The 142,116-nt window shown below is 42.7% G+C and overlaps 10 protein-coding genes and 1 long non-coding RNA gene across 17 annotated transcripts; 6 read left to right on the top strand and 5 right to left on the bottom strand.

Moving 5' to 3' along the window:
- Window positions 1-15,681: 15,681 nt before the first annotated feature.
- LOC135539822 (protein GUCD1-like) lies at window positions 15,682-19,959 on the bottom strand. Of its 2 annotated transcripts, none has more exons than XM_064965971.1 (6): window positions 19,880-19,959; window positions 18,132-18,216; window positions 17,863-18,028; window positions 17,617-17,708; window positions 17,226-17,467; window positions 15,682-16,910 (listed from the first exon to the last, which is right to left on the bottom strand). In XM_064965971.1, exons 1-6 carry the CDS (start codon window positions 19,935-19,937, stop codon window positions 16,819-16,821), a joined length of 735 nt encoding a protein of 244 aa, XP_064822043.1. In that variant the 5' UTR covers window positions 19,938-19,959; the 3' UTR covers window positions 15,682-16,818. The 2 variants fall into 2 exon arrangements, with proteins under 2 accessions (XP_064822043.1, XP_064822052.1); XM_064965980.1 differs by lacking the exon at window positions 19,880-19,959 and adding an exon at window positions 18,746-19,115.
- LOC135539830 (small nuclear ribonucleoprotein Sm D3) lies at window positions 19,459-20,914 on the top strand. 2 transcript variants are annotated; one of them, XM_064966002.1, is made up of 4 exons: window positions 19,459-19,622; window positions 19,905-20,030; window positions 20,293-20,485; window positions 20,751-20,914. In XM_064966002.1, the coding sequence occupies exons 2-4, from the start codon at window positions 19,905-19,907 to the stop codon at window positions 20,813-20,815; spliced, it is 384 nt and encodes a 127-aa protein (XP_064822074.1). In that variant the 5' UTR covers window positions 19,459-19,622; the 3' UTR covers window positions 20,816-20,914. The 2 variants fall into 2 exon arrangements, with proteins under 2 accessions (XP_064822074.1, XP_064822064.1); XM_064965992.1 differs by having other exon boundaries at window positions 19,460-19,622; window positions 19,901-20,030.
- A 10,151-nt stretch (window positions 20,915-31,065) lies between these two features.
- Window positions 31,066-37,287, bottom strand: LOC135539811 (P2X purinoceptor 4-like). Of its 2 annotated transcripts, none has more exons than XM_064965949.1 (13): window positions 37,100-37,287; window positions 36,654-36,801; window positions 36,433-36,504; window positions 36,237-36,309; window positions 35,821-35,917; window positions 35,328-35,408; window positions 34,961-35,102; window positions 34,565-34,701; window positions 34,282-34,372; window positions 34,076-34,141; window positions 33,879-33,983; window positions 33,628-33,735; window positions 31,066-33,440 (listed from the first exon to the last, which is right to left on the bottom strand). In XM_064965949.1, the coding sequence occupies exons 1-13, from the start codon at window positions 37,216-37,218 to the stop codon at window positions 32,961-32,963; spliced, it is 1,719 nt and encodes a 572-aa protein (XP_064822021.1). In that variant the 5' UTR covers window positions 37,219-37,287; the 3' UTR covers window positions 31,066-32,960. The 2 variants fall into 2 exon arrangements, with proteins under 2 accessions (XP_064822021.1, XP_064822030.1); XM_064965958.1 differs by having other exon boundaries at window positions 37,194-37,278.
- A 1,454-nt stretch (window positions 37,288-38,741) lies between these two features.
- On the top strand, window positions 38,742-39,707 carry LOC135552258 (taste receptor type 2 member 40-like). The gene has a single exon (XM_064984169.1). It carries the CDS (start codon window positions 38,742-38,744, stop codon window positions 39,705-39,707), a length of 966 nt encoding a protein of 321 aa, XP_064840241.1.
- A 1,120-nt stretch (window positions 39,708-40,827) lies between these two features.
- gstt1a (glutathione S-transferase theta 1a) lies at window positions 40,828-43,958 on the bottom strand. Its single transcript, XM_064965939.1, has 5 exons — window positions 43,774-43,958; window positions 43,147-43,234; window positions 42,803-42,959; window positions 41,931-42,107; window positions 40,828-41,744 (listed from the first exon to the last, which is right to left on the bottom strand). The coding sequence occupies exons 1-5, from the start codon at window positions 43,883-43,885 to the stop codon at window positions 41,544-41,546; spliced, it is 735 nt and encodes a 244-aa protein (XP_064822011.1). The 5' UTR covers window positions 43,886-43,958; the 3' UTR covers window positions 40,828-41,543.
- Window positions 43,959-51,031: 7,073 nt separating this feature from the next.
- LOC135539773 (stromelysin-3-like) lies at window positions 51,032-68,330 on the top strand. Its single transcript, XM_064965894.1, has 8 exons — window positions 51,032-51,281; window positions 63,160-63,425; window positions 64,108-64,251; window positions 64,710-64,843; window positions 64,993-65,234; window positions 65,615-65,819; window positions 66,203-66,463; window positions 66,585-68,330. Exons 1-8 carry the CDS (start codon window positions 51,171-51,173, stop codon window positions 66,701-66,703), a joined length of 1,482 nt encoding a protein of 493 aa, XP_064821966.1. The 5' UTR covers window positions 51,032-51,170; the 3' UTR covers window positions 66,704-68,330.
- Window positions 68,331-68,420: 90 nt separating this feature from the next.
- derl3 (derlin 3) lies at window positions 68,421-71,600 on the top strand. The gene is made up of 7 exons (XM_064965927.1): window positions 68,421-68,624; window positions 68,858-68,923; window positions 69,254-69,327; window positions 69,538-69,631; window positions 69,983-70,178; window positions 70,467-70,557; window positions 70,709-71,600. Exons 1-7 carry the CDS (start codon window positions 68,535-68,537, stop codon window positions 70,830-70,832), a joined length of 735 nt encoding a protein of 244 aa, XP_064821999.1. The 5' UTR covers window positions 68,421-68,534; the 3' UTR covers window positions 70,833-71,600.
- LOC135539788 (SWI/SNF-related matrix-associated actin-dependent regulator of chromatin subfamily B member 1) lies at window positions 71,524-76,812 on the bottom strand. Its single transcript, XM_064965914.1, has 9 exons — window positions 76,714-76,812; window positions 76,341-76,452; window positions 76,102-76,231; window positions 75,841-75,978; window positions 75,552-75,679; window positions 75,195-75,361; window positions 74,541-74,731; window positions 72,322-72,453; window positions 71,524-71,974 (listed from the first exon to the last, which is right to left on the bottom strand). The coding sequence occupies exons 1-9, from the start codon at window positions 76,795-76,797 to the stop codon at window positions 71,944-71,946; spliced, it is 1,113 nt and encodes a 370-aa protein (XP_064821986.1). The 5' UTR covers window positions 76,798-76,812; the 3' UTR covers window positions 71,524-71,943.
- A 358-nt stretch (window positions 76,813-77,170) lies between these two features.
- LOC135539756 (ral guanine nucleotide dissociation stimulator-like) lies at window positions 77,171-107,173 on the bottom strand. Of its 4 annotated transcripts, none has more exons than XM_064965881.1 (18): window positions 106,856-107,173; window positions 86,463-86,767; window positions 86,271-86,345; window positions 85,908-86,101; window positions 85,622-85,746; window positions 85,279-85,494; window positions 85,065-85,168; window positions 84,732-84,816; window positions 83,154-83,231; window positions 82,673-82,759; window positions 82,541-82,573; window positions 82,301-82,422; window positions 82,117-82,212; window positions 81,724-81,928; window positions 81,286-81,360; window positions 80,543-80,794; window positions 80,252-80,366; window positions 77,171-80,050 (listed from the first exon to the last, which is right to left on the bottom strand). In XM_064965881.1, the coding sequence occupies exons 1-18, from the start codon at window positions 106,874-106,876 to the stop codon at window positions 79,875-79,877; spliced, it is 2,364 nt and encodes a 787-aa protein (XP_064821953.1). In that variant the 5' UTR covers window positions 106,877-107,173; the 3' UTR covers window positions 77,171-79,874. The 4 variants fall into 4 exon arrangements, with proteins under 4 accessions (XP_064821953.1, XP_064821944.1, XP_064821935.1 ...); XM_064965872.1 differs by lacking the exon at window positions 106,856-107,173 and adding an exon at window positions 99,755-100,025; XM_064965863.1 differs by lacking the exon at window positions 106,856-107,173 and adding an exon at window positions 97,629-97,769.
- Window positions 107,174-107,566: 393 nt separating this feature from the next.
- ptgesl (prostaglandin E synthase 2-like) lies at window positions 107,567-114,414 on the top strand. Its single transcript, XM_064965905.1, has 7 exons — window positions 107,567-107,884; window positions 108,114-108,302; window positions 108,430-108,485; window positions 108,564-108,716; window positions 113,395-113,595; window positions 113,742-113,859; window positions 114,024-114,414. Exons 1-7 carry the CDS (start codon window positions 107,597-107,599, stop codon window positions 114,177-114,179), a joined length of 1,161 nt encoding a protein of 386 aa, XP_064821977.1. The 5' UTR covers window positions 107,567-107,596; the 3' UTR covers window positions 114,180-114,414.
- Window positions 114,415-116,629: 2,215 nt separating this feature from the next.
- Window positions 116,630-122,853, top strand: LOC135539751 (uncharacterized). Its single transcript, XR_010455664.1, has 2 exons — window positions 116,630-117,788; window positions 121,890-122,853. It is a non-coding gene; the product is annotated as an uncharacterized LOC135539751 (long non-coding RNA).
- Window positions 122,854-142,116: the final 19,263 nt, after the last annotated feature.

Raw genomic sequence — 142,116 nt, 5'->3', positions numbered from 1 at the left:
GTTAAACTACTAATAGTTATCCAAACATTAACAAATATTAAATTACTATTTCTAAGCTAATTTATTATAGAAAAAATCACCTCAGCACTTTCTGAGGCATGCTATCGAGGCAGGAAGGACATTTACATTTACATTACATTTAAGTCATTTAGCAGACGCTCTTATCCAGAGCGACTTACAAATTGGTGAAATCACCTTCTGACATCCAGTGGAACATCACCCTCTTCTGCTGGTCTTTGCCCTACCAAGGCACAGACAGAAGAATGGGGTGGATTACAAGAGGATGCATGGCTACAGCTACTAGATTTAGTGAGCTACTAGCTTTAGTTATGTAGCTATAGGACGAAGAATCCATAGGCCTATATGACTAATACAGGAAGAGGGTCATCATGGAAGGGTTTTCATCTGTGCAAAGCAGGCACACATTGCATTTATGGAAAGCATGCATGTAAAGTTGTGTAAAATTTAAACGCATGTCAAATCTAAGAATGTGTTCTTAACTGACTTGTCTAGTTATTTTTTTTTTAAATGTAACAAAAAAATCTACATGGACAATAGTAAGATTAACACAATGCATATCTTCCATTATTGTAAAGTATTCATGCTTGCAGAATATCAAGGGAATTGAATAGCCTACCTAGCAACGATTAAAACATTCCCTAACCAGAAACCGTGGATTGATGGCAGCATTCGAGTGAAACTGAAAGCGCGAACCACTGCTTTCAATCAGGACAAGGTGTCTGGTAACATGACTGAATACAAACAGTGCAGCTATTCCCTCCGTAAGGCTATCAAACAAGCTAAGCGTCAGTACAGAGACAAAGTAGAATCTCAATTCAACGGCTCAGACACAAGAGGCATGTGGCAGGGTCTACAGTCAATCACGGACTACAGGAAGAAATCCAGCCCAGTCACGGACCAGGATGTCTTGCTCCCAGGCAGACTAAATAACTTTTTTGCCCGCTTTGAGGACAATACAGTGCCACTGACACGGCCTGCAACGGAAACATGCGGTCTCTCCTTCACTGCAGCCGAGGTGAGTAAAACATTTAAACGTGTTAACCCTCGCAAGGCTGCAGGCCCAGACGGCACCCCCAGCCGCGCCCTCAGAGCATGCGCAGACCAGCTGGCTGGTGTGTTTACGGACATATTCAATCAATCCCTATACCAGTCTGCTGTTCCCACATGCTTCAAGAGGGCCACCATTGTTCCTGTTCCCAAGAAAGCTAAGGTAACTGAGCTAAACGACTACCGCCCCGTAGCACTCACTTCCGTCATCATGAAGTGCTTTGAGAGACTAGTCAAGGACCATATCACCTCCACCCTACCTGACACCCTAGACCCACTCCAATTTGATTACCGCCCAAATAGGTCCACAGACGATGCAATCTCAACCACACTGCACACTGCCCTAACCCATCTGGACAAGAGGAATACCTATGTGAGAATGCTGTTCATCGACTACAGCTCGGCATTCAACACCATAGTACCCTCCAAGCTCGTCATCAAGCTCGAGACCCTGGGTCTCAACCCCGCCCTGTGCAACTGGGTACTGGACTTCCTGACGGGCCGCCCCCAGGTGGTGAGGTTAGGTAACAACATCTCCTTCTCGCTGATCCTCAACACTGGGGCCCCACAAGGGTGCGTTCTGAGCCCTCTCCTGTACTCCCTGTTCACCCACGACTGCGTGGCCACGCACGCCTCCAACTCAAACATCAAGTTTGCGGACGACACAACAGTGGTAGGCTTGATTACCAACAACGAGGAGACGGCCTACAGGGAGGAGGTGAGGGCCCTCGGAGTGTGGTGTCAGGAAAATAACCTCACACTCAACATCAACAAAACTAAGGAGATGATTGTGGACTTCAGGAAACAGCAGATGGAACACCCCCCTATCCACATCGATGGAACAGTGGTGGAGAGAGTAGCAAGTTTTAAGTTCCTCGGCATACACATCACAGACAAACTGAATTGGTCCACTCACACAGACAGCATCGTGAAGAAGGCGCAGCAGCGCCTCTTCAACCTCAGGAGGCTGAAGAAATTCGGCTTGTCACCAAAAGCACTCACAAACTTCTACAGATGCACAATCGAGAGCATCCTGGCGGGCTGTATCACCGCCTGGTACGGCAACTGCTCCGCCCTCAACCGTAAGGCTCTCCAGAGGGTAGTGAGGTCTGCACAACGCATCACCGGGGGCAAACTACCTGCCCTCCAGGACACCTACACCACCCGATGTTACAGGAAGGCAATAAAGATCATCAAGGACATCAACCACCCGAGCCACTGCCTGTTCACCCCGCTATCATCCAGAAGGCGAAGTCAGTACAGGTGCATCAAAGCTGGAACCGAGAGACTGAAAAACAGCTTCTATCTCAAGGCCATCAGACTGTTAAACAGCCACCACTAACATTGAGTGGCTGCTGCCAACACACTGACACTGACTCAACTCCAGCCACTTAAATAATGGGAATTGATGGGAAATGATGTAAATATATCACTAGCCACTTTAAACAATGCTACCTTATATAATGTTACTTACCCTACATTATTCATCTCATATGCATACGTATATACTGTACTCTATATCATCCACTGCATCCTTATGTAATACATGTATCACTAGCCACTTTACCTATGCCACTTTGTTTACATACTCATCTCATATGTATATACTGTACTCGATACCATCTACTGTATCTTGCCTATGCTGCTCTGTACCATCACTCATTCATATATCCTTATGTACATATTCTTTATCCCCTTACACTGTGTATAAGACAGTAGTTTAGGAATTGTTAGTTAGATTACTTGTTGGTTATTACTGCATTGTCGGAACTAGAAGCACAAACATTTCGCTACACTCGCATTAACATCTGCTAACCATGTGTATGTGACAAATAAAATTTGATTTGATTTTAATATTGCAGACCCATATGACTGTGTAGATTGAAATGCAAGGGAAATATCACGATTTTTACACCATTAAACTAGCTAACAAAATACATATATTAGCTAATACATGACTGATACTATTACAAATAACTGTGCCATACACTGGAACCGAAAATAAACTACTGTAGCATACTACTTTCTCACAACTTAAAATAGCTACGATTGTAAAAATATGATTTACCGATGCCGCTAAATGCTACGTGCATCATAGGTAGATGACACCAGAGATGTATTTTATTTATTTGTATTTAACCTTTATTTAACGAGGCAAGTCAGTTAAAGAACAAATTATTATTTACAATGAGATTGCACTGTATAATAATGTTTACAATTCGCTTTCCATTCTTACAAATACACAAATGTAGCAAAAACATTATAATCGTTTTCATGCCATCTTATAAAACAATGTAACTCTCTCTCCGTGTGATGTAAACAATGATCCAACGCGGGGAAAGTGTCATGGCCGCCGTTTGTTTTTGAAAATTCGAGTTGGGGCCGGGGCTAAAGTCAAAGTACGAACATGCTTGCACCAACACGACAAACGGGCGATGGTGGTTGGATACCGTCAGTTGAGAACGTCTCGCATTCCCATTGGTGGCTTTAGTGGCTTTTCACTAGTTGAGACTAACTAGACATCGAATTGGCTGACAGTGTTGTCGGTCATTTCACAATTGGCTGACGACACCACCATTTTTTTTTGAAAGATCATAATGAAGTGAAGAAAGCTATTGAGTGTATTAATGCCTTCACACATGTATAGGTTTATCTCTGAATACTAGGAAATGTGAATTATTTGCGTTGAAAAGGTGTGACTTAAACTCAGTATGTAATATCCCTGTAAAAGATGTGATCACATATCTTGGTATTACAGTTAGCAAAGATCAGAAAGAAAGGGACAACTTAAATTTCTCTCCTATTGTAGAGAAAATTGGAAAGAGATTTAACCCCTGGTTATTAAGAGATCTTTCTTTATCTGGACGTGTACTTTTATCACAATCTGAAGGTCTGTCCAGATTAGTTTATACCTCCCTTGTCTTGGATGTTCCTCTGTCAGTAACTAAAATGGTTGATACTAAATTATTTAACTTCATATGGAGGAATAAACCTCATTATTTAAGAAAACGGTAATATGTAGCACCCAAGGTGAGGGAGGGTTGAATGCTCTGGATTTTAAAACCTCTAATATAATATTTAGGATTAAATGGAAACTATTTAAGAAATAAGGGTTGCATCTGGAATATCATCCCTAATTTAATATTCCAACAAATTGGTGGTCTAGAATTCTTAATCAAATGCAACTTTGATATGGGTAAAATCCCTATTAAGCTTGCAAACTTTCACAAACAAGTACTTCTAACTTGGAACCTCATGTAAAAAAAACATTTTTCCCCTCATATGTATACAATCTGGAATAATAATGACATAAAATACTCTATGATTATCCAGAATCTTTTAGAACACACAATGTTACATTCACTCCTGAGGAGTATCAAATTGTTGTTAGAGCTGTCCCTAAAGGTGTTATTCTTCTTTTAGGATAATATAACAGTACTCCAAGTGCAACCGTTGAGGATTTTGTAGCCTCAATACAACTAGAACGAATTTTAAACTATAAATGTAATAACATGTATATAAGGACACTATGTTAATATGTTACTATTCCCTCTGCTAAAATATACTGGAATGCAGCCCTAGGACAAGTGTACTGGAACAAAGTTTCGTTGTTATCTGGTAAATATTGTATATCTAATAATGTGAAAGAAGTATCATACAAACTCATTCATAGAATCTACCCTGTAAAGACCTTTATTATACACAGATTTAAAATAGCTATTGATAACAAATGTGTATTTTGTGATTGTGACCCAGAGACTCTTGACCATTTATTTTGGGACTGTTCTTATGTCAGAAGATGTTGGTGTGAGTTAGAATATTTTATTTTAAAAGATTCAACTATTAATGTTAATTTGAAAGACTCTGATATTATGTTTTATTTTGATCCAAATTATATGGACCCTAATTTAACTTTCATTGTTAATTTGTTTATCTCTCATGGAAGATTCTTTGTCCATAAAATGAAGTGGGCAGAGAACAAACCCCTCTTCACATTATTTAAGATAGAATTGAAATATTATTCTGAAATGATCAGTAAATGTAAAAAACAAAAAGCAATACGCACCATAAAAGTATTTAACAAATTGAAAATGAATCTTGAAATGTAATACCCCTCTCTGTCTGTTAGGTTTATGTTAGGTTTATTGTTGTGTTCATAATTTTAAAAAGTATACTTTTTTTTTATTAAAAAAGGAATGCGCTCCAAAAGGCTTACAAAGCGCATGCGCAAAGACCCCAAACCAAATATTTTTTCAGTAATCTAAAATTATGTAGAATTGCATGAAATGCGGTTATAAAAGGCCAACATTTTCCCGGACAAACATGTTCCCTCATTTGTGCAACTTCTGCAAGCACCTCTACTCTACTGCTCTATGCCAGTATGCAGAAGGATATATCTACATTTTTTTATGTGTTCAGGCCCAGGTTTCTCGGGCTCACTTTTTGTTCCAGCACCTCCCAATTTACCATTAAGCACTGGGTGGGTGTATAATGTGAACGTCTAACAATCCAATGGTTGTGTGTTTGAATCCCATCATGGAAAACTTTAGCATTTTAGCTAATTTGCAACTACTTAGAGTACTACTTTTAGTTACTTTGCAACTACTTAGCATGTAGCTAACCCTTCCCCCAAACCTAACCTTAATTTTAGCTAACCCTTCCCCTAACCCTAACACGTACATCTAGCAACTCAAAGGTTGTGTGTTCCAATCCAATCATGGACAACTTTAGCATTTTATCAAATTAGCAACTTTGTAACTACTTACTGCTTTTTAGCTACTTTACAACTACTTAGCATGTTGGCTCACTCTTCCTCTTACCTTAAACTTTTAACCTAACTCCTAATCTTGACCCTAGCTAACCCTTAGCCAGCTAGCTAACTTTATAGCATTAGCCACCTAACTAACTTTAGCAACAACACATTGGAATTTATAACACATCATACATTTTGCAAATCCATAACATATCATACATTTTGCAAATTCGTAACATATTGTACATTTTGAAAATTCATGACATATGTTACAAATTGCAATTTGTAACATATTGTACGACTTGCAATTCGTAACATATCACACGAATTGTAATCACAAATTCAAATCAAATCAAAGTTTATTTGTCATGTGCGCCAAATACAACAGGTGCAGTAGACCTTACAGTGAAATGCTTACTTACAAGCCCTTAACCAACAGTGCAGTATTTAAGTAAAAAAATAGGTATTAGGAAAACAATAGATAACTAAAGAAAAAAAATATTTAAAAAAATAACAGTAGCGAGGCTTTGTATACCGGTACAGAGTCAATGTGCGTTTGCACCGGTTAGTCGGGCTAATTGAGGAAATATGTACATGTTGGATTAGTTAAAGTAATAAACGATAAACAGAGTAGCAGCAGCGTAAAAGAGGGAGAGGGGTTTGGGGGGGGGGGGTTGCGGACACAATGAATAGTCCAGTTAGCCATTTGATTAGATGTTCGGGAAGCTTATGGCTTGGGTGTAAAAGCTGTCAAGAAGCCTTTTGGTCTTAGTCTTGGTGCTCCAGTACCGCTTGCCATGCGGTAGCAGAGAGAACAGTCTATGGCTGGTGTCTTTGACAATTTTTAGGGCCTTCCTCCACCTGGTAGGGAGCCTAGTATAGAGGTCATGGATAGCAGGCAGCTTAGCCCCAGTGATGTACTGGGCCGAACGCACTGCCCTCTGTAGTGCCTTGCGGTCGGAGGCTGAGCAGTTGCTGTACCAGGCAGTGATGCAACCAGTCAGGATGCTCTCGATGTTGCAGCTGTAGAACCTTTTGAGAATCTGAGGACCCATGCCAAATCTTTTTCATTTCCTGAGGGGGAATGGGCTTTGTCGGGCCCTCTTCATGACTGTCTTTGTGTGCTTGGACCATGTTATTTTGTTGGTGATGTGGACACCAAGGAACTTGAAGATCTCAACCTGCTCCACTGCAGCCCCGTTGATGAGAATGGGGGCGTGCTTGGTCCTCCTTTCCTGTAGTCCACAATCATCTCCTTTGTCTTACGTTGAGGGATAGATTGTTATTCTGGCACCACCCGGCCAGGTCTCTTACTTCATCCCTATAGGTTGTCTCGTTGTTGTCAGTGATCAGGCCTACCACTGTTGTGTCGTCTGAAAACTTAATGACATGTTGGAGTCGTGCCTGGCCATGCAGTCGTGGGTGAACAGAGACTACAAGAGGGGACTGAGCACGCACCCCTGAGGGGCTTCAGTGTTGAGGATCAGCGTGGCAGATGTGTTGTTACCTACCCGTAACACCTGGGGGCGGCCTGTCAGGAAGTCCAGGATCCAGTTGTAGAGGGAGGTGTTTAGTCCCAGGATCCTTAGCTTAGTGATGAGCTAAGCTAAGGATACTGGGACTAAATATATACTATACGAAATATAACATAACAGATCACACTAAATGGAATGTTTCAGATACATGTACAGAATAATATGAAATGCTATGATACCAGGTTGCCATGGGACCATAGAAAATACAGTAGATTGCATTTCATAACTATGTGGACAATATGTTCTCATCCATGAGGTTTAGCCACATTTTGACACTGCTGTTATAAAGTGAAAAATATATGAAAATGTTGATGTCTCAAATGTTGATATTCAATTATTCGTTTGGAGTCTGCTGTTCAGCAGAGTGAGTCATTTATTTACAATCAAGTGGATTTTGATCAAAACAGTGTCCTTTCAACCAACCCCTGTCATAGCGCCTGTAAATGGGGGCAGTATTGAACCCTGGTTTTAATGTCTATGATTGAACCTTTCATAGGGGCAATGTTCAGTCTTTAGTATATATGGACATTAAGCAATCCACACACTATCTGCCTGGCAGGCTGGTGCCACCTAGCAGCAATGGCAAAATAAAGGGATGGTTCAATCAAAATTGTGTAGTATTTTGTTAATTACTCAACTGTTAATACAATCACACAAAGATGCACTTGTTTGTAGGCTTTACCAGCATTTCATATAGGTGTTGCTGAGGGTCTGTGAAACCAGATGAGAGTCACTTCTGTCTGGATAATTAGGTTTAGCTGACCTTTAAAGCACATTTGACAATCACTTGCAGGAAGTTTGATCTCCCAGCATGTGAGGTGGAGGCTGCATTGGAGAGGGACTTTGAGCTTCATGGGTACTTGCTTGATGCGTCTCCGGAGTAGCTCAGGCCCCCGAGAAACATCCTCATTCAGAACCGCATCATTCTGCCCACTGATGCCCCTGTCCTGGTTCAGATTAGAGAGTAATGACTACTTAGGTTCAATCTCTTTACAAACCAAAGCCTGCTGCAATATTGTTTGCATCTATGGCACTCTCTCTTTTTTCTCGTTATATGTGCTTGTATAGTTACAATCAATCCATTTAAATTCAATCACTTTTTCACAGCATCCCTTTTGATTTACTCAAAATGTTTTATGTTTACCCATGGAGAAAGTGATCAGAAAAGTATTTTTCTGAATGCTAAAACAACCTGAATGCTAAAACATACCATGAGACATGCATGTCTTCATCGCTGGAAACTGTAGTCAAATAATGCCATTGTATAGATTAGAGATTGATTAGAGATTGGTATTGCTCCTTAGTGTATTATTTAGCATGTGAAATAATGTTCCATTATGTTTAACGACAAGGCACATTCTACAACATAATGTAGGCCTAGCTGTTGAGAAACAAAGAGTGATTGTACTCTGGGGTAGTTTGCATGCTGTTATCTAATTCATGAATAGTGAATAATACATGTTTGTGGTGGGAGTTCATGCTCAGTTTGGGGTCTAGAACATAAAAACAGCTCCAGTCTGATATGAGCATTCCAGCATGTAGCTGTGCACTGTCACACACATACGCCTCTGTGTTTGCATGTGTGTGCGTGCATGTGTTTGTGCTGATGGAGATGGGCAATTCCAGCCTTTTGTCTTTGTATGATGACTCATGTCTTAAACTCTACTCTTGTTTTGTCTTCAGCTGGCAAAGAAATACAACATCATAGTGATATCGCCAATTTTGTAGCGAGAAAAGGTACACAACGTACTTTGGAACACAGCAGTAGAGGTCTCCACTGTTGACGTTGAGACTGGTGTTACAGTGCCTTGCGAAAGTATTCGGCCCCCTTGAACTTTGCGACCTTTTGCCACATTTCAGGCTTCAAACATAAAGATGTAAAACTGTATTTATTTGTGAAGAATCAACAAGTGGGACACAATCATGAAGTGGAACGACATTTATTGGATATTTCAAACTTTTTTAACAAATCAAAAACTGACAAATTGGGCGTGCAAAATTATTCAGCCCCCTTAAGTTAATACTTTGTAGCGCCACCTTTTGCTGCGATTACAGCTGTAATTCGCTTGGGGTATGTCTCTATCAGTTTTGCACATCGAGAGACTGAATTTTTTTCCCATTCCTCCTTGCAAAACAGCTCGAGCTCAGTGAGGTTGGATGGAGAGCATTTGTGAACAGCAGTTTTCAGTTCTTTCCACAGATTCTCGATTGGATTCAGGTCTGGACTTTGACTTGGCCATTCTAACACCTGGATATGTTTATTTTTGAACCATTCCATTGTAGATTTTGCTTTATGTTTTGGATCATTGTCTTGTTGGAAGACAAATCTCCGTCCCAGTCTCAGGTCTTTTGCAGACTCCATCAGGTTTTCTTCCAGAATGGTCCTGTATTTGGCTCCATCCATCTTCCCATCAATTTTAACCATCTTCCCTGTCCCTGCTGAAGAAAAGCAGGCCCAAACCATGATGCTGCCACCACCATGTTTGACAGTGGGTATGGTGTGTTCAGGGTGATGAGCTGTGTTGCTTTTACGCCAAACATAACGTTTTGCATTGTTTCCAAAAAGTTCAATTTTGGTTTCATCTGACCAGAGCACCTTCTTCCACATGTTTGGTGTGTCTCCCAGGTGGCTTGTGGCAAACTTTAAACAACACTTTTTATGGATATCTTTAAGAAATGGCTTTCTTCTTGCCACTCTTCCATAAAGGCCAGATTTGTGCAATATACGACTGATTGTTGTCCTATGGACAGAGTCTCCCACCTCAGCTGTAGATATCTGCAGTTCATCCAGAGTGATCATGGGCCTCTTGGCTGCATCTCTGATCAGTCTTCTCCTTGTATGAGCTGAAAGTTTAGCGGGACGGCCAGGTCTTGGTAGATTTGCAGTGGTCTGATACTCCTTCCATTTCAATATTATCGCTTGCACAGTGCTCCTTGGGATGTTTAAAGCTTGGGAAATCTTTTTGTATCCAAATCCGGCTTTAAACTTCTTCACAACAGTATCTCGGACCTGCCTGGTGTGTTCCTTGTTTTTCATGATGCTCTCTGCGCTTTTAACGGACCTCTGAGACTATCACAGTGCAGGTGCATTTATACGGAGACTTGATTACACACAGGTGGATTGTATTTATCATCATTAGTCATTTAGGTCAACATTGGATCATTCAGAGATCCTCACTGAACTTCTGGAGAGAGTTTGCTGCACTGAAAGTAAAGGGGCTGAATAATTTTGCACGCCCAATTTTTCAGTTTTTGATTTGTTAAAAAAGTTTGAAATGTCCAATAAATGTCGTTCCACTTCATGATTGTGTCCCACTTGTTTTCTTCACAAAAAAATACAGTTTTATATCTTTATGTTTGAAGCCTGAAATGTGGCAAAAGGTCGCAAAGTTCAAGGGGGCCGAATACTTTCGCAAGGCACTGTATGTGGGTACTATTTAATGAAGCTGCCAGTTGATGACTTGTGAGGCGTCTGTTTCTCAAACTAGACACTCTAATGTGTCTAGTTTCATGCTCAGTTGTGCACCGGGGCCTCCCACTCCTCTTTCTATTCTAGTTCTGTGAAGGGAGTAGTACACAGCGTTGTACGAGATCTTCAGTTTCTTGGCAATTTCTCGCATGGAATAGCCTTCATTTCTCAGAACAAGAATAGACTGATGAGTTTCAGAAGAAATTTCAAACCCACAAATGCTGATGCTCCAGATACTCAACTCGTCTAAAGAAGGACAGTTTTCAGCTGTGCTAACATAATTGCAAAAGGGTTTTCTAATGATCAATTAGCCTTTTAAAATTATAAACTTGGGTTAGCTAACACAACGTGCCATTGGAACACAGGAGTGATGGTTGCTGATAATGGGCATCTGTACGCCTATGTAGATATTCCATAAATAATCTGCCGTTTCCAGCTACAATAGTCATTTACAACATTAACAATGTCTACACTGTATTTCTGATCAATGTGATGTTATTTTAATGGACAAAAAATGTGCTTTTCTTTCAGAAACAAGGACTTTTCGAGGTGACCGCAAACATTTGAACCGTAATGTATGTGTACATCAAGTCCCGAGCAGATCATTGAGTACAAGTTAATTGAATAGTGTCCCATTTGTTCATCAAACAATAATTCCTCATGTCTCTGGCATTCCGATCTGTAAACCTACAGGAAGATGAATTTAGAGCCTGTAGCTCGCCCCTGACAAAAATAAATGAGTGTTAATTGGAGCGGGTGCACTTTGAATCCATGGAAAAGGCCTTTTAAGAAACCCACCCAAGTGTTCTACACTTGCTGCGGCCCTGCAATGTACGGCCTGAACACAACAAAGGTTCCGTGCTTACGACCTCATCTCTTTTATCTGCCTGTGTGCTTGTCTCATTAGATGCATGTCCATACTCAGAGTGAGGAACAGACCTTTGTAATTAAGACTGTCAGGAGGACTGTTCCAGCCATCTTTGTACTTTATACTCTAAAGTTGCTTGTTTCTGTCACGCACACACACACACACACACACACACACACACACACACACACACACACACACACACACACACACACACACACACACACACACACACACACACACACACACACACACACACACACACTATACTCTTCCAGCTGCCATCCCACAATGGTGTGTCTACAGTAGGAAGACATACTCATTACTTGCTGAACACAACGGGCTGTTGTTTCATTTCTCAAGAAGTTAATAATCATGTCATGTCATCCACTAAACCTATTATTTTCAGGCCAACGGAATCTGTATGTTAATGCAGATGACAAGGCATGCATGACGTGCATTGCTCATGTTCATTGTCCTACACTGACACCTACAGTATCAACCATTTCCTTAGGAATACATTAGATTTGTAGTGCTTCTGAGAATTTATTTGAACCTTCTTCTTTTGTCTTTTTCTTCTATATTTCCTTACATGTAACCCTGTTAAAATGACCTCTTACATTTTTTTATGGCAAATATACTATACTGGATGCAGATATGCACAGACCTTTGCTTGGACCTTTCCCCCCTCCCTAACTCAGTCCACAAATTACATGGAGGGCGACACTGGCCACAGAGTGTTTCAGACCCATTTTGGAAAGATTGCTATGAACATCTACTATGGGCACCATCACCCTCTCAACTGGTTCATGTACAGTATGAATGGATTGAGATTTGATTCAATTTTTTATTTATTAGGATCCCCATTAGCCGATGGCGACAGCTAGTCTTACTGTGGTCTGAAACATACTGAAAAATACAATACAGACAAAAGACTTTACAATTGACATACATTTAAAAACATTAACATGTGGTGTAATTTGTGCATCTATCAGTTACACGTGCATGTCAGTACATACACACAACAAGTACGTCACATTGGGAGAGGCATTGTGCCGTGAGGTGTTGCGTTATTTGTTTTTTTTTAAACCAGGTTCACTTGTGCTATATTAGATGGAAGGGAGTTCCATGCACTCATGGCTCTGTATAATACTGTACGTTTCCTTGAATTTGTTCTGGACCTGGGGACTGTGAAAGACCGCTGGTGGCTTGTCTGGTGGTGTAAGTGTGTGTCGGTGCTGTGTGTAAGTTGACTATGCAAACAATTTGGAATTTCCAACACATTGTTTCTTATAAAAGCAGTTAGTCTTTCTTCAACTCTCAGCCAAAAGAGACTGGCATAATATTAGCCCTCTGATTACATTGAAGAACAAGATGTTCCGCTCTGTTCTGGGCCAGTTGCAGCTTAACTAGGTCTTTCTTTGTGTAACATTCATCGTCTTCGTCTGATGGGGAGTAAGAGAGGTCGGAACAATTTGCAGCGTGCTAAGTTTTCAATTTAAATAGACAAATTGAACACTACAAAATAACAAAGTGAAACAAACTAAACGGTCCAGTGTGGTAACAAACACTAACGCGGAAAATAATCCCCCACAACTCAAAAGTGAAACCAGGCTACCTATATATGGTTCTCAATCAAGGACAACGATAAACAGCTGCCTCTGATTGAGAACCATACCAGGCCAAACACAGAAATTCCAAAACATAGAAAAAGGAACATAGACAACCCACCCAACTCACGCCCTGACCATACTAAAACAAAGACATACTAAAAGAACTAAGGTCAGAACGTAACACTTTGCAGCACTTGACCATACTGTAATACTGGACAATAATCAAGATAAGATCAAACTAGAACCTGCAGGACTTGTTCTGAGGAGTGTGAGCATCTCTTTATTACGGACAGACCTCTCACCATCTTTACAACCATTGAATCTATATGTTTTTACCATGACTGTTTACAATCTAAGGTAACACCAAGTAATTTTGTCTCCTCAACTTGTTCAACAGCCACACTATTCATTACCAGATTCAGCTAATATCTAGAACTTAAGGAATGATTTGTACCAAATACAATGCTCTTAGTTGTAGAGAGGTTCAGGACCAGTTTATTACTGGCCACCAATTCCAAAACACACTACAACTCGTTGTTAAGGGTTTCAGTGACTTCATTAGCTGTGGTTGCTGATGTGTATATAGTTGAATCATTAGCTTACATGGACATACATGCTTTGTTAAATGCAATTGGTAAAAATAGAAAAAAGTAGAGGGCCTAGAGAGTTGCTCTGCGGTACACCACACTTTACATGTTTGACATTAGAGAAGCTTGCATTAAAGAAAACCCTCTGAGATCTATAAGATAGATAGCTCTGAATCCATCATAATATTATGGCAAAGGTTGAAAACCCATAACACATACGTTTTCTCAACAACAACTTATGGTCAATAATGTCAAAGGCTGCACTGAAATCTAACAATACAGCTCACACAATCTTCTTCCTATTGATTTATTTCAACCAATCATCAGTCATTTGTGTCAGTGCAGTACATGGTGAGTGCCCTTCTCTATAAGCATGCTGAAAGTATGTTGTTAATTTGTTTACAGATAAATAGCATTGTATTTGGTCAAACACAATTTGTTCAAACAGTTTGCTAATAGCTGGCAGCAAGCTGATAGGTCTGTTGTTAGAACCAGTAAAGGCTGTTTTACCACTCTTGGGTAGCGGAAGAACTGTGGCTTCCCTCCAGGCCTGAGGACAATGACCTTCCTCTAGGCTCAGATATATAAGCAGAAATCCTCTTCAACTCAGTGAGCCCATGTGGTCAATTGAGGCTAGGAATGCAGCTATAGCAAACCACTGCTTCACCTGTGGAATCAATCTTGTTGGGACAGTAAATACCACCAAAGACTGGTTTATGTTGTTCCACATGATCTCTTTTACAACCTCTTATTACTGAGCCAAGTCCTAGGGGCATTGAAATCTATTCCATTCTGCCCTCTACTGCCTCCATAGTCCAATTATCCATGATATACTGGTATCCTCTCTTTTGTGTGTAGCCTCATACAGTATGCCACTGCCAGACTTTACAGCTGGTGAACACAACTATATTATGTACGAACCATCATAATGCAGATTTCTGAAGAGGATATCTCTCTTGTTTTATGTAGGAGCACTTTAAGAATGAGTTCACCTCTGGGAATGGAAAAAAAGGTAGAAATATTTCAGTTTTTTAGGACAGTGTAGTATCATGCATATTACTGCATATCTGTTTTTCAACTAAGTACTCAATCAACACTGTATCTTTCTGTCAAGAATTTGACATGGATGTCTGCATGAATAGAGATACTTCTGAATAAGTAAAGCATACAAAAGGGATATCCAGAAATGGGTCAGGTCTATACCAGCGTCATTGACAGTGAGCCTCAATGGCATAGACCCATGTTTGATATATGAGCCACACCCAAGTGCAGTGTGTCTGTCTGCCATTTACATTCTGCATCCAGAACAGGCCCGGGGCCTACTGCCATGTTAACAAGTGTCATGTTGCTGAACGTTAGCCTCACAGCACATTCATATCCATAGACCTCATGATCTGTGCATAAAGTTGCAGGTTGTCTACCTGTGAAACACTAACAGATATCACTGTCTGGTCTAACCTGTATCATGTTCAGTTACGCGATAACAAAACCCTGGTATATTACATTTGCATAAGTAGTTTGCACTACTATATCTGCAGATGACTGGGAGGTATGGGGACTATTCAGAGGAGCTCACCAGGGCAACCAAGCATGACTTCAAGCCAAACATTATCAAGAAGGAGAAGATCGACATGACCTGAAGGTACACCTAAACAAAGAGACGTGCTGCACTGTAGACAGTAGGCTATCTCAATAAGAGGACATGAGGTCAATGTTGAGGAAGACATGATTAGTGCTATCAAGATTATTAACAGACCAAACAAGCCAGCCATAAGCTAAACCAAAGAATGTGTTCAAATTATTTTAATGAGTACAGTACATAAATGGAATTGTATATTTCATAAAAATAAAGCCATTTTAACACATTCCATTTGTTCATAACAAAAATACACAAGCAGGAATAAATCATTGTCATTCCATCTAGATTGGGAAAATAGGTTATCATGGTAAAATGAAAATTAAATAATTATGGCTGGTACAAAAACCAAAGTGCAATAACATCATCCATGATAACAAAATATAAAAATAAATGTTGAAAGAGAATAATGAAGTCATTCTGTGTGTTGCCTCCACTTGATTGCTATTTTCAACAGAAAATATCTTATGATCTAAACAGGAAATGGGTCAAGGTGTATTGCATTAAAGAAAATACATTTGTAACATGGGTTTGCTATTGTAATACAACACATCAGACTCTATGGACATTAATTACCTGAGTCTTTCAAAAACAATTTCTCCCTCTATTCCATGTTATTAGAAAATACTAAATAATACATGAAGTTCAACAAACAGTATCAAAATAACTATTAATAAAATAAGACAAGGCTAGTCTAAGGGGAGGAAAGCAGCAATACATGGCCCATCAGACTTGCATGACACCAGGCAAAACCAAAGAGAGCAACATGTTGCTATAAGCCCTTGTATGTGCATTGTTTTGTACTCCTCTACAAGTCTAGAATCAACTTGAGTGTCATGTTATTTTTTCCACCCAGCATTAGAAATAGGATTTCAAGTCTTGCACTGCTCACCCTTCACACGTCAATTGGTAGAATCAACTAACTGAAGTAAAACTAAACAAAATGGGACACAGGAAAAATTCCTTTAGTCTATTTCATCTATCTGCTTGACCCCCAACCAACTTAAACCACACTTTATTTATGTCTTCAGTGATTATTCCTTTACACACTGACGACTAGCATGGGCTATGTGAAGTGAGGCAGTTGTGGTGACGTTGGAGTGATGTGTGTTCTGTGAGCAGTCAGTTAGCACTGGAGAGGACAGCCCGGGACCATCTACAACACTGGGCAAGAGCTGGAACCAGCAGTCCCAGTTCAGGGACCTGTAGACCACTGATGTGTCATCATAGTGAGGATGGGGCACCATAGCGATGTAGAGACCATCTGCATCTTCATTGTCCCTAAGCCATCAGCTCTCCTTGAAGATGAACAGAATATCCTCATCTGTTCCGTAGCTCATTCGAGCCTCTTCAAAGTTACTAATGCTGGTGCAACACACGCCTGTAAGCAAAACACACAAAGGCTTTCTGTCAATGTGATATTTTCACTCTTACTCAATCTCTCTGTGCTTACTGACAAGAACATGGTTAACTTTTCACCCTCTGGTTACATGTTCATGCAAAGCCCCATGTAGGGCACAGAGTCAGGTGCAGGTGTTATGTTATTGTGCAATTTATTATGAAGCACTTAGATTTAGAACTTGGAATGCCAAAAAAACACAATGTGATTTATTCCACACTTATACTTAATGAATATATGGGTCTAGTAAGTCGGTGGCCCTGTCGACTGTTGGAAATGTGTAGAGGGAGGACTAACGGTCTGAGTAGGCAGGGTTGTTGTAGAAGATGCAGCCAGTGCTCCGGTTGAAGCCGCACACCACCACAAAGTGACCCTGGTATTCTGGCTTCCTGCAGAAGCACTTCTGGCCCACAGGCAGGAAACAGCAGTACTTGACAGGCGAAGAGCAGAGTTCACACACCAGAACCACAGCGTTGACCAGCACTATGGCCACATGGCCCTGGTAAATATGTTCCTGTATTTCCTGAATTGTCACAGAGCTACAGGTGACATTCAAAAAGGCAGAAAGTTAGCATCTCTTAGTTATTTTCTGTCTAGGTCTGTAAAAAAAACTATTACTAACCAGACAAGCTGGTAGATTTGGAACAATTTTCTTTATCCGTGCAAGTTTTTCACAAAGTTAACTAACCATTTATTCACCACCACACCCTTGCTTTCAGCCTTTAGGAAGAGTTCGTTGACTCTGTCTTCCTCAGTGTCAAAATGCTTTTTGTAGAAGGACTGGAAACAGATGAAAGAAACAAACATAGTAAGTCTCTCAGGTACGTATTAGTTAAGGACATTTGTTATGGTGGGCTACATGATAATTAAATGTAGTTAACCTTACATTTTAACTATTGTACTTGTGATGGCCTACAAAGTGTTGACTCATTACCTGATTCCTGAAGCCCTTGTCAACACCCAGTGTCTGAGTGCAGAAGCGGTGCCGGATCCTCAGCTGGCACATGAGGTAGGCCAAGTCAATTGTCCAAACACTCTGCGTCAGCTTCAACTCCCAGCAAGCACCCTGAAACTCCTCATCACTCACAGGGTGGAGGTACCTGCCAAATTATTGTATATGATGAAGCCTTCACCAACACAATGCACTGTAGTTAAAATGCAGACCCATGTCTGTATGCAGTATATGATGAAATGTCCTCATACTTCAAAACCATTCTGGAGCAGGCTAATCCACAGTCCCAGTGGTACAGCTGCCGAATGACGGGTACATTCAGCAGGACAGCATCATCTGTCAAAAACAAGATGTGATGAGGCTGATGGAAAGAATTACACAATCTTAGCTACTGGGCTCACCAGGCCTATAATATGTCAGTTTCTTTCTGTTGTGGCAAGCTTCTCCAAATTAATTAAAATCATGTTTACAAAAGTAAATGACTACTGTAGCTAGCTAACTAATGTTTTTGTAATGGATTGGACATTCCTTTAGCACCACTGATAAACACAGCAAGTGTTATTTACATGTGACAATGTCATGAGATTGATGGGATGCCCTGGTTCGATCCCGGGCTGTAACACAACCGGGCGTGATCGGGAGTCCCTTAGGGTGGCGCACAATTGGCTCAGCGTCGTCCGGGTTAGTTGAGGGTTCGGCCAGGGTAGGCCGTCATTGTAAATAATAATTTGTTCTTAATTGCCTCGTTAAATAAAAAAATGCTTTTGCTTCACATTAAATTGGTGGTTAGCTAGCTAAGTTAGGTGGGTTCTACTACCAAACGTGACATTTCAAAAAACACTCTAGATAACTAGAGCACACGTACCTGACATTCTGTTGGTTTGTTCTTTGCTGCTAGATGCAAATCACAAACTAGTTAGACTTGCTTACGGTCGGTAGCTAGTTAATCCTCCGGAGTTGGATTGCCTCATGAGGGTGTTGGCTAGCACTGCCTGGCGCTAGCAACCAAATCAGTGTACCCTAGAACATATCATTATTTACATCTAGTTGGTCGACTTAATAGTCAATTCGCCCACTAACTGTTAGATCATTTAAAGTGGATTCATGTGAATTGTTTAGTGTTTTCTTGTACTGATCGCTAAACTAGTTCTGTTCAGATAGCTAGCTGGGTTTCTTCAAATAATTGATACGAACGAGGATTGCAAGTCAAACTCACTTCCGGTGGCTGGTAGCGCCCGCACAACCAAACGTTGTTAATAGCGCACACACACATAAAAGTGGATCCAGAAACTACACTGCCACCAAAATAACCATGGTCGCAAACAAGAACAACATCTATCACAGAGTGTATCCCACATTATTCGAGTCGCTTAATTGTTGTTCATACTATAGATGGAATATTTAAAAAACGTAATAAATTGGATTGAGCGTTGTCTGTAAAAGAAAAAAGCTTTAGTAGTGAACTAAACTGCACCGTTGGCAGGACATCAGTAGGTGGCAGCACATAGAGTTCTCGCTCTAGTTTTCACCCTGCATCGCCACAGATAGAACAATGAGCTATTAGTTATAAAGCATCTTTTCCATGGCTATGAATGAGCCAAACAGGAAATACACGGGGCTGGAGAGGCTAGGTTTCAAACAAGCAGGACATCTTTGCCATTCACCCATAGCTAGACCTAAATAAAAAATATTAGCTATCTAGTTTAATAATTTCCACGAACTTGTTTTCAAGGATTTAAACGGTAAGATATTACGGTTATCATCTATCTAGCTATTAGCATTATAGCAGTGCACACGGAAATGAGCTAGCTACAGTACGTATCATTCGGCGCTAACGTTAGATATTTATCGTTAGCCAACGTTAGCTACCAAGCATAGCTAGCTAACATCCAGCGTGCCAATTCCATTCATCCTGTTTTAGCTACTAACGTTTAACTACTGATTTTAGTGACAAATCACATCAACCAGAAGCTGTTTTATATTTGACTAAAATCATTACTGTATTTGTGGTGGTGCTCAGAAAGATGTCCATTGGAGTGCCAATCAAAGTCCTCCATGAAGCTGAGGGCCACATCGTTACCTGCGAGACCAACACCGGGGAGGTGTACCGGGGGAAACTCATTGAAGCTGAGGACAACATGAACTGCCAGGTAACGTTTGAGACGCTTATTAAAGTGGATTTCATGCCTAACACGAATTACAATTGTATAGAAAGTATAATTCTGAACATGTTGCATCAAGTTCTCTTAAGTTCTAAGTTCCTTACTAGTCTATATTTTAATATTATGATTTATAAATAAGCATCTCTTTTCCCTGAATCCCTCATAAAGTAGTCCTCTACAACCTACCCCCAACCCCTCCCTTCCTCATCTAATTTGATGTATTTCTCATTCAACATTCTGTCCCCTCCAGATGGCCAACATCACAGTGACTCACAGAGACGGCCGTGTAGCCCAGCTGGAGCAAGTGTACATCCGAGGCAGCAAGATTCGATTCCTTATTCTACCAGACATGCTGAAGAATGCACCAATGCTAAAGAGTATGAAGAACAAGAACCAGGGAGCTGGAGCTGGGAGAGGCAAAGCTGCCATTCTCAAAGCACAAGGTATAGATTTTATTACATTCTGGCCCTAATCAGATCTTCTTTGATTCCAACTGGCCTGCGTGCGCCATCATGCCAACTCATTGTCAGTCATTGTGATGCCAAACATGTTTGGCTTGACTATGATAGCAATTGAGTTGGCGTTAGCAGGAGCACAAAGCGATCTTGCCCAGTCTAGTATCCTATTGGATTTGCTACATAAATTATGGAAGCAGATTATTGTAATAATGTATGTTGATTGAACAATTTGCTTTGTCTCCTCTCCCAGTGGCTGCTAGGGGTCGAGGACGTGGAGGGATGGGAAGAGGAAATATATTCCCGAAAAGGCGATAATTGTAAAAATGATTTTCTACATTCTATAATACCGCTTGTTTGTTATTTTGTTGATAAATGATGCAAAATACCATTTCCATATTAAAATGATTTTCTTAATATTGATATGTTCCTTGTTATCAGGTAGCAAATAACTTTAGAGTAGCCATTATAGATTCCGACCCTACGCTTGCTTACAGCTGCACTGGGGTCGAACAGGTTTCCTGTTTAGATTAAAACACAGCGGAGCCGGTGCGAGATATGGCTCGGGAAACGTACCTCAATGTAGGGATGAGAAATTAGTTGTATGCTGAATTGTCCCGTTATCCCAACTGTAATATTGAGGAGATTGAACGACTGCAAGTTTAAGTAAACTGCTGTTTTCGTTCTCATGCTATGGAATGTTCCTTTGAACAACAAAGGAGCTGATTGGCTGACACTGCCATTCCAAAACGGCTGCTCTTCTGCTACTTAGCATTAGGACGAAAAGGGCAGTTTTCTGTAACTAGCAGTCGTTCAATCTTATCGGTGTAACAGTTGAGATAAAGGGACAATTCGGAGTACAACGCATTTCTCATCTCTGGATTATGGTATGTGCACATACCATACCACATAAGCAAGCATTCTGGCTAACCTTCAGAGCAGTTTGACAGGTCGTACACTGAAGAGGCTTAGTTAGAAAGTTAAGGAAATAAGAGTGTATGCATGATGTTTAGTGGCAGGGGCTGGATATTGGAGGTGGGTAAAGGTCTGGACAAAAAAAGCATGGCTTCAAGGTCCTTGTTTACACATAATCAGTGGTTTTGTAGTACTTTGCAAACCTGTGGAAATAAGTCTTATTGAAAAGCTATATCTATTCTCTTTAGAGTATTGTGCCCACATGTTCATTGATCTCACCTAAAGTTGTATCCAGGGGCTACGGTTGAAGTCAGAAGTTTACATACACTTAGGTTGGAGTCATTAACTCATTTTTCAACCACTACACAATTTTCTTATTAACAAACAATAGTTTTGGCAAGTCAGTTAGGACATCTACTTTGTGCATGACACAAGTCATTTTTCCAACAATTGTTTAGAGACAGATTATTTCACTTAATTCACTTGTATCACAATTCCAGTGGGTCAGAAGTTTAGATACACTAAGTTGACTGTCTTTAAACAGCTTGGAAAATTCCAGAAAAGTATGTCATGGCTTTAGAAGCTTCTGATAGGCTAATTGACATAATTTGAGTCAATTGGAGGTGTACTTGTAGATGTATTTCAAGGCCTACCTTCAAACTCAGTGCCTCTTTGCTTGACATCATGGGAAAAAATTTAAAAATCAGCCAAGACCTCAGAATGTTTTTGTTGTAGACTTCCATATGTCTGGTTCATCCTTGGGAGCAATTTCCAAATGCCTGAAGGCACCACGTTCATCTGTACAAACAATTGTATGCAAGTATAAACACCATTGGACCACTCCGCTGTCATACTGCTCAGGAAGGAGATGCGTTCTGCCTCTTTGAGATGAACGTACTTTGGTGCGAAAATTGCAAATCAATCCCAGAACAACAGCAAAGGACTGTGTGAAGATGCTGGAGTTAACAGGTACAAAAGTATCTATATCCACAGTAAAACTAGTACTATATCAACATAACCTGAAAAGCCGCTCAGCAAGGAAGAAGCCACTGCTATAATAAAGCCAGACTACGGTTTGCAACTACACATGGGGACAATGATTGTACTTTTTGGAGAAATGTCCTCTGGTCTGATGAAACAAAAATATAACTTTTTGGCCATGATGACCATCGTTATGTTTGGAGAAAAAGGGGGAGGCTTGCAAGCTGAAGAACACCATCATGTTGTGGGGGTGCTTTGCTGCAGGAGGTACTGGTGCACTTCACAAAATAGATGGCATCATGAGGTAGAAAAATTATGTGGATATATTGAAGCAACATCTCAAGACATCAGTCAGGAAGTTAAAGCTTGGTCGCAAATGGGGGTCTTCCAAATGGACATTGACCCCAAGCATACTTCCAAAGTTGTGGCAAAATGGCTTAAGGACAACAAAGTCAAGGTATTAGAGTGGCCATCATAAATCCCTGACCTCAATCCTATAGAATATGTGTGTGCAGAGCTGAAAAAGTGTCTGAGTTTGGAGGCTTATGAACCTGACTTAGTTTCACAAGCCCTGTCAGGAGGAATGGACCAAAATTCGCCCAATTTATTGTGGGAAGCTTGTGGAAGGCTACTCGAAAAGTTTGACCCAACGATTTAAAGGCAATGCTAACAAATACTAATTGAGTGTATGTAAACTTCTGACCCACTGGGAATGTGATGAAATAAATAAAAGCTGAAATAAATCATTCTCTCTACTATTATTCTGACATTTCATGTTCTTAAAATAAAGTGGTGATCCTAACTGACCTAAATCAGGGAATTAGGATTAAATGTCAGGAATTGTGAAAACTGAGTTTAAATGTATTTGGCTAAGGTGTATGTAAACTTCCGACTTCAACTGTACATTGTTCTCAGAGTTTTTATGTCCAGCCTGCGGAAAGAGTACTTAGGGCCACAGGTCCCAGCTCCAGCCAATCATAATCCAAAGAACGCCACCCTTAACAACATAACCATGATATAGTCTAATTTCAAAATTCAGCTATTTAGCTAATTTTACACAGAATATACAAAACATTAAGAACACCTTCTCTTTCTATGAAAGGCTGACCAGGTGAAAGCTATGATCCCTTATTGATGTCACTTGTTCATTCCACTTCAATCAGTATAGATGAATGGGAGGAGACAGGTTAAATAAAGATTGTGTGTGTGTGTGTCATTCAGAGGGTGAATGGGCAAGACAAAATATTTAAGTGCCTTTGAATGGGATATGGTAGTTTTTGCCAGACCAGGCGCATCGGTTTGTGTGAATAACTGCAATAATGCTGGGTTTTTCATGCACAACAGTTTCGCGTGTGTATGAAGAATGGTCCACCACCCAGAGGACATCCAGCTAACTTGACACAACTGTACAAAGCATTGGAGTCAACATGGGCCTACATCCCTGAGGAACACATTTGACACTTTGTGTTGACCATGCCCCGACAAATTGAGACTGAAGTGGGGGGAGGTGCAACTCAATGTTAGGAAGGTGTCCCTAATGTTTGGTATACTTAACGTATATACACCACAGAGTTACGCTACTGCCCAAATAGCCTACAGCCTGATGGACATGGACAAAGCCCTTATTGTGACACAAACCAAACACGGCATAACTGCTGAGAATAAGTTCAAGAATATCTAATATGGGCTTATGCAGAGTCAAATATAAATGGGACCTGAGAAAAGAAAGTGAGTGGCTACATGTTATACCCTGATAGCCATGGTCTGAATGTCTTCCACAGTTTCAGTGACGTCTTGAAGTGGAAGATGGGACAGTTGGGGTCTGATGTGCGATTGAAATCACATTGCTTCAGATATGAAGGGTTAACATCAGCCAAAATGTTTCTTCTGCAAGAGACTAATGGATAAAATATGGGGTATTCTGCAGAATAAAATAAAACTCTTAAGCAGGTGTCCTGCCTTTATTCCTACATCTTTCACTTGAGTGCAACACAAACATACAGTGCCTTTGGAAAGTATTCAGACCCCTTGACTTTTTCCACATTTTGTTACGTTACGTCCTTATTCTAAAATGGATTAAATAAATAAAATCCTCAGCAATCTACACACACTAACCCATAATGACAAAGCAAAAACTGGTTTTTAGAATTAAAACAGAAATACCTTATTTACAGAAGTATTCAGACCCTGGAAATTGAGCTCCAGTGCATCCTGTTTCCATTGACCATCCTTGAGATGTTTCTACAACTTGATTGGAGTCCACCTGTGGTAAATTCAATTGAACATTATTTGGAAAGGCACACACCTATTTATTAAATCCCACAGTTGACAGTGCATGTCAGAGCAAAAACCAGCCATGAGGTAGAAATAATTTTCAGTAGAGCTCCGAGACAGAATTGCATCTAGGCACAGATCTGGGGAAAGGTACCAAAACATTTCTGCAACACTGATGGTCCCCAAGAACACAGTGGCCTCCATCATTCTCAAATGGAAGAAGTTTGGAAGCACCAAGACTAGAGCTGGCCGCCTGGCCAAACTGAGCAATCGGGGGAGAAGGGCCTTGGTCAGGGAGGTGACCAAGAACCCGATGGTCACTCTAACGAGCTCGAGAGTTCCTCTGTGGAGATGGGAGAACCTTCCAGAAGGACAGCCATCTCTGCAGCACTCTACCCATCAGGCCTTTATGGTAGACTGGCCAGACGGAAGCCGCTCCTTAGTAAAAGGCTCATGACAGCCTGCTTGGAGTTTTCCAAAAGGCACCTAGAGGACTGTCAGACCATGAGGAACAAAATTCTCTGGCCTAAAGGAACCACGATTGAATTCTTTGGCCTGAATTTCAAGCGTCACGTCTGGAGGAAACCTGGCACCATCACTACGGTGAAGCATGGTGGTGGCAGCATCATGCTGTGGGGATGTTTTTCAGCAACAGGGACTGGGAGACTAGTCAGGATCGAGGGAAAGATGAATTGAGCAAAGTACAGAGAGATCCTTGATGAAAACCTGAGCCAGACCTCAGACTGGGGCGAAGGTTCACCTTCCAACAGGACAACGACCCTAAGCACACAGCCAAGCCAAGACAATGCAGGAGTGGCTTCGGGACAAGTCTCTGAATGTCCTTGAGTAGCCCAGCCAGAGCCCGGACTTGAACCTGATTGAACATCTCTGGAGAGACCTGAAAATAGCTGTGCAGCGACGCTCCCCATCCAACCTGACAGCTTGAGAGGATCTCAGAGAAGAATGGGAAAAACTCCCCAAATACAATTGTGCCAAGCTTATAGCGTCACCCAAGACTAGATGCTGTAATCACTGCCAAACGTGCGTCAACTAATTGAGTAAAGTGTGATATCTCTGTTGTTTTTCATTGTCATCATGGGGTATTGTGTGTAAAAAAAACAAATTATTTTATCCATTTTAGAGTAAGGCTGTAACGTAACAAAATTTGGAAAAAGTCAAGGGGTCTGAATACTTTCAGAATGCACTGAAATGTGTTCTTATTTACTCAGGTAGGTTAGTGTCTATTTCAAGAGGACACTAAGATGGCACCTCACAGGTATTGACAGTCTCTGAGTAGTTTACGTATAGCCCTGTATACATACCTTTGAAGAGATTAATATGATTAGAGACATTGCTATATAGTTATTCAAATATATTGTAGGATGATTCAGAAAATGTTAATGAATTTTAGGAAACATTTCTCTGGAGCAGTAGATATGTATTTACTTATGACACTGAATAAATGTTTCAGCCATCTCTTTGCTGGTTGCTGCCCTTGTTAACAATTCTACAAGGATTCATCAGCAAGACACGGAGGTTTACCGTTGCCACGGACATCACTGGATCCCTCTGTGCAGTCACTGTCTGACATGCAAATGGTGGGTTGGCTTGGGAGCTTAAGAAGATACAGGATCACATTTCACTAACATTCAAATACCTTTTTGACTACAATTGAAATAAAGGTTGTATAAGTAAATTTATTAATGTGTAACTACAGTCTCATTATACATTTTACAATATATTTTTAGTAGTGTTCAATTCAAACAATAACATAACGTTTCACAATATAGCCTAATATACGTTTCAGTATATTTTAAAGAAGAAATCAGAAACGTACCTTTGGACAGCTCAGATGAGTTTGATTGGGGGTGACGATCATGTTAGTCTGCCAGACAAAGATCACATTTTCCTCAAACAAATCCCCTTATTCACAAATATAAAAACAGTTAAATACAATTTGAACTGAAATTGACCAAAAGTTGATACACTGTAGATTAAGTGTATTGAGTATATGATGCTACCTGAGAGGGGATGTTGTAATCAGACAAATCCCACACACAGGCACCCAGATCAGAGATGTTGGGGAAGGCAATGTCCTTCACCTAGGTGGTGACAGAGCTGATCACTGAGTCAGTCACCTGGTAAGACTGTTGCACCGTACAGACACACCTGCAGTATAAGGTTAGACACGACACAAGAGGAAACAAGTGTAGAGAAAGTGATGCAATCACACATCATCCACTCTGGCTTAATATAGATGGCTTTGTAATAGAAACTGAATTATTGAAGCCCCTATTTACCCAAACACATCCAGAAACTGGATTAATCTAAAGACAGCTCCCACAACTTTGTTCTTAGCCACAATAAGTCCTAATGTTTCATAATCAAACAAACAGCAGAGGAAGCTCTGACAGCTACAGCAGCCTGTCTTCTGAGTTATGGATATACTGTAGCAAACTAGCAATGGGAGTAATACAAGAGGTAAACAGGTCTCACACCCACAGTCTGCTGAGATAATAGTAAAATCATCTTCATGGCTAGTAAGAAAACTACAACTGACCAGTGGTCATACATTTTTTTTGGGAGGGGCTTGCCTGTTTTGCAAGTCATTTTGGCATTAATACGTGTCACATATCAGTTCGCAAACAATGTAAAAAAAAAATATATAAATATATATAAATTCAGCAAAAGAAGAAACATCCCTTTTCAGGACCCTGTCTATCAAAGATAATTCGTAAAAATCCAATTAACTTCACAGATCTTCATTGTAAATGGTTTAAACACTGTTTCCCATGCTTGTTCAATGAACCATAAACAATTATGTACCTGCGGAACGGTCGTTGAGACACTAACAGCTTAGAGACGGTAGGCAATTAAGGTCACAGTTATGAAAACTTAGGACACTAAAGGGGCCTTTCTACTGACTCTGATGAACACCAAAAGAAAGATGACCAGGGTCCCTACTCATTTGCATGAATGTGCCTTAGGCATGCTGCAAGGAGGCATGAGGACTGCAAATGTGGCTAGGACAATAAATTGCAATGTCCATACTGTGAGACGCCTAAGACAGTGTTACAGGGAGACAGGACGGTCAGCTGATTGTCCTCGCAGTGGCAGACCACGTGTAACAACACCTGTGCAGGATTGGTACATCTGAACATCACACCTGAGTGACAGGTACAGGATGGCAACAACAACTGCTCGAGTTACACCAGGAACGCCAAATCCCACCATCGGTGCTCAGACTGTCCGCAATATGCTGAGAGAGGCTGGACTGAGGGCTTGTAGGCCTGTTGTAAGGTAGGTGCTCACCAGACATCACCGGCAACAACGTCGCCTATGGGCACAAACCCACTGTCACTGGACCAGACAGGACGGGCAAAAAGTGCTCTTCATTGACGAGTCGTGGTTTTGTCTCACCCGGGGTGATGGTTGGATTCCCATTTATTGTCAAAGGAATGAGCGTTACACCGAGGCCTGTACTCTGGAGCAACATCGATTTGGAGGTGAAGGGTTCGTCATGGTCTGGGGCGGTGTGTCACAGCACCATTGGACTGAGCTTGTTGTCATTGCAGGCAAAACATTTTTTACCCCCTTTTCGTGGTATCCAATTGTTAGTAGTTACTATCTTGTCTCATTGCTACAACTCCCGTACAGGCTCGGGTGAGACGAAGGTCAAAGGTCATGCGTCCTCCGAAACACAACCCAACCAAGCTGCACTGCTTCTTAACATAGCGCACATCCAACCCGGAAGCCAGCCGCACAAATGTGTCGGAGGAAACACTGTGCACCTGGCAACCTGGTTAGCGTGCACTGCGCCCGACCCGCCACAGGATTTGCTAGTGTGCGATGAGACAAGGATATCCCTACTGGCCAAACCCTCCCTAACCCGGACGACGCTAGTCTAATTTTGTGTCGCCCCATGGACCTTCCAGTCACGGCCGGCTGCGACAGAGCCTGGGCTCGAACCCAGAGTCTCTGGTGGGGCAGCTAACACTGCAGTGTAGTGCCTTAGACCACTGCGCCACCCGGGAGATTACAGGCAATCTCAACGCTGTGCGTTCCAGGGAAGACATCCTCCTCCCTTTCGTGGTACCCTTCCTGCAGTCTCATCCTGACTTGACCTTCCAGCATGACAATGCCACCAGCCATACTGCTTGTTCTGTGCATGATTTCCTGCAAGACAGGAATGTCAGTGTTCTGCCATGGCCAGCGAAGAGCCCGGATCTCAATCCCATTGAGCACGTCTGGGACCTGTTGGATCGGAAGATCAGGGCTTGGGCCATTCCCCCCAGAAATGTCTGGGAACTTGCAGGTGCCTTGGTGGAAGAGTGGGGTAACATCTCACAGCAAGAACGGGCAAATCTGTTGCACTGCAGTACTTAATGCAGCTGGTGGCCACACCAGATACTGACTGTTACTTTTGATTTTTACCTCCACCTTTGTTCAAGGACACATTATTCCATTTCAGTTAGTCACATGTCTATGGAACTTGTTCAGTTTATGTCTCAGTTGTTGAATCTTGTTATGTTCATACAAATATTTACACATGTTAAGTTAGCTGAAAATAAACACAGTTGACAGTGAGAGGACATTTCTTTTTTTGCCGAGTTTATCATTGAGTTAAGAACGCTGCAAACAAATATGGTCTCTTTTTGTTTTCTTGAGTAAGGCAGCTCCAAAATGCAGGTGATTCAGCCTAGCTTAGTGGTGGTGGGGAAAGCCAGCAGAAAATACGGCGTGTTGCGCTTTGATTGGCTCAGTGTTCTGTCACTCATGGGGAAACTACGTCACCGTGAAGTGTAAGGTGAGACTTCAAACATTCTAGCCCTTTGGCTGCTGACATTAGAAGTGCCCATCCAAGAAGACTCAAGGTCATTGGCCACAGATAAAATTACGTCAAATCACGTTACATGTACAATAGCTTTGATTGGACTGATCATGTCAACATCATACTTTCAAAATCTTAGCTAGCAGTCATCATCATGAATCAAGTTGACAATCTACTGATAAGTCCTTTTAAATCCTTGTCACATGATGATAAATAACGAAGAGAAATTATAGTTAAAACTTATCGGTGCTCATTGGCCATTGGACAAACATTACACAACAAGTTAGAAATTGCAAATTTAAACAATAAGTGGTTTTGAAGTCCAAAAAATGTATTGTATTCTGCTGCATTAAAGTATGTAATATGCCAGGGAGTTATATATACTGTAGCTACGAAAGTAATAACGTTACTTAGTGTATGTTGTTTAGTAAGTTGTTAGCTGCCCATGTGCTTCAAGCTAATAATTTGGTCCCTTTTCCTCTCTTAATTAGCCTATTGCCTGTTTTTAGAGAAATGTAATCATCAAATATTGTAAGAGCTTTCATTGTCTGCTTATATGCCCCGTTATTTATCTTATTGTTCTGACTTGGTGTACAGGGAAAATACTGTAAGAACTCATTGTCTTTATCGAAATTACGGATTGCCGCTTATCCGTTTGTCATCCCCTTATGCCATAGTTTGTACATTTCAAATGTTAGTAGAAACCACATGTGTTTAAGTCAGCCATATCAGCTATGTTTTAAAAAAAGTCAGTAAATGAGGCTGAAGGAACTGTTTCGCTGCCAGACAAGGCTCTCTTGACAGCCAGGTGTAGCAGTAGTAAGGTGTTGGGACTGCTGTTGGGACTCTGCTGTTGAGACAGCTCTATGTAGGCCAGTTTATGGGAACCGTTTGTCACCGTTATAGTGCAATTCATGTATTGTTTAGTGTTGTGTTGTGTAGTGACTTTGCTGGCATGCATCCCACCTTTTTTGCCCCGCGTAGATTTACATGCTAAAATCTCCACTGCAACGGACTCTGGCTCATTTCGCAAATCTAACTCATCTGAGTAGAGGCATAATAAAACTACTGTACATCGACTACAATGGGTCAATAGAAACGGTATGTACTATTGTATAAAAACAAGAACTGGAGAAGATGTGAAATTACATTATCATCAAGTCAACAGTATTTTCAAAATTACATTTATTGCACATGGCAAAACAGATTTGTTCAATATAAAAAAATAATTGAAATAGGTTACATGTATGCAGACAGACAAACAAAATGATAACACAATTCCTTCTCCAGTTAGCTCCAGTTCATTGTCATCTAAGATAATGGATCTTCCGCAATCTTTTTTAGTTTTAAAATTTAAATATATATATATATATATATATATATATATATATATACAGTGGGGAGAACAAGTATTTGATACCCTGCCAATTTTGAAGGTTTTCCTACTTACAAAGCATGTAGAGGTCTGTCATTTTTATCATAGGTACACTTCAACTGTGAGAGACGGAATCTAAAACAAAAATCCAGAAAATCACATTGTATGATTTTTAAGTAATTAATTAGCATTTTATTGCATGACATAAGTATTTGATATATCAGAAAAGCGGAACTTAATATTTGGTACAGAAACCTTTCTTTGCAATTACAGAGATCATACGTTTCCTGTAGTTCTTGACCAGGTTTGCACACACTGCAGCAGGGATTTTGGCCCACTCCTCCATACAGACCTTCTCCAGATCCTTCAGGTTTCGGGGCTGTCGCTGGGCAATACGGACTTTCAGCTACCTCCAAAGATTTTCTATTGGGTTCAGGTCTGGAGACTGGCTAGGCCACTCCAGGACCTTGAGATGCTTCTTACGGAGCCACTCCTTAGTTGCCCTGGCTGTGTTTTTCAGGTTGTTGACATGCTGGAAGACCCAGTCACGACCTATCTTCAATGCTCTTACTGAGGGAAGGAGGTTGTTGGCCAAGATCTCGCGATACATGGCCCCATCCATCCTCCCCTCAATACGGTGCAGTCATCCTGTCCCATTTGCAGAAAAGCATCCCCAAAGAATGATGTTTCCACCTCCATGCTTCATGGTTGGGATGGTGTTCTTGGGGTTATACTCATCCTTCTTCTTCCTCCAAACACGGCGAGTGGAGTTTAGAGCAAAAAGCTACATTTTTTGTCTCATCAGACCACATGACCTTCTCACATTCCTCCTCTGGATCATCCAGATGGTCATTGGCAAACTTCAGACAGGCCTGGACATGCGCTGGCTTGAGCAGGGGGACCTTGCGTGCACTGCAGGATTTTAATCCATGACGGCGTAGTGTGTTACTAATGGTTTTCTTTGAGACTGTGGTCCCAGCTATCTTCAGGTCATTGACCAGGTCCTGCCGTGTAGTTCTGGGCTGATCCCTCACCTTCCTCATGATCATTGATGCCCCACGAGGTGAGATCTTGCATGGAGCCCCAGACCGAGGGTGATTGGCCGTCATCTTGAACTTCTTCCATTTTCTAATAATTGCGCCAACAGTTGTTGCCTTCTCACCAAACTGCTTGCCTATTGTCCTGTAGCCCATTCCAGCCTTGTGCAGGTCTACAATTTTATCCCTGATGTCCTTACACAGCTGTCTGGTCTTGGCCATTGTGGAGAGGTTGGAGTCTGTTTGATTGAGTGTGTGGACAGGTGTCTTTTATACAGGTAACGAGTTCAAACAGGTGCAGTTAATACAGGTAATGAGTGGAGAACAGGAGGGCTTCTTAAAGAAAAACTAACAGGTCTGTGAGAGCTGGATTTCTTACTGGTTGGTTGGCGATCAAATACTTATGTCATGCAGTATAATGCAAATTAATTACTTAAAAATCATACAATGTGATTCTCTGGATTTTTGTTTTAGATTCCGTCTCTCACAGTTGAAGTGTACCTATGATAAAAATTACAGACCTCTACATGCTTTGTAAGTAGAAAACCTGTAAAATCAGCAGTCTATCAAATACTTGTTCTCCCCAATGTATATTTTTTAAATTGTACCTTTATTTAACTAGGCAAGTCAGTTAAGAACAAATTCTTATTTAGAATGACGGCCCATACCAGCCAAACCCGAACAACGCTGGGCCATTTGTGCACCGCCCTATGGGACTCCCAATCACGGCGGATTGTGATACAGCCTGGATTCAAACCAGGGTCTGTAGTGACGCCTCTAGCACGGAGATGCAATGCCTTAGACCGCTGCGCCACTTGGGAGCCCTTTTCATCATTTATGGTCTCTAGACAGTGGGATGGATAGACACAATATCTATAGGCGAGAATAATGATCAAGTTGAAAATGTTAACCTTAATGCAGAATGGAAGATTAGATAGATAAATACACCAGTACAAATGCATGATACAGCTGTTACATGATGAGGACCAGTCTCTGATTTCTATATAGAACACTGCTTTCTAGAACACTGACTCTCCCTCTTCCCTAAAGCTATGTGTTAGGGCTGGACTGGGGAGAAGTAGTTCTTCTGGTACTCATGCCAGTGTACTCTCCATCTTGGCTGGAGTATTCCTTTCTGATTCTCCACACACTACAACTGGGTATGACAGGAAGGCTTTCTCTGGGTGGGGCCCCAAATCTCCAGGTGATATACTGATTGTAGGCGCAGTGGCGCATGGCGGTGGTCCACTGCTCCCCCTCGGTCAGCTCACAAAGAGGCTCCCTGTACAGCAACACTGCCTCCAACAAGGGCCGACTCAGCACCAGCTGTTCAAACAAGGAGGAGGTGGTGATGCAGCGACCTCTGCTCATCCTGCAGCACAGCTGCTCCTGGGGATGGGTGGAGGGGAGGCAGCAGCCACACAGACACCAGGCTGGACGGCTGGGCCGAGGGAGAGCCTGGGGCTGCTTGTCTATGCTGTGCCCTTTCTGCAAAACACCAGCCATGGCACTCAGGTGCCTTATGTCATCCTGACAACAAGAGTACAATACATACATATTACAGTAGTCATGTGTACTTATATACAATAGTTTTACCTTGCTCAGTAACTATGTAAAAGACAAGAGAAGGGTAACATAAAGTGAGCTTAAAAGTGAGTATCTACTGTATCAGGGGGTGAGAAAGGCACTACATTTGGGATAACACAATTATGCTAACCTTGAATGGGTGAACGGACATGGGCTTCACTTGTTGTAAACTTTTCCTATTTGATCTTTTCACCACTCTTATATGGTTCTCGTCCACAAACGAGACACAAAGAATGCACTGGAACACAGAAGGAGAATAGTGCCATTGTTCTGCGTCTCACCACATATTTACATCCAACATTCAGTCAATGGGAATGCAAATGTTGCTGTGGATTTGAGGGTATGTATAATCCCCAGTGGGGAATGCCATCCCACTCCTACCTGTTGTCTGTCCTGAACAGATTCAACCTTTTTCTCTGAGTAGTTCTGTCTGGCTTCTTTAGAGAAGCAGCTGGTCCCAATGAGCCAGTCAATGAATAACGTGGTCTGGGGAAAGTCACAGTCAATGTAGGCTTCTTTGCCTGTTAAAATGTTGAATTTCAAAAAAAGTTGAACACAAACATCTGAATAAAGCTCACCAGTGCATAATAGGATAGAGTTGATCCAATATAGATGATCAGTTGGATTATGCTGAATTTTCCTGCCTTTAAAAGAACACACATGATAAATGACCATTTGTATTATTCTGATTCATGCACTGATTAGAATAATATATGCTCATTCATTAGATTACCATCATCATTATTGCAGGTTTGAATGATAAGACTTAATGAGTCATACAAACCTTTCCGAATACCATGACATCAAACCTGATCCCAAACGCTTTAAACAGGGTTCTCTCCCCAACACCTTTTTCTGTCTGATATCTAGCAAACCTGCCAACACATGTTGTTATAAAACTGTAAAAAACTATGTTACACTGTAATATCGGGATGCACCGATGTCTACAATTACAAATGACTATTCCAGTATAGATTGACAGTTTTCCATAATCTCATTTGAATTGGGTCAACTGGCCATGTAGGTCTATGACATTCGGCCTAAAGAACAAGGCCAGTCACAATTACCTGAAGTTGAGACCAGGGTACAGAGTTCTGTTGCTCTCCTTCTCATCCAGCCGGTGGAAGGAGTATTTGGGCAGACAGTTCCGCAAGAACCCGTCCAGATTACAATCCCACTTAATTTGGATCCCAATGACGCCACCCTTTGGTGAGAGAGCATGGTGAAGATGATCTACTCAACGTCAACCTTACCTGACAATCATGTAAACCCTCTCACATCTGAAGTAATTAAGGTGATTTCATTCTGTAATTCATTAAGTAGTCAAATATGTCCAACGTTATGAATTGCCAGTATGTGCAATGCCAAAATAGATGCAGACATCAGTGATACACATACATAATTGAGAGTCATAGAGTAAGTTTGTGGTTATTTGAGAAATTCCTTCTAACAGAGCAGCCCACCTCAACTGCCATCTCTGAGAAGTTCTCTCTGGCCTCCTGCACAATGTCCCCGAGGCGGAAGATGGGGCACCAGGGGTCTGTACGCCTGTTAAATTGGCAGTGCTTCAGGTAGCTGTCCGTCATCTCAGGGAGGATGTTCCTTCTGTGAGGCAAACACACATTAGTAAGATCAGCTGAATGTAAAGACGGTGCTCGTTTTCCATCTGTTTATGAATTCATGTAATTCTGTTTTTTGTGATTATGACCCTTTGAGTATGTGAAGGTTTGGGTGGTGAAAGTTACTCTGAATATAATATATATAATATACTTAACTGTGGTATGCAAGCTAAAAATACAAATCTATTCACATTGAATTGGGCAGTCTCACCTAATGAAGTTAAAGTTTGGGAATCTGATGTTGTTCTTGATGAGGACTGTGAAGTTCTCAGCTGATGCCAAGAGAGCAGGCCTAGATGTCAGAGCAGTCATCAATTGCACTATTGAAGCATAGTTGTGAAAAAAATGTTTTTACAGCTGACAGTTTAGCGCTCTATTCAATCTTTAAAGCTGAAGTGTTACAGATTCCGTGATCGAGCCCTTCATTTACATTCCAAAGTGGTTGTGAAACTACTTTGAAACAATGTTCCTCATCATATTTGACTATACACTCATGCAGCGGTAATGTGGTGAGCTTCCTCCACATTAGAGGAACTAAAGTATAAATATAGCTGTCAGGCAGTGGTCTATGTAGAAGTGAAGATAACTTGATTTACTGAGTAACTAACCTCTGCAGAGACTGCAAGTCAAATCACACTGAATATGATGAGAGGGGGAAGACAGGCACACATACTGATAATGATAATACTAGTGAGCTTATTTACTTGGGGGGTGTTTTCTTGGTTTCTATGGGGCACCATGTAGACACCTCACATGTTTTCTGTTTTACATCAAACTTCACACATGCACCTGTCTGAACCCCTGAAAGGAAAGCAAAATGTGGAATTTAATTAATCAATTTGAACTATTATATGGTTCACATGACAAATAATAACAAAATTTGTCCTAGTTGTTCTATTATCATGTGTCTACATGTTTACTACTACTGTGTAACCCTTACATAACCAGAATGTATCTGCCTACAGTAAAGACAGAGAGAACAGAGCAGACCATCTGAAACCTCAACACATCAGGGACAATTTCCTCTGCTCCTTGCAAGAACTAATGGTCTAACCAGATAGAGATGACACAAACAGAGGAGAATAATCAGGAGAAAAGTTGTAGACAGCTGTCGTTGTACCGTGGCTGTTCTGATCCCAGAACCCCTTCACACAGTCCTTGTCTGTCCAACACACTTTTCCATAAGGAGGGACCTGTAATACACAGACTCCTGGGAGATGAGTTGGTTCTAGACATCAAGTAGTGTGGTTAATAGAAGTGATATCAGACATTATAATTTACAGGAATTGGGTAGGGATGTCCTAATGGCACTCTACCTCAGGGCATTTTCCTTGCCTTTGATTTTTTGTAACAATGACATTGGTCACCACGAAAAATGAATTCTTTCCCTTAAACAGAAAGTCCAACAAATGTATAGAAAGTCAGAACCAATGTACAAATATATGCATGTATAATACAAATATAATATGTGTATAATATACAACAATAAAACAACAATATTCGTAAAACCCAAACGTATGAACGCACACACACACACCTGTGATGGCCCACTGTAATCTACAACATCCCATACTATATCACCAACATCTGGCAAGCTGGTCATGGCCACTCCCTTGACCTTAGCAGTAACAGAGCTGACCACATAGTCGTGTTCTTGGTACTCCTTGTTCCAGAACATTACAATGCTACAATGTAAAACAATATTTTATTATAGAATGTTGCAAATTGGAGTAAATTACTTTTATGTGTCCCTGATATATTTTAAATATTATTGGTATGGCTAGAAAAGTTGGATGGTAAATAAATAAATACAAATAGTAAATACAATTGATAAAAGTAATACATCATTATTTCAGAATGTATTCGATATCTATAATAACATTCATACTTTATTTTCATGCACACATTCTTGATCAAGGTGCGTGGGCGTTCCTTGTCTACTACCGTTATTACGCAAACTGAATCGTTCTGCAGAATTCTCACCAGATGAACATCAGTATGGCTCCGTTAAATGTCCATTTCAGCGATCCCAGCCTTGCACTTTGTATTCGGACCAGTTTATGGGTTTCATACTCACATAGATTTAGCAGTTTACACGGCATTTTGGATGTTGTCAGAGAGAGTGAATCTCTTCTGACTCATACTGGTTCTTCTCCTTCCTGAGTGGGTCAGTGATCACATGTACATCTGCTTGGAGCTGTTTCAGTTCCACTGACCAAACAATATTCTACGTCTGTGAAATTCAAGACTGGTCCAGTCGTCGTTGTTGTATAGCATTATGCATGTATCCCTGTTGTGCAGCCAAAGCTGGAACAAAGTAGCGTTTGTCTATTGTTTTATGTTATTTGCTACTTTTAAATGATTTGATCATTTATTACATGAAAATTACACGAATGTATTCATATGTATTAAAGACTAACATATGAAATAGGCCTACCATGGGGTACACCGATACATTAGATTAAATGAAGATTTCTGTCACTATCAGTATTTGCAAATCAAAGGGTCACATATCCCTATGAAGGAAGTCATTGTATCTGGGCATGGCTGTATCCGGACCACTTAACGTGATTGTGAAGATGTGCACTGCATCCTAGTCCAGATATGATATAGGCTACAGTAGGCTTGATGGTTTTTATGCAGTATGAGTGACAGTTTCTTTGGGGTGAAAGTTGTGCCAAACAAGTTTCCTGATTTGGTGCCCAATCAAGAAATCATTTTAAACTCTAGATAGCAGTAAATAATTAGTATGGAAAGGAACTGGATGTATTTGGCCACCACAGGAGCTTGAAAATGAGGATGATATAATTGTGTCACATACTGGCTTTAGTTTCACTGTAGTTCAATATATTTTGTTTTTGTTATTGTGTGACATTAAAATTGCTTGTGCAATTATGCCTGAGAAAAATATAAAATCTGGAGAAAAGAGACTATGCGCTCAAAACCATTTGCATTGTGAATGACATGACATTGAAACAGGATGAAAAGCACAAAACTTCATTTTGAATAAGCTAACTTGTACAAATGAAATACATAATGGATTTGAATAAGGAAATGCATTCAGCCTCATCATATAATTTCCATGGTTTAAAAATGTAAAACCACCCCCAGAAGATTCTTATAAGTAAATGACTGTCTGGTCTGTAAACAAAAACCATGGCACGATGGACAGTGGCAAGGCAGACAGTAAGTAACATGTCATGTTTATCCTCACTAGGGACAATGAGAGTGGTTGAGATGATACAAGTATTGACTATCTTGCATCCCTACTCCTTTCCTCCATCTTCAATTGAATCTGTGTCTGGTTACAGCATTGCAAATCCAGTAATAGTCTACATTCTAGTCAATGTATACTTCATGCATGCTTTTCATAAAAGCAAAATGGTCATGAATAACGTGACTTGTCTTCCTCATGGCTAATTTGTGTTTTCAAATTCTGCTGTGGAATGGCCATGCCCTACCATCAATCAACATTGTCTCTCATTTACATTATCTCAGAGAGTCATTACTCACAGAAACAGATTTGCATAGGAATACTCATTTTCTCTATAAAATGGTATGTGAATAATACTCTGCTTCATAACAAAGAGGAATTCTGCCAAATCGTTCTCATCTGGTTATAACTATGGGTTCTGGACAACATGAAGTCCAGCTGTATGGTATAGCTGTCCTGGTTGTTATTGGAGTGCTATGGAACGCATTCAACTTGATAACAACCATGTTCCAGCAGTGGAAGGCTGGTGGTGTTCAGACTGTGGGACTGATCATCTCCACTATCTCCCTGGGTAATGTTTTCCTGCACCTCTCCACCTTTGGCATCGTAGTCACTATGTGGCATGGGGTGTTGTGTTGGGATGATCTACCCATGTTCTTCTGTGCCATGTTGTATGTGTGGCTGAGCAGTAGCTATTTGAGCTTCTGGTCCATCGCCTGGCTGAGTGTCCTCTATTGTGTGAAGGTGGTCAACTTCACCTCTGAGCTGTTCGCTAAGATCAAGACAAACATCTCACCCATCATCAACGTGGCTCTTGCAGTGACCTTCCTGAACTCCTGTGTGATGTTTTCCCCCTTCTTCTCCCTTAATTACCGTAACGAGTCATACGTAACACCTGTGACAAAGAACACCACCTGTGTGATTAAGACACCTCTATTCCCCACTTGGATCAACATGAACCTTTATGTGCTAGTCTTCATCTGCTACCTGGCTCCGTTACCTGTGATGGTGATGGTTCCCTCCTCCATCAGACTGGTGGTCCATCTCTGCAAACACACGCTGGAGATGAGAAAGAACAAGACCGATGTTCAGAGTGCTGACTCCTACCTGCTGGTGTGCAAGCTTACTGTGGCCCTGGTAGGCGTCTACATAACCACTCTGACCATCATCTCCCTGTTCTACCTCTCGAAACTATATGGCTCTGACATTAGCATTAACTCACTCCTGCTGGGTTACTCCTTCTATTGCATAGCATCAGGCGTCCTCTTGACTATCTCCAATAAGAACCTGAGGGAGAAACTCTGGGCTCTTTTCTGCGGTACCAAGGCATCAAATGCATCAAGCAAAAGCCTGAGTGGAGAAACTGGGGCAGCTTGATATGCTTTTGAGTTTTAATACATTGTCTCCTTTTCAGTTCTTCAGGACAGTGTATTATGTCACAATATACTTAATGTTTGTCATTGCCAGATATTACAAGCAAGTGCTAATTATTTTGTTGTAAAATTCCTTTTTGCTCCTGCTGTTGTTGGCTTTTAATGCTTAGGTGTACTGGGTTTCATAGTATTTTACTTTTACGTAGCGGTGCATGTATTTGCTTTATTTGTCTTTTTATATTTTTTATGTATTTTCTTAATGATGATTTGCACAAATTAAGGAGTGTGGCTTTATGTACAGTGCCTAGTGTAAGCCTACACTATTTCAATGTCAGTTTTATTTTTCAGAGGGACAATTATACAAATGTTAATGCCGAAGACCCACCAGCATGGTGCTGAGTGTCCCTGGGTTGACCAGTAGCAGTCCTGACTTGAATCTGTTTGACAATCAGAGGCAAAGTTTGATTATGGCTGTCCATCAATGATTCCCAACCAAATTTACGGAGCTGGAGCAATTTTAACAAAAGCAATGGATAGAGTTGTGCAGATTTGGTAGAATCTTATTCAAAATTATTCACAGCTGTAATTTCTGCCAAAGGCGCTTCCACCAAGTACAAACTCTGGAGTGTGAAGACATATGCAAATCTTATGCAAGACATCTTTCTTTAATATTTTTATTAACTAAGAAAATGTTCTATAAATGTAACTTTGTTAATGTGAAGCAGGTTGGGTAGATAAGCAGGTGAAAAATCCACTAAAATCCCATTTTTTCCTTTTTTAGATCTACATAATTTTATTAGGGCAGCAAAAGGTGAAAACTGTGCAAGGGATGTGTAGAATTTCACTAGGCACTGTAAATGAAATGGGAAGAGTTTGAAGAATGTTCTTTCAGGTTTTGGACTTTTGCATATCTCATCAAATAGTACTTTACATTCTATTGTTAATTGGGCATTTTCTTTTTAGAACTAAACCGTTTTGGAGAAATGGGAAGAGTTTAAAGAATTTTCTTTCAGGTTTTGGACTGCAGAACCTTTGCATCTCTCACCAAATAGTACTTTACATTCTATTGTTTATTTTTATTTTTAAGAATTAAAAATCATTCGAAAAAATTGGAAAAAGACACATTTAGATTTTATTTGATTTATTATCAAGAAATTAAGTGTTTATTCTAATAACTTAGCTTGGTCTCATAGACTAGACGTAACATAGTAAATGTAAATCCGGGACTCTCAAATTAGTATGATATGTTATATTTGGTATGGTAACATAAGACAGATGGTTACTTAAGGCAAAAAGTAGGGTGGTTAGTCAGGGTGGCTGGATGGGCGTATAACGGGAACGTCTAGCAACCCAAAGGTTGTGTGTTCTGAATCTCATCACGGACAACTTTAGCATTTTAGATAATTAGCAACAACTTACTGCTTTTTAGCTACTTTGCAACTACTTAGCATGTTAGCTAACCATTCCCTTAACCCCTAACCCCTAGCCTAGTTAACGTTAGCCACCTAGCTACCGTTAGCCACAACAAATTGGAATTCATAACATATCATACGATTTGAAAATTTGTAACATATTGTATGAATTGCAATCCGTAACATATCATATGAATTGTAATTTGTAACATATCACACAAAATGGTTGATGGAGTTCCACAAATAGATACATACAATACGAAATATAACATATCATACTAATTGGAGTATCGGATGTGCGTTTACTATGTTACGTCTAAACTTGGGTTCAGGTTGCTAATAAAATGTGCAAAGACATACAAAAATTAAGACAAAAATGAAAAGCATTGTCACACAATACTTGGTGGTCAAAATGTTCTCATCATGAGTTAGTTGAACATCTTCTGTATCTTTGGCTTGAGAAATTCCAGCATTCCATTGTTCTCAAAGGTTTGAGGCAGGCTGGCCACATCCATGATGGTCTTGTGAGCTTCGTCAAAGAGAGCCTCGCCAAGCTCCATTTTTACCCTGTCTCTCCAGGCACCGAGAGTGGGCCGCTTCTCAAACAAATCCAGACCAGTGCCAACCGGCTGAAAAACATGCACACACAGGAAAACCCATATCATTTCAGGGAAAGTACAGCGCAAATCTGCAACCAAAGACATTGGGGAGGGACATTTACAACAGTTAGTGAGAGAATCCCTCACACAATAGCTTCAAAATCATGCACAACTCACTCTTCCCTACCCTTTCACATTTTACAAATGTAATGTCACCTGCATGATCTCTACTATTGCCACCAGGTCTGCTAGTGAGATCTTTTCCCCAATGATGAAGGGTCTGTCATCCAGGAACTTCTCCTCAAACACCTTCAGAGACAGTGTCAGGTCCTCCATAGCAGAGTCCATTTTCTCCTTAGGGACGTCTGAACCAGTTATGATGGGAACTATTGCCTGAAAACATGTAAATATTTTTAAAATGTCACTTGTGTCTATAACCATACTTATTCAATATGGTTTAAAGGTAGACTGAGCAAAATGAAGTTGCCACAAACAGCACCGGAGATATTGAAATTAGCAAGTTGCAACACTGTTCACAGTGTGGTAGCCAGGGCACCAAAACAACAAGAAGTTGAGCCTCGCGCTTCAATGCTCTTAGTTGTTCCGGACATCGACCCACTATGCTGTTTACTTTATGCACCTGAGTCATGTCGCTGAGTCTACATTTAATAAAATAATCCAGTGATAAAATGTCTATTCACCAATGCCATAGACTTAAATGTTTGATGCTAATGATTTCCTTCAGTCATTAACTAAGTTATTACGTAAGAAATTATTTGTGTACAAATGGTTCAATAACCAGCCAAGGTCCACACTTAGAAAAAAAGCTTACAAAAGGGTTCTTGGGCTGTCCTCATATGAGAACCGTTTTTGGTTCTCCTATGGAACAGAACCAAACCTGAAACTTCCGTTCCAAACCTGTGGAACGGAACCAAACCTGAAACCAAAAGGGTTCTACCTGGAACCAAAAATGGTTCTTCAAAGGGTCCTCCTATGAGGACAGTCTAAGAACCCTTTTAGGTTCTAGGTAGAACCTTTTTTCTAAGTGCAGTTCCACTTATAGGACATATTGGATGTTTATATCTTACCCTGAACCAGAACACCTTTGAGCCATGGGCTCGCATGGCTGCGTGTTGCCAAGACAGGTACTCGTTGACCCGGGCTCGCTTTTGCAGGTCTGCTGGGTACCAGTGGTCTGAATCTGAGGTGCCAAATTTTTCAGCCAAGTACTTTAGGATGGCAACACTAAAAATAAGGAGAGATATACAATTAATACAAGGAACTCCCTAGAAACCTAATTAGAGTCGACATGTAACCCACTAGGCACCCACGTATTCAACGTCTATTCCACGTTGGTTCAAAGTAATTTCATTGAAATGTTGATTCAACCAGTGGGAAGTGTCTCTGTGTAGATTACTGTAGGCTACTTTACCTCTCTGTAAGAATGAAGTCTCCATCTCTCATGACCGGAACCTTTCTCACCACACTGATCTTACCAAAGTCTTCCCCATACTGCTGGCCTGAGGAGCAAAACAATTGTGACACTGATTTATCCAATATGACTTTTAAGAAAATATAGTTATTTTGTTGTTATAATGAATTTACACATATAGCATGATGATTATCTTTGTGAAAAAAACTTTTCCATATACAGTATGTCTTTCATGTTTCATGACTTCTATCTAGTTATTGGCTCCAGTTAGATATTACCTTCTGAATAAACAAACAAGGTCATTATGTAACAAGTTCAAAGTTTGCAATTGGTTGTTTTCACCTAGAAGTTTATGGCCTACATATATACATATAAAATCGAACTTTCATTGTCATAATATGATAGGCTACTTCCTAACTGTATTTGCAGTGGGCCCATATTTACTAAAATGGTTGGGTGCTTGCTTCAAAATAATATATTTTTTGATTTACCTCGAATAGAATTTCACTATATTTGAACATATTTTATACACACCGAAACTCTGTTGTGTAGAAGTCGTCAACATAAATACTATATATTCAATATAAACGTTATAAATCACATTCCAAATATCTTGCAGTAGCCTACCTGTAGCCAGATCGACAAACTTGAAATCAAACGGAATGTTTGTTTTCTTTGCAAAAATGAATACAGAGCGACATGGCTGAGAGTGCAGATCAAGATACAATTCCAACGGCATTTTCACAGATGTAGAAGGGATGTTATGTGCCGAATATCTTCCCAGCACCCGCTATCCTTTATGTTGGTATGGAGCCCCTCCCATATAGTCAAATGATTATAAAGGGTTCCGACAGTTCAATGTGGTGTCTGCTTCTGGTTGTTGGGGTCAGGCGTTGGCAACATTTTGTAAATGTTTATAAAATTATCCAGACAAAATAACTGAGCCATAAGGCGACTCTGTGCAATGGACCATGCTATGATTCAGTTATTATTTGCATATAGACTGTTTTATTATAATGTCATATAATAAGCAATGTCTCAGACAGTTATTGTTTGCGAGTCTGGATCATTTCATGAACACATTTTTGGGCATTCACTAAGTGTAATTTACATTTTTTTTATTGCAGTTGATAACTAGCGTTTGTCGATTTCACCACAGTATTGATCATGTTATAAGTAGGTCAAGTCTTTTGTTTGCTAAGATAATGGGCCTTTAAGACAGATTTGGGAGGAAGGCATAAGTCCAGAGACTCTCACCCAGGGACGTAACGCACCCCAAACATTTGAGGGATCACAAAGTACATGAGGATGGCATTTTGCATTTTATAAAAATCTGAAACAGCTTTTTTCCTACAATCTAGAGCCATAATTGTTATGCTTAATTCTATGTAAAAAATATATATTTGTATTTATATGTATATTTGTCTGCATAGCTAAGCATACCACTTGAGCTGTCTGTATTTTTTTTTAAATAAACTAAATATGCTTTTCTGCATCAATGCTGAAATCTGTGTAAAAGATTGAAAGGAATGTGAGTCTTATTCAGTACATTTAGTTATTGCATGCTTTTCTCAAGTCTACCAACCTTGCCAGCAGGTATGCCAGCTAAGATAGTTAGACAAGCTAACTACTCTAATTTGATAGCCTAAAATGGCTTCTTGGTAGTTAGTTATGAGGGTGGGAGATTAGGAACTTATCTGGGCTAGCTAAAGTCTACTTCAGAAAATTCCTAGATGGCTAGTGGTATTACAGAGAAACAACAACAACAAAACATTATGTGAAATTGTTATTATTTGAAACAGGACAAATCTTACAGGGCATGTTCCCCTGTGCCCGCTATGGGCATGACAACTCTGCTCTCAGCCCCCAGAGACAAGGGCCTGGTCTAGTAATGGTTTTGGTTAACTGACAGTCCATTTAAACTCTTTCATCTCCACTTGGAATGCAGTAGACTCCTGTAACATTTAGCAAATGAATAAATGGGCTCAACACCCTTGGAGAGTACATGCGTGTCCCTGATGACGGCATGTGAATATTGTCATTTTTGTTCAGCAGTGTCTCAGAACACCTGACATAGATAGCCCTATTGCCCAAGTGTCGGGTGTTTTTGTCACTTCCACTCTGCATATGCACCGTACTGTCAAATCAATTCAAATCACATTTTATTTGTCATACCCTTTTAAAAAAATAGAAAAATAATAACACGAGGAAGAACTACACAGTGAGTAACGATAACTCCGCTATATACGCAGGGTACCAGTAGCAAGTCGATGTGCAGCGGTACAAGGTAATTGAGGTAGATATGTACATATAGGTAGGGATAAATTGACTACGCAAGAGGATATATGTTAAGCAGTAGTAGCAGCGCATGCGATGAGTCAAAAAGGTTATTGCAAAAGGGGGTCAATGCAGATAGTCAGGTTAGCTATTTGGTTAACTATTTAACTAATTATTTAGCAGTCTTATAGCTTGGGGGTAGAAGCTGTTCAGGGTCCTATAGGTTCCAGACTTGCTTCGGCTACTGCTTGCCATGCGGTACCAGAGGGAACAGTCTATGACTTGAGTGGTTGGAGTCTTTGACAATTTTTACGGCCTTCCTCTAACACCTCTTGGTATAGAGGTCCTGGATGTCAGGGAGCTAGGTCCCAGGGGTGTACTGGGCCGTACGCACTAGAGGTAGACCAATTAATCGGAATGGGCGATTAATTAGGGCCTTTGTCAAGTTTTCATAACAACCGGAAATCGGTATTTTTGGACACCGATTTGGCAGATTTTTAAAATATATTTTTTACACCTTTATTTAATCTTTATTTAACTAGGCACGTCAGTTAAGAACACATTCTTAATTTCAATGACGGCCTAGGAATGGTGGGTTAACTGCCTCGTTCAGGAGCAGAACAACAGATTTTTACCTTGTCAGCTCGGGGGATTCAATCTTGCAACCTTACAGTTAACTAATCCAACGCTCTAACCACCTGATTACATTTCACTCCACGAGGAGCCTACCTGTTACGTGAATGCAGTAGAAGCCAAGGTAAGTTGCTAGCTAGCATTAAACGTATCTTATAAAAAACAAACAATCAATCAATCATAATCACTAGTTAACTACACATGGTTGATGATATTACTAGTTTATCTAGCGTGTCCTGCGTTGCATATGCAGTGCGTATCGTTGCTCCAATGTATACCTAACCATAAACATCAATGCCTTTCTTTGCAAGGCATTGGAAAACCTGGGTTGAATACTTGTTAACATTTCAGCTTCTCAGTTTTTATTAATTTGTAAACATTTCTAAAACATATTCTGGGGTATTGTGTATGTGTCACACCCTGACCATAGTTTATTTGTATGTTTCTATGTTTTGGTTGGTCAGGGTGTGATCTGAGTGGGCATTCTATGTTGGATGTCTTGTTTGTCTATTTCTATGTCTGGCCTGATATAGTTCTCAATCAGAGGCAGGTGTTAGTCATTGTCTCTGATTGGGAACCATATTTAGGTAGCCTGGGTTTCACTGTGTGTTGGTGGGTGATTGTTCCTGTCTCTGTGTTTGTTGCACCAGATAGGGCTGTTTCGGTTTTCCACGTTTCTTGTTTTTGTATTGTTTGTGGTTCATCTTCATTAAAGATGTATCTAACAAACCACGCTGCATTTTGGTCCGATCCTTGTTCCACCTCTTCGTCAGAGGAGGAGTTAGAAGAAACCCGTTACAGTATGTGACTAAAAAATATATACATTTTATAAATTCTAAATTCAGGCTGTAACACAACAAAATGTGTAAAAGTCAAGGGGTGTGTAAAACTTTCTGATTGCACTGTACACAATAATACATGCAAATATGTTCATACTGTAAGCATAGATTAGCATTTACAGATGAACCAATATTAACATGAGTTGAGTATTAGGCTGCTGTACAGAGAATGTTACTCACACAGACTGGAGTTTGAAACAGACCTAACATGTTATTAAGCCTAAGGTTTATATATCACCTCTTAGGATTTATAGCTGGCCCTCTCTGTAAAGACCAGTGTGATTTTTCTCAGTGTTGCTCACAGGTGATATTAAACAGAAACCCTTTCCTGAGAAGGGAATACAAGGTCCTGAAGACATCACACTGGTGTTTGCCATTTGAAACAGACTGAGGCAGAGAGGCCTAATGCAGCCAAGCTTTAAAATTCATTTCACCCCCACCCAGCGGATGATCTCACTGGAGAGCAATGCAGCGCACCATTTGGAGTCAAAATTCTAAACATACAGCAGAGGAAATCGATCCATTCCAACATTATATAATCTGTGCATCTGTTTAACAAACAATAGCTTCAATTCATAGTACATTGGGTAAAGCTATATTTTTAGGTTCAAGGGCAAAATACTACAACAAAAGTATATTTTATGTGCTGTAGTTAGTGGAGCATAATGCTTGCAATAGTCCATACTATTCATTGAGTTCATGTCACCTGAACAAAGGTATTCACCTCATCATGTATCTGTCTGACCAACAGGGGGCCAATGAGGTAGGTGAGATGAGGTGGTTGAGAGGGACGCTGAGGTCAGTGTTCAGCCACCTGGTGTCACACCCTGACCATAATTTGCTTTGTATGTTTCTATATTTGGTTTGGTCAGTGTCTGATCTGAGTGGGCATTCTATGTTGTGTGTCTAGTTTGTCTGTTTCTATGTCTGGCCTGATATGGTTCTCAATCAGAGGCAGTTGTTAGTCATTGTCTCTGATTGGGAACCATATTTAGGTAGCCTGTTTGGTGTTGGGTTTTGTGGGTGATTGTTCCTGTTCCTTGTTCCTGTGTTAGTTTGCACCAGTTTAGGCTGTTTCGGTTTTCACGTTAAGTTTATTGTTTTTGTATTGATTCGTGTTCCTTTTTTTCATTAAAACATGAATCTAAATAGCCACGCCGCATTTTGGTCCGACTCTCCTTCACATAAAGAAAACCATTACAGAATCACCCACCACAACAGGACCAAGCGGCGTGACAACAGGCAGCAGGAGCAGCACGGTGGCGTGGATGGAAGCCCGAGAGTCAGCCCCAAACATTTATTGGGGGGGCTCACAGGAAGTATGGCGAAGCCAGGTAGGAGACCTGCGTCAACTTCCTGTGGTTACCGGGGGGCTAGAGAGACCGGGCAGGCACTGTGTTATGCTGTGAAGCGCACGGTGTCCCCAGTGCGGGTGCATAGCCCAGTGCGGTACATTCCAGCTCCGCGTATCGGCTGGGCTAGAGTAGGCATCGAGCCGAGTGCCATGAAGCCGGCTCTATGTATCTGGTCTCCAGTGCGTCTCCTTGGGCCGGCTTACATGGCACCAGCCTTGCGCATGGTGTCCCCGGTTCGCCTGCATAGCCCAGTGCGGGCTATTCCACCTCGCCGCACTGGCAGGGCGACCGGGACCATTCAACTGGGTAAGGTTGGACAGGCTCGGTGCTCAAGAGCTCCAGTGCGCCTGCACGGTCCGGTCTATCCGTCACCACCTCCACGCACCAGCCCTCCGGTGGCAGCCCCCCCGCACCAGGCTGTCTCTCCGGCTCATCCTCAAAGGTGCTCCCGCCTGTCCAGCGCTGCCGGAGCCTTCCTCCTCTCCAGCGCTGCCGGAGTCTCCCGCCTGTCCAGCGCTGCCAGAGCCTTCCTCCTCTCCAGCGCAGCCAGAGTCTCCCTCCTATTTGGCGCTGCCAGAGCTCCCGTCCCTCATTCCAGAGGTGCCAGAGCTACTCAGTCCAGCGCTGCCAGAGCCTTCCTCTCCAGCGTTGCCGGAGCTTCCCGTCTGCCCAGTGCCATCAGAGTCATCAGTCTGCCCAGCGCCATCTGAGCTACCCGTCTGCCCAGCGCCATCTGAGCCACCCGTCTGCCCAGCGCCGCCTGAGCCACCCGTCTGCCCAGCGCCGCCTGAGCCACCCGTCTGCCCAGCGCCACCTGAGCCACCCATCTGCCCAGCGCCGCCAGTGCCGCCAGTCTGCCCAGCGCCGCCAGTGCTGCCAGCCCAGAGGCGCCAGAGCCCCTCAGCCCAGAGCCCCTCAGCCCAGAGGCGCCAGAGCCCCTCAGCCCAGAGGCGCCAGAGCCCCTGCCCCTCTGTCCAGAACCCCTGCCCCTCTGTCCAGAGCTTCCGCCCATCTCTGTCCAGAGCTTCCTCCCCTCTGTCCCGAGCTTCCGCCCCTCTGTCCTGAGCTTCCGCCCCTCTGTCCCGAGCAGCCCCTCAGTCCAGTGGGGTCATGTAGTAGGGTCGCCATGGTTAGGAGGCCAAGGAAGCGGACAAGGTGGCGGACTAAGACTATGGTGAAGTGGGGGCCACGTCCAGCACCAGAGCCGCCACCGTGGACAGATGCCCACCCAGACCCTCCCCAATAGGTTCAGGTTTTGCGGCCGAGAGTCCGCACCTTGGGGGGGGGGGGTACTGTCACACCCTGACCATAGTTTGCTTTGTCCGGCCTGATATAGTTCTCAATCAGAGGCAGGTGTTAGTCATTGTCTCTGATTGGGAACCATATTTAGGTAGCCTGTTTGGTATTGGGTTTTGTGGGTGATTGTTCCTGTTCCTTGTTCCTTTTTATTTTTTTATTTCACCTTTATTTAACCAGGTAGGCTAGTTGAGAACAAGTTCTCATTTGCAACTGCGACCTGGCCAAGATAAAGCATAGCAGTGTGAACAGCTGCAGCGATCAGTTAGCTGCTCAGATAGCAGATGTTTGAAGTTGGTGAGGGAGATAAAAGTCTCCAACTTCAGCGATTTTTGCAATTAGTTCTAGTCACAGGCAGCAGAGAACTGGAACAAAAGGCGGCCAAATGAGGTGTTCCTGTGTTAGTTTGCACCAGTTTAGGCTGTTTCGGTTTTCAAGTTACGTTTATTGTTTTTGTATTGATTCGTGTTCCTTTTTTCATTAAAACATGAATCTAAATAGCCACGCCGCATTTTGGTCCGACTCTCCTTCACACCAAGAAAACCGTGACACCTGGCCCTGGTTCAAGAGAGAAACTTAGTAGTGACACAGTTATAAACAGTAATCAAGAAGGATGGGCAGTGGGCACAACACTGGATTATTGGGAATCTATTTCCTGGAAGTTCTTACCTTCTTGTTGGGTGTCCACGCAAGTCTTCAAGTCCTTGAAAAGCTTTAGTTAGTTTTAGTCAGCAATTTCAAAGTCATTCACACACACAAGCACGCACGCACGCACGCACGCACGCACACACACACACACACATCTCTTTATACTATAACTTTCTGTTAACAAGCCCACTGTGGTTTGTGTGTTGTAATTCTCTTTCAGAAAAATTAGATTTATTAGGGCTTTTTCCCTTTGCCAACCTACCTGTATGTCAGTAATTAAATAGACTAGCCCTGTTGAACTCCCCAATCCTGTTATTTAATGCCCATCCTTACTGAAATGAACTTAAATAGAGTTTGAATGCCTTTCTGTGGCTTAAATGCCATGCTGTGGCTTTTGCAGCTTTTTTTGTGGCTGGTGTGACTGTTGTCAACTTGGAGATGGGCACCACTCCTAGGACCAACGTTTGGGTTATGAGAGTTGTTGTGACACATTATTTCCAAAATCAAACACACAAATGGTGAATGAGCTGTTGTTATATGGAAACAATCGCACAACTTGTTGCAAACGAAATGTATGTAGCCTACAGCATGTGTCATTACCAGTTGGCTGAAATGAATAGCCACACGTGTATTAATATCAATCCCAAAATAAACCAACACCTTCAAGTGCGTTGTTGAAATATTTATTGATGAATAACACATTTGAGTTTCACATAAGTAATTTTTTCCAAAGAGAAAATGTATTAGTTTCCTATTCTTTCAATTGCAGGTAGATCATCCGTTTTGAATCCAGCACAAAATGGGTTAAATGTTACGTTGTTGCGGGTGGTATTATCACTCCAGAGTCCAGACTATAAAACGCGTATTTGAAGAAAGAACAAAGAATCAGAACCTATATAAGAGCCCACAAGAAGCTGCGCCGTCACTCTTCGGCTGAAGAGAGAGCTGAAGAAAGAGCTGTCCACAGGTCCAGAAGATGATGATAATGATGCAGACTTCTGTCCTATCTTGCGTCTTTACGCTGCAATGCCTCCGAAGCATGCATTGTTCGCCAGTGCCCGAAGCAATCAGGTACAAAGCGACGCCGGTGAGTGCAGAATACTTTAGTTGTATTACTTTTTCTTTGTTTGATAATATCTTTCAGCAGACACAAATAGCTTGATAGTGCAATTACTGGAAGTTTCATCGGTGTTGCAAGTTACTGCCAATTATTATTAGTGCATTCCCAATTCACATGCTATTTCAAATCATGCACACATGAGAGTGCAGAAAAGTTCTTGATTATGATTCGCCCTGGTTGACCGACACCAACCTGCTAAACGTTTAAAACCCATCTGTCAAAACAAATAATCTTGTAGATTTTATGCTCAGTAATTATTAGAAGGGCTCTATGTCAATACTTACACGGAACCCAAACCGGCTGCGCGCGTGCGCTATCGTTCATAAATGTATTTTTAAGCATTAAACATGTATGGCTAGTTAGCTTGCTCTTGCTAGCTAATTTGTCCTATTTAGCTAGCTTGCTGTTGCTAGCTAATTTGTCCTGGGATATAAACATTGAGTTGTTATTTTACCTGAACTGGAAAAAAAATGAAAACATTTTTTTTTTTAAATCTGAACTGCACAAGGTCCTCTACTCCGACAATATACCTACACATAAAACGGCCAACCGAATCGTTTCAAGTCATCTCTCCTCCTTCCAGGCTTTTTCATCTTTGAACTTATATGGTGATCACATCTAAACTTTCATAGTTTTACCACGACTACTGGCAAAACAGTTCGTCTTTCAATCACCCACGTGGGTATAACCAATGAGGAGATGGCGCGTGGGTTCCTGCTTCTATAAAACAATGAAGAGATGGGAGAGGCAGGACTTTCAGCTCGATCTGCGTCAAAAATAGGAATGACTTCTATTTTAGCCCTTGGCATCGCAGACCCATGTTGGTGCACACGAGCAGTGTGGATGCAATAATTGAATAACATGGATTTCTAAATGTTTTTTTATTTATTTCACCTTTATTTAACCAGGTAGGCTAGTTGAGAACAAGTTCTCATTTACAACTGCGACCTGGCCAAGATAAAGCATAGCAGTGTGAACAGACAACACAGAGTTACACATGGAGTAAACAATTAACAAGTCAATAACACAGTAGACCAAAAAAAAAAAAAAAAAGGGAGTCTATATACATTGTGTGCAAAAGGCATGAGGAGGTAGGCGAATAATTACAATATTGCAGATTAACACTGGAGTGATAAATGATCAGATGATCATGTACAGGTAGAGATATTGGTGTGCAAAAGAGCAGAAAAGTAAATAAATAAAAACTGTGGGGATGAGGTAGGTGAAAATGGGTGGGCTATTTACCAATAGATTATGTACAGCTGCAGCAATCGGTTAGCTGCTCAGATAGCTGATGTTTGAAGTTGGTGAGGGAGATAAAGGTCTCCAACTTCAGCGATTTTTGCAATTCGTTCCAGTCACAGGCAGCAGAGTACTGGAACGAAGGCGGCGAATGAGGTGTTGGCTTTAGGGATGATCAGTGAGATACACCTGCTGGAGCGCGTGCTACGGATGGGTATTGCCATCGTGACCAGTGAACTGAGATAAGGCGGAGCTTTACCTAGCATGGCCTTGTAGATGACCTGGAGCCAGTGGGTCTTGCGACGAATATGTAGCGAGGGCCAGCCGACTAGAGCATACAAGTCGCAGTGGTGGGTAGTATAAGGTGCTTTAGTGACAAAACGGATGGCACTGTGATAAACTGCATCCAGTTTGCTGAGAAGAGTGTTGGAAGCAATTTTGTAGATGACATCGCCGAAGTCGAGGATCGGTAGGATAGTCAGTTTTACTAGGGTAAGCTTGGCAGCGTGAGTGAAGGAGGCTTTGTTATGGAATAGAAAGCCGACTTTTGATTTGATTTTTGATTGGAGATGTTTGATATGGGTCTGGAAGGAGAGTTTCTAAATGTATTTTGCGTCGCTTGCGCACCCGACGTGTTCGGTCTGGTCAGCATGTTAGTGTTAAGATGATGAACCTGTGCAGTGGACAAAGTGTCATATCTTTCGAAGATGACCGATATGAAAAGAGTATATTACAACATCATATTTTAAAGTGGCAGTCAGCAGTTGCTACATCCATTTTTGGACTTATACAGTTGTGATATGTATCCATTGATTTTTTAAGAATGTAATTTATAAATGACTTATGAGCTTAGATTAAGGTACCCGATCAAACCCTAAAATATAAGTTTGTTTCACTTGAATGTTTGTTAATAACAAAGTAAATGTAACAAACACTATATAGCCTTAAAACATGGTTAAAACTATACTTTTGATGTCAAGGATGATCAGTCCTTGCATTCATAGCTCTGTGTATGAATTTGAGAGTGGTTACATGTTTCCAGCCCGTCCCTCAGCTTTTTACCGAAACAGGTCTGGGAGAAGCTTTATTATTGTTTCAATTGCTGATTTGCCCTTTAAACACTGCCTCATTAATCCTAAACAAAAATATGTATCTGTCAAACACATAACCCTCCCAGGATGGGACTAAGTCTAAGCAATGTGGCATTTAGAAACTTCACAGAGCCACTGCCACGACATCAACACTGACATCTAAAAGGCTTTTATTTTCAACCTTCATACAATGTTAATTGATCTGATATGTAACATTTGTGCTACCATGGCACAACTGAAAGTCCTGCAGGGTATGGGCGTGTGGTAAATAGAGAAGGTAATTGAGTTCTTGTCTCCGCAGGGCAGGAAACGATAATAACTGGTCTGTAAAGACATTTTGTCAACAACTCTGTGAATGAGAGGATAAAGAGGGAAGCTCCACATTGCCATTGGGGGTGTTTTATTGTCCAAATTGATGTTTTAGATTATATATTGCTAATAACTTGCAATATTAGCCTACTGTCTCAATGACAGAGATTATTGGCTTCTTGATGAAAACTGGAAAAAATGCAAACTCATTAATTTGAGAATGTTTGAGGTAGCCTACTCTAAACCAACTGTATGAAGGACCAAGTATGACAAACGTCCCCTCAATGTCATGGAGGAAAAGTTGTTAGTTTAGTTTCTACTCTCTTCCTTTACCGAAATTACTTGCAGCTGCGATGGCAACACAAGCAAATAATAATTAATTGTTATGTCTAGTTGTTAACTGAACTGGAAAGCATAATCTGTAGTTTTGTCAATTTGTTTCCCATTGTTGACAAAAGAGTGAGTGATTATACAAGCAGGGACAAGTTTCTCTGTATCTGGGTCAGGAAACACAGAGCCTGTTTGCTCTCACAGGGAAAATGAAGGGAAAATAATACGATGGGCTCAATGTTTGGATATCCCTTTGTGAATAAAAGCCATGTCCCTTGGTTTTTCTTCCTGTTTTGCTCCATTAGTTCTGTCCTCTGGCCAAACTGACTGCCAGACACCCATGAGACTGGAAGTGACATCAAAGATTACTAGCCTCAGTTTCCATAGCATTCCATAGCATCCACCTATTGAATTAAGTCACAGCAGGGCAGAAAACCCAGTTAATGTGTGATCAGGTCATGCAAGGTGAGGGTGGCATTATCCCCCTAATTCTCTGCTTGGCAGATAGAGAGTCTGGAAGCCTGAGGTCTCAGTGGAGGAAGTTTGTTTGCCAGGAAAGATAAAAGAGCACAGTAAGAACCCAGGAGATTTGCAACCTATTTTCTATTGCCTGGTGTTACTGATTGTGGCTGATGTATTGGATTAAGGAGGATAAGGAGGCAGATACCAAGGCATGTGTTGATAGTGGTGCATCTATCTTTCACCTCATCAGTTGAATCTTCTATCCTGTTATAGTGAAACAGTTTGTCTGTATTTACTCAGTAGTATACATACCCTCTCCAAATCAAGACCATATCCGATGCATTGTGTAAACATTACCAAGTTGCTCCGTTTGCAGACGATGTCCTCTAGTATTGTTCCTATATGAAAGGGTTTAAGTGTCCTCCTTTTTTACAAATTCTTACAAGAACTGACAATGTCCACATTTTATAATGTCTAGGCTTTAGGATACTTGTATACTTGTACAGACATGTTGAGTTGTGCTCTTTGAATACCACTCTGTCACTCCACTGCAGTGACTCACAGATCTTGTCAGCACTGTAACCAGAAGCTAGATGTGTCCATACATGTAATGGATCCCCCTCCCAAAACACGTTGGTTCACAAACACAATGATAAAACATCCTGAGTCACTTAGAGCCCTCTTTTGAAGGGTGAACTACTTCGTAAATGGCATCTTGCATAGTCATCAGGACAGAAGATGATGGACTGACTGTGTCTCCCAGGGCTTAGCTGAGAAACACTGTGCCAGAGACTCCTATAAGGATATCCTCTGTCTGCTCTCAGATGATGTGGGAACACGCAAACCGGCTGCAGACAAGTCAATATTGTCTGGGGACCTCTGCTCCTCCAATAGCTCTACTACCCAGAGTGGTCATCTATGTAGCTGGTGAGATGAATCAGGCGCAGGACAGCAGATATGAGTAATGAAAGCAATTTTCCTCAAATATATATATTTATACACGTCGTATAAATACAGACCGCAATACAATAAACAATTACTCACAAACAAACATGGGGGAACAGAGGGTTAAATAATGAACAAGTAATTGGGGGATTGAAACCAGGTGTGTAAGACAAAGACAAAAGAAATGGAAAATGAAAAGTGGATCGACGATGGCTAGAAGACCGGTGACGTCGACCTCCGAATACCGCCCGAACAAGGAGAGGGATCGACTTCGGCGGAAGTTGTGACAGTACCCCCCCCTTGACGCGCGGCTCCAGCAGCGCTCCGAAACTGACCTCGGGGACAACCCGGAGGACAAGGCGCAGGGTGATCTGGATGGAGACAGTGGAACTCCTGCAGCAACGAAGGGTCCAAGACGTCCGGCACTGGCGGTAGGAACCTCCCCCACCTCAGACTCCTAGAGTGGACCGGCCACCACAGGCCTGAGGAGAGACACATGGAACGAGGGATTAATACGGTAATCTGGGGGAAGCTGTAACCTCTAGCATACCTCGTTCAGTCTCCTCTGGACTTTGAATGGCCCTACAAACCACGGACCCAGCGTCCGGCAGGGCAGGCGGAGGGGCAGATTTTGGGTCGAGAGCCAGACCCGGTCCCCCAGTGCGAACACCGGGGCCTCACTGTGGTGGCGGTCGGCACTCGCCTTCTGCCACCTCACGGCCCGTTGCAGGTGCACATGGATGGGCTCCCAGGTCTCCTCTGAGCGCTTAAACCATTCGTCCACTGCAGGGGCTTTGATCTGGCTCTGATGCCAAGGTGCCAGAACCGGCTGATACCCCAGTACGCACTGGAAGGGAGAGAGGTTAGTGGAGGAGTGGGGAAGTGAGCTCGGGGCCATCTCTGCCCAAGGGATGAACGCCACGTGCCCATTACTCTTGGGGTGAAAACCTGAGATGAGGCTGACCGAGACCCCCAGACGTTACATGAACGCTCTCCAGAACCTGGACGTGAACTGATCAGAGACTATGTCCTCAGGCACCCCGTAGTGCCGGAAGACGTAAGTGAACAGGGCCTCCGCAGTCTGTAGTGCCGTAGGGAGACCGGGCAAAGGGAGGAGATGGCAGTACTTAGAAAACCGATCCACAACGACCAAGATTGTGGTGTTGCCCTGCGAGGGAGAAATATCCGTCAAGAAGCCCACCGACAGGTGCGACCACAGCCGTTGTTGAACGGGTAGGGGTTGTAACTTCCCTCTGGGCAGGTGCCTGGGAGCCTTGCACTGGGTGCCCACTGAGCAGGAGGAAACATAAACCCTCACGTCCTTGGCCAAGGTGGACCATCAGTACTTCCCACTAAGGCAACGCACCGTCTGACCAATGCAAGGATGACCAGAGGAGGGTGACATGTGGGCCCAAGAGATCAAACGGTCGCGGACAGCAGACGGATCGTACAGGCGCCCAGCTGGACACTGTGGGGGAGTGGGCTCTGTGCGTAACGCCCGCTCGATATCCGCATCCAGCTCCCACACCACCGGTGCCACCAGGCAAGAGGCCGGAAGTATGGGAGTGTGATCCATGGACCGCTTCTCTGTGTCAATACATCCGGGACAGTGCATCTGCCTTAGCATTCTGGGAACCTGGTCTGTAGGACAGAGCCCAACATGGCCCACCTTGCCTGGCGAGGATTCAGTCTCCTCACCGCCCGGATGTACTCCAGATTGCGGTGGTCAGTCCAGATGAGGAAAGGGTGTTTAGCCCCCTCAAGCCAATGTCTCCACGCCTTCAGAGCCTTGACAACAGCCAACAGCTCCCGGTCCCCCATATTCATATTTTCGCTCCTCCGGGCTGAGATTCTTCGAAAAGAAAGCACAGGGGCGGAGCTTTGGTGGCGTACCCGAGCGCTGAGAGAGCACGGCTCCTATCTCAGCCTTGGATGCGTCCACCTTCACTATGAACGCCAAAGAGGCATCAGGATGGGCCAGCACGGGAGCCGAGGTAAACAGAGCCTTCAGGTGACCAAAAGCCCTGTCCGCCTCAGCCGACCACTGCAGTCGTACCGGTCCCCCCTTTAGCAGTGAGGTAATGGAAGCCACTACCTGACCAAAACCTTGGATAAACCTCCGGTAGTAGTTGGAAAACCCTAGAAACCCCTGCACTTCCTTTACCGTGGTGGGAGTCGGCCAATTACACACGGCTGAAATGCGGTCACTGTCCATCTCCACCCCTGAAGTGGAAATGCGGTACCCTAGGAAGGAGACGGACTGTTGGAAGAACAGACATTTCTCGTGCTCCAACAGTCGGCCAAGCACCCTGCGCACCAGGGACACATGCTCTGCACGTGTAGCGAAGTATATCAGAAAGTCGTTGATATACAGTGCCTTGCGAAAGTATCCAAATCCGGCTTTAAACTTCTTCACAACATTATCTCGGACCTGCCTGGTGTGTTCCCTATTTCGTCATGATGCTCTCTGCGCTTTTAACAGACCTCTGAGACTATCACAGTGCAGGTGCATTTATACGGAGACTTGATTACACACAGGTGGATTGTATTTATCATCATTAGTCATTTAGGTCAACATTGGATCATTCAGAGATCCTCACTGAACTTCTGGAGAGAGTTTGCTGCACTGAAAGTAAAGGGGCTGAATAATTTTGCACGCCCAATTTTTCAGTTTTTGATTTGTTAAAAAAGTTTGAAATATCCAATAAATGTCGTTCCACTTCATGATTGTGTCCCACTTGTTGTTGATTCTTCACAAAAAAATACAGTTTTATATCTTTATGTTTGAAGCCTGAAATGTGGCAAAAGGTCGCAAAGTTCAAGGGGGCCGAATACTTTCGCAAGGCACTGTATACACCACTACACCCTGCCCGTGCAGATCCCGGAAAATCTCGTCAACAAAGGCCTGGAAGACTGATGGAGCATTCATCAACCCGTACGGCATGATGAGGTACTCATAGTGCCCTGAGGTGGTACTAAATGCCGTCTTCCACTCGGCCCCCTCCCGGATACGCACCAGGTTGTAAGCGCTCCTGAGATACAATTTTGTGAAGAAGCGCGCCCCGTGCATTGACTCGATCGCACTGGCTATGAGAGGCAGCGGGTAGCTGTACCTCACTGTGATCTGATTGATACCCCGATAGTCAATACACGGGCGCAGACCTCCATCCTTCTTCTTCACAAAAAACGAAACTCGAGGAGGCAGGTGAAGTGGAGGGCCGAATGTATCCCTGCCCCAGGGATTCGGAGACATATGTTTCCATAGCCGCAATCTCCTCCTGTGACAGGGGATACACGTGACTCCTGGGAAATGCTGCGTCTACCAGGAGATTTATCGCACAATCCCCCCGTCGATGGGCTGGTTATTGAGTCACCTTCTTCTTACAGAAGGCGAGAGCCAAATCTGCATATTGCGAGGGGATGCGCACGGTGGAGACCTGGTCTGGACTTTCCACCGTAGTCGCACCGATGGAAACTCCTACACACCTCCCTGAGCACTCTCGTGACCACCCCTTGAGAGCCCTCTGTTGCCACGAAATAGTGGGGTCATGACAGGCCAACCAGGGTAGGCCCAGCCCCAGGGAAACGCAGGAGAATCAATAAGGAAGAGACTGGTTCTCTCCTTGTGACCCTCCTGCGTAACCATGCTTAGTGGAGCGGTGACCTCCCTAATCAGCCCTGACCCTAATGGTCGACTATCTAGGGCGTGCACAGGGAAGGCCATATCCACAGGAACAAGGGGGTCCCTAAACTATGAGCAAATGAACGGTCAATCAAATTCCCAGCGGCGCCTGAATCTATGAGTGCCTTATGCTGGGAATGCGGGGAAAACTCAGGAAATGTAATAAACAATAAACAAAATACATGTGAGCAACAGGGGGCTCTGGGTGAGCCTGGTGCCGACTCACCCGGGGTGACACGATAGTGCCCTGCCTGCTGCCTTGACGCCCTGAGGAACTTCCCCAGCAGTGTGCCCTCTGCAGTCACAGATGGTGCAGGGAATGGCCCCTTTTCCGGTCGCCCTAAGCGCAGCACCTCCCAGCTCCATGAGTGTCGGAGCGGAGGTGCTGGGGGATGGAACTGACAGGCCCCGATCCGGCCATCCGCGGGCAGCCAGCAGGGTGTCCAGACAGATGGACAGATCCACCAGAAGGTCCAACGTGAGGGTGGTGTCTCGGCAGGCCAATTCCCGACGAACGTCCTCGCGCAGACTGCATCGATAAGGGCCCTGTCGTTCCATCCCGTGCTGGCGGCCAGGGTCCGGAAAATCTGTGCGCTCCTAGTCCTCTGCCTCAGGTGGAACAGACGTTCACCCACCGCTCGACCCTTAGGCGGGTGGTCGAAAATTGCCTGAAAGCGGTGGGTGAACTCTGTAATGTTCCAGGGCTTTGCCTAAGAGGCAGGAGACGAGGGCAGACATGCTCTCACATCCCGACGGAGCCGGGTGGATGGCCGCCGGGTAGAGCTCCAGCTGGAGTAGGAACCCCTGACATCCGGCAGCTGTCCCATCATACTCCCCCGGGAGCTCAAGCGGATTCCCGCTGGGACCGGGTGAAGGAGGGGTGGACAGTGGGGCCTGTTGTAGTGGGGCTGGTGAAGGCGCTGGATGACCTCCTGCTCTCTCCCAATGATCCATCATCTGTAACACGCGATCCATGGCGGTGTTCAGACATTGCAACATGGTCCTCTACCTCCACCACAGGGAGGGCGACTACTCCTGCTGAATCTATTCAAAGGTGAGTAATTCTGTAATTACGTCTGTGTGTAGCTGGTGAGATGAGTCAGGCGCAGGACAGCAGATATGAGTAATGAAAGCAATTTTACTCAAATATATCACAATACACGTCAGAAGACGACACCACTGAACACCACGTGATGGGTATAGACAACATATGCACTGTCACAATCTTTATAACGAGTGGACCAAGATGCAGCGTGGTATGGTTCCATCCTCGTTATTAGGTAGTGAAACTCAAAGAAAACAATCAATCGCAAAACTACTATAGTGCTCACAGGCAACTATACATATTCAAGATCCCACAAAGCACAAAGGGGAAATGGCTGCCTAAATATGATCCCCAATCAGAGACAACGATAAACAGCTGCCTCTGATTGGGAACCATACCAGGCCAACATAGAAATATAATTACCTAGATGACCCACCCTAGTCACACCCCAACCTAACCAACATAGAGAATAAAAAGCTCACTATGCTCAGGGCGTGACATGCACAAATTTTAATGTGTCCAGACTGTCTGCTCAGTGGACATACATGCAGAAGAGCATATGCAGTACATGCCATAAATGTAAACAAAGACAGGCAATTTGAGGACAGTCAAAGCTTTCATAAGTTCATGGTACAACCCCTGTGACACCATGGAAGTGAACTTTGGCCATTACCCTGTTGGCAATCAGAGGGGAGGAGCTGTGCTTTCTCTCACCTCAGGGGCTAGACTGATCCTTTTGACAGATGGGAGGGAGTTATTGTCAGCAACTTGTCAACAGCACTAATTTCTCTTCTCATTTCCCTTTTTGAAATATGTTGAGTGCACACTCCTCCTGCTTGTTAGCCACGCTTTACAATGCACTGTAGATAGCCCACACTCCCATTCTCATGCAGTTGGGTATACATCTTATTGCCAAACTAGATTAGAGTGCAAGCCCAAGATCCATATATTAGGGTTAAATTACAAAGTGAAATGCAGGCGGAATGACTGAGAGTTCTGCTGCCTAGTGTTTCTTCCTTGATTGGGGCACATAACTCAGGGTAAGGCCCTCTCGTTTTGTGGTCTGGAGCACATTCCACGAATCCTGCTGGGCATTGTTCCCATTATCCCACAACTCCACAACACTAAAGCCTCACAAAGCAGTAGGCTACCAGAGGGAGGACTGGCTTGACACAATGACAGAATAATTAGGACTTATGTCTGATTATCGTTCATCTAGAGTACGCTACACTCTTAGAGAAATATTTGCTATCTAGAACCTTAAAGGGTTATTCCGCTGTCCCCATAGGACAGCGATCATCAACTAGATTCAGCCGCGAGACTATTTGTTCTGGAGCGGATGGTAGGAAGGCCTGAACATAATTACAAATATTTTGTAGACTGCAAATTGACAGCAAGAAGCTCAAACATAATAATAATTTCAAACCTTGCTTACATTTGTATACGGTCACATGTCTCTCTATTATGCATGGGAATTCTTAAATTAAAATCACTTGGAGCTGATTTCCTGTTGTTTTTACAGTCTTTTATGTCCAACAATGAAATTCCACAATGAATTTTTTTTTTTTACTCAGAAAAGTTGTGGGGCCTAATAAAACCACCCGGCCCGCAGGCCGCCAGTTGGGGAACCCTGCCATAGGAGAACCCTTTTGGGTTCCATGTACAACCCTTTCCACAGAGGGTTCTATTTGGAACCCAAAGGGGTTCTAACTGAAACCAAAAAGGGTTCTAACCTGGAACCAAAAAGGGTTCTCCTATGGGCGCAGCAGAAGAACCCTTTTGGAACCCTTTTTTCTAAGAGTGTAGAATACGCTACACCCTCGTGTTCTTAGTGCATTAAGAAATCCAATGTGTTTTACAGTAGCAGTTTCAGAGGAAATGTAAAGACATTTGTGATCATGAAGAGCACCCCAATGCTTCCTGAATTGCAAAGCTGTAAAAGGCCTTGAATTGTACAACTTCAAAAAGCCATGGAGACGCTGTGCCACTGACAGTATTTCTCCTCTCTGTAATTTATGCTTGAGGTAGGAGGTGATGAGCAAAGTCATTTCCTCTGGGTTCTGCAGGGGGTATTTACTGTAATAGTTCCTATGTGTAATGATAACTGACAGTAAAGTAAGCTACAAGCCCACTCCAAGTCCACAAGGGAAACACTCTCTGACAGGCAATTTTTGTTTGTTTACTTATTTCCAATTATTATTGACCTCTCATACTCCCACTCTCAGAGATACTAGCAATCATGTTAAAGGGAAACTTCAATTTTTTTCAACTTCATATTCATAATCTCCAGCACCACCCCAATATCAATATATGTGAAAATGGTGCTTTTCTATGTTTTGTAGTAAAATAGGTAGAGGAAGATAAGTGTTTCTAATGACATAATCTGTATGCATGTGAGTAGGCATTGCCTACTAATTGCCTACTAATTGTCTACTAATCTTTCCCTATCTATTTTACTACAAAACATAGGAATGCACCATTTTCACATATGTTGATGTTAGGGTGGTGCTGGAGATGATGAATGTGAAGTAGAATGTTTTTTTTATTTTTTTACATGTCCCTTTAAGGCAATGTCAGTGCATGCATGGATTCCAATAAAGTGCAATGCATTAGGATACATATTTGCACCAAATCTATTGTTTTCTAATGTGTTTTAATTAAAGTTGTTCATCCTTATAAGTGACACTTTGGTAAACATGTTATCTAATAAATGTTGCTCATGATCCTGCTGTTTCAAAGGGATGGCTCCAGAGGTTTGATCTCCATGACCTAAAGAAGAGAGGAAGAGTGGCCCATCCTCAGGACACACTCAAAGACACAGCCTTGGCCATAGGAGACCCTGTAAAAGCAGCACTGGTAACTAACAACACTGAGGAGTCTAACCGCCCCCGGTGTGGCGTCCCTGACTACCCCACACTGAAGGATGTCATCTACAGGGGGAGACACAGGCAGAAACGCTTTGTCCTGTTTGGGGGGCGCTTGGAGAAAACTGACCTCACCTACAAGTAAGGATGATAATATTATTATTGTTATTATTATTATTATTATTATAGCATATCCACACTCTTGTACAGCTTGAGATGGACTTGGTCCCAACAAAGGAAATAGTATTTGTATCCTGTTTTGGTGCATATTTGCCTGTGTTGGTGGGAAAGGTACTGTATGTTCAGAATCCAGTGTTACTCTATCCATCATTAGTCTCCTGTTTTGGTCATAAAGTAGCTTTTATGGTATTACTGTTTCTCCTTCTGAGACTCACTGTATGGATTCTCTGGGCTGGGCTGTCTGTCGACTGACTGCTGCCTCTTTGTCTGTGTCTACCCTGGTTCCTCTCATTGTGGCTGTTCTTTATCAAAATGCAATGGAATTTAAGAAGCCGTTCAGAGAGAGGAGAGGGGAAGCAATGATGGGCTAATGAGACTTTACAGATGAAGTAAACTGGAAGGAACAGGACTATAATACACTGTTATTTTACAGAGCCTGAGGGTCTATGTAACAGCACACCTATCTGTTGATTTGATGGTTAGATATCAAATGAGAGGGAGGTTCTAGGTATGCAACAAGGCTGGTAGTCTCTGGTGTGTTTCTACAGGCTACAGACTATGGTGTGTGTGTGTGTGCATGTGTGCGTGGAGTTTACGTCCTTTGATTTATATCTGTTTATATCTATACATCTTTCTTCCTCAGAGTGGTTCGTTTTCCCTGGCAGATGAGCGAAGATAAAGTGCGGCGTGTCCTGCTGGAAGCCCTGAGAGTGTGGAGTGAGGTCACACCCCTCACATTCACTGAGGTCAGCAGTGGAAAGGCTGACATTGTCATTGACTTCACTAGGTACGCATGTGTGTACATTATGTGTTTTCAAATGTCCGATTTTAAGTTACTGCTCAGCCAGCGATTTCCTGATATGGATCTCTACTGTAGTTACTGGCATGGAGATAACCTGTCCTGATATGGATTTCTACTGTAGTTACTGGCATGGAGATAACCTGCCCTGATATGGATCTCTACTGTAGTTACTGGCATGGAGATAACCTGTCCTGATATGGATTTCTACTGTAGTTACTGGCATGGAGATAACCTGCCCTGATATGGATCTCTACTGTAGTTACTGGCATGGAGATAACCTGCCCTGATATGGATCTCTTCTGTAGTTACTGGCATGGAGATAACCTGCCCTCATGTGGATCTCTACTGTAGTTACTGGCATGGAGATAACCTGCCCTCATATGGATCTCTACTGTAGTTACTGGCATGGAGATAACCTGCCCTGATATGGATCTCTACTGTAGTTACTGGCATGGAGATAACCTGCCCTTTGACGGACCTGGGGGCATTCTAGCCCATGCCTTCTTCCCCAAGACCCACAGGGAGGGCGACATCCATTTTGACTATGATGAGGCGTGGTCCCTTGGCAACTACATGGGTGAGTGTTTTCTTGGCAGGGAACATGCAGGAAATATGGAGAGTTGATTTACATAGAGCTCTATGTAAAATGAATAAAGTCAGGAGGTATTTCTACAGTTGTAGTGTATTATCCCTGGAGGTGTGACCCTCGCCTTGACTCTACTGCAGGCACAGACCTCCTCCAAGTGGCTGCTCATGAGTTCGGGCATGTTCTTGGCCTGCAGCACTCCCAGGAACCGGGCGCAGTGATGTCCCCCTATTACAGCTTCTCCTATCCCCTGGAGCTGAGCGAGGATGACAAGCTGGGGATCCAATACCTGTATGGCCCTCGTCCACATGTCCAGCCCCCATCTCCACCCCAGCCACTGCCACAAATCACTACAGATACCAATGAGATCATTAGTAGTATTGTGAGTGTTAATCTCTTTGGAGGTGCTACACAGGCAGATAATCACAATATAAGACACACAATACAACTGAGATACTAGCCACACAAGAATAAACGTGATACGACAGTATGGAAATGCATTACACTCTTGGAAAAAAGGGTTTCAGAAGGATTCTTCGGCTCTCCCCAGAGGAGAACCATTTTTGGTTCCAGGTATAACTCTTTTGGGTTCCATGTAGAACCCGCTGTGGAAAGGATTCTATATGGAAACCAAACGGGTTCTACCTGTAAATAAAAAGGGTTCTTCAAAGGGTTATCCTATGGGGACAGCTGAACAACCCTTATTGGTTCTAGATAGCACAGTTTCTTCTAAGAGTCCAGTGGTCCTCTTTCTGTCTCCAGCCTGATGCCTGCCAGACAGACTTCGATGCTGTGTCTATGATTCGCGGAGAGCTGTTTTTCTTTAAGTCACGCTATGTGTGGCGCATTCGGGAGGGGCGGCTGGAGGCAGGCTACCCCGCGCTGGCATCCCGCCATTGGAGGGGGATTCCAGAGAGCATTGATGCAGCCTTTGAAGACCAATCAGGGAATATCTGGTTCTTTCAAGGTGGGTGACATAGATATTGTGCTGTGGTTAGTTATATTTTACAAGTGTAGGATTAGTAGGTAAGCCCCAAGTTGAAAACTAACAGGTTAACATACATGTAGGCAGACAAGCAGGAAAACAACTACATTATAGCTTTATGAGCTTTTTGGTTAGCCAGAAAAGTGTTATTCTGCAACTTTAAGTAGGGCATGTCAAGACTGTTGAATAGGCAAGAGTTATGGAAACTATGAAAACATAGCCCAGATCCCACAGCAGGGGCATCTACTGTATCTCTCTCTCCTCTCTCTCTCTCTCTCTCTCCTCTCCTCTCCTCTCCTCTCTCTCTTCTCTCTCTCTCTCTCTTCTCTCTCTCTCTCTCTTCTCTCTCTCTCGCGCTATTGCAGGTCAAAGCTACTGGGTGTTTGATGCAGAGAGACAGATCACAGGGCCAGACTCTGTGCAGAGCCTCGGCCTGTCAGTCTCCCACATCCAGGCAGCTCTGCGCTGGGGTCAGGACAACAACTACAACACCTACTTATTCAAGTCAGGCAGCTACTGGAGGTTTAGCCCCAAGGAGAACCGTGTCGACTCTATCTACCCTCGCAACATGCAGGACTGGCGCGGCATCCCCAGTGATGTCGACGCAGCCTTCAAGGACCAATATGGTAATATTATGAGTGAATCACCTAGTCACCTCAATTTGGGAGTGAGTCCGACATTGAAAAGTTAGATCATAGGATAATTATTTAATTGTATTGATGAATAGATTTTTTCTCCCATTGACAGGCTATGCCCACTTTATCAGAGGGAGGCAGTACTGGAAGTTTGATCCTGTGGAGATGAATTCACTACAGGGGTATCCTCGCTATTTTCACATGGACTTCTTTGGTTGCAGAAATGTATGAGTATCATTAGGTGATAATGCTCTCAAGATAAAATTCAAGTCCAAGTCAAGTCCAACCATGCTCTTGTCCTTATGATCCTTTCAAATACAACATTATAATCTTGTGCATTTTGGGGAACAAGACCATTTTGCGTAACAAAACCAGAGACAAATTATTTAGGTGAAGACTTTATTACTTCACTTGAGTGATTTCCACAAAATGTTTGCTATTCCTCAAATATGTTTTTGTTTACTCATTATCTTAACACTGAATGGACTAGATCCTTTTTTCTTCTCAGGAAAACACAAATTCAAATTCCTCAGAGTTTGGACTTCATGTGCAGCTATATAGTTGTATTTATTTGTTGCTTGGTTGGGTTTTACTCTCTGGTGCTATCTAGAACCTTAAAGGGTTCTTCGGCTGTCCCCATAGGAGAACCCTTTGAAGGACCCTTGTTGGTTCCAGGTAGAACCCTTTTGGTTCCAAGTAGAACCATTTTGGATTCAATGTAGAACCCTTTGCAAGAGTGTACGGTCAGAAGAGGCGTTGGTAAAGACCGTGGGCTGAGAAGACAGTGCCATCTGCAGGAGGTTTGTAACTGTATTGTGATGTCTAATTTACTCACGAGATGTTGCAGTTTGTTTTCTTCTGAAAGGGAAATATGTTTAAGGCACTGCAATTTTCTATGAAGTCTTTTTTTTCTTTTTACTAATTAAGGTGCTAAATCTGGAAATCACTGACAATCAGGGACACTTTTTGTCCTCTAAAGTTATGAACACTTACTCACAGTCTTACTTGTATGACATCAAGTATGCTAACACGGTCACATTTATGTTCATTCTAAGATAGCTGTACTTAATTCAATAATGGTCCATCCATGGTGCTCTCAGTCAGTCCAAAGGGATGGAATGTTCCATCCTTGGTGCTGCATGATGTGAATCTAAGCCATGATGATAACTTTCTTTTTGGAAGGGCCATTCATTGCATTTTGTAAGTGCAGGGCACTGATATGTTTGTTCTTCTTAGCCAGGATACAGCCTGAGATCCTCTGGTAGGGCACTATTGACCATTCCAAAATCTGGTGTAGGTTGAAAACGAAAGGAGACTGGGCGTTTTCCATTAGGGCCCTAGCCTTTGAAATGGTCTGCCAGAGGAGACCAGGCTGCAGATTCAGTGGCTCTTTTTAAATCCCTGCTGAAGACACACTTTTATAAAGATGCTTTTAATGTACGATTTAAATGATTTTAATTAGCTATTCTTTCTTTGTTTCTTTGTTAGTACTTTTGTTTTATGACGTGAAGCACTTTGTTACCTGTATTGAAAAGCGCTGTACAAATAAAGTTATTATTAGTATTAGTATTATTATATCTGCTTTACTGTAAAATATGTATTTGTGATATTTTTGTCATTGCTTGACAGCCAATAGCCGCAGCCTGGCAGTTCTCTTCTAAAGTTTTGGGTGTTGACTATAGAGCTCAGAATCATTTCAAGACATAATTGTCCTCTAATTAAAATAGCCATCATCTGTTTTGATTACATATCTTTATGTTTTAACATGTTTTTCTACTCAAATGCCACATTTACTATGCAAATACAAAAATATTAATCATGTACTGTGTTTTGGTACAAATAAAATATTTAAGCTTGAGTACATTGTCCATTTTTGTGAATCAGATAAATAAATAGATGGATAGATATCTAGGCTGATTGGCTAATATAAGTAGGGGCGTGCCATGACTATTATAATGTCGCTTTCATGTTGCTCTGTTAAAGGTGCATCGCTGTTGCACCCGGACCTAATGGATCAACAAATGTATTAAGCGTCATAGGCAAAAACGAGTTTATTCTGACCATGGCTCACAGCTTCACTCAAGAATATTTCCAGATTCCTTCCGTTACCAGAGCGTACACTACAGCTTGCGTTTTGACTACAGCAGCGGTGGTAAGCGACTGACGAGTGGCATCTATTTTTCAGCAGGCTTGCAGTAAACAGCTCGCCGACTGTGCACTGGTTGTTTTGGCGTGTTTGGTTAGAGAAATAATATATACATACTCAAAGATGAGAGAACACATTTTCACTATACGTTATTTAAAGGTATACCATATTGAAACAGTGTAACTGTTTCTGATGATTAATTCATACATTCAATGTATTATCTTTCTTTGGGGTTGTAGCAATTGGAGGTAATCACCCCATTTCAGCTTTATTTCAACCCAGACCTCATCATTAGAAGATACCAGGTAAGAGATAACCTCTATTAATAAACACAATGTATACCTCATACTTAATGGGATAGTAAACACAAATGACAACGTTATACGTTCGGTTTCCTTACCCTCTAAGCAGTCTACAAAATGGTTATCCTATGGGGACAGCCTAATAACCCTTTTGGGACCTCTTTTTCTAAGAGTGCATGGACAAGGTATGACAGCAATCTGTGTTTTGGATTAGTTTCCCTGTCATAACTTATCCATAGACTACTTACAGGATAAGGAAACCAATGTGAATTTTTGTAATTTGGGTGAACTATCCATTTAATATGACTTGCGTTTTCCCTCTCTGTTTTGCAGATATGGCGGCTGATCACCAACTTCCTCTTTTTCGGCTCACTTGGATTCAGTTTTTTGTTCAACATCATCTTTCTGTATCTTTTGTCTGGACATCTTAAAAGAAATACTATTAATCTAAAACTCCATTTAGTTTTTACAAAAGATGTTAGAAAAACAAACACTTTATCATCCTGAAGTCAAAACAAATGGAATGTTCCTAATTAATTTGTGAACCCCTGGCTCCCTCTTACCCATGTCTATTGTTTTTGAGTTATTGCGGTTCCTTTCCTTTACCAGACAAACAGGTATCGTTATTGTCGTATGCTGGAGGAAGGGTCTTTCCGAGGCCGCACTGCAGATTTCGTATATATGTTCCTGTTTGGGGGTGTCCTCATGACTGTATCCTTTACATTAGAACTGACACAACGTACCCAATGCACCGCGGTATTCAAGTAAAAAATGTCATCCAGCAGTTCCCTGTTCCGTCACAGCTGTAGCCATACTGTGCATTCCTGAAGAATAATATATTGTAGTCTCCAGTTAATTACCTCCTTCTATTGTGTAATGTTCTAGGTCAAATTTTATTAGCATGTTTTTGTATTGTGATAGGCAGCAATACATTTTATGGGTTGCCATGTGTTTTGAGCAAAGAGAAATTACATGTCTATTCACCTGGTATAATCTCAGGTTGGCATATTAAAGGTGTAGCTAATGTTTCTACTGGTGTCTTTAACTTGAAGGTCTACACAGCTGTTTGGCCTCTTTGCCAACCTATTCTTCCTGGGCCAGGCATTCACCATCATGCTGGTGTATGTGTGGAGTAGAAGGAATCCTAACATACGCATGAACTTCTTCGGCCTTCTGAACTTCCAGGCACCGTTTCTGCCCTGGGTGCTCATGGGATTCTCATTGCTGCTTGGCAATTCCATTGTCGTTGACCTTCTAGGTACAGTATGTTATGTGTCTCACACATACCCTGAGATGGCAGTGAGGAACAATATGGGTTTCCCCCTACTTTAACCAAGCTGTCAGTCGTCTACAGTGTTTATCTCTTGTATCTACAGAGCATAGGCTCAAATGTGTCCAGACAAACAATAAGGACGTGTCCCCCTGGACATTGTGTTACAGCTCCTGTATGTTTGACAATGAGGTCAGTTATTGCCAGGCCTATTTATTTTTTTATTTTGTGAAGTCATGTCACTGTAAATGCTACTGGTTTGCTCCTCCACCTCAGGAATCGGAGTAGGACACATCTACTACTTTCTGGAAGATGTGTTTCCAAACCAGCCTGGAGGCAGGAAGCTGCTGATGACACCAGAACTTCTGTGAGTATCAATATCACTAGTGGTGTTGACTAGTGACTCTGCCCTTTTCTCAAGTTAAATTTGGGCTCTGGGCCCTCAAAGTATCCCTCAGTGTCTGATGTTTCAAAGCAATGTCAGTTGATGCACATTGCACACTTTGTTGTTGTTGCAGTCGAACCGTGTTTGACACCCAAGAGGAAGACCCCAGCTACTTCCCACTCCCTGAGGAGCAGGCTGGAGAGTTTTGGCAGGACCAAGGTGGAGACGGAGGGGAGCCCAATGACCAGGGGCAGTAGCATGGGGACCATCTAACCCCATATAAACCCAAGATATACTCCCAGCCCCACTGAAGAAACCAGGAGCCATCCAGCTGTGGATAGAGGGTTTACTCCTCAGAGGGATGTGGATGAAGAGCACAGCAACGTACCATCTGTACAGTTCAGTGTGTCCACTGGGAGCCACCGTAGTGAGTTTGTTGCAGACTTCTTTCACCGAGTGTTATAACTAGAAATGCCAAATGCAATTAGAGGCCAATGAGCATTGCAACCTTTCCATCACCACATGCATTTCTGGCTGTGGTACTAATGGCACACAACCATTTGCCATTTCAAACAGAATCACACCTTTTAAATACAGGTGCAAACAAAATTCTTGCCTCGTCTTTGTTATTGACCTGCTGCTCGACTCATTCATAAATCTGCCGACTATCTGGAATCCTGTTACCGAGGGAACCTGCACAGTCTGCACTTTCCAACTATTGCCTTTGTGGGTGAAGCACTGCTGCCAAATAGAAATGGCTTAGCACACCACCAACAACTGGGTTGTGCCGGGTGTTGTAAGCATGAACAAAGCATGCAAAACAGCCCAACAACTATGTGATATGGCGGCAAACTTATTTTTACTTCCTAAATTAGTGTAATAACCTTTCATTTGGTTGTATGGTCACTAAAATATAATTTACAAAGACATAACACTTATCAAAAGCAATCAAGATCATTTCACTTTTATTTTTGTAAGAATTATTCAAATGTACAAAAAGACAACAAATATAACATAACAGAATATATTGTCTGAGTTTTCCTGTGTTTTTTCACTCCTCTGTAGGTGGGTAGGAGAGTCAGTCGTCAAAGTGGGAACAGGTTCACCACACAGGGGAAGGGGAGGGAGCACATTGTAGGGGGTGTTTGTGGTGGAGCTTTGCTCAAATAAACACATGGAGGGGTGGAGGGGACGTAGGCTGTGTAGAGAGCTGAGGTGATCGGTGAAGAGGAGGACCTGCTCTGGTAAACAGGCTGAAGCAATGCCTGTGTTAATGCTGTTAGCATAGCAAGTCCCAACACTCTCGTACTTCATCAAATGGCCTACAGTCGGTCTTGTTGAAGGAGCAAGACATTCCGCTTGCATCAACTACCATGTGTTTGCCAGTCGTCTCATGCGCCTGCAATGTAAATGTACACGGAGAGTCAATATCAGTAACGACACAAACACATTTTATTGAATGAACAGAAGCTAGGTGGATAGTTCCATTTCCCAAACTTTGCATTTAGACAGGCGGCCCAAATCTGATCTTTTGTTCACTAATTGGTCAATGACAAGAAGCTGCCACATGTATTTGAGAGACAAGTGCTCATTATTGAAAATATTAATTTACATGTCAACAATCTAAGCCCACCCCGTCTGTTTTGCCACAGTCGCACAGGCGCCGGTTTTGTTGCTAAACAACCAACCCGTCTATAGATCATGAAGTATATTTTTAGGACAGTAGTCCAACGCAGCACCACCCACCGAGTGTTTCTATCCTGGTCCCTGATCTTTTTCTCCATCTCTGCATCTGTCAGTGTCTCCAGCAGTGGGCACCACTGGTCAGCTTCACCTGTGTTCCGGATGGCAATCTCTACCGTGGGCAGCGGGTTCTCACTGCACGGAGACAAAGAGCCACAACAAATTACTTGCACCACCATGAGACACAGCCAAACAGGAAAATAGCATGTTGCTGAAAGGGATATTTTAGGATAGGAGCCCAACAGAAGCAGAGGTCAGTGTTACTGTCTGGGGAGTTACTTTTCACCCAATTCATACATTGCTTCACAAACAGACTCTACAAAGTCAAGAACGTCTATTACATTTCACCCAAATACAAAAACTATTGGAGATCAGTCCTCTTACCAGCTTCACTTTGAGTATTTGCTATACATACAGTACTCATTCAAGGGGTGTTCTTTATTTTTTACTATTTTCTACATTGTAAAATAATAGTGAAGACATCAACTATGAAATAACACATATGGAATCATGTAGTAACCCAAAAAAGTGTTAAAGATAGAATATATTTTGATATGTTTAAGATTCTTCAAAGTAGCCACCCTTTGCCTTGACAGCTTTGAACACTCTTGGCATTCTCTCAACCAGCTTCACGATGAATGCTTTTCCAACAACCCTGAAGGAGTGCCCACATATGCTGAGCACTTGTTGGCTGGTTTTCCTTCACCCTGCGGTCCAACTCATCCCAAATCATCTCAATTTGGTTGAGGTCGGATGATAGTGGAGGCTAGGTCATCTGATGCAGCACTCCATCACTCTCGTTCTTGGTCAAATAGCCCTTGTTTTGAGTCATTGTCCTGTTGAAAAACAAAATTATAGTCCCACTAAGCCCAAACCAGATGTGATGGTGTTTGCTGCAGAATGCTATGATAGCCATGCTGGATAAGTGTGCCTTGAATTCAAAATAAATCACTGACAGGGTCACCAGCAAAGCACCCCCACACCATCACACCTCCTCCATGCTTCACGGTGGGACCTACACATGCGGAGATCATCCGCTCACCTACTCTGCGTCTCATAAAGTCACGGTGGTTGGAACCAAAACTCTCAAATTTGGACTCATCAGACCAAAGGACAGATTTCCACCGATCTAATGTCCATTGCTCGTGTTTCTTGGTCCAAGCAAGTCTCTTCTTCTTATTGGTGTCGTTTAGTAGTGGTTTCTTTGCAGCAATTCGACCATGAAGGCCTGACTCACACCGTCTCCTCGGAACAGTTGATGTTCAGATGTGTCTGTTACTTGAACTCTGAAGCATTTATTTGGGCTTCAATCTGAGGTGCAGTTATTCTATTGAACATCTCCTCTGCAGCAAAGGTAACTCTGGGTCTTCCTCTCCTGTGGCAGTCCTCATGAGAGCCAGTTTCATCATCGTGCTTGATGGTTTTTGCGATTGCACTTGAAGAAACTTTTGAATGTCTTGAAATTTTCCGTATTGACTGACCTTCATGTCTTAATGATGGACTGTCATTTCTCTTTGCTTATTTGAGTTGTTCTTGCCATAATATGGACTTGGTCTTTTACCAAATAGGGCTATGTTCTGTATACCACCCCTACCTTGGGTGGCCACATTGAAGAACCTCAAATTTAAAATATTTAGGTTTATTTAACACTTTTTTTGGTTACTACATTATTCCATGTTATTTCATAGTTTTAATGTCTTCACTATTATTCTACAATGTGGAAAATAGTAAAAATAAAGAAAAACCCTTGAATGAGTAGGTGTGTTCAAACTTTTGACTGGTACTGTATGTTAGAGACCCGTTCCGTATAGACCCGGTTGGATCCAAACCCGGTCCGATCCCAGCGAGGGAAGCAGCATAAAAGCCAATTTTTAAGCTACTTCATCATTCGGAGCTGAGCAATTAGATACCTCCTAACTTATTTTGCCACACACGGAGGCTCTATGACTGTAGTGCCACTTTGATGACTTATGATTGGCTGACAACAACAAGCTACACGCCACTCGTGAAAAGCAAGAGCAACAACATAAATATAATTCTCTCCTTCTTTACTGCAGCAGCTGTGTTCAGGTCTGTACGGGTCATTAAGGGGAAACACGTTATGATTGTCACGGGTCTCAGGTATGTGTAATTATATCAGATTGGACCCAGACCTGTGAGAAAATGTAGAATTCGGGTCCCGGATCGGGTCTTGGGTGTGAAGACCAATCTGTATATATTACCTGAAAGCGTATGTCCTCTGGTGCCAACTAAGTTGTCCTCGGATGCTGTAAGCAATGGTGGTGACAAACTCTCCCCCTAGGCCCAGCTCCGAGCACAGTTTCAGGGCAAACTTCTCTGGGGAGTTCTCCCTTTCTGACATATCCCACTCAAACTGGTCCACGAGCGAGATGTTTCCAACGTGGATGTTTAGCTTATGGTAAAGATAAGAAATCATGTTTTAACTAATCAGTTAAGGGTCCATTGTGTGATTTCAGATAGAAATGCGAGTTGTAGATCTGCCATTCTCATTGAAAGCAAGTCTGATACGCGGCATGACCTTTGTGATATTTCTATGATTCCCCTCCGTAAGTTTTATATTAGCTTCTTTATACTTTTTTTTTTTTACATCGGGTTCAAACAGATAAATACAATATTTTTGGTTATTCAAAATATATTTCACATCAGTTTAGATGGTACAATGATGTTCTACACTATACATTTATTGTGTCAAACTAAAATCAGGTGAATGTTTGAATATTTTTGAAACCAGGAAAGGGTGGTGCTATTTCTACAAATTGCACCTTTTAATTATCAGACACAGTCTAAGTTCTGTAACTCTGGTCTCACCACATTGTTGCACACACAGTAAGTTAACATAACAATCTTGGTTGTACCTTGACGATGACCCTCTGGTCAGTCTGTTCATCCAGGATGCTGTCTGTGGGATAGGACTCTATCTGCTGGCGGATGGCTGAGGCGATGGCTGGGACAAAGGCCAAGGGGTTCAGGTCCAGGTCGTCACACAGGATCTCCGCAAACATTTCAGGAGTCATGAGCTTCTCTGAGAAACAACAGCATGTATGACATGAGAACTTGAACTAGGACTGAGAAGAAAAGGTGGTTGGGCAGAAGATGACAAGAATGTTGTCATGTTTAAATAATTTTGTTCTAGAAAACTAAAGAGATATAAAGGGATTCAAATACCATTGTTATGGACACCAGTTTTAGACAGAGCTACAATGCAATCCTACCGTTCATATTCCAGGTGAAAGCATCCCTAAGCTTCTGCCCCTCGATCTCCATGTCCAGTCGGATTGGAACCAGAACCTCAGACTGGGTGGCATTCTCATGGATCACTGCAGGATCATGGTCATCAAAACTGTGCATGGGAGAGAGAACAGTAACACATTTTTGTAACACACAAGTCACACATTTGAAAATGGTTTCAAACAGTTTTGTTTACATTATGATTGACTATGATAGGCCTTTACATCAGAGTTCATCTGTTCTGACAGCCGTTTAGGTTTTAATCAGGCTCACCAGAGCGGGAAGGTCCTCTTCTTGTCTCGGCCTAAGCGGCTGCGGTTGATAGTGGTGGAGCAGGGGACAGCATCCAGGTGATGAGAGCTGTTGGGTAGCGTGGGGACCCACTGACTATTCCGCTTACCCTTCTGCTCCCTGTTTTCAAGACCAGACACAGTGACACATGAAGACAATATATGAAACAAGATGTATTGACTACAATACCTAGACCATCAAGGACCAGGCAAAACATTTATGAGAGAATGCTGATGACAATACCTGAGGTAAGCTGGGGGCTCTGTGCTGATGGAGATAGCTTTGTACTTCTCATCGTTTCCTTCGAAGATCTCCTCTACCTCTGATGCCTTCAGAAGGGTCACACTGGTAGCTAAGGTTGTGTAACCATGATCTGATAGAAGTGAAGAAAATGTTTAACAATTAACCACATTACAAGAGTATGCCTTCGTTATCCCATGTTATCGTTTCATGGTAATTAACTAACTAGCTAAGTTACTAACCGTGGGATGATTCCACTATTTTCTTCCGCTCCTCCACTGATGCCAGTTTCCTCCATAGTGATGGGTATCTCTTATACAAGGAACCTCTGAACATACGCAGGTAATTTCCTACCTAAAATCAAAAACGGCAAATTGAGAAAACGCAAGGGCTTACTAGCTATAGCTAACTTACGAGGGTAGCATCTGTTACTGTTATCGACAAGCTAGCTACTGTTAGCTACTGTTATCTCTCGCCTCGGCTAGTTGCTAATGTTCCCTCCGGTAATTATCAAGCAAACGCACCAAAACATCGTAACTAACGTTGGTTATACTATAGCTAAATTACACTAAATGACTCATCTTAAAATATACTATAACCAAAGAAAATACTAACCTCTGACCCAATCATATAATAATCCCCATCTTCTTCAAGCTGAAATTTGACAGGTTTTTGTCCAAATGTCTTACTAAGCGCCATATTGGAAATGTAACAACAAAGATCAGCGCGGATGAGCATGCGCATTGTGTAAAAAACTAACTGGCGCTGTGAAATGACGTCAGTATAATTGCTTCCTTATCACACTTCCTTTGCTCGTCTCCTTTCATTCGTGGCCAGTCTGAAGCACAAGAGAGGACATAAAGAATTCCGTAGTCCAGTACTGATAAAATACTGTAGCCTATTATGTTCATCATCTTAGATGCTTTCCGGTGAATATTATTCTATTGCTTTCATTTATTGTGTAGGCTGTAAGTTAATACCATGGGGTTACTAGCTATCATATCTGCCAAGGAAGGAGCCATCTTCTCACCTCACTTGAACTAAATTACACCAAAAACGTTAAATAAATGAGTACTTTTGTAAACTTAAGTGTTTATTTGTATTTACATGAATATATAATAATCTATAATTACACAAGAGAGAGGAAATAATATACAATGCATCACAAAATCTTTCTGTACAAACCAATAAATAATGCCAACAAAGGTCAACAAAGACATAAACAAAGACAGTTCCATATAGTATGACATCTCAATATTCTGTTAATTCATTAGGAATAGAAAAACATGAGAGACAAGACACTGCAAACACATACAAAGGCTTTAACTCAGTTGTAATGGTAAAGGCGACAGATAAGGCCAAATAAATCTGCAGAGGACCAGTAATTCCAGGTCAAGCAAAGCAAGCTCCAGTAATTATGAATAACACCACAAAACAATCAGTCAAGTGGTAGTAAACACAGCCACTTATGTAAAGCATAAATTATACTGAACCCATTCTTTGAAAAGAACCAAAGGACTGTTACTATTTAGGGAAGTGGTGCAGTTTCTCCAAGGGTAACCAGTAGTAACCGCACTGCCACCTAAGCTTGAACAGTGTATCTGAGGTTTTTAGAATGTTGTTGTAGTGTTCAGAACATAACACTCAGAAATGGTAAACTCCCCTAGAAAATTCAAGTGATAGAGAAATGAAACAAACATTGTCTTTTGAGAGTGACAGACCCCTCATCTCTTTGGCACATATAGTGGTAAACCAGTTGCCACCTTTTCTCCATGCCCTGAACACATTTCTACCACTACATGGACCTCTATCTATTCTCTCCCAGGGTTTACTTTTCCTATTTAACTGTGTCATAATGGAGAGCGAAACAGAGGGAGAAGGGTCATATTCCTCTGCTCAGACGCTGCTGATGCATGACAGATCTTACAACGCCTAGATGGTTATTTTATGTGTCAGCAAACCAAATCATATGTTATAGCAATCTGGTTCCCGACTGCACAGCCGATGATGTGGCACACAACTATTGATTGATGCATGCAACGTCTGAGCAGAGGAACACGACCAATGTGTGTGTGTTCACAGTGTTCAGCATTGAAGGGAGCCAATCAGAGTGATCGGCAAAGACCCATTCACAGTGTAAGTAGCATATTACAGTGACAAAGCACAGCAGAGACAACCAATCATTATGCTATGTATGTCCCAAAAGAACAGCCTCTTCTCCACCCCTTCCTCGCCATGCATACAAGAGGTCTGGATAGTACCCATCACAGGGGAGTTTCCACCATATTGCTTTCCCCTACCTCTATGGTTCTATCATGGTCATCATGGAAAGGACAGTTTTAAAAGGCCATTTAAAGGGGCTGGGACCAGCATGCAGCACTGAGCAATAAAGGCATGTAATGTCAGTGAAATGACAAACTACTTTTTGTCTGTACTTTCCATGACATAAAACAACCACTGGCATACTTGTAAGGATCTCAGAGTTTGTGTCATTACTCTCACTCTTGTCTTTAAGATTGTAAGTAAGAAAAAGCTGGTGTGGGTTAGTGCACTGCTTTTTGTTGTGAGGCGAGGACTGTTACCTCCTCTTGCATACATGGAGCAGGCATTGGGCAGCCATAAGGAGAATCATTGGCAGTTACAGATTATACATGATACCACTATCCCACTATCAGTACTGGGATGTAAAACCATTGTTTTCCATACAGAGATAGTCCAGTAGGGACGGGTGGTATGAAATGCTGTCATCGGAACCCCTGAATCACTTAGTGATACTCAACGCCGTCATCGGAGAGTCCCAACGTCATGCCTGTCCTCACCCCCAAAAAGTTTGTAAAAAAATAAGGTGAATTATTGATCTTTTATAAAATGTACATTTAGCAGCAGCATAGCAAAGTAAAGAATACCAAACAAATAGCCTAACTGTAATGGTAACATCATCAAACATAAAGGTCCATTGCAAAGTAATGCTGATATTATACTGTGTGGGTATTTTGTAAATATCTATCACTCCTCACTGTTTATCTATTTTTAGTTTTACATCAACCCTTCATAATTGTTGAAATGTTTCTATTGAGCATATCGAGCCCCACTGCAATGTCATTCTTCCTTGTCCTGGTTGTAATTCAATAAAACAAGATGTATGTCTCTTAACAGTGTCCACTCCTCACACCTTGTTTTCTCTGAAATGATCACACACCTTGACCCATATTCAATATGGCAGTATCTGCATTCAACTCTTCAAACTTACAATGGACCACCTTTCCATCTATTCACAGTACCCCACCAGGATAGCACATCGGATGTCTTTGTCCAGGTCTCTCTTGAAAAAGTATTTTATCTCACGAGACTAACTTGGCTTAAAAAATCTGGCCACCTTTGTTCTCTGTGCCTTCCTCTATACTCATCAGTACGACATTTACCAACACCACTCTAATCACCACACAGTTAGAGAGAGTTTATAACGTGGCCATATGTACGCTATACACTCTCTATAATATTCCCTTTGTAAACACCACTGACACAAACTTAGGCACGAAGGGTTAGGGACAGCACATTGTTAAGCTCCCCTTCATCAAGGCCTGAGCCAAGAAGACATCAGTCTGATACCGGTAATTGCTTTTCCTGCTTTGCTGCCTGCTTGTGATGCATGCAGACATGATTTGTTGTCGTTTTCCACTGGGCTCCGTCTCTAGTGTAGTTCTTAGGTCCTTTAGCTTAGGTGGATTTAGAGGGCCTTAATCCATCAGACTGACAGAGAGCTGGGACACTCGTCCTCAGAAGATCCCTTTGGCGATTTTCAGGCCCTTCTGCTTCATGCGGGGCAGCGTGGAGCTGGCTACACTCTTGGCCCGGCCTTTCTTGGACAAGCCACGTTTCTTCAGCACAAAGTCATAGTTGGCGGTAGAGTTCATGGCGTAGAAAACGTTGGCATTGTTTGGGATCCGCAGCTCTATGGTGAGAGGAGAGGTATATATTGTTAGTAAAAACAATTGTTTTTCATTTAAGTAATGAATAAATTAGGACACTATACAAGATTAATGGATTAGAGTCAATCCGTTGTAAGAACAACACATTAATATACTATTAATGACAATCTATTTGAATGAAAATTAAATGTATATTTTTGGGGAAAATTATCATATGATATGACCTTTTTCTTCAGAGATTTTCTGCATCAACTCATAGTCCTCCATTTTCTCTCGCTCCAGGTTGTGTTTCACCATGGCTTTACTGATGACTGCTGGTGTCTTGTCCTGACTGGTCACCTGCACCAGGAGATGAAGAATACCTTTCTTTGTTGACATTTAAAACTGATTTGCCTGATTTGCTTCTTCTCTGGCTCAGACGTTGTTAATTGAATCAACCGCCCACTGCTAACAATTTACATTTAGAATCTATTAATCTATATAAGCTCTCTCCTTCTCCTCTTCCTCTGTCTTACCAGGATGCTCTTGTACATGTTGCCGTTGTCCACGTCTAGGCTGACTCTGATGATGCAGCAGTCATCCACCTGCTGGTTGTAGAGGGGCAGGGAGAGTGTAGAGTAGCAGGACACGGCTGAGACGGAGCGCTTGTGGGAGCGGGAGGCACCTGGGAGAGGAGTGGTGGAGGACACAGAGGAGGACGAGGCGCTGCTGGAGCCCGAACCCATCCCTGAGGTGTCTAGAGAAGACAGGGAGGTGGACTCCCAAAACTAGAGCGAGAGAGAGAGAGAGACAGAGAGAGAATGATTACAACCATTTACAGTCCACAGAACAAATGTCTGTTGCTGCTATAAACAAATAGAATGTGGAATATGACAGTATATGAGACTCATAAGTATGAATTTGAGAATGAGAAAGGGTTTGTAATATGATGAGAGTGCAGCATTAGTGTAAGAACTCCAGTGATATTCTGGGACTGGGAGAGAGAATGTAGGGAGAGAGACAGTTAGAACAGAAGAAAACCCCCAGTGATGAGAGAGATGGAAAGAGAAGGCCAGTGATATTCTGGGACTGGGAGAGGGAATGTAGGGAGAGAGACAGTTAGAACAGAAGAAAACCCCCAGTGATGAGAGAGATGGAAAGAGAAGGCCAGTGATATTCTGGGACTGGGAGAGGGAATGTAGTGAGAGAGACAGTTAGAACAGAAGAAAAACCCCAGTGATGAGAGAGATGGAAAGAGAAGGCTAGTGAGTGAAAGTACCGTGGAGTTGGGATCAGGAGTCTGGCTTTCTTTCCCCAAAGCAGAGACGGAATGTTTTACTGAGGATGTAGAGGTCTATAGAGGGAATCAGAGCCACAGTCAGCCACAAGTCAGACAGGTAGGAAAAGTAAATACACGGGTCAGTGTCAATTCACATGGCCCTTATCATCAACATGGCCCTTATCATCAACATGGCCCTTATCATCAACATGACCCTTATCATCAACATGGCCCTTATCATCAACATGGCCCTTACAGAACATGAATTCGAAGATATTGAAATGTCAGGACTGAAATTGCTGTAGTGATGCAGGAATTTCAGTATCTCAGGAAGAAAGAAAATCAAGGTGGATGTGTGTGGCATGAATCATGATGAGATGCTTCTCTGGTGGGAGTGTTCTCCTCCCCCATGTGACCCTGGCCCTTCCTCCGTCTCACCTTTCTCTCGTGGGCATCTGGCGAGTCAGACAGGAAGCTGGCGTTGACATCCTCCAGGTCAGAGCCACTGGAGCCGGCTGAGGTGACGCTGAGGGTGTCCCCACTATCACCTCCCCCTCTCTGGTACGGTCTGATGTGGGACTGGTCAAACAACTTGGAATGGGAGCTTCCTGCACTGCTGCAGCTGGCCTCAGTTAACTGGCGACTGAAGACAAGGGGAAATACATGGAGACGTATGCGAACAGGGCCCCATAAAAACATAATGAACTGTACACAGTGAAAAACACACTGGGAAGGATGTATGCTCAAAATAAAAATGTCATTATTATTCATTTGCAACTATAATAAACATAGGCATAGTGTGAAAAGTTATCTATGCAATATGGGACTTACTCGCTCCAGCGTTTCATGATGCCGACGTTTTTCTTGGCTCTGATAGTATTGCTGGATGACTCTGACAGCGGTTCAATCTCACAGGACAGAGTGTAGCTATGGGAAAAAAGGCATGGAAATAACAACACTGTATGCCCATACATTTCATTATTTTAATTTACATTTCATAAAAATCTCTCCTCACCTCTCTGCCTCACTGAGTCTCTCCACTCCTGAGAACCACTCCCTGAAGAAGCTGTCCTGGGTGAAACTGTAGTTGTTGGATGCCAGCTGCAGCAGCTTAATCTGAGCTATCACCTCAAACTCCTGTAGAGAGAAGGGGGGTGGGGGGGTGAGCCTCCAGCCAATCATAGCCACAATTCCCGGCGATGTCTCCCTGTTTATCAACACCTATTTATCAGTAGCACGTAAGAATTTAATTTACCTTTCGTCGCTTCTCAAAGTTGATGAGTCCACTCTGGAATAGAGAACAAATACTAATTAGATGTGAACAGAGACTAAACAAGTAGACTGAAGAGGCTACATGATCCAGAGATAGATAGAGATAGACTCTCACCTCTGTGTAGTCTTTCATAGCTGTGTCCATCATGACCAGGTCAGTGAGGAAGGTGCCCAGGTAAGGAATGGTCCCCTGCATCACCCCCTATGACAGAGACATAGTCAGAGAAAAGTTTGGTAAGAGCGCAGTGACCACAGGCTCCATGAGCAATAACAATGCTCTCATTTCACCACTAGATGGCGCTGTGAACCCAATAACAGCACTCAAGTATACTTGCCATTTTTTATTTTTTATTTTACCTTTATTTAAGGCAAGTCAGTTAAGAACAAATTCTTATTTTCAATGACAGCCTAGGAACAGTGGGTTAACTGCCTGTTCAGGGGCAGAACGACAGATTTGTACCTTGTCAGCTCGGGGATTTGAACCTTCAGGTCACTAGTCCAACGCTCTAACCACGAGGCTACCCTGCCGCCCCAAAAAGTTATTGAAGTTGGTATTTCATGATAAATTACTTAGCTCAAAAAATATCTAGACTCACCAAGTCTCTCTGCTGTTGGTGTCTCCTCTGTGCTCGTTTAGGGTTGATTTCCAGTGTGGCAAATTTGGAGGTGCCCTCCTGCAGAGAGAGAGGATAATCTGGTTTCACAAAACAATCCCTAGAACAGTGCAAAAACTAGTTTGAAACACAACTAGTAATGGCCATGATTACACTTTCAGAAGAGTAGACATACAGGGCTAAACTAATTATCTAATGTATGAATGAGAGTGTGCAGGAAGGGTTACAGCTGAGTTAGCTCTAATGTTTCTGTGAATGATACAAAATAGGGGAATTCTTTACCCAACCTATCCAAAGTTTGCAATCCCACACAGGCCTGGTTGGGCTGGCCCAGATAGATTAAGCACTAGTGGAATGTAGGAAAGGAGGTAAGTGGGACAACACCTTGTAATTTCCCTTACAGACTCATGCATCATCAGGGTGGGGCTCTTTTCTGTACCTGCCAACTGCCTACGTCAGCTGGGATTCCCTCTGAGCAAGCACAGGTTTCCTCAACTCATAGCCAAAAACCCCAAGCTTCAATATTAGGGCCAATTCAAATACCTGTCTAAAAGCCTAGGAATGTGGATAGCCATTCCTGTTGGAGAAACCCTCTGCTTTTTGCATTCATATTTCACTATTTAACCAGTGAAAGAATATGCTGCAAGTTAAAGAGTAACAGCGAGGGAACTTCATATTTCTTTGTGCAGGAATGTATTCAGGTGAGCAGACTAAATATGTTTCTCTTGGAGGATTCAAATATAAACAAACATGTTGTCTGCTCTCTAATCCTATGTGGTCTTAATCAAAGGGAATCTGATCTGCCTCTAGTCCTGACAGAAGCAGTGGGCCTCATGTTGAACGAGTAAAATATTCATGACTACTGCCACAGCCTACATTGCTGGTGACACACTTCTACAGGCATGCGGTAACGCATATCAAGTCCTCTCAAACCACACTCACACTGATACTTACACTCATACATTTTAGAGAGAACACTACGAGGTAAGATTCTATACTGTGTTGTACAACTCATGATGAATGATGAATGAGCTCGCATCTGAGAGGAGACAAGGTGTTAGCTAGCTTGTCTATTTATGTTCTGGTTGCTATGGAGACCCAACTGTATAGATCGAGAGGAGAGTCTATAGAGCAGTAACGGGTCAGTCAGCCATATTTCCTGTCAACTACTAGTTTTCAAAACCACTTTTCACATACCCTCTTCCTGTTTTCAAACGCAGTTCAAATCTTAAAGATCTATTAGCCGCTGAGTAACATTCAGGTCAATTATGCGCACAATGGTCTTCATTATCCAGTTCAACACATTCAATATAAGAGGCAGGTGGAAAAAGCCAAAATTAACACAGGGACATTCTCAAATACACACAGAGTAACGTGTGGGACGACATGTAGGCCATTTGTACCAACTATTGTCTCCACATCCACTTACACACATGGGGCAGGAGGAAAAGGTTTACACAAACACAGACACATTGTACCACATACACAACAGCCCACAGAGGTTTGTAAAACCCATTACACATTCAGGAGTAGGGTTTTTCCCTCTGTTCATTGACCCACCTTGACCAGCAGCTCTCGGCTTAGAGAGTAGTTGTTGTCATCTGAGAAGATCTCTGACAGCTCACGGAAGGTGCGGAAATTCTCTCTGTTGGCAGAATGAGGTCAAAAGGTGAACCTAACATCTCAGGGGCCAAGATGAACATAAACGACCACTGCAAAAGACCTCCAAATAACAACGAAATGTTAACTTCTACCATCAACCCAAACAAAGACCCACGACATGAATTATGTTTTTCTTGAACATGTAACCTGGCCATGAAAACTCCCTGGTCCAATTTATAATCCAATTGTAAACCCTCCAAACCGAAGCCTCAGTCACTGATCGCCTCTCACCTGGACACCTCATCCCATGTCCTCTTGAGTCGGTGGAGAGAGTTACACTGCAGGGCAGAGAGGATAGCTCGCAGGGACGAGAAGTTCTTGAGGATACGACATTCCTAAACACAGCAGAAAGAACCCATAGAGTGAGAAAAACAGCATGACCAATCATCCACAACTGAAACTAACTGCTGAGTGATTGACCCAGAGAGTGGGTCTGATGCCTTACCCTGGCCACCTCTATCCAGCGCTCCACCAGTCTGGCTCGCTGGGTGGGTTTCAGACAGGGGTTGCTCAAGCAGGTGGTGATGACACAGTTGGTGACACAGTTGAACTGGGCCACTGTGGCTCGAATGGTGGGGGCCAGGTGTTCCTTCCCCTTCTTATCCCGCTGGGACCAGATGCCCCCCAGGCAGTGGTAAGGGACCACCTTCTTGAACAGATCCTACAGGGGGAGGCCAGAGGAGGGTGTAAGGGTGAGTAAGGGTGAGCACAAAGCACACCGCAAGAGCAGCTAAAATTGAAGTTACTTGAAATCGAGCAGTTTGTTGAAATGGGGAGGGGGGTCTCACCGCATCCATGAGTGTGAACTGCTCGGCAACCATGATGGGGTCAAAGGACAAAAAGTTCAGGGCAGTTAGTTCGTCTTCAAAGCCACTCTCTTCCTGCATGGCGAAGGGACAGCCAATGTGCTCCACTGTAAAGAAAACACAAGAGGAGCTAATAATCAGACTGCCTAAAGGACTGTCTATAGTCCAGCACAGGCCCTTAATACTTCAAGCATAAACAGCAACCCCATCATGTCTGATATCACTGAGACACAGACAAGCCCCAGTTGAACCCTAGCCTGGCTCTCACCGTCAAGGTCGGGCTCACACTGCTGCCTGCGGTGCAAGAGGGCCAGCAGGTTGCGTGCGCGGCGCTCCAGGTCAGAGCCAGGGAAGTGGTGGTGCAGGTAGGACATCAGGTGGTGTAGACAGCTATACTGTGGAGGGCTCCAGAAGTCCTCTGAGTACTGGTCCAGCCACGCCCCCAGGATGGACGACACAGTGCTGCAGGACAACCCAGTAGGGAAGAGGCGGGGAATGAGGAGACGTGCAGATGACAAACAGGGAAGAGTGTATGGTACAGTACACGTGTGTACACTGTGCACAAAAAATGTGCACACAAAAAACGAACATATCAAAATGTTTGATAATACTGGTCTCCCCAGACGCTTACTTTCTGAGCTCTGTGCTGTCATCCTGAGTGTGTCTGTGTATATCTATCACAGGTTGGTTCTGTAGATTGGCATACCTAAGACATGAAGGAAACATCTGTCAGCATTACACTCTGTATAGTGTGTTTTTGTATTCATGTGCTTACGTGTGTACACATGCATGTGCGGTTCTAGCTTCACGGCCATCTCTATACCTGTTGAGTAGGAGGTCCAGCACCTGCTTGGTGGTGGCGAAGGAGCGGTAGGTGCAGAGGAAGATGGTGACGTAGGTGGAGTCCTTGCCCCTGAACGCAGACACCATGTATTCCACCAGCCTCTCCAGCGTACCAGCCTTTATGGTGCGTATTTTACACGTCTCATACAGGCTGAGAGCAGAGTCTGTCTCCACGCCCAGCCATCGCTGTCCCTTACTGGCCGACTGGTGCAACTGTACCTTCCTCAGGGTGATGGTGAAGACTGCCCCCTCTTCCACCTCCTCTCCGATCTCCTGTGTCGAGTTCTACAGGGAAAATAAGACAAAGAGATGAAATGGTCTGTCTGAAAAACATATACAAAAATCAGGCCTTCCCTCCCTCCCTACATGTGTGGCTATGAATAACAATACTGTTACATCAAACAGAAGTTGCTAGATACACAGCCCAACAACACAGGCTAAAGCCCATGCTTTGCAAACAAGGAATTAACACAAGCTGCTTCCTCAATGAAAGAGGGGTCTGTACCAAACAGTGTGGTTGTTGTCACCATTCCTTTTTTCTCCAGCTCTCCAACACAGAATGATATGGACAGTAATGGTATTTTCGAGGACTTTACAGTGAGCATCCCAGGCACTTGACCCAGATAGCCAAACAACATTGGTTTGACGACTGTGGCTTCCTCAGTGGGGTAGTGGTGTGTACACTAATCAAGCATGACACAGGCATCAGTCATACACCTACTTATGCATCTGTAGCACATTATTCATCAGAGCCTTTCGGTAGCTAGATATACAGCAGCACCTCCAAAATACTTTCGCTGTTAGTCATATCCTACTCTCACCTTCAATCACACAGCCACTCTGTTTTGCTTGGTTTCCATGGAGCTGGGCAGAGATTCAAATCCAGTTTGAGTGCTATATTACTAACACTCTATTTTAGAACAGAGGAGTTTACTGTACGTGGTTATAAATCATTTGTAACATGTTTGTATGGCTGTGTTTGAAAGCAGGCTCTGAGCACACAGACCTTGGACTTCACAGTGAGAGTAGCCCTTATCAGCTGAGCACACAGATACTGCTGGCCTATCAATCTAAGCCCAATGGAACACAGCCCTGTTCTTGACATAAGGACAATCTTTCTCTCTCTATGTTAATGGAACAAGGCCTAAGAAAACTCAAATCAGACCTATTCAGATTCACCAGGTCTTGAATTAAAAAAAAAATCAAATTATATATAAGATTATATATCGATTAAAGGGTTGTAGATAACATTTGGACTGTGTGTGAATGTGTACTGTGGTGACCTGTGGCAGCCTGTGGCCTGGCCATGCCACACAGGACCTATTTACAACTGTGGAAAGTCAGGGAACTCTCAGAGGCTTTCAGAGACCAGGTTACCATGGAAACCAGGGGGAACTCCCAAAGACCCAACAGAACAGGGCATACATAGGGCCAGGAAACAGACATACAAGTGAGAAGGGCTTCCCCCATTAAGCCTTGACCAGTCATATCCCTCTCTGCCGGAATCACAGCTTAGTCATCAGACAGAGATTGTGTAACGGCATTCTTCCTCCTCTTCTGAGGAGGAGTAGTGAGAAGGATCGGAGGACCAATGCGCAGCGTGGTAAGTGTCCATAACGTTTATTTTAAGACATAAACAGAACACTATGAAATACAAAACAATAAACGTGAACATGAACGAAACCGAAACAGTACCGTGTGGCAACAAACACTCACATGGCAACAAACACCCACAACTCAAAAGTGAAACCCAGGCTACCTAAGTATGATTCTCAATCAACTAACAACTAAAAACACCTGCCTCTGATTGAGAACCATACTAGGCTGAACTCAAAACCCCAACATAGAAAAACACACATAGACTGCCCATCCCAACTCATGCCCTGTCCATACTAAAACAAATAATAAAATAACAGAACTATGGTCAGAACGTGAAAGATTGCATGTGGAGCCCTGGTAACACAACACAATAGTAGTATGCCTTTCATGGTCTTAATTCCACGTGTCTGTAGTTCTCACGGAAAAATAGACACCGACAAACACACACACACAAACACACACACACACACACACACATACAATATACAACATTTGATTCAGGTAAACTAAGAAATAACTTTGTCACCAACCATCTTGTTGACAGACTTTTATTATTCTGGTTAATATTTTGTGAGTACTCAACTCAATCATATGATGATTTTATCAAGTGTTGAAATTCTACTTGAGTAGATGTTTTATTAAGTGTTAGATCTTAAGGTGATTTTATCAAGTGTTGATAGGCCTACTTGAGTAGATGTTTTATTAAGTGTTGGATCTTAAGGTGATTTTATCAAGTGTTGATAGGCCTACTTGAGTAGATGTTTTATTAAGTGTTGTACTTGAGCACACACTAATAGAGTGGCACCATACATTCTAATAAATAAACTTCCTTATTATGAAAATAAAAACCAAGACATTGACAAACAGGTACTGCGCTTTCATGAGAGAGTGATGATTAAGCGAGATACTAGACAATAGTGGGAAATCCATATGGGAAAAAGGAAAGGAGCCTCACATGAGGAAGAACTAAAGTCCAATAAGTCATGCAGTTTATCAGAAAGCGAAATCCAACTGGAAAGTCCGTCAAAAACGAAGGAACAAAAAACTAGCCTGTAATGGACTGGCTGAGGACCTCTCCGTAACCACAACAACTGCAACATTTGAATGGGTTCCGTTTCACAAGATCACTTTTTGTGCAAGACTGCATCAGAATAAAAACTTCTATGGGGAACTTCCTCTATCAAAGCATGTCAACAATGAGTGGGCATGTTAATGGTCTCATCTATGTATTGTACATCCCATCCATAAAAATATATTTGTTTAATTTTACCTTTATTTAACCAGGCAAGTCAGTTAAGAACAAATTCTTATTTTCAATGACTGCCTAGGAACAGTGGGTTAACTTCCTGTTCAGGGGCAGAACGACAGATTTGTACCTTGTCAACTCAGGGGTTTGAACTCTCAACCTTCCAGTTACTAGTCCAATGCTCTAACCACTAGGCTACCCTGCCGCCCTGCCTAGGCTACCCTCCCGCCATGGAACATGTGTTAGATTCAGTCAGTTAGAAGGCTTATGAAAAGCATGTACAGAAGCTGTTGCCACAATGACCACATCAACAAAGCACCGATCTTTGGACTCTGAGCTAGTGTCAACAGAGACATCCATCCTTCAGTCATCAGTGGAGAGATGATCAGTTCTATATATGTGCCCGAATAGACAATGTCACATGGCACAATAACAGCTAATGCAAATGCATGGCATCGCTATAACCATCTACTTTTCATAATAGTATTTCAGTAGTGTTGATAGTGTTGGCTATTTGAAAACTGTTGGCCAATCCACAACTGGTTTGATAATGATTACTGTCTCCTCCAGCTGTTCAGGGAAGGACACATAGGAAGTCCCCACCAGAAAGAGATGCTCCAAAATAGAGTACACAACACAAACAATAGTGAAGTCCAACAGTGGCCCTCTAGCACAGGCAGCAGCTTCCTCTCACACACAACGACTGTAGAATGCCAATGAGATCATGAACCACCTAAGATCACTTTATCTGGAGCAGAATTGTAACTTTAAACCCAAAATATTCGCAAACTTTGCAGAAAATGTCCCATAGACATCAATTTATGATTTGCACAACACTTAGTAATGCAAGTGTAAACTGATTGAGCTTTTAGTAATTAGGAATGCAAGAGTGCATTATCTGCTTGACTTCCACATTCTCTTTTGAGCGCCACACTGTAAGAGTTATTTTTTATATGTGAATTTAGATCAGGAGCTGTATCCACTAAACTTAGATTTTGAGTAGTCAGACAAACCAAGTAAGTCCGAGACTACCACTTATTTGGTATTATTCGGTCTAGAGAATTTGGAATAAAGTTATTTTCCAGGCTTCAGGCCGAAACATTCCACCCACTGTCTGTTTCTCTCATTCAACCTCCCTGAATCTCAGTGCTCCTCACCCTCTCACTCACTCACTCTCCCTCTTTCTCGCTATCCCTCACTCTTCTTTCTGTCTCCATTTTAATGATCTACAACAACAAAAGCTCCTCTATGTCTGTTTCTACAAATCCACCTCCAGTTTCTTGTTACAGGACTCAGTTAAGCTTCCGCCTGCAGTCTGCAGTCTTCAGGACAAGATCGAACAAACAAAGGTCTCCTTAACATCAGCAAGACATTTCTAGACCTTTTCCAAACACACACAAAACAACAACAAAGTATGTAATTCACTAGTTAGAGGGAGAGTATGATTTGATATTGACATATTTGGTTGACAAAATAATAAGTCCAATAGGCTCACAACCCCATATGTGGAAATACACTTTAATTCCTAATATTTTCATTGTTGCATGATTTATCAATAAGACTTTTTGATCTGAACAGGCTTTTGGTCCTTCATATTTTACCAAGGAGAATTTGTGCCAGTTACACCAGTTTAATCTCTTGGATTGCCCTAATAAACTCATGCCCCTAAATAAACAATTAGCTATAGAGTGCAGTACTTTATCATCAGAACAGTATATTTGTAACGAATGCGCTGAGAGCCGGGAAGCAAGTTCAGAGAGTGAGTGTTTTAATAAATAAAATGAACACAAAAAACACACCGACATGCTAACAGAGTCAATAACACCTGAGGAAAGAACCAAGGGGAGTGACAGATGTAGGAAAGATAATCAAGGAGGTGATGGAGTCCAGGTGAGTGTCATGAGGCGCAGGTGCGCAAGACGATGGTGACAGGTGTGCGGGATAATCAGCAGCCTGATGACCTAGAGGCCGGAGAGGGAGTATAGGTGACAATAATGGCAAGATGACTACGCATCACGGCTTTTGGAATAGGGCCTAAGGACACACGTATACAGTGATGACAGGGTGGATCCTCCTCACTGCCCTTGGTTGTACCACTACCAGTAATTTAACCTTTCAGAAGACAGAGGGACCATAACACTACCAATCTTATGCCAACAAGCCTGTGACACAGCACTACTGAGATAGACCAAATTATACTATATCTACAGTCTCTTACTGCTTCAGCTCAAGGATAACTGTGGTGGGGTTACAGGGGCCCAAAAGCGATCAATGGCCATTGGCTGAAGTGTCACATTAATTGCAGTGTCCTGAGTTTGTTTATACACAACTGAACCATTGAATCCCAATACTGTACATTTACCATACATTCTCAGCTGAAGGAGAAGAATGGCTGTGATTGTAGAGGCAGCTCCTAGCCCAATGAAAGAGGGGGATTAAGCATCAAGTAATTGTGTTACTAGAGAGGATTAGATTATAGGAGAGAGAGAGAGACAGAGGGAGAGAGACATGTAGGAGTGGAGCCTGAATTGCCCTCTCTAAGCATGTGACATGTATAAATGAAGAAAACATACTGTCTTTAATAATACAAAAATATTATAAAAAATAACATATCGTCTGAGTTCCAGCCTTTAGTTTCATAAGCTTGGTGAAAATAAAGGCATATTTTATTATTCAGAAGGTTATTGAACATATTTAAAACATACATGCCAGACAGTGGTGTTATTGAAAACACACACACATACACAGACAGGGTGTGCGTAAGAATGCACTTTCCCAGAATTACCGATGTTTTGCCTGGCAAATCTTGATCTGATGTAACAACTAACCGAATAGCCAAGCCAATATCAACTCACTTACTTTTACTTTTCCAACATTCAAAGTCACTGTATCAACTACACTCTTGCCCTCATCTGATTCCATGTGATGGAAGGAGGCATTATGTAAAGCAAACCAACTTGACTAGTCATCCACATTGCTTTATTTGCTGCAACGTCTCAGTAAATAACAATTGCTAAAGGAACCGCCCACTATATAATATGTGTTGAAGTATATGTGCTTCTTTACTCTTTCCCCATATGCATATAAGGCCAATACTGAGCATCAGCAGATAGTAAATTAAAACCAACATATTCCACTCTTTGGACCTTCCTAGAGAATTGAAATGTGTCTTTATGCAATGGGTAGTAGGCTACAGGACACTGCGGACATATTTCTGGAAAGCATGATACCAACCATAGGAAAACTCTGCAACATCACTATGAACTTCATTAGGTCTAAATTCTATACATTTTAATAAGACACAAATCACGAGGCAACTATCACACCAAATGTTCAGTATAGTGACAAACTAGCTATAGGACATAAGATTAAAATACTGTCTCGGAATTGATGGAGAATTCTTTACGCACAGTTCCCAAACTTACCTCAAATAGTGGTAGGTCAGGGTCCAAATGTGTAAAACTGTTAAGGACCACCGGGCTTTCGTCCTCGCCAACCTCCAGCTTTACCCCATCCCAAATATTGCGCACCTTCCATGTTCCAGCATCGAACATCTCATCGAGGTATCCCGATTTGATGCTTTGCGCATCAGAGCACATCCCCATAAAGCGGACCATTAGTAACGGATACGATTACCGCAGTCAATAGATGTGACAACCTTTCTTTGTCGTACATCCATAGTTACGTCTGATGCTAGGCTACAATACATTTCATTTTACCAGAGGACCACACAGTAAAAAGTGAAGTACAGAGACGACTCTGGCTACTGTAGACTGCTAAAGCAAGGCAACTCGACCTACTGTATTTAGAAATTCATGACTCATTGCGGAATGTTACTCATAGCTCCTCCTTTCTGACGGTCCCGTCCCTCTGTGAATGTTGTTACTATGAGGTCGCCGTGGAAACCGTTTCCAGATAAGGTATATTCAAGACTGAAATATTGGTCATGTTAAAATGTTTCCAATGCAGATATCCATACAGGCAAGATGTATTATAGACATCACCTCAGTAGAAACAAAAAAGGGATAGAAAAAACTCAAGCGTAGGCTATAATCCACTAAAAGCTTATAAATAAATATAATGAATAAAAAAACGCACCCGTGTTACAATTGGATGGACCATAGTCAGAGAACCACAGTGAGGGCAATTCCCTGGGAATTAGTGAGTAGAACAGCATAACTTAATTTAGCGCTGGGGTATATATATATATATATATATATATATATAATATATATTATAATAACAGCAAACAGCAAACACATACCAATAAACATGACCGAACACGAGCTCTTTAATCCCACTCCTCAGCCACTCTCAGCTCATCCCACCCATCACCGTCGACCGCCCTCGTTTGGTTTCCATGTGCCATATATTTTGAATTGTGACGTGGTACATTCATTTTGAACGTTTCTAATCGCATAGTATCCACCGATTGTGAGCTAAAGATGAAAACCTTTCCAACAAGTGTTATTATATTATTGATCGATTGACTATGGCTTTCCAAATCCCCCAACACTGTTTGTAAGGTTCATTTTGAGTGAATGTTTTTTTTAACCATTCCTGAACCTGTGACCAGAAACAAGCTACATAGGGGCATTACCAGAATACATTATTTAGTGATTCTGTCTCTTCGCAGCAAAATCTACAGAGCTGAGATTGTTGTATGCCCCGTATATGCATTCTGTTGGTGGCAAGAATGTTGTATAATAATTGAAATAGAAACACTGTCGAAACTATTTGTTTGTATCAGCTCATATACCATGTGCCACGGAATCGAAAATCTCTATATTTTTCTATTTATGCCAATCCATTTCAGCCAATTTATATCTTTAATATATGGCAGACAAGTTTTCTACCTTCTCCTTCTTCCACTTCCCTCCTCCATTTCTGTGGTAATTCTGCAATCAGTTGGTTGTCATTTTGGATTGAGCAGACATTCCCAAATACACTGAACAAAAATACAGTGTCTGTGACATAACTCCACCATTTATATTAATAATATATTTAATAAATACAATACCATTTAAAAAATATGTTTTCATAAAGAATGTTTATTTTATAAATCAATATATTGGAGATTAAGTATAATATTTGTTGCAATATTTGTTCTATATTTTCTGGAGGATAAAATTGAAATTGTAACCAGCTTTGTATGGCTTGTTTAAGAAATGGAGATACTTTAAAATACGTTTAATTTTCAATTAATCGGAAATGAGAAGTGTAATCTGTATAAAGGCAAAACGGCCATTTTTGAAGGAGGTGAGGCATCAACTATAGCATTCAATACTTTTCGCATTTTTAAAAACAGCTGCTTATATCACAAGGATAATACGTTTGCAGTTCAAATGAATGATATCATTGGTGTTATTTATGCCTCTTGTATTCTGTGGATGAGTGCCCATGTCATCTCCAACATTGACTGAACAGACCATTTTGCTGGTATTTCTCTTGAGTGACACTCCCCTCTACTGGTCAGAATTGGAACACACTTGGAACCTCTTGAGAACCAAGCTTTACTACAAGACATTGCAAAATACAATATTCAACAACATAAAAAGAAAAACAGGTGTGAATGTGAATTGGTTCATTCGCATCTGCTTAAACAACAGGGGGGTGTTTTCCCCAATACATTCCTGAGTCCACATTTTCTCCCTTTTCCCAGCATTCAGCAGCACAAAATACAGATTACCAGTGCTGCTACGCTTCAAATTCACAAATCTCTCCCTGAACAGCTGTATGGGATGAGGAGATACAGAAAGACAGAGAGATAGAGAGAGAGAGAGAGAGAGAGAGAGAGAGAGAGAGATGGAAATGGAAAGTTGTCAGCCTGTAGGTGCAAGCAGTTGGTTGCAATCAATGCAATGTAATTACTCTGCTACCTTTTGCCCTGCGATGATTTAACAACAGTCCACCCTATTCCATTTGTCAGGCTTCCTTCTGGAATCAACAAATAGCAGTGTTGTTCTACTATGGCTCTGGCAAATACCCCAACATGCTTTACTACTCTCTCAGGAGGGACTTCATCCACACATGCATGCACACAAACTTTGCATAATACAGGCAGCACACTTTACCTTAATTGAAATCATAAGTTTTCTGACATTTTAGCCAACCAACACACTCAACCCAGTGACCACAATTCCTGAGGTTGCCATGACAAAAAGGTTCCCATTATCCATAATTCAACAAGAATTACCAAGCATAAATTAATCCACCTTGAAAAGCATGCATTGTCATCAGCAAATCTACATGGTGGTATCTGTTGACTAGGAAACTTGAATGATTTTGACGCAATCTGCTGCTTATCAAATTGCTGTTGGACAATTCCACGGTAACAGAATGATGTCACCAACAGCAAAAACCGTCAATCTGTTACCAAACTTGACATCTGCACTGTTCTTTAAGTAAATGTGTTTTTGTCAAATGTTCAGTGCAAAATTCTTAAAAAGTTGTCATTGTGCACAGAATTTGATGGTTTATTTAACTTCGTAATCATTGGTTTTTGATTGGTATAGATTTTAATGTGAAAATTCTTTGGCTCAGCATCAATCTGTTACTGTGGAATTGCCCTGTTGCTGATAATTCTAAGATCCGCAGCTTCAGACCTCTGCCATAGTGGGTCAGGGCCAGGCGGCAACACAGGCCATGGTGTTTTCAGTCTCAGGTCAGTGTTACATGAGTTCAGTCCTTGACCGCTCGTCTCATGACAAGCCCCTGTGAGCTAACAGACCCAGAGAGACAGATCTCACCATATAACAACATGCCTTTATACCCCCAGACAGACTGTTTTAACCATGAATCATGTGCAAGCTATTCAGAAGAAAGAAAAATAATGCTAGTTGATCACAACAATTCTCTGCGTGAGTTAATTGAGAGGAGACCCCAGCCTTAACCTTTTTATGACACTTGTCATTGTGTTTTTGGCCACTGGGCTCACCTCAGGTTGTGCAATTCTACTATCTGTAACCTATAACTGCAAAATGCAGAAGTATGAGCATATCGGACTTACAGTGCCTTCAGAAAGTAATCATACCCCTTGATTTATTCCACATTTTGATGTGTTACAGCCTGAATTCAAAATTGATTAAATATATGTTTTTTATCACCCACTTAACAACAAGTAAAAATATATTTGTAGAATTATTATTAGATTTATTGAAAATTAAAATGAAATATCTCATTTATAAGTATTCACACCCCTGAGTCAATCAATACACGTTAGAATCACCTTTGGCAGTGATTACAGTTGTGAGTCTTTCTGGGTAAGTCTCTAAGAGCTTTGCACACCTGGATTGTATAATATTTGCACATTATTCTTTAAAAAATTCTTCAAGCTCTGTCAAGTTGGTTGTTTATCATTGCTAGACATCCATTTTCAAGTCTTGCAATAGATTTTCAAGCTGATTTAAATTTTTAAATTAAATTAAATTAAATTTAAGTTACAAAACTGTAACTAGGCCACTCAGGAACATTCAATGTTGTCTTGGTAAGTAACTCCAGTGTATTTCACCTTGTGTTTTAGGTTATTGTCCTGCTGAAAGGAGAATTTGTCTCCCAGTGTCTGTTGGAAAGCAGACTAAACCAGGTTTTTCTCTAGGATTTTGCCTGTGCGTAGCTCTATTTCGCTTCTTTTTAGCCTAAAAATGTTTCCTAGTCGATGACAAGCATACACATAACATGATGCAGCCACCACCATGCTTGAAAATATGAAGAGTGGTACTCTTTTGGATTTGCCCCAAACATAACGCTTTGTATTCAGAACATAATGTTAATTTTTTTGCAGTTATCCTTTAGTGCCTTATTGTAAACAGAATGCATGTTTTGGAATATGTTTTATTCTGTACATTCTTTCTTCTTTTCACTCTGTCAGTTAGGTTAGTATTGTGGAGTAACTATGTTGTCCATTAAACTCTGTAACTGTTTTAAAGTCACCATTGGACTCATGGTGAAATCCCCCCCAAAAATAATTCCACTTTGAAATGTTGGGGTATTGTGTGTAGTCCAGTGACACAAAATCTCAATTTAATCCATTTTAAATGCAGGCTGTAACACAACAAAATGTGGAAAAAGTCAAGGTGTGAATACTTTCTGAAGACACTGTAGAATAGAGTCAACAAAGCCAAGCTATTGGATAATATGCCACTGTCAAATGTGAGGAACACACACATGCACACACGCACATGCTTAAGCTCACTAAAAGCATGTATAACATGCTAAAAGAAGCTAAGTAAAAAAGGATCAGATATCAAAGAAACTCACATTTCCCGGCGTAATATTAAGTTTATCAGAGTTGATGCCTACCTGTCTGTCTACCTCTCTGTGTTTCACAGTAATGAAGGCGGCCTGGCACATAGACTGAGTCCTACAGCAGCCTCCACTCCTCAGCAGTCCACAGGTCCACTGAGCCCACATCACCGCTTCCCTCAGAACCAGGAGATAACACTGGAGATGAAACCGGACCGGGATGAGCAGGGCTCAGAGTTCACCCTCCCCTCGCTCCCCACCCCAGTCACAGATTGGGTGACCACTTCAGGCCCACCCCAGTGGGTGTTTACTTAAACAGCTGGGTCAACACGCACAGAACAATAAAACATTAACTTCTACTCAAAAATAATAGGGATTCCAAAAAGCCTGTTAATAGCTTGTAAGAGTGAATACACTGTCCCTATGTTCAACTCCACAAACCTTAACAAACTTTGCACTTTACTTCTCTGAACAGAAAATTAAATCACTGGCATCATGTTACCCTGGATTTCCCAGGGGTATTCCCATTCAACTAACGTTGTGACTCACTCATTTGTGAGGCAAAATGTATACAAAAGCTATTAGGCCTAACAAAATATGATTATGCCAATTCTATATTTGCATCAGAAAATCAACTAATGGATTGACAAATGTAGACATGTTAGATTTCAGCTAAAACGAAAGCAAAAATGGTCAGCATAAGCAGTTAAACCAAAAGTAGTGCCACTACCAACACAAGTACGTACAGCTTCTTTATGGTGGAGTACGTATCATTCGAACTACAAGTTACAGGTGTTTTTGTGGTGAATCTCTGATAAAGGTTACAGAGCCTAGTTTTATGGGGCGTTATGTGAACTAGAAGCTGAACAAGCTGAACAAAAAAGTCCACTAAGTCACATCGATATAGCTCTTAGAGGAACTTCCCCCTGACAGACGGAGAGGCGGCTCCTAAAGAAACCCTCCATTCAAACACAGTGAAATAACTCCTGCGAACCAAGCAGCTGCTAGCCCATTCTGAGGCACTCCGAGCATAGGTCTTTGCATTTAAAAATAATTTTACAATACCAAAAGCAATCACTCTTAGGCAGTTGAACAATACCTTGAGGAAACAGCCTATCTAATATCAGGGGAAACATGGTCTTTCTGACATGGTTTGGGGTGTCGGCATGTTTCACAGCCGAAACAGTTCGGAAGAGTTTGTGCATATATTATGACGACTTTTGTGATGTTTGTTTGTTTTGGACTTTGGTACGTTTTCCCCCGGGTTGTTCAGGCACACAACAATTATTGAGGCAAGCCGAGGTCGTTAGCTGAAGTCTACGCCCCTTCGTCGATGATTGGTCAACAGTAGAGATCCTTCAGGAAAGTCTTTGTTGTCATTCAACAAGAAATTACTCATTTTCGTGCCCATGTTTTCATTTAGAAATGCTACACCAAACATTTTTAAGACTGCCAGAGGGAACACAACATTTTTCTTTAAAGTGCCCCCAGTGCAATGATTCTGTTTTCCAATTTGTTCAACAGGTAACTGTAAATACATCCTAGACCAGCAGCTACCACAGGGACCTACTACAACAAAAACAAGTTCCTCTATCATTAAGTGTATGAGGGTGTGAGTAAGAAGAGTACAGTTAGAGCAAAACAGCTGTCACAATGAAACACACAGAGATGCACCTGTCACAGTCAGAAGGAACTAGAGACCAGATCACATAGTCTATTTCCAAACTCAGTGAATAACAACAACACCAAACCATCAGCAAGTATTACCATATTCATAGCTATGTAATAAGCAATAAAAACACATCTACATTCAACAGTGGGCATGATCAAACATGTGTGAGAAAAAAAGCAGAAGTGAATGACATCACAGGGGAATGGTTGCCTAACTATACTGTGAATGTGTGCCAGACACACTGAACAGCTGAACCCCCACTCCGGTGGTAGCATACTGTAGCATACAAACAAGTCCTCTCTCTCTCAATCACAACCCTCTCTCTCACCCATAAACACACACACACACACACACACACACACACACACACACACACACACACACACACACACACACACACACACACACACACACACACACACACACACACACACGCACACACACACACACACACACAATAGCCAAAGAGACTGCGACTGCCTCAAATTAAAACAGATGAGCTCTTTCTTACCAGATCATCCAGTATGTTTACAGGGAAATCAAACATACACATCTTGACTGGCTGAGCCAGGGCTTTGTGAAAGCTGGAGAGGGACTTGGTCTCCATGCTGCTAATTTCACTCCCAGAGACAGAACACAGAGGGTAGAGGCTCCTGCAGCAACAGATCGCTACTCTCCCTTTCGCTTTAACTCTCACTCTGCATCAATGACATACACACACAAACAAACGGGAACTTCGGGCTGCTGCTGACAGAAACACCACCACTGCAGACTGGAAGGAACCCCTCCTCTCCCTCATCTGCTTCTTCTAGCCTCTCTCTCTCTCTCTCTCTCTCGCTTTCCCTCCCCCCTCACTCTCTTTTCAGCTCCACAGAGTGTTTCTCACAAGGGACTGTCTGTGTTCTCAGCAGCTGCCCAAGCCACTTTCTTCTATTTCATCCTGCTGTAGGTAGAACCCCTCAGCATTCAGCAGCACATTCAAACATTAGTGGCTGATTTTCCTTCCTCAGTAGCATTGTAATGTTGTTCGCTCACCTTTTCACACGGACCACAGCCTACAGAAGTATGCAGACAGCAGAGAAAAAAAGTAATGTGAAATGCAGCAGGTATGCTCATTTCCCTCTCCTCTCTGACTGTGCTGCAGTGTAGTCAATGTTAACACTGGAAGCAAGGCTGCGTTGTGTAAAGAGAGGTGCTGAAAAAACAACACATCCAGGTAAAACAAGAGAAAATAGCTCTGGGGCAAATCCATGTCGCTATGTCGGCTGCTGTCAAGGCAAAATTAGAAGTGTTTGTTTGGCTGAAAGTGATACATTAGAGGTGCAATGTGTCCACACTCAGTCCACACATCTTTCTGCATGAAGTACTGCTCCTGTTAATGCCCCAGCTACCCTCTCTAGTAGCTCACTAGGACCCCAAACAGAGAGCTGAACTCAAATGAATCAGACATGATACTGCATTTAGGTCACACAGCTTTTAGCTCAAATGGCTAAAGACTAAAGTTGCTTTTTACAAGATTAGACAAATAACTTGTTTCTCCCATGAAAAAAACATGTATAGACTTGGTACATTTTGATTTAAAACACCCTGTTTCATAATTTACAAGAGTGATTCACAGTAGCTGTTGTGAAATGTAAGTTTCAAAAGCATCTACATGTAGTACTATCGTACAATGCTCATTCAGAGAAGTGAGAAGAGACCAATTTGTAATCTAAACCAAATCAAACCCTAATTTGTAGATTGGGTGCAATTTAACATTGGCTATAGGTAGACAGATAGGTGGGCAGTGAAACAAGTATGTGTCCTCTATGTTCAATAGAATGAGGGTTGAGACACTGCAAACTGTTTTCAGATGCAGTGGCTGTCCCACACTGCCTGCATAATGTAGAATAGTAGTTGTCAGGGAAACTGTAAGGCAAATATGTCCCCTCATAGGGCTAAATCGTGTGGCCAATGCGATGGCTGCATGCATGCGAGTCTTGCCTCACTGCCACTGCCAGGACAGGAAGCTAGTTGTGGCATAGGCTACACGTCCACTTCCTGTAGACAAAGGCAGGACAGGGTGGTGCACAGCACACTCAGAACCCCCACCATGCAGACAACACGGTGAGTCTTGTTCTGCTTAAAAGTATAAAAGTCAATGCCACCGGACATCATCTATTCGTTATTAATAACATTGTCTTTGCTCTCCAATGTCAGCATGTTGTAAACACAAAATGTCTTTGGTGATATCCAAATAGTTTTATGGAACTTCCATGTCGGCTACTAGTTAGCCAGACTAGATACAAGGGATAGTTACTAACAGGACCCAAACTGTATTTGGCCAACCTTCTTGATAGCCACTCTAGCACTGGTGGGATACAATGGGATTTGCAAAATGTCTTGCAAAACAAACCGCTTTCCAAATGTCACTCTTTTGTTGGATCTTTTGCCCATTCATCAGCAAAGATAAAAACAGCATATGCTCGCCATACCTGTGCATCCCTACTTCCTGGTCACCTGTGTGCCAATATACATCTGACCAATGACCCAACATATAGTGTTGTCTAGTGTACAAATTACGTGGAATATACAAAGATAAAAACTATGGACAACATAACACACAACAACCACATAAAGTGCATTCGGAAAGTATTCAGATCTCTTCACCTTTTCCAAATGTTGTTATGTTACAGCCTTGTTCTAAAATGGATTACATTGTTTTTCCCCCTCATTCATCAATCTACACACAATACCCCATAATGACAAAGCAATTTTTAAAAATTAAAAAATTAAAATGGAAATATCAGATTTCCATAAGTATTCATATTCTCCCATTCTTCTCTGAAGATCCTCTCAAGCTCTGTCAGGTTGGATGGGGAGCGTAACTGCAAAGCTATTTTCAGGTCTCTCCAGAGATGTTTGATCGGGTTCAAGTTCGGTCTCTGGCTGGGCCACTCAAGGACATTCAAAGACTTGTCCCGAAGCCACTCCAGCGCTGTCTTGGCTGTGTGCTTAGGGTCATTGTCCTGTTGGAAGGTGAACCTTTGCCCCAGTCTGAGGTCCTGAGTGCTCTGGAGCAGGTTTTCATCAAGAATCTCTCTGTATTTTGCTCCGTTCATTTTTCCCTGACTAGTCTCCCAGTCCCTGCCACTGAAAAACATCCTCACTGCATGATGCTGCCACCACCATGCCTCACCGGAGGGATGGTGCCAGGTTCCCTCCAGATGTGATGCTTAGCATTCAGGCCAAAGAGTTCAATCTTGGTTTCATCAGACCAGAGAATCCTGAGATGGTTGTCCTTCTGGAAGGTTCTCCCATCTCCACAGAGGAAATCTGGAGCACTATCAGAGTGAACATCGGGTTCTTGGTCACCTCCCTGACCAAGACCCTTCTCCCCCGATTGCTCAGTTTGGCCTGGCGGCCAGCTCTAGGAAGGGTCTTCGTGGTTCCAAACCTCTTCCATTTAAGAATGATGGAGGCCACTGTGTCCTTGGGGACCTTCAATGCTGCAGAATGTCTGTCAACTGTGGGACCTTATATAGACAGGTGTGTGCCATGCCAAATCATGTCTAATCAATAGAATTTACCACAGGTGAACTCCAATGAAGTTGTAGAAACATCTCCAGGATGATCAATGGAAACAGGATACACCTGAGCTCAATTTCGAGTCTCATAACAAACCTTAGATATTGTGGTTAGGTCAGGGTGTGACTAGGGTGGGTACTCTAGGTTTTTGTATGTCTAGGGTTTTTGTATGTCTAGGGGTTTTGCATGTCTATGTTGGCCTGATATGGATCCCAATCAGAGACAGCTGTTTATCGTTGTCTCTGATTGGGGATCATATTTAGGCAGGCCTTTTTCCCACTTTCTGGTTTGGGATCTTGACTATGTGTAGTTGCCTGTCAGCACTCTATTGTATAGCTTCACGTTTCATTTATTTTATTAGTTTGTTCAGTGTTCATTCTTTTAATAAAGAGAATGTACGCATACCACGCTGCACCTTGGTCTCCTTCATACGACGAACGTGACAGATGTTCCCACCAAAATGGACCAAGCAGCGTATTCAGGAGGAATGGACCTGGGAGGAGATCCTGGATGAAGCAGGACCTTGGACGCAGGCCGGGGAGTATCGCCGACCTAAGGAGGAGATAGAGGCAGCAAAAGCGGAACTGTGACGATAATAGGAGATAGCTCAATGGAACAAGCACGAGAGGCAACCCCAAGAACATTTTTTGGGGGGGCACATGAAGCAGTTGAGAGCGCTGCAGAGCAGGCGTGCTGAGGTGCGTGTCATCAGCCCGGTGTCACCTGTACCGGTCCCTAGCATTAGGTCTCCAGTGCGCATTCATAGCCCAGTGCGTCCTGTGCTAGCTTCCCGCACTTGCCGGGCTGGAGTGAGCATCCAGTCAGGAAGGGTGGTGCTTCCTCTCCGCACTCGCCCTGAGGTGCGTGTCATCAGCCCGGTGCCACCTCTACCGGTCCCACACATCAGATCTCCAGTGCGCTTCCACAGTCCAGTATGGCCTGTGCCTTCTCCCCGCACTCGCCCTGAGGTGCGTGTCATCAGCCCAGTGCCACCTGTACCGGTCTCACGCATCAGGTCTCCAGTGTGCATCCACAGTCCAGTACGTCCTGTGCCTCTTCCCCACACTCGCCCTGAGGTGCGTGTCATCAGCCCGGTGCCACCTGTACCGGTCCCATGCATCAGACCTCCAGTGCGCCTCCACAGTCCAGAGCTTCCGGCGACAATTCCCAGTCCAGAGCCTTCGGCGACAGTTCCCAGTCCGGAGCCTCCGGTGACGGTCCCCAGTCCGGAGCCTCCGGCGACGGTCCCCATTCTGGGGTCTCCGGCGACGGTCCCCAGTTCGGGGTCTCCGGCGACGGTCTCCAGTCCAGAGCCTCCGGCGACAGTCCCCAGTCCGGGGCCTCCGGCGACAGTCCCCAGTCCGGAGCCTCCAGCGAGAGTCCCCAGTCCGGGGTCTCCAGCGACGGTTCCCAGTCCGGGGTCTCCAGCGACAGTCCCTAGTCTGGGGTCTCCAGCGACGGTCCCCAGTCCGGGGTCTCCAGCGACGGTTCCCAGTCCGGGGTCTCCAGCGACAGTCCCCAGTCCAGAGTCTTCAGCAACGGTTCCCAGTTCTGAGCCTCCGGCTGTGATCCATGGTCCGGTTCCTCCGACAACGATCCATGGTCCGGTTCCACAGAAGCGGAGGGATCAGTGTAGGGAGCGGGGACTGCGTCCAGAACCAACCTTTTGGTTAGGTCAGGGTGTGACTAGGGTGGGTACTCTAGGTTTTTGTATGTCTAGGGTTTTTGTATGTCTAGGGGTTTTGTATATCTATGTTGGCCTGATATGGTTCCCAATCAGAGACAGCTGGTTATCATTGTCTTGGGGTGGCAGGGTAGCCTAGTGGTTAGAGTGTTGGACTAGTAACCGAAAGGTTGCAAGTTCAAATCCCCGAGCTGACAAGGTACAAATCTGTCGTTCTGCCCCTGAACAGGCAGTTAACGCACTGTTTCTAGGCTGTCATTGAAAATAAGAATTTGTTCTTAACTGACTTGCCTAGTTAAATTTGGGATCATATTTAGGCAGGCCTTTTTCCCACTTTCTGGTTTGGGATCTTGAAATGTGTAGTTACCTGTAGTTGCCTGCCTTCATACGACAAACGTGACAAAGGGTCTTATGTAAATAATGTATGTCTGTTTTTTTGTTTTTTTTATACATTTGCTAAAATTTAAAGAAACTGTTTTTGCTTTGTCATTATGGGGCATTGTGTTTGATGAAAAAATAGATATATTTAATCAATTTTAGAATAAGGCTGTAATGTAACAAAAAGTCAAGGGGTCTGAAGGCACTGCAAGTAGGCTGAAATGGCTCCTACAGTAGTAATGGCATAGCCTTTATACTATTGGAACAATGATAGCTTGCAAAGTAAGTTTACACACAAAGGCATTGTATCATAATTTAACTCACATTACAACTCGTTCTGATGATTAAAGGGCAGGGCCAGAAAGATATAGAAGGATTATAAGGAGCCTCTTCTGCATTGTGCACAGAAAACTAAGGCGTGTGATTTAAAAAAAATCACAGATTCCTGTCACATTCCATAAAGAAGAAGGAGCCATATGTATGCAGTGAGGCCAGCCTATTAGAGAGGTCTGCTTTTTTCTATTCAGAATCAGAAATGAGCTCATATGCCACATCAAAACTGCTTAAAGTCATACAACGATGAAGAGAAAATGCATGAAGAAGATCAATCGTCTACAGTTTTGAAGTCAGGGAAGGAGAAAGACCGAGATCGAAAATTAACAGAGCCATCATTTCATGCCTTTTTAGGCATGTTTCTTAATATTCAACCCCCCACCCCCCACCAGACACAGACAGACACACACAAGCACACAGACACGTGCACATAAAAAACAACTTTGTGAGGCAGTTCATGATAGGTTTATGTCCAAAGGAAGACCTGTGTTCCAGGAGTGATGCAGAGAGCAACATCCTGCAAAACCTCTCCCTGCCTGAAAACTCATGGTCAACAGGTGATGTTACCATGGTAACCCCAGATATTTCCTCTCACATATGTATAATATATCAAAATCCAGAGAGAGCAAACAAGTCCATTTCAAAAGCTGTTGGAGAGTTTGTTGTTTTTGGGGGAGGCTTTCTTTGCATTCTTTATAGCCCAAGAGCTGAGTTTAACAATGGGAGGTCACCCTCCCTCAGACGCTGAAGGCCAGAGGGCCTGATCCAAAAAGGACATTTCCTAGAGAACTTCACTTCCTTGCCAAGAATATCATTGTGTTTGTTGTTAATTCTTATCAATGCACAGCCTATTATAAAAACAACAAACAGAGATTTAAATATTCAGCATCGTGCCCTTTATCTTTTAATCAGAAAAGTGTTCTTGTGTGTATGTCATTAAATGTGAAGGCAGTCTACACAGGGGCCTTTGTTGGAAACACACAGACAGATAAACACACATGATGAAGACATTGGAAATGCAAAGAGACTCCAGAAAGTGTTGTATGTGGATGCATGTTTGTGTATGCACATGTGCATGGGTTTGCCTGTCTATCTATGTGTGTGTGTGTGTGTGTGTGTGTGTGTGTGTGTGTGTGTGTGTGTGTGTGTGTGTGTGTGTGTGTGTGTGTGTGTGTGTGTGTGTGTGTGAGAGAGAGAGAGAGAGAGAGAGAGAGAAAGCATGAGTGTGTGTGAGTGAGAGAGATACACACACAGAGAGAGAGAGAGATTATGTGTATCACATTCTGACCATATCTAAGGAAACTGACTAACAGATGCTGTTGCAATGATGGATGTGAGATAGATGTTTATTCATGCACCAACGATGAGGAGATGATATTTCGCCTTCAGCATAGTAGACCACAGGGAGAATTATCTACACATCCAATAAATGCATAAACATACTTTGGGTCATGGGCATGCTGACAAATTACTATTCGCATGCATTCAGATTAGGGGTTTATTCAGTGAGGTTTCAGATGAAAATAATCCACCATGATCAAAATCATAATATGATGTATTATTTATTATCTGTGTCGACGCAACACTACAACACGGTGACAGCTAGTGCACCTCACATAATGAACGTTACCCCAGGTGACTGTAGTATACCTGTTTTTCCAGCATTATCATCCTCTCAATTTCATGACCTTCTTCAAATGTCTTCTCGTGCACGTTCAGAATAGATTCTCATTTCTTCTGTACCGGCATCCAGCATTTTGATTATCCACAGTTCGTGTACCAAATCAGCGATTGGTATCCTTGTGGAAATGTCCTCAGTGAGTTCAGCACCACCTTGAGTTGATATATAGTACGATACTGTAATAGTTTATTCAGATATTAGTCTAAACTTCACAATCCATTGCAATCGCTCAGCATTTAATTTCTAGGTCATCCTCTATCTTCATTCTCAAACCTCCCCCTGCAACCACGGGGGGCGTGCAATGCGCATTGGTCTGATTTTAACAATTTCATGATGCCATTTCTTTCTTTGGAATTGTTAATTTAATCCAGCCCCAATAGTAATACAAACACTAGTCATATAATGCATGATCCTATAATTTTACGTTGGTGTACATCGCATCAAGCAGTGATGCGTTATGTCGACTGATGCTCAAAATAAACTTTTAAGCAAAGATTATTTACAGCTGTGCGACTAAATCTTTCAAATCCAGCTCGTAACCAGCCAAGAAAAAAAGGGAATTACAGTATGAGTTAGCTCAAGCGTATAGAAAGTGTTCGCTCTTGAACATCCCACCAAAACGCATTACCAAGAGCGAAAATTCAGCGTTGATACGATGTACTAGAACAAGTCCCAACGCACAGAATTGTGGGAATTTATGTAAAATTAAGATGGCAGCCGCCTGTGCGAGAACTCTCGGTAAGGTCGGCTGGCACATTTTGGAGTCTCCACCATGTCGTGCTGGGAATATTGCCTCCCTGATTCCAAGGGTCCCGCTACATGGATCGAGCAGGGCTTACAGAACAGGTGGTGCAGGATTCCGTTCCAAACTGCTCTTCAGCACACCTCTGCGCGGTGGCAGGGTCCTGGGGTGTGCGTTCCTGTTTGGAGGGGGGCTTGGCTTGTATCAAACAATAAAGCTCTCCGTCCACCATCACCTTGCTGAAGAAGATGTCAAGGTAATAATACTTGGCAAGAATATTAATGTGAAAAATATTTTCGTTACTGGCCATGTATACTTGAAGCACAGTAATCTTATGTTTGTCAGCTAACAACCTCTGTGGTGTACTTTTGTCAAGTAGCTTGCCCAATGTTACATCCTCAAATGTGCCAAATTTTGCGTTGTAAATGTATATGTAACGTTAATGAATGAAATGTACTTTTAACTGACGTCCCTGTCTTTCTCAGCCTTCTGTTGGTGGCCTGAAGTTGACCTTGTATCAGTACAAGACATGCCCGTTCTGCAGTAAAGTGCGAGCTTTCCTAGACTACCATGGACTTCCATATGAGATTGTGGAGGTCAACCCCGTCATGAGGAAGGAAATCAAGTGGTCAACTTACAGAAAAGTGCCAATTGTGATGGTGAATGATGATGTGGTAAGAGGGGACACAGTCACTCTGCATGACTTGGTATTATAGTTACAACGTACAGGTGTGTATGGGATGATGGGAAAACTTGTCAGGTGTTCTCTCTCTCTCCCCTTCTGTGCTCTTGACTCATCAGCAACTGAATGACTCCTCATTAATAATCAGTGCCTTGAAGACACAGTTGATGAGCAAGTAAGTAACTACCTCTATGAAAAGTGTTCTCTCGTTTTCTTTACATGAAGTGGTCTGATTTCTCTATCTCCCCCTTAGGGATAAAACCATCTCAGAAATTCTGCGCTGTTACCCAGAGATGAAAGCCGTCAATGAGAAGGGGAAAGAGGTGATCGAGTTCAACAACAAGTACTGGGTGATGGTGAATGAAGCTGAAGGTCAGACGATGTACCCCGAGAAAGATTCCAGAAAGTAGGTGAACACATTGGGTGCCAAATTACTGCTGACCATATAATGGCCAAAAATCATTCCGTGCATGGGTCATTCATGAAAATACATGTATGTCTGTCCAAATCTCTCTAAAGGTGTACATACATCACTACTCTTTTTAGATTATGATATTGCTTCTTCCAGTTACAGATAGGCCTGCGCCCATCAAACTGACTGTTAGCACTACCAAATCCCCATGGATAGATTAACTAAAAAACTATGGCTGAGAGGGATAAGGCATAGAAGATAAGTCTTCCAACTCCGCAGATTGGCAAACATACAGTAAATTGAGATCAGTAAACAAAAAGGAGAAAATATACCATGGAACAAAGATGATAGGTAAAAGCTCTGGAGTACCTTAAATGAAATTCTTGGGTAAAAAAAGCAAACTTGGCTCCATCCTTCATTGAGGCAGATGGCTTGTTCATAACAAAACCCTTTGATATATTCACTTAAACTTTTCATTGTTGACCAGATTAGCAAATTTAGGCATCACATGCAAACAACAAACGCTGAGTCTTCATATTCATGCATAACGGACCAAATAATGAAAGACAAGCAGTGTCGTTTTGAGTTCGGCAATGTTGGTGTAGCAGAGGTGAACAAAGTTGTTGCTGTAGGAGAGGTGAACAAAGTTGTTGCTGTAGGAGAGGTGAACAAAGTTGTTGCTGTAGGAGAGGCTATCCATGCTTCCTTATCCATCCTTGCTATCCATAAATAAGGACAAGCATCCTGGTACCGACAACCTGGATTGTAAATTGCTGAAGTTGGTAGCAGAATACATTGGGACTCCTGTTTGCTACATCTTCCGTTTAAGTCTAGATGACGGTGTGTGCCCTCGGGCCTGGAGGGAGGCAAAGGTCATTCCGCTGCCCAAGAATGGCAAAGCACCCTTTAATGGTTCAAACAGCTGACCAATCAGCCTGTTGCCGGTGCTTAGCAAACTGTTGGAAAAATCATGTTTAACCAAATACAATGTTATTTTACAGAAAAACAATGAAGACTTTCAGCATGCGCATAGGGAAGGGCACCTAATAACATGCCCGGCACTGACACATGACTGATGATTCGCTGAAAGAAATGAATAAAAAGATTGTGGGAGCTGTTTTGTTAAATTTCAGTGCAGCTTTTGATATCATTGATCATAACCTATTGCTGAATACAGAGGTGTTATGGATTTACATTCTCTGCCTAATCATTGCCTGAGTTACCTATTTACACTGAACAAAAATATAAACGCAAGATATAAAGTGTTGGTCCCATGTTTCATGGGTCCCATGTTTCATGAGCTGAAATAAAATTTTCCATATGCACAGAAAGCTTATTTCTCAGAAATGGTGTGCACATTTTTACATCCCTGTTAGTGAGCATTTCTCCTTTGCCAAGATAATCCTTCCACCTGCCACACCACAGGTGGCATATCAAGAAGCTGATTAAACAGCATGATCATCACACAGGTGCTTCGGTGGGGACAATAAAACGTCACTAAAATGTGCAGTTTTGTCACACAACGCTACATATGTTTCAAGTTGAGGGAGCACTCAATTAGCATGCTGACTGCATGAATATCCTCCACGGATGTTGCCAGAGAATTTAATGTTAATTTTTCTACCATAAGCCGCCTCTAACGTCTTTTTAGAGAATTTGGCAGTACGTCTAACCGGCCTCACCGCCGCAGATCACCTGTACCCACACCAGCCCAGGACCTCCACATCTGACTTCTTTACTTGCGGGATCGTCTGAGACCAGCCACTCGGACAGCTAATTAAACGGCGGGTTTGCACAACTGAAGAATTTCTGCACAAACTGTCATAAACAGTCTCTGGGAAGCTCATCTGCATGCTCATTGTCCTCACCAGGGTCTTGACCTGATTGCAGTTCGGCATCGTAACCGACTTCAGTGGGCAAATGCTCTTCACGGATGAATCCCAGTTTCAACTGTACCGGGCAAATGGCAGACAGCGTATAGGGTGTTGTGTGGCTGACTGTTTGCTGATGTCAACATTATGAACAGAGCGCCTCATGGTGGGGTTATGGTATGGGCAGGCATAAGCTACGGACAATGAACACAATTGCATTTTATCAATGGCAATCTGAATGCACAGAGTTACCGTTATGAGATCCTGAGGCCCATTGTCGTGCCATTCATCCTCCTCCAACACCTCATGTTTCAGCATGATAATGCACTGTCCCATGACGCAAGGATCTGTACACAATTCCTGGTGGCTGAAGATGTCCCATTTCTTCCATGGCCTGCATACTCACCAAACATATCACTCATTGAGCATGTTTGGGATGCTCTGGATCAACGTGTACGACATCGTGTTCCAGTTCCCGCCAATATCCAGCAACTTCACACAGCCATTGAAAGGAGTGGGACAACATTCAGCAGCTTGATCAACTCTATTTGAATGAGATGTAAACTGCAGCTCAGTAAATTCTTAGAAATGGTTGCATATTGTGTTTATTTTTATTCAGTGTATTAATGGATGTCTAATGGAATTCGGTTGTACCAAATTTTTCCTAATGACCTTCCTTTGAATAAAGCCTGTGTCTATGTATGCTGATGACTCAACCGTGTACAAGTCAGCTACGACAGTCAAATAAATAACTGACACCCTTAACATAGAGCTCCAGTCAGTTTTAGAATTGGTAACTAGCAATTGACTGGTACTAAATGTTTAAAAAACTAAAAGCACCTTTTTTTGGGACAAATCACTCAAGCCTAAACCTCATCTAGATCGATTACTGAATAATGTGTTGATTCAGCAAGTTGAAGAGACTAACCTTCTGGGTGTAACACTAGATGGCAAGCTGGCATGGTGAAAACATATACTGTAGACTCAATGGTTGCTAAAATGGGAAGAAATCTGTTCATGATAAGGTATTGCTCTGCTTTCTTGACATCTAAATCAACCAGACAGGTCCCACAGGCCCTAGTTTTGTCACAGCTGGACTACTGCCCAGTGGTGCGGCAAAGAAGGACATTGCAGTGGGTCCAGAACAGAGCAGCGTGTATTGCACTTACTGTAGATGTACACAGAGGGAGAATGTCAGTGGTATGTATTCATGTCAATCTCTCCTGGCTCAAAGTTGAGAGATTTGACTGCATCACAATTGGTCTTTGTACAAGGTGTTGATGGTTTAAATGTACTGAACTGTCTGCACATAGTTCAGACACTCAACGGTGCCACACAAGACATGCAGCCAGAGGTCTCTTCACAGTTCCCAGGTCCAGAACAGAGGCAGTGAAACACAGTATTAAGTAGAGCCATGACTACATGGAAGTCTCTGCCACCCCAGGTAACTCAAGCGAGCAATAAAAACAGATTTTTAAAAAACAGATAAAAGATCTTATGTTGCGAAGGGGACTGTCAAGGCAGACATTTGTATATACAAAAGTATGTGGACATCCCTTCAAATTAGTAGATTGGGCTATTTTAGCCACATCTGTTGCTGACAGATGTATAAAATCCAGCACACAGCTATGCAATCTCCATAGACAAACATTGTCAGTAGAATGGCCTTACTGAAGAGCTCAGTGACTAACAATGTGGCACCGTCATCGGATGCCACCAAGTGGAAACATCTAGGAGCAACACCGGTTCAGCTGCGAAGTGGTAGGCCACACAAACTCAGACAATGGGACCACCAAGTGCTGACGCGCTTGACACAAAAACTGTCCCCTCGGTTGCAACACTCACTACCGAGGGTCAAACTGCTTTTGGAAACAACGTCAACACAATAACTGCTTGTCGGGAGCTTAATGAAATGGGTTTCCATGGCTGAGTGGCCGCACACAAGCATAAGATTACCATATGCAATGCCAAGCGTCGGCTGGAGTAGTGTAAAGCTTGCCACCATTGGTCTCTGGAGCAGTGGAAACGCGTTCTCTGGAGTGATGAATCACTCTTCACCATCTGGCATGTCCGACAGACGAATCTGGGTTTGGCGGATGCCGGGAGAATGCTACATGCCCCAATGCATGGTGCCAACTGTAAAGTTTGGTGGAGGAGGAATAATGGTCTGGGGTTGTTTTTTCATGGTTCAGGTTAGGCCCCTTTTGTTCCAGTGAAGGGAAATCTTAATGCTACATTATACAATGGCATTCTAGGGGATTTTGTGCTTCCAACTTTGTGGCAACAGTTTGGGGAAGGCCCTTTTTCCTGTTTCAGCATAATGCCCCCATGCACAAAGCGAAGTCCATACAGAAATGATTTGGCAAGAACTGTGTGGAAGAACTTGACTGGCCTGCACAGAGCACTCAACCCTATCGAACGTCGACTGCGAGCCTGGCCTAATCGCCCAACATCAGTACCCAACCTCACTAATGCTCTTGTGGCTGAATGGAAGCAAGTCCCTGCTGTAATGTTCTATCATCTAGTGGAAATCCCAGAAGAGTGGAGGCTGTTATAGCAGCAAAGGGGACCAACTCCATATTAATGCCCATGATTTTGTAATGAGATATTTGACGAGCAGGTGTCCACATACTTATGGTCATGTAGTGTATTTTGTATTGTGTTATGTATTTTACTTGTTTTGTTTCCTGTTTGGATCCCAGGAAGAGTAGTAATTGGGGATGCTAATATAATACATGTCAAGCATTAGTTAGGCTTAAATGTCCCTTTCGCTTATTCTCTTTCCCTTCAAACTGCTTTAGGGAGGAGATCAAATGGCGTAAGTGGGCAGATGATTGGCTGGTGCACCTGATCTCGCCCAATGTTTACCGGACCACTGGAGAGGCCCTGGCCTCCTTTGACTATATCGTCCGTGAGGGCAAGTTTGGCACTTATGAGGGATTCTTTGCAAAGTATGTTGGAGCAGCTGCCATGTTTGTCATCTCAAAAAGACTGAAAAGTAGGTGGGTGTCCCAATAAAAAAAGATGATCTGGTTTTGTACATGTATACAGTTTTTGTAAATAGTTCTTGATTAAGTGGATTTTTCTGAATAACCAGCCAATGTTTGGTGATGAGCTCTGTTTTATATTAAACCCCTCTATCCTGCAGACACAACCTGCAGGATGACGTGAGACAGGATCTGTACAAGGCAGTCAATGAGTGGGTGGTGGCCATTGGCAAGAAGAGGAAGTTCATGGGTGGAGACCAGCCCAATCTGGCTGACCTGGTAAGAGCACCACATGTCATGTGAAGTATTATCTTAGACTTCTATAACTTGTATTGTCTTATGCAGTTTTGCTGATGAGACTTTTGTTTGGCTTTTTGTTTACTATAGACAAATAGTAAACAGGAAGTGTTTGCTAATTTTGTCCATGACTCTTCTCTCTGCAGGCAGTGTATGGGATCCTGAGAGTGATGGAGGGTCTTGAGGCCTGGGATGACATGATGGAGAACACCAAGGTGAAGAGCTGGTACAGACGAATGGAGAAAGCTACAAAAAGCCACAAGGGCCAAACTGACCCTGCTCTAAATATTGACCAGCACTAGGAGATCTGATTGAATAGCACTTCCAGCCCTCACTTAATCAGGAGATGTGAAGAGTTATTGCATTAAGGAGAGATGGGTGAAAAAAATGCTATACATTGGTCATGATGCAATTCACAGAAATTGACTTCTCTAGCTAATATGGATTAGGCAAAAGGCCAACCTCTTGATTTATTTCCTGTGAAAATGCACCCAAATTATGTGTTAATTTGCTTGAATAAACTTGCAGCAGCAAGCCGTTTAGTTGTAGATCCTTGATTACTGTGGCATTCTGTCTACCTGGTGTCAAGGCTGCAGTAACATGTGCACTGAGTATACTAAACATTAAGAACACCTGCTCTTTCCATGAGTCTGACCAGGTGGAAGCTATGAACCTTATTGTCTCTTAATAAATCCCCTTCAGTGGGGAGGAGACAGGTTAAAGAATTTTAAGCCTTGGGACAATTCAGGCATGTGTGTGTTTTTTTATTTTATTTTACCAGGCAAGTCAGTTAAGAACAAATTCTTATTTTCAATGACGGCCTAGGAACAGTGGGTTAACTGCCTGTTCAGGGGCAGAATGACAGATTTGTACCTTGTCAGCTCGGGGGTTTGAACTTGCAACCTTCCGGTTACTAGTCAAACTCTAACCACTAGGCTACCCTGTGTGCCATTCAGAGGGTGAATGGGCAAGACAAAATATTTAAGTGCCTTTGAATGGTAGAAGGTGCCAGGCGCACTGGTTTGTGTCAAGAACTGCAACACTGTTGGATTTTTCACGCTCAACAGTTTCCTGTGTATATCAAGAATGGTTCACCACCCAACTTGACACAACTGAGGTCGACATGGGCCAGCATCCCTGTGGAACTCTTTCGACACCTTGTAGAGTCCATGTCCCGGCGAATTGAGGCCATTTTGAGGGCTTAAGGGGAGACAACATTAGATGTTCCTAATGTTTGGTATAGTCAGTGTATATAACATAAGTAAAACCAAATTAGCAGCTTTAAATTTACATTGCATCTGTGTAAACATTGTCAAATACCTCCTATACACAGTCTTAGCATTTTGGTTTACATTTTTTCGACCCCATTCAGTTTTCCAATATACTTGAAGGTTAAAATGATTGCACGAGCTAACATGACTTAGTTTAATTAGCTACATCTGATAATCAGTATATTATTTTCCTCAGGGTTTGAATTCCCCGTAAAAAAAATGCACAGTAATCCTGTTTCAAGATTCTTTCATCTGTTAACTTCTTGACTGATGCTAATTCTTCCTCATTGTTGTTCTTGAGGGTTCCAGTTATAGCCAGATTAATTACATTATCATTCTTATCAACTATGCAGGGTGTAGGAAGTGAAATGATTGTTATAATTTGGCAGCATCCATTGGACAAAGTGGTACCGAGACTCCTAACCAATTTAAAAACACCCCAATGATGTTCATACATGTAAAAATGTTCAATAAAAATAAGTTAACTGATAATGTATCATGTTCTCATTCAGGAACACTACATTGTTCTATTTTGCAAGATATGGCTATAACATTTCATACTTTGCAAGTTACACAAGTATTCTCTAGAATTATTTGTATGTATATACACTATAAAAACATGAGCAAATTACATGTCTATGAACAAATGTTTGTGGATTACCTTCCATTATCTACGACAACACTGACAATATGACTTGAACAGTGGATGTCATGATCGTTACTGGTTCTAAAAGTAAATCAACAAATAAGAACAGAAAGACAAGAAAGGAAGTCACATTCTCAAAACCTTAAGGGACAGAAATCCATCCAATAAAAATACCCCATAGGTTGAAATTTACAAGTAATGCAATATGACTTTGGCGAACTCGAAAGATTATCACTGCAGTGAATGAGAAAAGAGGAAACAATATGACAGGGGAAAAAACCTTGAACCATACACCGCAAGAAGCCACATTAACTACTTTAAATGATCTTCTCAACAACGGTAAGGAACAATGACTCTGTAAATCTAGCACTAAGAATAACCATTTTATCCAATGTTGCATTCATGATACTGGCCATGATATATGCAAATTTAGTTTTGGCATACGATACAGTGCATTTGGAAAGTATTCAAACACCTTGACTTTTTCCACATTTTGTTACGTTACAGCCTTATTCTAAAATAGATTAAATAAATAAAAACAAAGCAAATTTGAGGAAAACGCTACCCAAGTTCTACCAACACATTGACTGTAGCACTCACTGAGAAAACACACCACTGCTACTCAGATTTTCAAAATGGCTACAAGGTCCTCCCCCATCCTCCCTTCGGCAAATCTGATCACGACTCAATTTTGCTCCTCCCTTCCTATAGGTAGAAATTCAAACAGGATGTACCCGTGCTAAGGACTATTCAACGCTGGTCTGGACCAATCGGAATCCACGCTTCAAGATTGTTTTGATCACGTGGACTGGGGTATGTTTCGGGTAGCCTCATAACCAGAAACTGTGGATAGAGGGCAGCAATCGCACAAAACTGAAAGCGCAAACTACCACATTTAACCATGGCAAGGTGACTGGGAATATGGCCGAATACAAACAGTGTAGTTATTCCCTCCGTAGTGCAATCAAATAGACAAAATGTCAGTATAGAGAAAGTGGAGTTGCAATTCAACGGCTCAGACACGTGACGTATGTGGCAGGGTCTACAAACTATCATGGACTTCAAAGGGAAAACCAGCCACGTTGTGGACACCGACGTCTTGCTTCCAGACAAGCTAAACACCTTTGTCCACCTTGAGGATAACACTGCCACCGACACGGCCTGCTACCAAGGACTGTGGGCTCTCCTCCGTGGCCGACACGTGTAAGACATTTAAGCGTGTTAACCCTGCCAGCTCAGACGGAATCCCAAGCCGCGTCCTCAGATCATGCCCAGACCAGCTGGAGTGTTTACAGACATATTCAATCTCTCCCTATCCCAGTCTGCTGTCTGCACTTGCTTCAAGATGTCCACCATTGTTCCTCTACCCAAGAAAGCAAAGGTAACTGAACTAAATGACTATCGCCCCATAGCACTCACTTCTGTCATCATGAAGTGCTTTGAGAGGCTAGTTAAGGACCACCCCTCTACCTTACCTGACACCCTAGGCTCACTTCAATTTGCTTACCGCCCCAATAGATACACAGACGATGCAATCGCCATTGCACTGCCCTATCCCATCTGGACAAAAATAATATCTATGTAAGAATGCTGTTCATTGACTCTAGCTCAGCATTCAATACTAGTACCCTCCAAGCTCATTATTAACTCGAGGCCCTGGGTCTGAACCTCGCCCTGTGCAACTGGATCCTGGACTTCCTGACAGGCCACCCCAGGTGGTGAAGGTAGACAACACCTCCACTTCACTGATCCTCAACACAGGGGCCCCACAACTCCAACTCAATCAACAAGTTTGCAGATGAGAACAGCAGTAGGCCTGACTACCAACAATAACAAGATAGTGGTGCGGTCTGCTCAATGCATCACCAGGGGCAAACTACCTTCTCTCCAGGACACCTACAGCACCCAATGTCACAGGAAGGCCAAAAAGATCATCATGGACAACAACCTCCTGAGCCACTGCCTGTTCACCCCACTATCATCCAGATCGCGAGGTCAGTACAGGTGCATCAAAACAGCTTCTATCGCAAGGCCATCACTCGTCGGCTTCCACGTAACCCTGCACCTTAGAGGCTGCTGCCCTATGTATATATACTTGAAATCACTGGGCACTTTAATAATGTTTAATATTTTTGCTTTACTCATCTCATACTGTTTTCTATTCTACTGTATTTTAGTCTATGTCACTCCAACATTGCCCATCCTAATATTTAACTATTCCTTAATTCCATTATTTGACTTTTAGGTTTGTGTGTATTTCTGTGAGTTGTTAAATATTACTGCACTTTTGGAGCTAGAAACACAAGCATTTCACTACACCTGCAATGACATCTGCTAAACATGTGTATGTGACCAATCAAATTTGATTTGATTAAACATCAGGCACTGTATGGAAGACACATTGGATTGTAAAAGAGACTAAACAGACCAATAGTCCTGTTTCTCCACCAGTTCAAATTCAAGGTCATGTGAATTCACCACAAACTTCTCGGCCAGTTTGTAACTGACAAAGTCTTGCCGTTATGCTGTTGGGATGCTGGGAGGTGGACACAGACTTCCCTCCAGACACCACCAATCGCCCAGACAACAGCTTGTCAATCTTGTCAAAAATGTCACTGAGCTTGGAACCTGGATATTTGACAAACATGCCGCAGACAATTTCAATCTCACATGTTAAAGCAATGTTTACCTTCTTTCACTGTACCACAGACATGAGTGTCATTATTAGTCTCTGATCCATGTCCATTACCCACAGACGCACCTGAGATCTGGCTGACATTCTTACCTTATTTTTCTGAAACATAAAAAAAACTAAGCAATATGAATTTTGCCATTCATTTTTAATGCAGCTTTTAATGTGAAGGTGTATCATAAAGTGGGTACTGCATGTTCCTATAACGGCATTTCTTATTCATGCAGGATCAACCAACCTGAATATCCTTAGGGTTGTTCAGGCCTTCAAAAGACTGTGCGCACTGGTTAGCTGAGGCCTGGAGCTCTTGGTACTACTGGTTAGCTGAGGCCTGGAGCTCTTGGTACCACTGGTTAGCTGAGGCCTGGAGCTCTTGGTACCACTGGTTAGCTGAGGCCTGGAGCTCTTGGTACCACTGGTTAGCTGAGGCCTGGAGCTCTTGGTACCACTGGTTAGCTGAGGCCTGGAGCTCTTGGTACCACTGGTTAGCTGAGGCCTGGAGCTCTTGGTACCACTGGTTAGCTGAGGCCTGGAGCTCTTGGTACCACTGGTTAGCTGAGGCCTGGAGCTCTTGGTACCACTGGTTAGCTGAGGCCTGGAGCTCTTGGTACCACTGGTTAGCTGAGACCTGGAGCTCTTGGTACCATTGGTTCGCTGAGGCCTGGAGCTCTTGGTACCATTGGTTTGGTAGCACTGGTTAGGCCTGGTAGCACTGGGTACCACTGGTTAGCTGAGGCCTGGAGCTGGTACCACTGGTTAGCTGAGGTCTGGAGCTTTTGGTACCACTGGTTAGCTGAGGTCTGGAGCTCTTGGTACCACTGGTTAGCTGAGGTCTGGAGCTCTTGGTACTGGTTAGCTGAGGTCTGGTTACCACTGGTTAGCTGAGGCCTGGAGCTCTTGGTACCACTGGTTAGCTGAGGCCTGGAGCTCTTGGTACCACTGGTTAGCTGAGGCCTGGAGCTCTTGGTACCACTGGTTAGCTGAGGCCTGGAGCTCTTGGTACCACTGGTTAGCTGAGGCCTGGAGCTTTTGGTACCACTGGTTAGCTGAGACCTGGAGCTCTTGGTACCACTGGTTCGCTGAGGCCTGGAGCTCTTGGTACCACTGGTTCGCTGAGACCTGGAGCTCTTGGTACCACTGGTTAGCTGAGGCCTGGAGCTCTTGGTACCACTGGTTCGCTGAGGCCTGGAGCTTTTGGTACCACTGGTTAGCTGAGGCCTGGAGCTCTTGGTACCACTGGTTAGCTGAGGCCTGGAGCTCTTGGTACCACTCTGCTTGCTTTAGTCTACAGGCCTTTGGAAGAAGAGAGCTTTTTATTTTATTTTACCCCTTTTTCCTCCCCAATCCAATTGGTAGTTACAATCTTGTACCATCACTGCAACTCCCGTACGGACTCGGGAGAGGCGAAGGTCGAGATACACTGCTCGCTTAACCCGGAAGCCAGACGCACCAATGTGTCGGAGGAAACACCGTACAAGTGGTGACCAAAGTCAGCTTGCAGCAGTGGTGGAAAAAGTACCAATTGTCATACTTGAGTAAAAGTAAACATACATTAATAGAAAATCACTCAAATGAAAGGCACCCAGTAAAATCCTACTTGAGTAAAAGTATTTGGTTTTAAATATACTTAAGTATCAAAAGTAAAAGTATAAATAATTTCAAATTCCTTATTTAAGAAAATCAGGCGGCACCATTTTCTTGTTTTTTTAAATTTACGGATAGCCAGGGACATGCTGCAACCCTCAAGACATAATTTACAAATTAAGAATGTATTTAGTGAGTCTGCCACATCAGAGGCAGTAGGGACGACCAGCAATGTTCTCTTGATAATTGTGTGAATTAGATCATTTTTCTATCCTGCTAAGCATTCAAAATGTAACAAGTACTTTTCGGTGTCAGGGAAAATGTATGGAGTAAAAAGTACATAATTTTCTTTAGGAATGTAATGAAGTATAAGTTTAAAGTTGTCAAAAATATAAATAGTAAAGTACAGGTACCCCAAAAAACTACTTAAGTAGTACTTTCAAGTATTTTTACATCACTGGCTTGCAGGCACCCGGCCCGCCACAAGGAGTCGCGGCCCGACACCTGGCCGGCCAAACCCTCCCCTAATCCGGATGACGCTGGGCCTATTGTGCGCTGCCTCATGGGTCTCCTGGTAATGGCCGGCTGTGAGACAGCCTGGGATCAAACCAGGGTCTGTAGTGACGCCTTAGACCGCTGCAGCACTCGGCAGAACAATGCTTTTAAACCGATTTGTTAAATTCCTAACCTTTCACTCATTCGTATCCAAACTAAAACATTCCTGACTTTCCTTTTATCCATCCATTTATCCTCCCTCTCCTTACCCTTATTCCGTGCTTTCTCTTTGGCTGACAGAGCTGCATTCTTCTTCTGCTCCTCCTGCTGGGCCTGGAGCTCTGCCAACTTCCTGCGCTCCTATTCCTCCCGCTGCTCTTTCCTCGTCACCTGGGCAGCAGCGTCCTGCAACACCCGGATCAGTGACCTCATCTCATGCAGTGCCCGCTCTGCCACCATCCTGTTCTCCACACTGGAGAACTCTCCCTACACAAGCACACAGCCACTTACACATATTGAGCAGAGCAGGGACATAAAACAGGATCGCAACAATGGAGATGTTTACTTTCCCCCATAGTCTGATGATGAACCATGATGGAAGAGTTCCACCATTTGACATGTGGTGCTATAATGTCTATTGAAAGTGAAATTTAGGCCATTCAAGACTCATGCCATTATAGATGAATGAAAAATAGGATCTCACTGACCTCAGCTGTCGTGCGCACCACCTCCGACACTTGGGAGCATAGATGGTTGACGCGGGTGCTATAGGATGTGAGACCAGGGGTCGGGTCTGATTGGGTGGGTGCGGCCAGCTCCAGGAGCTGATTGAGTTGCAGTATCTCTTCCTGGATGGCGTTGAGAGTGCGTAATCTCTCCCTACCCTCCAGTTGTCTCTGCTTCTCAAGCTCCCCCTCCCGCAAACGCTGCTGCTCCTCCTCCCGCAGGCGCAGGTTCAGGATCTGTGGAGGAGGTTTTTCCATCTTTATCTGAACACTATTGTTTTGCATTTTGCCTTCTGAATTTCTAGTAGTTAAACTTTCAATACCTTTACTCTGTTTTTGTGCTCTTACAACTTCTCGTGGAGCCCAAGGCTTCTTTGTGTTCTCTTAAAGAAAGAACACAAGCAGCAAATGAGAAAGACAAGCAGCAAATGAGAAAGACAAGCAGCAAATGAAGATTGACATGTAACACATTTTCAGTCCTGTCACAGGGACAGAAGCCTAATGGTGGGTGAAAAGGAGACTATTTTTTTAGGTAAAACAAGCAGTTACTCTCTGTTCATCATGTCCCTCATACTCTGGTTCTCCTGCCTCTGCTTCAGCTCCATCAACTCCTCAAAGCGTTTGAGCTGCTCTGACTCACAACTCGCCACTGAAGCCCCAGCATCTCCTGCAGCTCCTGCCTCAGACTCAGTTTCATCTGCACCAGGACATTCAAGCCTCTAGATTAGGTTTGAAATGCTAACATAACATAATGCCATGATGGCTCCCACATATATAGTAAACAAACAGTGTTGGAGACAATATGTAACAGTGATATGTTGATTCATGAACAAACTAACTAAGAAAAAAACAGAAAGTAGCCTATGCAATCTTGGCGCGATGTTTCTTCACGCACATGCATGTCCTGCCATTTGAGTTGCTCTGGGAGACAGCAGGGAGATGGTGGGGTTGGAGACTGGACTGAGATCATCGCTGGCATCTGGGGCACTTTCTTCATCAACAACACGCATGCAGATTGATATTAAGAGAAATTTGTTATAATAGGTTAATAAGAATGTACAAAAATGGTGTGCAGTTAAAATATGGGAGAGTGACTTGCCTGCTCCTCTTCCTTCTTCGACCTGGGAGTGGGCTGATTATTGGCTGAAGGGTATGAGGTGCTTGAGGAGCTTGAAGAGACTGGGGTCTCCTCAGACAGGCTAGGGCTTGGGTCACGGGAAGCAAAAAAAAGGTCTTTTGAAGGGGACGAGGGCTTACATTAAGCCTCTTCAGGATGACGCCAGAGAGCGGGGACAAGCTGGGAGCTTCATTACAACCTGACAAAATTTCCTGCCGGAGACATGAGAAAGGATCATAATAAACTAGCTAGCAATATCACATTTAATGCAATGAAAGGCTGATTTCAAATATGTATCTAAATCTTAGACATGTCATAAGCTAGTCTGATTAATCATCCTGTAATACACAATTCATTGGTATATACAACCTGAGGCATTTGTGTGCAAAATTGTTTAAAATATTCCTTACAAGCCAGAATGCTGAATAAAATTACATTTAAATGTATTCTACCGGTTGTCTGTGCAGTTTGTCCTTCAGCTGCTCGAAATTTCAGACAATATAGACAGGAAAGTATTGTTTACCTGACTTCATAGAGAGCCATAGTTTTATTCAGGGGTAAAGTTAGTTTTGTATTGTATATTCGGTTCTCTCTCGTCAATGGATATTGAACCAAGCATGCCATGACAATAAAAAGGGTATATCCTGAATCTGGGGAAGAGAACAATCCACACCCAAGTGGATTGTTCTTCATTCTACCCTGATTCAGAATATACAATGTTCATTGTCATGGCATGCTTGGTCATTGTCTTATGTCAGATAGTGTGAGGATTCCCCCTGCACCGATCTGTCTCGTATCTAGCAAAGGTTCATGGAATAACTCAAAAGTAGTTCTACTACAATGTGCAGTCGAACATTCAAAAATATTACCTAGGTGACATCTGCTGAAACCCATTTCTGCCTCAAAACTATCTGAATGAATCTAAACTAAAACAATAAATGTCCATAATGTTGATGCTTTTTTGGTGAGGAAGACTTAGTCGCCCCATTTGACATTTAGCAAAGGATTATTTCACGTCAATGAGCAGTATTTCTGGAGTTTGACTATGGCACGAAAGCTAGCATAATTTTCCAACATTAGAGATAATGTTAGCTGAGCCGTCACTGAAATCCTTTTGACTGAAACAATGCTCCTAACCAGCTAGCTTAGGGTTGCAGATTTTGGGGAGTTTTCAGAGGTGGAAGATTTCTGTGGTAATTAATGGGAATATATGGGAATTAACAGGACTATGTGGAAATTAATATTAATACCATTTAATGTTTTAGATATTATGTTTGTGTTATGTTATAGATGTCTTTTGCATTGGGTATATTTATCATATCATATTGAGACAGAAATATAAACCTTTTACCTTATCATAAGTAGAAATAATTGAAAATGATGCAATCCTTCCAATAGAAGTAAAAAAAAAATGTAGGTACGAATTGAACATGAATTAAATGAGTTGACTCGTCACATGGGATGATTTCACTGAACAACAAAAGAAAGGGAATATTTAATGATCCCCAACGATCTATCGCATCTCCGAAAAACGCTTTCAACTAAAATGATAGTCTAGAAACTAAATCTTTGGTTGTCTTCCTCTCAGGCTTCCATGTCTTCTCCCTGGACCTCCTTAATGTCCACCTCTTGAACATCAGACTCTGAGGCCTCATCTTCACTGTCACTTTCCAACCTTGTTGAGGAGGGCTCGTTGTCAGGCTCAAAAAGCCTCAAATTTGCCAGGATGGCCACCAATTTTTCAACCCTTGTATTGGTCAGCCTGTTGCGTGCTTTGGTGTGTGTGTTCCCAAACAAGGACAAGTTGCACTCTGAGGCGGCTGATGTTGGTGGGATTTGGCGGATGATGGAGGCAACAGGGGAAAGAGCCTTAGATCCACAAAGTCACTTCCACCTGGTGGCTGATGAGATACAGTGCCTTGCAAAGTATTCGGCCCCCTTGAACTTTTCAACCTTTTGCCACATTTCAGGCTTCAAACATAAAGATATAAAACTGTATTTTTTGTGAAGAATCAACAACAAGTGGGACACAATCATGAAGTGGAACGACATTTATTGGATATTTCAAACTTTTTTAACAAATCAAACACTGAAAAATTGGGCGTGCAAAATTATTCAGCCCCTTTACTTTCAGTGCAGCAAACTCTCTCCAGAAGTTCAGTGAGGATCTCTGAATGATCCAATGTTGACCTAAATGACTAATGATGATAAATACAATCCACCTGTGTGTAATCAAGTCTCCGTATAAATGCACCTGCACTGTGATAGTCTCAGAGGTCCGTTAAAAGCGCAGAGAGCATCATGAATAACAAGGAACACACCAGGCAGGTCCGAGATACTGTTGTGAAGAAGTTTAAAGCCGGATTTGGATACAAAAAGATTTCCCAAGCTTTAAACATCCCAAGGAGCACTGTGCAAGCGATAATATTGAAATGGAAGGAGTATCAGACCACTGCAAATCTATCAAGACCTGGCCGTCCCTCTAAACTTTCAGCTTATACAAGGAGAAGACTGATCAAAGATGCAGCCAAGAGGCCCATGATCACTCTGGATGAACTGCAGAGATCTGCAGCTGAGGTGGGAGACTCTGACCATAGGACAACAATCAGTCGTATATTGCACAAATCTGGCCTTTATGGAAGAGTGGCAAGAAGAAAGCCATTTCTTAAAGATATCCATAAAAAGTGTTGTTTAAAGTTTGCCACAAGCCACCTGGGAGACACACCAAACATGTGGAAGAAGGTGCTCTGGTCAGATGAAACCAAAATTGAACTTTTTGGCAACAATGCAAAATGTTATGTTTGGCGTAAAAGCAACACAGCTCATCACAATGAACACACCATCCCCACTGTCAAACATGGTGGTGGCAGCATCATGGTTTGGGCCTGCTTTTCTTCAGCAGGGACAGGGAAGATGGTTAAAATTGATGGGAAGATGGATGGAGCCAAATACAGGACCATTCTGGAAGAAAACCTGATGGAGTCTGCAAAAGACCTGAGACTGGGACGGAGATTTGTCTTCCAACAAGACAATGATCCAAAACATAAAGCAAAATTTACAATGGAATGGTTCAAAAATAAACATATCCAGGTGTTAGAATGGCCAAGTCAAAGTCCAGACCTGAATCCAATCGAGAATCTGTGGAAAGAACTGAAAACTGCTGTTCACAAATGCTCTCCATCCAACCTCACTGAGCTCGAGCTGTTTTGCAAGGAGGAATGGGAAGAAATTTCAGTCTCTCGATGTGCAAAACTGATAGAGACATACCCCAAGCGACTTACAGCTGTAATCGCAGCAAAAGGTGGCGCTACAAAGTATTAACTTAAGGGGGCTGAATAATTTTGCACGCCCAATTTTTCAGTTTTTGATTTGTTAAAAAAGTTTGAAATATCCAATAAATGTCGTTCCACTTCATGATTGTGTCCCACTTGTTGTTGATTCTTCACAAAAAAATACAGTTTTATATCTTTATGTTTGAAGCCTGAAATGTGGCAAAAGGTCGCAAAGTTCAAGGGGGCCGAATACTTTCGCAAGGCACTATATGTTGGCACGACTGCGATATTGCATCTCCATCCCAAAGCCCTTGCTTGGAAGTGTACTTCACCAGACTGCCAAGAACCTTGCCCTCATCCAGGCCAAGGTGGCGAGACACGGTAGTAGGCCTTATTGATCTCTGCACCAGACAGGATGCTCTTGCCAGCATACTTGGGGTCCAACTTGTATGCTGCGGCATGGATGGGCTTCAGGCAGAAGTCTTCACGCTTTTTGATGTGTTTCAGAACTGCAGTTTCCTCTGCTTGGAGCAACAGTGAAGTGGGCAGGGCAGTATGGATTTCTCCAAAATATATCATCCAGGAGGATCCTCTTGACAGGGCTGTCCATATCGGCAGACTGTGATATTGCCATTTCTTGGAGACACTACTTCCCCTCCAGGAGACTGTAAAACATTTTTAAATGTTTTATTTCACCTTTATTTAAACAGGTAGGCTAGTTGAGAACAAGTTCTCATTTACAATTGTGACCTGGCCAAGATAAAACATAGCAATTTGACACATACAACAACACAGTTACACATGGAATAAACAAAACATACAGTCAATAATACAGTAGAACAAAAGAAAACAAAAAGTCTATATACAGTGAGTGCAAATTAGGTAAGGTATGGGAGTTAAGGCAGTAAATAGGCCATGGTGGCGAAGTAATCACAATATAGCAATTAAACACTGGAATGGTAGATGTGCAGAAGATGAATGTGCAAGTAGAGATACTGGGGTGCAAAGGAGCAAGATAAATAAAAAAATTAATGCAGTATGGGGATGAGGTAGATAGATGGGCTGTTTACATATGGGCTATATACAGGTACAGTGATCTGTGAGCTGCTCTGACAGCTGGTGATTAAAGCTAGTGAGGGAGATATGAACCTCCAGCTTGATTTTTGCAGAACTGGAAGGAAAGGCGACCAAACGAGGACATGGCTTTGGGGGTGACCAGTGAGATATACCTGCTGAAGCACGTGCTATGAGTGGGTGCTGCTATGGTGACCAGTGAGTTGAGACAAGGTGGGGCTTTACCTAGCAGAGATTTGTAGATAACCTGTAGCCAGTGGGTTTGGCGACGAGTATGAAGCGAGGGCCAACCAACGAGAGCGTACAGGTCGCAGTGGTGGGTGGTGAATGGGGCTTTGGTGACAAAAAGGATGGCACTGTGATAGACTGCATCCCATTTGTTGAGTAGAGTGTTGGAGGCTATTTTATAGACGACATCGCCGAAGTCAAGGATCGGTAGGATGGTCAGTTTTTCGAGGGTATGTTTGGCAGCATGAGTGAAGGATGCTTTGTTGCGATATAGGAAGCCGATTCTAGATTTAATTTTGGATTGGAGATGCTTAATGTGAGTCTGGAAGGAGAGTTTACAGTCAAACCAGACACATAGGTATTTGTAGTTGTCCACGTATTCTAAGTCAGAGCCGTCCAGAGTAGTGATGTTGGACGGGCGGGCATGTGCGGGCAGTGATTGATTGAATGGCATGCATTTAGTTTTACTTACATTTAAGAGCAGTTGGAGGCCACGGATGGAGAGTTGTATGGCATTGAAGCTCGTCTGGAGGTTAGTTAACACAGTGTCCAAAGAAGGGCCAGAAGTATACAGGATGGTGTCGTCTGCATAGAGGTGGATCAGAGAATCACCAGCAGCAAGAGCGACATCATTGATGTATACAGAGAAGAGAGTCGGCCCAAGAATTGAACCCTGTGGCACCCCCATAGAGACTGCCAGAGGCCCGGACAACAGGCCCTCTGTTTTGACACACTGAACTCTATCAGAGAAGTAGTTGGTAAACCAGGCGAGGCAATCATTTGAGAAACCAAGGCTGTCGAGTCCTCCAGTGATGTCTCTTATCGATGGCGGTTATGATATCTTTTGGACCTTGAGCGTGGCTGAGGTGCACCCATGACCAGCTCTGAAACCAGATTGCATAGCGGAGAAGGTACGGTGGGATTCAAAATGGTCGGTAATCTGTTTGTTAACTTGGCTTTCAAAGACCTTAGAAAGACAGGGTAGGATGGATATAGGTCTGTAACAGTTTGGGTCTAGAGTGTCACCCCCTTTGAAGAGGGGGATGACCGCAGCAGCTTTCTAATAATTTTCCAACATGACGACAACACCACCCTTATTGCTCTTATTCTTCTCACTTTGCTTGGTGAGGTAGATTCCTGCTATAACTTGATGACCCTTCACATACCTAACCATTTACTTGGCTCTCTTGTAGAGTGTATCCATTGTCATGATATCCTTGGGGAGCATATTCAATGCATAAGCAGCACAGCCAATGGGTGTGATGTGAGGGTAGGACTCCTCCACTTTAAACCTAGCAGCCTTCATGTTTGCAGAATTGTCTGTCACCAGTGTAAATACCTTCTGTGGTCCAAGGTCATTGACGACTGCCTTCAGCTCATCTGCAATGTCGAGACTGGTGTGTCGGTTGTCCTTGTGTCTGTGCTCTTGTAAAATATTGGTTGAGGGGTGGAGATGATGCGCTTAATTATTCCTTGCCCACAAACATTCGACCAACCATCAGAGATGATTGCAATACAGTCTGCTTTCTCTATGATTTGCTTGACCTTAACTTGTACTCGGTTGAACTCTGCATCCAGCAAATGAGTAGATAAAGCATGTCTGGTTGGAGGGGTGTATGCTGGGCAAAGAACATTCAGAAATCTCTTCCAATACACATTGCCCGTGAGCATCAGAGGTGAACCAGTTGCATACACCGCTCGAGCAAGACTTTCATCAGCATTTGTCTGACTATGTTCCTCCATTGAGTAAAAAAAACTTTCTGATTCCAGGAGGACCATGAGCTGTTGCTATCGTTAAGGTGTCTGATTCATCATTTTCACCTTGAATAGAAGTAGATAGCAAATTTCAATTTACAAAAACAAAAATGACGTTTTCGTCTTTTGAGCTTCTAGTCATGAAATCTATGCAGCCGACTCAATCACTTTTTATAGCTACTGTTTACAGGCCTCCTGGGCCATATACAGCATTCCTCATTGAGTTCCCTGAATTCCTATCAGACCTTGTAGTCATAGCAGATAATATTCACAATTTTGGTGACTTTAATATTCACATGTACTAGTCCACAGACCCACTCCAAAAGGCTTTCGGAGCCATCATCGACTGTGTGGGTTTTGTCCAAATGTCTCTGGACCTACTCACTGTCACAGTCATACTCTGGACCTAGTTTTGTCCCATGGAATAAATGTTGTGGATCTAATGTTTTTCCTCATAATCCTGGACTATCGGACCACCATTTTATTACGTTTGCAATTGCAACAAATAATCTGCTCAAACCCCAACCAAGGAGCATCAAAAGTTGTGCTATAAATTCACAGACGGCATGGGGATTCCTTGATGCCCTTCCAGACTCCCTCTGCCTACCCAAGGACGTCCGAGGACAAAAATCAGTTAACCACCTAACTGTGGAACTCAATTTAAGCTTGCGCAATACCCTAGATGCAGTTGCACCCCTAAAAACAAAACACATTTTAGCTCCCTGGTATAGAGAAAATACCCAAGCTCTGAAGCAAGCTTCCAGACAATTGGAACGGAAATTGTGCCACACCAAACTGGAAGTCTTCCGACTAGCTTGGAAAGACAGTACCGTGCAGTATCGAAGAGCCCTTACTGCTGCTCGATCATCCTATTCTTCCAACTTAATTGAGGAAAATAAGAACAATCCGAAATTTATTTTTGATGCTTTCGCAAAGCTAACTAAAAAGCAGCATTCCCCAAGTGAGGATGGCTTTCACTTCAGCAGTAATAAATTCATGAACTTCTTTGAGGAAAAGATCATGATTATTAGAAAGCAAATTACGGACTCCTCTTTAAATCTGCGTATTCCTTCAATGCTCAGTTGTCCTGAGTCGGCACAACTCTGCCAGGACTTAGTATCAAGAGAGACACTCAAGTGTTTTAGTACTATATCTCTTGACACAATGATGAAAATAATCATGGCCTCTAAACCTTCAAGCTGCATACTGGACCCTATTCCAACTAAACTACTGAAAGAGCTGCTTCCTGTGCTTGGCCCTCCTATGTTGAACATAATAAACAGCTCTCTATCCGCCGGATGTGTACCAAACTCACTAAAAGTGGCAGTAATAAAGCCTCTCTTGAAAAAGCCAAACCTTGACCCAGAAAATATAAAAAACTATTAGCCTATATCGAATCTTCCATTCCTCTCAAGTTTTTTAGAAAAGGCTGTTGCACAGCAACTCACTGCCTTCCTGAAGACAAACCATGTATACAAAATGCTTCAGTCTGGTTTTAGACCCCATCATAGCACTGAGACTGCTCTTGTGAAGGTGGTAAATTACCTTTTAATGGCATCAGACCGAGGCTTTGCATCTGTCCTCATGGTCTTAGACCTTAGTGCTGCTTTTGATACCATCGATCACCACATTCTTTTGGAGAGATTGGAAACCCAAATTGGTCTACACGGACAAGTTCTGGCCTGGTTTAGATCTTATCTGTCGGAAAGATATCAGATTGTCTCTGTGAATATTCTGTCCTCTGACAAATCAACTGAAATTTCGGTGTTCCTCAAGGTTCCATTTTAGGACCACTATTGTTTTCACTATATATTTTACCTCTTGGGGATGTCATTCGAAAACACAATGTTAACTTTCACTGCTATTGGGGCCTTAATCTTAATGGTTGTACAGTCGTCTCAAATAAAACTGTGAAGGACCTCGGCGTTACTCTGGACCCTGATCTCTCTTTTGACGAACATATCCAGACTGTTTCAAGGACAGCTTTTTTCCATCTACGTAACATTGCAAAAATCAGAAATTTTCTGTCCAAAAATGATGCAGAAACATTAATCCATGCTTTTGTTACTTCTAGGTTAGACTACTGCAATGCTCTACTTTCCGGCTACCCGGATAAAGCACTAAATAAACTTCAGTTAGTGTTAAATACGGCTGCTCGAATCCTGACTAGAACCAAAATATTTGATCATATTACTCCAGTGCTAGCCTCCCTACACTGGCTTCCTGTCAAGGCAAGGGCTGATTTCAAGGTTTTACTGCTAACCTACAAAGCATTACATGGGCTTGCTCCTACCTATCGCTCTGATTTGGTCCTGCCGTACATACCTACACGTACGCTACGTTCACAAGACGCAGGCCTCCTAATTGTCCCTCGAATTTCTAAGCAAACAGCTGGAGGCAGAGCTCCATTTTTATGGAATGGTCTGCCTACCCATGTGAGAGACGCAAACTCCTTCTCAACCTTTAAGTCTTTACTGAAGACTCATCTCTTCAGTAGGTCCTATGATTTACATTTACATTTACATTTAAGTCATTTGGCAGACGCTCTTATCCAGAGCGACTTACAAATTGGTGAATTCACCTTATGACATCCAGTGGAACAGCCACTTTACAATAGTGCATCTAAATCATTTAAGGGGGGGTGAGAAGGATTACTTTATCCTATCCTAGGTATTCCTTGAAGAGGTGGGGTTTCAGGTGTCTCCGGAAGGTGGTGATTGACTCCGCTGTCCTGGCGTCGTGAGGGAGTTTGTTCCACCATTGGGGGGCCAGAGCAGCGAACAGTTTTGACTGGGCTGAGCGGGAACTGTACTTCCTCAGTGGTAGGGAGGCGAGCAGGCCAGAGGTGGATGAACGTAGTGCCCTTGTTTGGGTGTAGGGCCTGATCAGAGCCTGGAGGTACTACACACACACACATTAATATATATACACACACACACACACACACATATACACACACACACCTCACACACACATCAATATACACACACACGTCAATATACACACACATTAATATACACACACCCACACACACATTAATATACACACACCCACACACACATGAACATACACACACACACACATACTAATATACACACACACACACACACACACACACACACACACACACACACACACACACACACATTAATATAATACACACATTAATACACACACCCATTAATACACACACACATTAATACACACACACATTGATACACACACACATTGATACACACACACACAAACATGAATATACACACATGCATATACACACATACACACCTCACACACACACACACATCAATATACACACACACATTAATACACACACACACACATTAATACACACACACACACACACACACACACACACACTAATATACACACACACCCACACACACACTGATATACACACACACACACACACACACACACACTAATATACACACACACACACATTAATATACACACACACACATTAATATACACACACACACTCACACACTAATATACACACACACACACACACACACACACACACACACACATGAATATACACACATGCATATACACACACACACACACCTCACACACACACATCAATATACTCACACACATCAATATACTCACACACATCAATACACACACACACATTAATATACACACACACACATTAATATACACACACACACACACACACATTAATACACACACACACACACACACACACACACACACACACACACACACACACACACACACACACACACACACACACACACACACACACACATTAATATACACACACACATACTAATATACACACACACACATTAATATACACACACACACTAATATACACACACCTCACACACACACACACATTAATACACACACACACACTTATATACACACACACAAATACACACACACACAAATACACACACACACCGGAAAGAGAATATATACTTTTGAACAATAGCTGACTGTAATCACATCATATGTGTGTGCTTGTGTTTGTGTGTGGGGGTGTTTTTGTGTGTGTGTGTGTGTGTGTGTGTGCGCACGTGCGTGCGTGTGTGTTTTGAGTGTAGTCTGGCCCAGGAGTGTGAAGGTGAACGGAAAGGCTCTGGAGCAATAAACCACCCTTGCTGTCTCTGCCTGGCCGGTTCCCCTCTTTCCACTGGGATTCTCTGCCTCTAACCCTATTACAGGGGCTGAGTCACTGGCTTACTGGTGCTCTTTCATGCCGTTCCTAGGAGGGGTGCGTCACTTGAGTGGGTTGAGTCACTGATGTGATCTTCCTGTCTGGGTTGGCGCAACCCCCTTGGGTTGTGCCGTGGCGGAGAACTTTGTGGGCTATACTCGGCCTTGTCTCAGGATGGTGAGTTGGTGGTTGAAGATATCCCTCTAGTGGTGTGGGGGCTGAGATTTGGCAAAGTGGGTGGGGTTATATCCTTCCTGTTTGGCCCTGTCCCGGGGTATCATCGGATGGGGCCACAGTGTCTCCTGACCCCTCCTGTCTCAGCCTCCAGTATTTATGCAGCAGTACTTTATGTGTCGGGGGGCTAGGGTCAGTTTGTTATATCTGGAGTACTTCTCCTGTCTTATCCGGTGTCCTATGTGAATTTAAGTATGCTCTCTCTAATCCTCTCTTTCTTTCTCTCTCTCGGAGGACCTGAGCTCTAGGACCATGCCTCAGGACTACCTGGCATGATGACTCCTTGCTGTCCCCAGTCCACCTGGCCGTGCTGCTGCTCCAGTTTCACCTGTTCTGCCTGCGGCCATGGCATCCTGACCTGTTCACCGACGTGCTACCTGTTCCAGACCTATTATTTGACCATGCTGGTCATTCATGACCATTTGAACATCTTGGCCATGTTCTGTTATAATCTCCACCTGGCACAGCCAGAAGTGGACTGGCCACCCCTCATAGCCTGGTCCTCTCTAGGTTTCTTCCTAGGTTTTGGCCTTTCTAGGGAGTTTTTCCTAGCCAACATGCTTCAACACCTGCATTGCTTGCTGTTTGGGGTTTTAGGCTGGGTTTCTGTACAGCACTTTGAGATATCAGCTGATGTAAGAAGGGCTATATAAATAAATTTGATTTGAAGTAGAGGGACTTTTGTCAGAGGTTGCTTGTTGTGAGTGCTAAGGGAACGTTATGCACTTTGCCAGATGATTCTGCATCTTTGTTACATTCTTCACATATGATTTGGTACAGTATTTGCAAATGCACACAGCTTTTCCTTTTACATTAGCTGCAGTGAAATGTCTCCACACATCAGATAGTTCCCGTGGCATTTTCCTGTAAAGATTAGAAAAAAATGAGTAAAAAAAACAAATACAATTCCATGTACAGATAAAGAGTTAAGCAGTTCAATTAAACAACTCCTTTGTAAGATAAATGTTTTAAAATGAAACATGTGTGGAAACAGGTGAATTAACACTCCTCATTTAGCAGGCTCAAGCAAGCTAAAACACACATGGTAGCAAAAACTAACTGGCAGAAATTGTTAACAAGTTAGAAATTATTTAAACATATTTTGCTGTAGGCAACTATTTACTAGTTAACCAAAAAATTATGTCAAATAAAATAAATTCCCCCCATCCAGTATTGTAATCAAAATGTACCAGAAAGCATGTAGTCCTAGGCTCAGATAGTGTAGTAGTGTGGGCTCAATAGCATCTCATTAGTGTGGAAGGTCTTGAGAATCAGCTGTACATGGCTAGTACTGGCTAGTACTGGCTAGACCACTCCAGGACCTTGAAATGCTTTGTACGAAGCCACTCCTTCGTTGCCCGGGCGGTGTGTTTGGGATCATTGTCATGCTGAAAGACCCAGCCACGTTTCATCTTCAATGCCCTTGCTGATGGAAGGAGGTTTTCACTCAAAATCTCACGATACATGGCCCCATTCATTCTTTCCTTTACACCACATATGTCAGAGTCAAGGCCCGCGGGCCACATCCGGCCCGCGAGAAGGTTTTTTACGGCCCCTGGGATGATCTTGATTTATTATTAGAACCGTACGCACCAATACTACATTTCCCACAATGCAACGGTGACGCACCGAGCAGTAGGCTGCTTCATTTCAATATTTATTGGCACAGCAGTCGTCAGCATCACAGTAAAATTAACTTTCAGATACCCATCAAAAATGGCAAAACGGAAGGTGGACACTGAGAACCGGGGTTTCAAACAAGGTGGGAGTCGGAGTATATGTTCACGGAGGTAGCTGGAAAACCTGTGTGTCTTCTGTGTGGAGAAAGTGTGGCGGTACTGAAAGAGTATAATCTGAGACGACATTATGAAACGAAACACGCGGACAAAAACAAGAATATGGACATGGAACAAAGGCTACAAAAGGCAGAGGAATTAAAACGAGGCCTCAAATCTCGACAGGCTCTGTTCAAAAAAGCCAAATCACAAGGCCAGGCTGCTGTCAAGGCCAGTTTTATTTTGGCAGAAGAGATCGCTAAATCAGCCCGGCCATTTACGGAGGGGGATTTCATCAAAAACTGCATGATTAAAGTTTGTGACGAAGTTTGCCCAGAAAAAAGGCAACTCTTTTTAAATGTGAGTCTGAGCAGAAACACCATTGCCGAGAGAGTAGACCAGTTGTCCATCAATCTAAAAGAGCAGCTTGTGAAAAAGGGAAAAGATTTCATTGCATATTCCTTGGCTGTGGATGAGAGCACCGACATTTCTGACATTGCCCAGTTGTCAATTTTCATCCGCGGAGTGGACTCCAGCCTAAGCGTGACAGAGGAGTTTTGGCTTTACGTCCTATGCATGGCACAACTACGGGGCATGATTTGTATGAAGAGGTGTCAAGATGTGTAAATGAGATGGAGCTGCCTTGGGAAAAACTCGTGGGTTTGACAACCCTGGAGCACCTGCGATGTGTGGACACAGGAGCGGACTGGTGGCGAAGATACGGGAAAAGATGCAAGAGGAAAACGCGACAGGTGAGCTGACAGCTTATCATTGTATCATACACCAGGAAGCGTTGTGCGGTAAAGCCTTGAAAATGGAGCATGTAATGAGCATCATCACGCGCACAGTTAACTTTATCAGAGCCAAAGGTTTGAATCACCGCCAGTTCAAGGCATTTCTGACGGAGTTAGAAACGGAGCATGGTGATTTGCCTTATCACACAGAGGTGCGATGGCTAAGCCAGGGAAAGGTGCTTCAAAGATGTTTCGAGCTTCGTGAGGAGATTTGTCTGTTCTTGGACAGCAAAGGGAAAGACACAACACAACTCCGAGACGAAATGTTTCTGTGTGAAATGGCTTTTCTGTGTGACATTACGAGTCATCTGAATGCAATGAACTTGCAGCTGCAGGGTCGGGATCATGTCATCTCTGATATGTACAGTACAGTGAAGGCATTTAAAACCAAACTGACTCTGTGGGAGACGCAGATGCGGAAAGAAAATTTGAGCCACTTTCCCAGCTGCCAGACCATGAAAGAGAAGCTCTCTACCAGTGCGTTCCCGAGCGCACAGTTGGCTGATAAAATAGGTATGCTTGCCGCTGACTTTCGACGATTTGCTGACTTTGAAGCACAAAAAAGCAGGTTGGAACTGCTCGGTAACCCATTTGCTGTTGACGTGGAAAGCTCACCACCAAACCTCCAAATGGAGTTGATTGACCTCCAATGCAATGATGCACTGAGGGCAAAATATGCGGCAGTGGGTGCTGCGGAGTTCGCCCGTTTCCTCCCCCGACACAATGCCCCAGCTGCGCATCCAGGCTGCTCAAACGTTGTCTATGTTTGGCAGCACATACCTGTGTGAACAACTTTTTTCTTTGATGAACCTGAACAAAACATCACACAGAAGTCGACTTACTGCTGAACACCTCCACTCAATTCTGAGGATTTCCTCAGCTCAGAGCCTTACCCCGAACATTGATGAACTTGTGGAAAAGATGGGACACCACCAAGTATCACCCTCAACCTCAAACAAGTGAACATTACTGTGCAATCACATATTTAGAGTTTTTACTCAGTTCAAGTTTAAAAGTTAAAGTTTAATATTTGTTTTCACTGCATGTTACTTCTCCTTAAACAAAGTGTTGTTTTTGATTAATAGATTTTTGCACTTTATTTTATTGTATTTCAATCCAATTATATTTTAAAAATATTTCAGTTGAGTGGATGATAGAAAATTGCTATTATTGTTTTTTTCTTTGAAGTAAATTTAGCCCACTTTTGCTAAAATAGAAAATATAGGCTACTGATGGTGCCTTGAATACCGGTTTCTTTCATTTAATGTTCATGTTATGGGGATTTTTATATAAAGGAAATTTGTCTTTTGTGTCTGTTGAAAATTAAAGATTACTGACAGAGCCATAAGAAAATATTGCTTTATTTATCTGATCATATTGGAATATATTTGTTAGGTTTTCAGTAGGTTCAATTAGGTTCACTAGACTATATGCGTCATTTAAAAAATTTTCAATGAACATTCGAACAGTCCGGCCTCGGCTTGTAGCTAAATTTTTTATTTGGCCCTCCGTCCATTTGACTTTGACACCCCTGCTTTACACGGATCAGTCGTCCTGATCCCTTTGCAGAAAAACAGCGCCAAAGCATGATTTTTCCACCCCCATGCTTCACAGTAGGTATGGTGTTCTTTGGATGCAACTCAGCATTCTTTGTCCTCCAAACACGACGAGTTGAGTTTTTACCAAAAAGTTATATTTTGGTTTCATCTGACCATATGACATTCTCCCAATCTTCTTCTGGATCATCCAAATACTCTCAAGCAAACTTCAGACGGGCCTGGACATGTACTGGTTTAAGCAGGGGGACACGTCTGGCACTGCAGGACTTGAGTCCCTGGCGGCGTAGTGTGTTACTGATGGTAGGCTTTGTTACTTTGGTCCCATCTTTCTGCAGGTCATTCACTCGGTCCCCCCGTGTGGTTCTGGGATTTTTGCTCACAATTCTTGTGATCATTTTGACCCCACGGGGTGAGATCTTGCGTGGAGCCCCAGATCGAGGAGATTATCAGTGGTCTTGTATGTCTTCCATTTCCTAATAATGGCTCCCACAGTTGATTTCTTCAAACCAAGCTGCTTACCTATTGCAGATTCAGTCTTCCCAGCCTGGTGCAGGTCTACAATTTTGTTTCTGGTGTCCTTTGACAGCTCTTTGGTCTTGGCCATAGTGGAGTTTGGAGTGTGACTGTTTGAGGTTGTGGACAGGTGTCTTTTATACTGATAACAAGTTCAAACAGGCGCCATTAATACAGGTAAAGAGTGGAGGACAGAGGAGCCTCTTAAAGAAGAAGTTACAGGTCTGTGAGAGCCAGAAATCTTGCTTGTTTGTAGGTGACCAAATACTTATTTTCCACCATAATTTGCAAATAAATTCATTAAAAATCCTACAATGTGATTTTATGGATTTTTTCTTCTCATTTTATATGTCATAGTTGAAGTATACCTATGATGAAAATTACAGGCCTCTCATCTTTTTAAGTGGGAGAACTTGCACAATTGGTGGCTGACTAAATACTTTTTTGCCCCACTGTGTCCGGGCCATTATATTGCGACTCCACTTTGTCTCTATACTGACGTTTTGCCTGTTTGATTGCCTTACGGAGGGAATAACTACACTGTTTGTATTCGGTCATATTCCCAGTCACCTTGCCATGGTGGAGTTTGGTGCGATGAAAGAAACATACAGGAACTCAAATCCTTCTGTTCACCTGATTTAGAATTCCTCACAATCAAATGTAGACCACATTATCTACCAAGAGAATTCTCTTCGATTATAATCACAGCCGTATATATCCCCCCCCCAAGCAGACACATCGGTGGCTCTGAACGAACTTTATTTAACTCTTTGCAAACTGGAAACCATTTATCCGGAGGCTGCATTCATTGTAGCTGGGGATTTTAACAAGGCTAATCTGAAAACAAGACTCCCTAAATTTTATCAGCATATCGATTGCGCAACCAGGGGTGGAAAAACCTTGGATCACTGTTACTCTAACATCCGCAACGTATATAAGGCCCTGCCCCGCCCCCCTTTCGGAAAAGCTGACCACGACTCCATTTTGCTGATCCCTGCCTACAGACAGAAACTGAAACAAGAAGCTCCCACGCTGAGGTCTGTCCAACGCTGGTCCGACCAAGCTGACTCCACACTCTGGACTGGGACATGTTTCGTATTGCGTCAGATAACAACATTGACGAATACGCTGATTCGGTGTGCGAGTTCATTAGAACGTGCGTTGAAGATGTCGTTCCCATAGCAACAATTAAAACATTCCCTAACCAGAAACTGTGGATTGATGGCAGCATTCGCGTGAAACTGAAAGCGCGAACCACTGCTTTTAATCAGGGCAAGGTGTCTGGTAACATGACCGAATACAAACAGTGCAGCTATTCCCTCCGCAAGGCTATCAAACAAGCTAAGCGTCAGTACAGAGACAAAGTAGAATCTCAATTCAACGGCTCAGACACAAGAGGCATGTGGCAGGGTCTACAGTCAATCACGGACTACAGGAAGAAATCCAGCCCAGTCACGGACCAGGATGTCTTGCTCCCAGGCAGACTAAATAACTTTTTTGCCCGCTTTGAGGATAATACAGTGCCACTGACACGGCCTACAACTGAAACATGCGGTCTCTCCTTCACTGCAGCCGAGGTGAGTAAAACATTTAAACGTGTTAACCCTCGCAAGGCTGCAGGCCCAGACGGCATCCCCAGCCGCGCCCTCAGAGCATCCGCAGACCAGCTGGCTGGTGTGTTTACGGACATATTCAATCAATCCCTATACCAGTCTGCTGTTCCCACATGCTTCAAGAGGGCCACCATTGTTCCTGTTCCCAAGAAAGCTAAGGTAACTGAGCTAAACGACTACCGCCCCGTAGCACTCACTTCCGTCATCATGAAGTGCTTTGAGAGACTAGTCAAGGACCATATCACCTCCACCCTACCTGACACCCTAGACCCACTCCAATTTGCTTACCGCCCAAATAGGTCCACAGACGATGCAATCTCAACCACACTGCACACTGCCCTAACCAATCTGGACAAGAGGAATACCTATGTGAGAATGCTGTTCATCGACTACAGCTCGGCATTCAACACCATAGTACCCTCCAAGCTCGTCATCAAGCTCGAGACCCTGGGTCTCGACCCCGCCCTGTGCAACTGGGTACTGGACTTCCTGACGGGCCGCCCCCAGGTGGTGAGGGTAGGTAACAACATCTCCTCCCCGCTGATCCTCAACACTGGGGCCCCACAAGGGTGCGTTCTGAGCCCTCTCCTGTACTCCCTGTTCACCCACGACTGCGTGGCCACGCACGCCTCCAACTCAATCATCAAGTTTGCGGACGACACAACAGTGGTAGGCTTGATTACCAACAACGACGAGACGGCCTACAGGGAGGAGGTGAGGGCCCTCGGAGTTTGGTGTCAGGAAAATAACCTCACACTCAACGTCAACAAAACTAAGGAGATGATTGTGGACTTCAGGAAACAGCAGAGGGAACACCCCCCCTATCCACATCGATGGAACAGTAGTGGAGAGGGTAGCAAGTTTTAAGTTCCTCGGCATACACATCACAGACAAACTGAATTGGTCCACTCACACAGACAGCATCGTGAAGAAGGCGCAGCAGCGCCTCTTCAACCTCAGGAGGCTGAAGAAATTTGGCTTGTCACCAAAAGCACTCACAAACTTCTACAGATGCACAATCGAGAGCATCCTGGCGGGCTGTATCACCGCCTGGTACGGCAACTGCTCCGCCCTCAACCGTAAGGCTCTCCAGAGGGTAGTGAGTCTGCACAACGCATCACCGGGGGCAAACTACCTGCCCTCCAGGACATCTACACCACCCGATGTTACAGGAAGGCCATAAAGATCATCAAGGACATCAACCACCCGAGCCACTGCCTGTTCACCCCGCTATCATCCAGAAGGCGAGGTCAGTACAGGTGCATCAAAGCTGGGACCGAGAGACTGAAAAACAGCTTCTATCTCAAGGCCATCAGACTGTTAAACAGCCACCACTAACATTGAGTGGCTGCTGCCAACACACTGACACTGACTCAACTCCAGCCACTTTAATAATGGGAATTGATGGGAAATGATGTAAATATATCACTAGCCACTTTAAACAATGCTACCTTATATAATGTTACTTACCCTACATTATTCATCTCATATGCATACGTATATACTGTACTCTATATCATCGACTGCATCCTTATGTAATACATGTATCACTAGCCACTTTAACTATGCCACTTTGTTTACAAACTCATCTCATATGTATATACTGTACTCGATACCATCTACTGTATCTTGCCTATGCTGCTCTGTACCATCACTCATTCATATATCCTTATGTACATATTCTTTATCCCCTTACACTGTGTATACGACAGTAGTTTAGGAATTGTTAGTTAGATTACTTGTTGGTTATTACTGCATTGTCGGAACTAGAAGCACAAGCATTTCACTACACTCGCATTAACATCTGCTAACCATGTGTATGTGACAAATAACATTTGATTTGATTTGATGGTTAAATGTGGTGGTTCGCGCTTTCAGTTTTGCGCGAGTTCTGCCATCTATCCACAATTTCTGGTTTTAATAGTCATAGTGGGTACAACATCTCTTATACACTTCCTGATCAACTCAGGCACCATATCAGTGTATTCATAAATGTTATTCTCTGAGGCTACCCGGAACATATCCCAGTCTGCATGATCAAAACAATCTTGAAGTGTGGATTCCGATTGGTCAGACCAGCGTTGAAGAGTCCTTAGCACAGGTACTTCCTGATTGAATTTCTGCCTATAGAAAGGGAGGAGCAAAATGGAGTCGTGATCAAATTTTCTAAAGGGAGGGCGGGGAGAGCCTTGTAGGTATCCCAGAAGTTGGAGTAACAGTGGACAAGGGTTTTAGCAGCTTGAGTTCTACAGTCAATGTGTTAATATAACTTCGGTATCGTTTTCCTCAAATTTGCTCTGTTAAAATCCCCAGCTACAATAAATGCAGCCTCAGGATATGGTTTCCAGTTTGCATAAAGTTCAGTAAAGTTATTTGAGGGCCGTTGTTGTATCGGCTTGAGCGGGAATATACACGTCTGTCACTATAACCGAAGAGAATTCTCTTGGGAAGTAATACGGTCGGCCTTTGATTGTGAGGTATTCTAGGTGGGGTGAACAAAAGGACTTGAGTTCCTGTATGACACCATAAGTAGTTAATCATGTAACATACACCCCCACCCTTCTTCCCGGAGAGATATTAATTCCTGTCCGCGCGATGAACTGTGAACCCAACTGGCTGTATGAACAAAGACAGTATATCCCAAGAGAGCCATGTCAACGTGAAACAGAATGTTACAATCCC

The sequence above is a fragment of the Oncorhynchus masou genome, chromosome 1, assembly GCF_036934945.1.
Source record: "Oncorhynchus masou masou isolate Uvic2021 chromosome 1, UVic_Omas_1.1, whole genome shotgun sequence".
Taxonomy (NCBI): Eukaryota; Metazoa; Chordata; class Actinopteri; order Salmoniformes; family Salmonidae; genus Oncorhynchus; species Oncorhynchus masou.
Note: the sequence above shows the minus strand (reverse complement) of the source record. Positions and strands in the feature narration are given on the sequence as shown.

Coding starts and splice junctions, on each gene's coding strand:
- LOC135539830 (XM_064966002.1), top strand. CDS start 19,905: ATGTCCATTGGAGTGCCAATCAAAGTCCTCCATGAAGCTGAGGGCCAC. Junction 20,031..20,292: donor AGGACAACATGAACTGCCAG/GTAACGTTTGAG, acceptor TGTCCCCTCCAG/ATGGCCAACATCACAGTGAC. Junction 20,486..20,750: donor TGCCATTCTCAAAGCACAAG/GTATAGATTTTA, acceptor CTCCTCTCCCAG/TGGCTGCTAGGGGTCGAGGA.
- LOC135539811 (XM_064965949.1), bottom strand. CDS start 37,218: ATGCCGTGTAAACTGCTAAATCTATGTGAGTATGAAACCCATAAACTG. Junction 35,103..35,327: donor CCAAACTTTAACTTCATTAG/GTGAGACTGCCC, acceptor TTTGCCTCACAG/AAGGAACATCCTCCCTGAGA. Junction 34,702..34,960: donor TCTCAGAGATGGCAGTTGAG/GTGGGCTGCTCT, acceptor CTCTCACCAAAG/GGTGGCGTCATTGGGATCCA.
- ptgesl (XM_064965905.1), top strand. CDS start 107,597: ATGGCAGCCGCCTGTGCGAGAACTCTCGGTAAGGTCGGCTGGCACATT. Junction 108,303..108,429: donor TGATGGTGAATGATGATGTG/GTAAGAGGGGAC, acceptor TTGACTCATCAG/CAACTGAATGACTCCTCATT. Junction 108,717..113,394: donor CCCGAGAAAGATTCCAGAAA/GTAGGTGAACAC, acceptor AAACTGCTTTAG/GGAGGAGATCAAATGGCGTA.
- gstt1a (XM_064965939.1), bottom strand. CDS start 43,885: ATGCCGTTGGAATTGTATCTTGATCTGCACTCTCAGCCATGTCGCTCT. Junction 43,235..43,773: donor GTTTGTCGATCTGGCTACAG/GTAGGCTACTGC, acceptor TTTGCTCCTCAG/GCCAGCAGTATGGGGAAGAC. Junction 42,108..42,802: donor CAAAGGTGTTCTGGTTCAGG/GTAAGATATAAA, acceptor ACATGTTTTCAG/GCAATAGTTCCCATCATAAC.
- LOC135552258 (XM_064984169.1), top strand. CDS start 38,742: ATGGGTTCTGGACAACATGAAGTCCAGCTGTATGGTATAGCTGTCCTG.
- LOC135539773 (XM_064965894.1), top strand. CDS start 51,171: ATGATGATAATGATGCAGACTTCTGTCCTATCTTGCGTCTTTACGCTG. Junction 63,426..64,107: donor AAAACTGACCTCACCTACAA/GTAAGGATGATA, acceptor TTTCTTCCTCAG/AGTGGTTCGTTTTCCCTGGC. Junction 65,820..66,202: donor GAATATCTGGTTCTTTCAAG/GTGGGTGACATA, acceptor GCGCTATTGCAG/GTCAAAGCTACTGGGTGTTT.
- LOC135539822 (XM_064965971.1), bottom strand. CDS start 19,937: ATGGAGGACTTTGATTGGCACTCCAATGGACATCTTTCTGAGCACCAC. Junction 18,029..18,131: donor TGCTCCAGAATGGTTTTGAA/GTATGAGGACAT, acceptor ATAATTTGGCAG/GTACCTCCACCCTGTGAGTG. Junction 17,709..17,862: donor ACAAGGGCTTCAGGAATCAG/GTAATGAGTCAA, acceptor ATCTGTTTCCAG/TCCTTCTACAAAAAGCATTT.
- derl3 (XM_064965927.1), top strand. CDS start 68,535: ATGGCTCACAGCTTCACTCAAGAATATTTCCAGATTCCTTCCGTTACC. Junction 68,924..69,253: donor TCATCATTAGAAGATACCAG/GTAAGAGATAAC, acceptor TCTGTTTTGCAG/ATATGGCGGCTGATCACCAA. Junction 70,558..70,708: donor CTGATGACACCAGAACTTCT/GTGAGTATCAAT, acceptor TTGTTGTTGCAG/TCGAACCGTGTTTGACACCC.
- LOC135539788 (XM_064965914.1), bottom strand. CDS start 76,797: ATGGCGCTTAGTAAGACATTTGGACAAAAACCTGTCAAATTTCAGCTT. Junction 75,680..75,840: donor AAGAGGACCTTCCCGCTCTG/GTGAGCCTGATT, acceptor TCCCATGCACAG/TTTTGATGACCATGATCCTG. Junction 72,454..74,540: donor CAGAGGACATACGCTTTCAG/GTAATATATACA, acceptor GTCTCCGTGCAG/TGAGAACCCGCTGCCCACGG.
- LOC135539756 (XM_064965853.1), bottom strand. CDS start 92,944: ATGGTCCGCTTTATGGGGATGTGCTCTGATGCGCAAAGCATCAAATCG. Junction 86,346..86,462: donor CTGGACCTCCTACTCAACAG/GTATAGAGATGG, acceptor TTCATGTCTTAG/GTATGCCAATCTACAGAACC. Junction 82,213..82,300: donor AGACTCAGTGAGGCAGAGAG/GTGAGGAGAGAT, acceptor TTTTTCCCATAG/CTACACTCTGTCCTGTGAGA.